Genomic DNA, 144,179 nt, shown 5'->3' with positions numbered 1-144,179 from the left:
TATGTGGATAATGTGTATGGGGTTTTAGCTAACTTTTTGATTAACAATGTACTAACTGTAGAGGTACATTTTGTTATGTAATATTTGTGACCAGTGTGTGTGTGATTTTAGCCCATGGAACTGCGGATGGAAATTAGCCTTTGGCTATAATCTGGCATGTTTACATTACATGCGTGTATCCATGTTTGTTCATTAACATGCACTGTCCCAACCAAATAAATAAATGTGACAAATAGTTTTTATTGATCCCAGCACCTTTTCGAGTGTAGAGTTGATCTTTTTAGGTAGATTAACCAAAATAAGTAACAAGTAAAGTACCTTAGTTCAAATAATTTAGCTCAGTCTAGATGATATATGCTTTAATGTTACTCAGTAAAAGAATGCATACAATGAGCTACAGATCCTTGAATTCTTGGCAGGCTGCTAAACCTCACTTTGCACAGCACTGATCCACGCTCACCGTCTCCCCTCGTCTTTATGAAACCAAAGCATTTTTATTTTAGAAAAGATATTTGTTTCAGAGTTCAGTTTAGCCACTAGCCAGACCGATAAACAAACACAGACCGGAAGTTAACTTTGGGCTAGGAGCGTAACTGTCCAATGAAACAATCTTTACGTTAAAGTAGAATAATTGATGGTGAATGTGGTAAAGGTGTGTTTTCATTTGTCTCTTAAAAGAGCTTTATAGCATGCTCGCACATTTTCCTGTTGTATCCACCTTATTTTTGACGTAAATGTGGGTGCCGCATCTTTGAGCTCATCTGTGTAAAACATAATAACAGTCAATTTAAAATAATAACAAATTGTTAAAATAAAAATAGTTGTTATTATAATGTTTTTATGTGTGCTCACACAACATTGTTTTCTACTGGCCGGCTATTGAAGCGAAAGGCTCGTACAAAAAGGGAAATACGTCATATCACTTACTGTCACATAATACGAATGAGGTGGAAATTACACTTACTTCCACAAATAAGGTAGATAGCACATATAATACCTTCATGACAGAGTGGTGGTTTTGATGTGAGTAATCAATTTCAGTGGGTTATCAAAGATCAGCCCCAGGTTCCTCACAATCTTGGTAGGTTGATTTACTTAAGTGACTGTCTTATTATAACATTTAGGAAAAGATTTTGAAACAAATTGGTTGTTTCATCAGTTATAACAAGATGTTTATGTTCACCATGCATTACAGTTGGCATAAGGTTTTGGTGTTAGGGTGAAGTTATCTCCTTTTTACTCAGTCGTCTTGTGCATTTCTTTTAAAAATTTCACATTTTTTTGTAACGGTTCAAGTGTTATGGAACATCCAGGTGATCTTGGGCAAACTTGCTAAAACATGCCACAATGTTTGTCCTTCCAAGAGCATGTTTTTTGAATTGTCTTTGCAGGATGCCTATTGCTAATGTGAATACACTCTCACACTTAAAAATAACAGGTTAAACAAAACACTGAAGAGGGTTCCTTGCAGCTTTCAGTCAAATGTTCTCAAATGAACCATTGCATACAGTATTTATCTTTCTATAGTCTGTAGAACCTGTTAAGCATCTTCTTAACATCTTTATAATCTAATGAGCCAAAAAAGGCATGGATGACCCTTATCAGTCTTTTTTGAGACAAACTGGTATATCAGTAACTAGAGTTTGTGTGGACAGGAAATGTAGAGTCATGTTGTGCTTTATTAGCTACTCAATGTTTTTAAATGTACAACTGTTTGTCACATATCAGCTTGTGATATGACATACTGTATATATTAATGATCAGACATATGAATTAAGGTTTTACCAAAAATTATAATGGTGAAATCATTTTGTAGACATAACGGGAAAATCACATGAACGGCAGATTTGTTCAAGGTTTCAGAATTTTTAGTCCGAACAGTTTTATAATTTGAAATAAACCTGGTGCCTCACACATAGTTTGAGATATACGATAATGAACTATAAAAACACTTATAAAACTCTTAAGACTTTTTATTTGATGGTATGCTTTTACATTTGAAAATAATTCAAGGGGTATAGTCAAGTGCTGGAGGAAACCTGACATTGACACATTATTTAATGTCCCTAACCATTGGTGAAACACTGTAGTATTCTGTTAGAAATAATTCCTTACCTTTACAGCTCTCTGCCCTTTTACATTCTATTTAAGATTTTGCTTTTATCATCAGGCTAGGCTGTAATTCCTGTTCCCATATCTCCTTCAGCTCAGTCTCTGCACATATCTACTGTAGGTGCTACAGTAAGTCATTTTCTACTGATCCATGTCAAGGAATTGATTGACTTCCAGTTTTTGTACACTTGGCTGTCTACCTACTATTAAATGATGGCTAAAAACATATTTTCTCTTTCACCTGGCAAGCTAGCACATTATTTTAGGGTTACAATCTTCCAACTATATGTGCAATATGTGCACTATATACTGCATGCAACCCATGTTGACAGATTGTCCTTATTGACATCTTAAGCATGAAAATATTTGAACACACTTATATGGGTGGTTTACAGTACCAGAATACTCCTGAGGTTCTTTACTGCATTGTAGGTCTTTTATTATGACATAAATACTTATCAAGCCTTAGAACACAGTAAAGCAATAAAGTGAAAGTCATTTGTGTAAAATATTGTGGAAATAAGCAGTGGAAAGTGTTTTTTTTTACTTCTCTTTGCCCACTTGTGCTGTCATCTTTTCTACAGGGATGCAGAGCATTGAAGAACCCTGCAAATAGCACCTGCCATGGCTGGCCAATCCAAGGCCTTCGCTGGGTGACGAGGAAAGAACGGCTGTCAAGATTAAACTGGTTACCTGCCAACACAGGAGGCCATGGCTGCAGTTCTGTCCCAAAGAAAGATGCAGAGGAGATGGACCGACAAACTGATGATGTAAGACCAAAGTTCTAGCATCTCTAATGCTCACCGTGTCTGCAGTTCTAGGCTAAAGTCTAAAAGGCATAATATGTTATAGATTTTTGCATTAAAATATCCCCAAATCACCAGCTCACCCAGGTGAAAAAACTGTGCACTAAATACACTTAATTTATGTACTATTTTCATGGACTAATTTTGTAATTTATATACAAAAAAGCCAATATTGATATTTGAAATCACCTAAACAAACACGCCCCTACCCCAATAGAATCATTTGATAGACTCGTCCCACACATACGCAACCCAGGCAACAATGTCATTTAGTAGACACGCACCTTACTGCCGAAGTGTATTTTGGTTGTAGGCCCGACTCCCTTTTCCAAGGGGGTCTTCAACCCCAAATGCCAGGTTAAAACATTATCTGGGTTATTTTACTGGGTTTTTCATTTTTGACCCTACACATCTTTTTTTAGAGTGAACTTTTACAGTTTTATTTAGCACGTAAATAACAACAAATGTACCTGCTGAAATTTAAATACATTCAAGTATAGGGGAGAGCGGGCTTGAAAGTAACGTGGGACAAAAGTAACAGAGCAATTTTCTCGGAGCCCTGATCACATTTGCATTCCAAGCTATGACAGCACGTTAAAGGGCCATTTCACCGATAAGAGCATTAATCTTTATGGAAAGTGGGTCATATTTGTAGTCAAAATTTAACATAAATTTAGAATTTTGTGTCTATTTGACCAAGAAAAGACAGAACGTGACTTTAGAGCACATTTGTATGAAAACTACAACTCCCACTATGCACCACAATGCACAGCTCTGCAAGCCACTCCCATTAATCGGAACACGGCTCAGACATGCTATTATGTACATAAATGCCACGTTAGTAAAACAAAGAAAATAGCCATCACCACTGTGTCTGACAGACACCAATCATGACTTACTTTTAAACGTGATGTTACATTGTGTTACACACAATAACACTCTGGTCTGGTGTGTAGCAAAGTCTTATTCAAACAGTAACGTGCGGTTTCAGATCCGCAGTACAAATGTCTTTTCAAGTATTTAAAAAAGGGTATGCATTTTAAATGTTTATTTAGTTTTACCAATTTTCTTTTTGTCTCTTGTTTACTGTAATTACATTTGTGTTATTATTGGCCTCACTGCTCTCACAATATAGACATATAAAACACCGTTCAGATATGCTATTGTGTATATAAATGCCACGTTAGTATAACAAAGAAAATAGAAACACTCACTTTAGTCAGACGTCCGTTTATCCCTGCATCCTCCACACAAACGCATCCCCTGCATAATATCTTCACAGATGCGCTGCCTCAGCTCTTGGAGCTTGTGCTCGTAAACCGAAACATGTCTTTGAAATAAGCACGCGACCAGAAACATTCGCAAAACAAACGTTCATATCCTTATCTGATCCAGAAATGTTAAACCGAAAGCAAACAGCGCGAGTCCGTCCAAGCTTATATGCTCCGCAGCGCGTCTGCTCGTAAACCGAAACACGTCCGTGAAATGTCCAAACGCGCGCAAAGTTCCTCTCTTAACTAGAAACCTTCACCAAACAAACGTCCATATCCTTATCTGATGCAGAAATGTAATAAAGCAAGCACACAGCGAGAAAACAGGCAGTAGTCTGTCCAAGCTTCTCTACGCAGCAGAGGCCGATGGTTGCTGCGTCTTCCCGGGCACCTCTACTCAGCCGAAGCCCAGGCTCCGGCCTACTCCTCGGGCTTCTGTTCCTACATCTGCCTCAGCTCTTTGCAGTATTGTGGCTCATAAAGGTGCAATGAACAGCGGATTAGAGCATCACGCTTGCAAAATCACCCTCTTCTATATCATATTGATTAACTTCCGCTGTTATTGTAACATGAATTCTGGCTCGCTCCACAACTTCTGTTTAGCTTAGCTTAGCATAAAGATGGCGGCTGATCGTTTTTTTCCGTCTGTGTTCGTATATTTTCGTAAGTCCCACCCACTGATATGTAATAGGTCTGTAGCGTGAGTGGGTCCCACCCATAGCCCCCACCTTGGAAAAATGACGAATGAGTGTCTGTAGGCTTTCACACTGAACAGAGATACAGGATTTCCTTCTTTCAATGACGCAAAATGACGATTTTTACATCATTGAAAGAAGGAAGTGCCTCACTGAAATCAGTATTTCTCCCGTCTCAGTAGAAACTGAGGGAATGATGCACGACCATTCAAAAACATGACTGGGGTTCTAACGGTACAAAGCTTAATGCAAATGGGTGAAGTTTCCCTTTAAGCAGGTACCCCTTGATAGGGCTGCCAAATATATTTTGATTTCTTCATTTACCACGATTAGGTCAAAAAAACTTTTTTCTATCATGAAAAGTAAATTAATGAAGCAATATTTTTTTGTAATTTATAAGTTGTGTTTCTCGTTTCATGTGCCACATTAATGATCATTCTACAGGTTATCTAGTGCTGTAACACATCCTGAAGTTTTTCTTTTCTAAATTTTTCAATATAAAAGTAAATTGGGTTTAAATGTCAGGAGTTCCTGTTGAGACAAAGTATCACTTGTTAATTTAGTCCTGCTGCTAATGTAGCACATTATGTTGAGAAATTATATTGTGGTAATTTAATGAAATTTATATATGGTTCATACTGTTTTAAAAATGTTTTATTCTCAACAATACAAGTTTGTACTGTCGGGTTGCTTTTGAAACATTTGATGAAACTGAAATTTAAAATAAAAATGTAATTCATAATAAGATAAGCAACAAAATGTGTTTGCCGTTACATATTAACAAGATCATAGTTGGGTATATTTAATAAAAACAAAGGTAACATAAAACCTCTTTCTTGTTCTGTTGTAACTTTCGTCTACTTATGTTTGAAGTGAAATTATTGTACAAAATTCCACCTGGTATTTATAGACCACACTTGTGATTTATTGACCACAGCAAAATTAATTTCTGTCTAAAACATTATCTTTCAAAAATACGTTGTTCTGAAAAAAGGTCCTTACACCTTACTCTCCCTATATTTTTTAACTAGATTTTGTTTACATGAGATTTCCCAAGTGTTTTCAACAATAAGCAGAGAATTACAGTTTCAGCCTGTGTCCCAGCCCTGTTCATGCCACTGTGCTGCTGTTTCTATCGAGTCACACAGTAATGGTTATAAAACTTTATTTTTATTTATGATAAAACTTTATAAAACTTGATTAAAGAGATGAAAGTGAAGGTGAAGCCTACAACTTCCATGGTTCGAGAAAAATGACATTTATGTATTTTTTATATTGACCTCTGGAGACAAAATGACATATCTTGTGCACCTGTATAGCCCAGTGGTAGAGTGTTGTGTTAGCAGTGCAAAAAGTCTGGTTTATACCTTGTAATGTACTGTAAGTGGCTTTGGACAAAGGTGTCTGCCAAACATGTGAATGTAAATTGATGTAATTGCTTGATGTAGGGTTTGCATCTGTCATGGATTATTAAGAGCTGAGATATTTGTGGGATTTTATAGAGCTTTTTTAAAGAATACTTGACCCAACAATATTTTTACAGTTCTTTACCTTCACATCGATTCAAACCTATCTGCTGTTGTTACAGACAAAGATTTGTAATCTTAAAGACAAAGATGACTGAAAACAGATTGAAACAAATGGCACACAAGTCGCTATGGTGCTTTCATGGTTTTTGTTTGGAGTCTTTAATAATTATCCTTCTGCAGAACAAAATCACTTTGGCCCACCACTGTACAATGGTCCAAATGTGGTTTTGGATAATACTATGGTGTTATCCTTGATATACACTCACCTAAAGGAATTGAATTGAATTATTAGGAACACCTGTTCAGTTTCTCATTAATGCAATTATCTAATCAACCCATCACATGCCAAATGCTTCAATGCATTTAGGTGTGTGGTCCTGGTCAAGACAATCTCCTGATCTCCAAACTGAATGTCAGAATTGGAAAGAAAGGTGATTTAAGCAATTTTGACCGTGGCATGGTTGCTGGTGCCAGGTGGGCCGGTCTGAGTATTTCACAATCTGCTCAGTTACTGGGATTTTAACGCACAACCATTTCTAGGGTTTACAAAGAATGGTGTGAAAAGAGAAAAACATCCAGTATGCGGCAGTCCTGTTGGCGAAAATGCCTTATTGATGCTAGAGGTCAGATGAGAATGGGCCGACTGATTCAAGCTGATATACCTCATACCTCATTACAACCGAGGTATGCAGCAAAGCATTTGTGAAGCCACAACACGCACAACCTTGAGGCGGATGGGCTACAACAGCAGAAGACCCCACCGGGTACCACTCATCTCCACTACAAATAGGAAAAAGAGGCTAGAATTTGCACGAGCTCACCAAAATTGGACAGTTGAAGACTGGAAAAATGTTGCCTGGTCTGATAATTCTTGATTTCTGTTGAGACATTCAGATGGTTGAGTCAGAATTTGGCGTAAACAGAATGAGAACAAGGATCCATCATGCCTTGTTACCACTGTGCAGGCTGGTGGTAGTGGTGTAATGATGTGGGGGATGTTTTCTTGGCACACTTTAGGCCCCTTAGTGCCAATTGGGCATGGTTTAAATGCCATGGCCCACCTGAGCATTGTTTCTGACCATGTCCATCCCTTTATGACCACCATGTACTCATTCTCTGAAGGCTACTTCCAGCAGGATAATGCACCATATCACAAAGCTCGAATAATTTCAAATTGGTTTCTTGAACATGACAATGCGTTCACTGTACTAAAATGTCCCCCAAAGTCACCAGATCTCAACCCAATAGAGCATCTTTGGGATGTGGTGGAACGGAAGCTTCGTGCCCTGAATGTGCATCCCACAAATCCCCATCAACTGCAAGATGCTATCCTATCAATATGTGCCAACATTTTTAAAGAATGCTTTCTGCACCTTGTTGAATCAATGCCACATAGAATTAAGGCAGTTCTGAAGGCGAAAGGGAGTCAAACACAGTATTAGTATAGTGTTCCTAATAATCCTTTAGGTGAGTGTATGTCAGTGTACTGGGTGTTCATATAGCATTTAGAAGGATCCTTCACATTACTTTAAACACTACCAAAAAAAAAAAACATGATAATACCGTGGTTCTTTTTTGTATGTATGTATTTAAATAAAATCCAGTGTTTGATTAGTTACCTAAACACTCACTCTTTTTGTCCATCAGTACAGCTTTGGTAATTTTAAAGTGTTTGAAGGAGGACGCTGCAGACCCAAGCAGTGGAGAGAAAACGTCCACATCAGGAAGCTGCAGAGATACAAAAGTCATCGTCTGGTGACCCATCTCCACCGAGACACAGCTTGTGAATCAGAGTGCAACTCCGGCTCAAATAGACTCAGCCATCTGGCTGTGGTCCAGCAGCCCTATCCACACAAACCACTGACTTCACAAGTGCCATTAAGAGTAAGAGGAAAGGCAAACGACCAGCCTGAAAGCAAACATTAAACCAGAAATAATGTTGCAATTAGTGATTTAATCCTAAAGTTTGTAATTAAGAGGTTTAATTGTACAGTAAAATGGATCGGTCTGCCAATACATTTATATATTGTATTTAAGAGCAACATATATTGTATAAATATATTATGATACATTTTTTCTTTACTTTAGCTATACAAAAATGAATTGAGGTGTAATTTATTGGTCATAAGTATTTCAAAGTGAGTAACTCCAATCTAATTGATGATATAAAGTAGTTATAACAGTGTGACTCTATTCATAATGTTGTTTCCAGCTCCAGATTAAAGTGAATGGACAGAATGGAGGTTTGGGAATCTGTATTGCAGGAGGAAAAGGGTCCCTGCCTTACCAAGAGAATGATGAGGTAGATCCCTGAATCTCATTATATAGCCTACTACTTGTTAGCAAATCAGCCAACACCTCCACCACTCAACCAGCACCGGACTTCATCGCTTCTGACTATCGGCAAAATACTCATCATCCTCACCTGTTACCACTCATCAATCACCTCCATATAAACCCTCTCCACTCCTCAATCCTTTGTCTGGTATTATTGTTCCTGCCACGCTCCAATACAGATTCTGATACTCACCGCTGTGATGATCTCTCTCCGGATGTTATGTCTCCATCGGATCCTCCACTTCATCCTGTTGAAGAGATAATAACAACTGTTGCTGATTTATCAATACTCAAACTTCCCTGTGCATGAATCTTTCCAATCTTGTGCTTTCCACATTAATCAGTAAAACCAATTTGTTGTTTGTAAACCGGTATCTCTCATAATGTGTGTGACACAAACTATAATAGTCATACCTCTGTGGTGCTGTTTACAAAACAAAAAACATGGATCAGAATACTAATGCACATACAGGCAGTTATTTCAATACGTAATGAAAATGTTAGATTTTGTTTTGTCGTATGTTTTTTCCTATTATTGATTAATTTGTTTTCTGTGCTTTAGGGAATTTTTATTTCCAAAGTGTCTAAAGGAGGGCCAGCGGAGAAGGCAGGGGTTCGTGTCGGGGACAGAGTGCTGGAGGTAAAATTACATAAACAATCAAATCACATTAATACATTATTATAATTAAGAATACCTTCCTTGAAAGGTCCAATTGGTGCCATTTTTAAAAGGCCTTGTGCGTAATTTCTGCATTACGGACATCGTCAAACACATCTTACGAAATGAAGAAACTGTTATCAAACAGTTTTCTAACCCCATCTGGAAGGCTATTCTTCACATAAACAAGTCGTCCTGCAAAAGTACTATAGCACTGTCTATACTATGCGATTGTCACATCATGGTTATATACATGTAAGCATTGCTCTTATCTGTTGTTGGATCGCAACCCACAATTTAAGAACCATTTGATTGAACAAAACACATTACTTTACCACAGCTACAGTCAAAGCATTGGTTTTTAGATGCATTGGTTTACTGGCCATCAGAGGGCATCATCACACAAGATGCTCATGCAGAGTTTGCAATGACCTCATAAACGGCAGCAAACAAAGCAGGATTTAGTGTGCGGCATACAGTGCCCTAAAGTCACTGTGTTATATAAATGCAGAATGAAATTAGCATGACAGCATGTTTTTAATGTTATAACAATAAACACAGTGTTTAAAAAAAGATTAAAGTATTGCTCTATGGTTTTAAACATTGGATCATATATGTGACCCTGTCTGTGAAATTCAGACTAAATTCTCACAATCTGATGATGAGATCTGGAGCATCTGAGTTTGATTTCAATCATTCATTGACTTTTATATTTGACGTGATCTTAGTCAAAGATTAAAGCTATTAAGGATATATTTTTACAGAATGTTCTTTACATACGTATATGATGTTTTTTTTTTAACTGTAGTCACATAAAAATGACTTCAGTCAGGTTTTTACAGACTGGGTCACATAGTAAAAGTCACTGCAAAATTTTCCTAGCTTTTAATTTTTTTAATTCCTAGCAGTAAGATTTTCAACATTGTTATTAATGGATGAAATTTGTTTTGTAATTTGAACATTTGTACATGAACAATATTCAGTGTGGCACCTATACTGTATATGTCTATGGCTGTAAACATAGAAACTTTTTTTTTTTTTGAGGCACTGTGCATGGCTCTTTGTCTTCTCTACATCTTCTTCTGTATTAGCATTCCCATTCATCTTTCCTGGAAGTATGACTTTTGGCGGCACTTTCTGTAATTTTTTGGGGGGGGTCCACTACCAGTGCTCACTTCACCCTTTAATGTCCCAGGTCATTTCCCTCTTCAAAGCTGCCATTTTCTCATTTATTGCATTTAAGGTCAATGGTCAAGACGTGCAGGAGGTGAGCCACCACGAGGCTGTCTTTGCCCTGAGGACTGCTGGAAGCTGTATAAAAATCAAAGTTCTCCGTGAGAGACGTGTACCCGTGGAGCCATTGAGAAATGAGAGGACTGACACCATGGTGACGGACAGACAGCTCAGCCAAGAGTGGGGTGTTCTAGTAAGCAGAGACCGACCCAGTGTCCTGCAATCCCTAGATCCAACTCTGGACTGCATGTTATTAGACAGTGTGATTGATGCTACAACCTGCAATGCAAACAAATCGGTGAGCTTTAAAATGAGCTGGGTGAGATCCTTTAAAAAACATCTCTGCACTTGCTTTACACATGTGGGCAGATAATTCTGTCATAAAAGAACTTACAGTCTTACACAATAAAACAAAATATTCCTGACTAATAGTTAAACCTGACATCAACTAGACCTTACATTTTTTTCTTATGCTCAATTGCACAAAAAACAACAACAACTTTTGCACACACACCAGTCGGCCTACATCGGTACATCCCCTATGTTAAATATTTATAGCTATATCATCTTCAAATCAAACCCGAAGAGCTCATCTTTTTATTTCTATTATGTTTGCCAGTAAACAAACTGTTTTAAATTTAATATACCTTAAAGCTGTTTTTTTACACATAGGTTTAATTATATTTATTAGATGTACTGTATAATCTAATACTCATTTACCCTAATGACGTTCATGTTTTTTGGTCATTAGGATGATCTGAAGGAGAAAGACACGGGGAGCTCCAATAACAATGCCTTACAAGTTGTGAAAAACACCATGACGGTACGTGCTGAGGATAGTTTGAATTCTGTCCTTTGATGTGTTTGTGTCTTTGAACAATGATGTCTCAAAAATTCCTTTTATCAAGATAGTGCCCTTCATTTTGATGCAATCCAGACCTTTGTACAAACCATACCGTCAAATTCTTGTCCACTTTTCCTTTTCAGTAAGATTTGAAATGAAAAGGCACTAAGCAGGCATGTCACAAAAGATTTTTTTGTCCTACTTGATAACACCCGCCTTTTACTGGTCTGTAAAATTTTGATGTCTGTCTCAATTATCTTGCTTTCTAAAAATGTTGGGAAAACATTCTTAAAACAAGAAAAAATTACATGATTGTATGTATTTTGATGAATTGAAGACTGTGAAACATAGATTTTAACATTCTCTGCATTCCTCTCTCTCTCACGTCGCCGTCTACTATTAGCAAAACAACAACAAACTCTTCTGCACTGCTTACTTTGCAAGGTGGCTCACTGCTAGTAGATGAATACATTATATTTATTTTTTGCATCCGGGTTTGTGAGGTTTTATAATGTTTTAAAAGTGGTGCAAGTCGAGGGGGCTAATTAACCACATCGTTATGAAATTTAAATCTATTGATTCGTGTCCATGAACACAAAATTAATTTTTTCTTTTGTGTCATCAGCACAATGCTTTTAACACTTGTTCATTGTTGCAAAGCAGCTTTACATGAAATGGAAACACAAAAAATAAGAAACATACAAGCAACAGTGGTTTAATGAGCAAAACGAGAAAAATACAATACAGCATCTGTGCTCCCGAATGGCAGAAAGAAAATGTAGTGCAGGCAAAAAAGATGCTTCCTATTGAAATACATTAAATCATAAAATACATTAGTCATGCTGACTCGCACACAAAAAAGGCGAAAATCATGTCCACGAGCACAAATCAATATTTACATTTAATGACTGTGACAAAATTGCATGAAACAGGTTAAAATATATGTTGCATTGTGTGCAAGAATAAAATACATTGTCAATCATGTTTTGTGCAGACATGTGATCTATAGTGTCACGTTCTGCAGTCAAACTCCACCCCCCTTTGATCAATTGAAATTGTATTGAAGTCAATGACATAGTATGTTGATTATGTAATCACATATAAAGGGTCATGAAACCCCCATCTTGTAGCTCCAGTCTACCTTACTGTTATTTTAAAAAAGGTTAGTTTTTAAAGAAGGGTGGGGAGTGGGCATTACACAAATCAGATGTTTCAAGAAACAATGGTATTACAGAAAGAATTACATTTAATTATAACTTAACTAAACACAATGGATATTTATGAAAACAAAAGCCAAGTAAAACCGTTACTGTTGAAATATGACTTTTAGATAAGGAAACTTATGGATTATGACTTTTTAAGTCACTTAAAGTAATCTAAAAATGTATGCAATGTTTCTCCTGAGCTAAATTACCATTTTAACCCTCCTATTATCTTTGGGGTCAATTTGACCAAGCCATGTCCAAAATATAAAATGAGCTTTTCATTACACCATCAATTAAAAAGGACATACTACTTAAAATGACAAACTTAGAGGGGAGGAGGATGTATGGGGACACTTCAAAAAACTGATGTGACTGACTTGCAAGGGTACATTGGGTTGCTCATTTTGGCAGGAGTGTACAAGTTTGTTTTTCTTGGGGTCAAACTCATGTCATGTCAGTCATTATAGGTCAATCAGTGAGATTTTATGGTGATTTGCAAATGTGTGTATAATTGTGCAATAGGTATGTATAAGGGGTGGGGAGTGAGGGGTGGTGGGTGGAGATATTATTTAAAAGGCTTTTTAAGTAACAAAGATATAAATTATCTGACACAAACCTTTTAGTAAAAATCATGTTCTTTAGATTTATAGGGCTTGTTGCAGGTTACATTTTTACCTAATTTGTGCAATTTGCTTGTTGATAATAAACATTTAAACTGTTATCTATTTTATTTTATGTTGTTGGGTATCACAAAACTGAATATAATACGAAAAAGTACAGCGGTTTGCAATGATTCTCCTATCCCCCACAATGCACTGCATTACGTTGTAGTAGCGGAGTGGCAATTGGGAGAGTCGGGACTTTCACGGTGAGCCGGTCTGATAATAGTTATACATTGCGAGTTATATTAGCAACACCGTCTTTCGGTCTGATGTGCAGCCGCTTCCCTCTGGTCAAACTTTGCAGCCTCTCTGCTCAACAAAGTATATAAAAGTGCTCAACCTGTTCGGCAGGTACAACCATGTCCAGGATTTGTAAAAATACGGGGATCAGTGAGCGGTCCCTCCCCAAATGGCATAGCCTGTCGTCCTTTGATGTAAAAAGCCGCCGAACGCCTGTTTATTGCAGTATGTGCAGTATGCGGTCGGATCCGAGTGCGCTGCAGCTGCTGACCGCTGCTTCTGTGTATAAAATGATCGTGTAATTCGTTATGATCGCATAAACTATACATAAAAAACATCCAAAAATCTCTAGCCTGTTGGTCAGGACATGAATGAATTAAATCAGCAGATTTGCAAAGTTTTATTTATCTCTACATATATCATAAATAATAATTAGCAGGGTAACTTTGCAGTACACCACATATTTCCATATTTCCTATTACTGTATGTATATATGATTTCCATATTATATACGTAAGTTTTAAACGGCAATAAATGTCTCATCTATCTCTATGGCTCTGGCTGAGCTTTCATCCACTTCTCCCCAACATGACATCATCGCCGAATTGCGTAAAAAAAACGTTAATACCAAAAACTTTTTAAAAAAGATATACATATCTTGAGTGATTTATGTACCGATTAATCGACAGTGGTGGTTAACCTGCAACTTGCCCTTTAAATGCTTAAACGCTTTAGTGCATCTTTGATAACTCAATGAAATCTCTCTGACTTCCTAATCATTTGCTCTCTGCCCACTCCAATATGACCTCTTGACAGATACCTCACATTATTCTGACTCATCCCTCTACCTCGGATGAAGACGTAGAGCTGCTGACACAGGTTCCCGATGAAAGAGATTTCTATGACTTCAGTGGCTCTGATGGTCACATCTGCTCTGATAGCTTGAACAATGCTTTTTAACCCATCAGAAAACTCCACAAGTCACTTGTTTACTCTCTCTATTTTATACAGCTAGTATCTTTCAAAGTGACAATGAACAGTGAAATTATTCATTTAAATGATATTGCTTTTAAAAACACTGTTTGTTATTGTCATTATCATTTAAAACAGGCCCATCATTTGTAGGTTGTTTTTGTTGTGCCTGAGATTATTATACTTGCAAATGTTTATATGACTTAATCCAAAAATAATCCAAAAAACATGATGAGGCTCTACACACACACACACACACACGCACGCACGCACGCACGCACGCACGCACGCACGCACATGTGGACATTACTGCTGGCTGGTTGGGCCGCCCCCCAAAGTTGTTCAGAGAAGAAAGCTTATCATTTAGTTGTACTATTTCACTGTTAGTCATGTTACATGTTAACATGTGACCTTAAGATGAGCTCAAATTGGCTGGTTTCGGATCCGCCTTGGGGCACAGGACTGTGGACACTTATTTTGTAAGCGAATAAGAATATTTTTTATGTCTTTGACCTCATGTGATTGGATCATTCTTAGAGTCTCAAAACCGCATTGCAGAGTGCCATGTAACTGCAACGCATAGTACACTGTAAAAAATCCAACTTTAAAATGTTCATTCAACAAAGAACATTAAGTAACTTGAACAAAGATTTCTTTGTTGAAGGGCGTCAGTTGATTATTTTGTGTTCACTGAATAAAAAGAGCATAATCATTCAGCTAACAAATATTATTTTGTTGACTGGACTTTGATGTATAAGTGTTTGTCCAATTCGTTCACCCAACTTGCCAAACTGAGTAATCTGAACAAGCAATTAAAAAAAAAACAATGGTTGGAATGGTTCCCAGCATGCATTGCGACATGTTCACTTCTTTGGTTAATATTTACTAAAAAAGATTACTGTTTTAATGTTTGCTGGCTTTATTTATGTTGTTATGTTGTTAATGTTAGTTATATGTTGTTTTTAGAGTATTTTTTAAAGAATTATGTTTGTTCATAGTTACCATGATTGAGAAGTGTGTGTTCAGTGTAGAGGGCAACACAATGAGTTAGCGCGCATCATTGTTGCCTCAAAGCAAAAAGGTCTCTGGTTTAAGCAAGGGCTAAGTCAGACAGACAAAGACTTTGTTTAGGAGATCTTTCTTTGTGGAGTTTGCATGTTCTCTCTGTGACATTGTGGGTTCACTCCCACGGTCCAAAACATGCAGATGCTGTTATCCAAAGCGACTGCATTAAAAGCTAGACATTTTATCAGAACGTGTTTTCCTAGGTTTGAACCCATGACCTTTTGCGCTGCAAACACAATGTTCTACCACTGAGCTATATATAAACACAAGAGATTGTGTGTTAACCAACTTGTGTCTGGTGTTTAGGGATAGATGCTGGAATGGTGTTTATACAGTTGTAATAGTTGAGAGGACTTAAGTCACTAGTTGAGTAAGCTTAGAAATTTGCTAATAGCCTAATCAGTTTAAGTTGGTTTAACTTTTGGTGTAAGTTGACATTACTCAGTAAATTGAGTTAGGTGAACTACATCATCCAAGAGTTGAGTAAACTCAAAAAAGCTGTGCAGCAAGTTGCCTCGAAAATTTAAGTTAAGTCAACTTTTAATTTTTTACAGTGTACTGATCAGTGAAAGCATGTGTGTGCGTGGGTTTCAGATCGGGTTAACCGAAGTGTAATGGAAGAGTGCGAGAGTCTGCATTATGCTGCCTGCGTTTATTGCACGATGGTTTCATATACAGTTTCATGAGTTTTATTCAATTCATATTTTTACATGTTTGTTGCTATTTTAATCGCAATCGTATTTTGTGATTTGTTCATATTTGCCTGTTCAACACAAAGTTTGCGTGTTTTATCGCCTCAGCTGTCTGATCATTCATTCATCTACTTCATGTGATGTTAAACATGTAAAATAATGCACAGTCTCTGTTCATCTGTTCTCTTCACAAATCAATAAACAAACATATTTTAACTTGTATGCTCGTCTTGTAAGTTCATGATTAGAAATGAACATGTGAACGAAAACAATTATCATCATTAAAACATGAAATGACGAATAATAATTGATGGCAGAATTTTTACAACTGAAAAAGTCTAACACAACCTCTGTTGTGTGTGTGTGTGTGTGTGTGTGTGTGTGTGTGTGTGTGTGTGTGTGTGTATGATTGGCTTGATTAGATTATTTATAGTACATTTTGTGATGGCCAGGATTTAAGCCACACAAATTTGAAACATTCACCTTTGCATTGATTAATAAATAAAAGGACATTACTATATTGGTTTGGTTTAAGATCTTTATTTGTCATTGTACTGAGTCAGTGCACGGGCTTAGTTATGTGGCTTAAGATTAAAACATTAAAACCAGTTAAAATTTCTCTTTGGGCTAAAATGTGATTTATAAAATATGGATCAAATTGTTAAAGTTTATTTTATAGTTAAGATGACTTGAAATGTTTAATACCTGGTGTGTTGTTCAAAGGACCAGCCTGGTGACAAAGAGATTCAAACAGGAAGTTGATCTGTTTTATGGGAAATCTAAGGAAATTGGACTATACCAACTTAGATGTATTAGAGGGGACATTGGAAAATGTGATGTCTTGATTAATGTGATTTTGTTTAATAGAAGTCTTTTTGCATTGACTAAAGTTTATCCATGGCTTTAAATTTAGTTGAATGTATTGTGTTTATTTCAGGGTTTGTGTTGTTACTGTTGTGAAAATGTGTATTGTTTTGTCTCCCCTTTCTTGTTTTCATGATGCTGGCCACCTCTTATAAATTCAGTGTATGTGTTGTCTAGAGAGAGGTTTTTTTTGTTCTTTGTTTCTTATGGTATCTGGAGAAAGGTGGTGCTGGATTTGTCCTGTTAATTTGAGAGGCTAAAGCCCCATGATGTCCTTATTTTTGTATACCAGATTTTCCTAATGAAGTAACCAATTTTTGCATCTTTTTCCTCTTTAATGAGGTTTGATCACATTTTGTCTTGTGTAAACAAGATTTAATAAAAACTGTCACAATTGAAGATTCGTTTGCTCCCTGTTTTGTGGCGATGGACTAATTTTTTCGTTGTGATTTGCTAAGGCTCATGGCAGATCCATCACACATTTATTTCATGCTTTAACAGTTGACTTCAACTGCAACATTTTCAGCATTTTAGCGATATTCATCACCTGATAAATGGATATTTACAGTCTTGCAGTACTACAGTAAAAGTTTGTTTGCCCCCCCAAAAATTTTTGTAGCACCATCTGCCACTGGTGGACAGTGGTTTTTATACTGTACAAACTCAACCAAGTGGTCCTGATTCACTTTCCTGCACTTTTGCTCGAGCCCTGATCAAACAGACCAGGTTTCCCAAAAGCATCGTAAGGCTAAGCTAAGTAGATCGTAAAACGATCGTGCAAATCATTTTAGAATTACGGACCGTTTCCCAAAAGCTTCGTGGCTTAAGTAGCACATGAAAATCATCGTAGATGTACGAGTGCTCTGGAGTAATCGTTCATTCATAAGTGCATCGTAAGACAGCAGTGTTACAAGGTCACCTGCAGGACGACCAGCAAATTGCACTCCTGCAATAACGATAATGTAATGTTTTAAATGTAGGCTATATTTATTTATTGGGGTTTTCTTTGTTTAAATTACTTTAATATGATATATTTAAAATTCAAACGAGAAATACAATTTACATGATTAAACATAAATTAATAAAGAAGGAAAACATATTTGGTACAATTTTGGTAAAAGTTGGTACTAGCAAATTGATAAATGGTTCCTACCAATTGCTGCTATAATTCATCTAGGCTACAGTAAAAAATTTTTTTTGAAGGGTATGGCATCTGATTAAAGAAACCAAATAAATATTTACGATACAATGCAATAATCCCTAATAATAAATAAACATAGATAATAAAAACAAATAATAATATTAATAAAAATCTAAACTATAAGATATGTGCTTTTATATGATGCGTTTCTGTACGTTTTTATTTATTTATTGTTGTATGGCTGTAAAGCACTTTGGTTCAACTGCCCGTTGTTGGAAATGTGCTCTATAAATGAATTAATGATGAATGATGATGATAAGATAAAATGCAGAAGGCATTTTGCAGTTGGACGAGCCCTAATATGGAAAAGAATATTTCATTATGAACAATTTTAAAACATTTAAAAGGTCATTGAACAATAATAAAAAATATAAAAAATATTAGTGCACATCGGCTAAAGATCATTAGCCTAAACAAGCTTCTGCTACAAATTCGAGTCATTCTATTGGTGACATTTCAGCACTTGACAAACGGATAGCTAGCGATCGTTTCCAGCCATCTTTGGGAAACGCACGTAAATGAACAACGAATGTTCGTTAAGTAGCTCGTAGAAAGCGCTCTTAAGTGCTAAGTTTAATCGTTATCGGGAAACCCAGCCCTGAGCAATCAAGATCTCAGGAGGAATACCAAAAACATTGCAGACAGGTGTGTTTGATTAGTGTTAGAGCTAAACTCTGCAGGAAAGTGAATCTCAAGGGCCAGAGTTCCTCTGCTCTGAACCTAACCCTAAAAAAAGAGACAAACTTTCTGCCAACAATTATAAGCATTGCATTGAATTATAAGCATTATAAGCATTATTTAATTTTATGTATAAGCTGTTTTCTTCATGGGGACAAAAAAGCCCCCTCCACACACAGCATGCTTGAAAAGGTAATTTTTGAGGTGGAGTTGATTTTTTTAACCCTCAATTATTTATTAAATCACAAATTAATAAAACAGACTAACAAATAATTTTATTTTCAGGTACTGTAGCAAACTTTAAAAACCATTTAAAAGATGACTTTTGTGCATTCAAAAGACAACCCATATTTTTTCAGATAAGTTTTGAACAAGATTTCATTTCTTGTCTCTCCTTGTGAACTCTGATGTGCCGGTGTCTTTCAGTAAATTGAAATCATGCTGGCTGTAGTTTACAGTCATTGGAGCAGAATAAGAGTGACACACGGAGATCGATATCTCAAATAAATTTCCAGTGTCTGCACTCACAGAAACTACATGACACTTGTGTCATAAAATATTAACCATTTAAAAGACCACATGTCAAATGCATGTATAGTTGAATTATAAAAGAAAGATTTTTTAAAGATTTTTCCTGTCTAAATGCAACCATAAAAAGACCTTGCTTTGTAAACTTAATTTAAATGTTCACCATAAGCTTGAATGTGTACGTTATTATATGAATGAATAGCACAGCACAGTTTGCTCTTGTGTTAATGTTTTGTTGTGTTAATGTGTGTTGATATCTTACATGTTGAATACTATACTCAACACAAGGTCATCACACACTTGCTATTAGCTTATTAATGGTGTACAATAGGAACTTTCATGTGTGCTGTGTATTAAAATCTAGACAGTATTGACATCAAGTCAAATGTGTTTGCATTTTTGTATCAAGCAGATGGTACGATTTACATTCAGTATTCTGCTTGCATAAAAACTGTACATGGGTGAAGCAGTGATATAAAAGCCAAAACTATTCCAAGTTTCATTGCACACCTGTAACAGCTGGAATAAAAAAAAATTCAAAACAAAAGTGTATATATTTAGATCCAAAAATGCCGCCAAAATCAGTATTGTATCAGGTCAGTATTAAAAAGTAAATTCTTAATTTTACGTAAAATCTAATATCTGCCGTGTTATCCTCTCATCTTTTCTCTCTTTTTCCCGAAACGCGATAGACACCACTCCTCCTTCTCTGCAAAATGCAATAAATCTGCTCAACAAATCACAGCACACCATTCCACGCACTGTACACAACAATGGCAGCGGGTTGAATACACACAGCATCAAGCTTCTGTCATGCTAACACATTGACCCAGGGGATCTTATGAAAAACTTTCCATTATTTTAATTGAAGCCAACCAAAATCAAGCAGGACAAAAACATTTTACAACTGATCGCTGTCAAAAAAGTTAAGCGTCGACGTCCCAAGGATGACAATTAATGTGTTCTTAATATGACAAAGTAAGTGTTTTGATTAATGCCATTAATGTTTTATTTTTTAAATCACTGTATTCCACTAGTCCTGAAAAAGGAGCTGTAAAAATATATAGAGATTGTTTTTGGCACTTAAACTGCAAATATATATTCTTAAGGACATCATAACCTAAAATATAGCCTAAAAGCCTTGAAATACGGAACCTTTAAGGGATGAGTTGCTACAACTTATAAAAAAGTTGGCATATTTCAGATTGGCCGGGGAGTCAACAGACATTGGCTTAACTAAGCACCCTCTTGTATACGAAACATTATTAATGTTCGCTTCTAAAGTTTATTTATAGCTGCTGTATTTTGCTACTTATATTGTCTGTTGATTGTTTTTCAGTTTTCCCCTGCTTCTATTACTGTAAAGCTGCTTTGAAACAATTACAAATTGTGAAAAGCACTATATATATAAAATTGAATTGAATTGAATAACAACTCATCTCTAGTCAAGATAAGTAACAGTAAGTTGGCTTGTAAATCTGAGTTGATTAAACAAGAAGATTTAAGGGAGCAAATAATTGTTTTATAGTATATATTTAACAGCCTAATGCTAAGCATTCTGGGAACAAGAAGTCCTCATCAACCTTTTTCTGTTTTTTCCTTCCGATTTTGATTGCCAGGATGCTTTGCATGAGGCTGTTATTTGATGTTATTCTTTAAAGACAAAGACTTGTTGGTCTTTACTGGCAAACGGTTTGTTTAAAGTTAAATGAACATTAAATTACAAATTTATATCCACAGTAAGTTACTGGCAAACAGCTGCCAGTAATCCTGTCATTTCTACAGACATTTTTAAGAATATGAATTAGTTTTACAAGTCAGAAGTCAGTCTATGCTGCTGTCAGTAGGTGACAAGAGTGGTTGATAGGAAACAGGCAACCTACGTGTCAGGATCCCGAATGTTATTAAGTGTATTTAGTCTTGTTTCTGGTGTCAGGATCCTGACACCCCCGTATACGTGTTCTGTGTTTGTGTGGAGAGTCATGTGGTCTGTGTTTATGTTTTGTGTACCGCATGCTCTCCTGTCTTAAGTCTTGACCCTGCCCCCTCGTTTCCAATTATTCATGATTGGTTTATTCCCTTCACCTGTTTGTCATTGTTCCCTAGTTTAGTTTTCCCTATTTAAAGCCATTGTGTCTTATGTCTTGTGCCGGTTCATTGTGTATCGTGAGGTACTTTCTGTCATTGTTTGCCCCCTCGAGGGTATTTATGTTTAATAAACGTCTTTAAGTTACGAGCTGTCTGCGATTGGGTTCTATCCACCACCACACCCTGACACTACATAAGCTAAACCTTCTCATTTTTGGACTTCAGATGCTGTGTCTTCTGGAGAATTAGTTCTTGCGTTCAGAAAGAAGGATCCAGCCCTCAAATTAGGATCCAGCTAAAATGTTGGTTAAGAAAATGGGTGCCTTTTCCTGATAATAACAGGCCATAGCCCAGGGTTCCCCAATTCTTACCCTGGAGCAGAACTCATCATTTTGCATGTGATGGCATACATGAAAGAATGTTTAGAAGTTGTGAAGTTAGATGTTGTGCTCATGTATAGAGGATTGTGTTAACAGTACTGAAGATTCTGGGTTTGAAACACACATATACTTTGAGTATACAAATAAAACAAATGTTCACCTTGTAACACACTAAGTTGCTTTGGATACAAGTGTATGCCAAATGCATTTATGTAAATGTGAGTATGGCAATCTCACTCGGAGAGTAACTGTTTTATACATTCAGTTATTGTGCAGACTGTTGCATACGTGCCAAAATGAAATGGAAATTCAAATCCAAAGTGAAGTCTAATAAAAACTGTGTGACAGCATTCAGTGGACTGGAGTTTGTCAGCTTGGCACATCCTGACTTGTTAATATTTTTTACTCTTCTTAGCAAAAGCGGTCCAGGTAGGCATGGGCCGGTATAAGATTCTGGCGGTATGATAACCTTTAGCAAAAATACCATGGTTTCATGGTGTTGTGGTTTTGCCATTGCAACACTAAAATGTGTTATTGTCATATATCAGGTAAAAATAAAGCCTTCAAATTATAATTTGCTTTCAAAAAGTATATAATATTTTTGTAATGTATATTAAATGTAAACATCAAATCAATCACATGGCTTAATGATTTAATGAGTTTTGTATAAACACAGCTCATACCTTGGAGATGGTATCACAGAACATTTTAGTGGTTTTGAAACATTGACTGTTTAAAACCTCAGTATACCTTGAAAGCAGTAACCGGCCCATGCCTAGGTCCGGGTCTGTGAAATTAAGAGGGCATCTCCTGTGCATGTCCTCTTCAGGTCCCCCAAAGATTTTCTATAACATCCATGTCTGGCTGGCTCACACTAACATACTAACGACAGCTTAGGGCTGGCGGGAAAAAGAAGTCAGGTGGATATTTTTTGCTATCTGGGAAAACATTGATCTGCCATTTTAGTTGATTCAGATGCTATTCTGCAAGGTGAATGTTCTCTTCATTTTCAGCTCTCTAGCTGACAGCAGATCGTTCTGTGCCAACATTGACTGGAACTCAGAGTCATTTATTCGCCTTCACTAAAGCCTTAGCTTCAGCTCCAAACAGAGCTTACAATTTTTGCCAAAAATTAGAATCACATTTCTCCAGATTTTTGCAAAGTTTGGTTTGGTTGCGTCTTGGCCCAAACTGATAAACATATGTTGACCAGCGCTGTCCAGGAAGACCTGCCGCTTCTTCAATGTTGCAGTAAACGTCTTGACAGCAGTGTTTATCAGTTTTCTCAGGATCCTATTGATGCTTTGTTATTTCATCATATGTTACAACATAAACAAGTGGCTTTCGTAATAATAAATAACAACCAAGTACTTTAAACATAGTTTAAAACATAAAGTTTAGCAACTAGTCATACCATTAAAAAAACTGAAACCGGACCAGACGCGATTTTGTCACCGCACGTGCATCCGATGAACCATCTATAAATCATCATACTAGCTGAGGATTAAAAATTATTCCTCAGACAATACAGTACAATATATGAAAATGTTTTTTATCAGGTATTATGTCTTCATTAAAATACATCAAGAACACCCTTAAAACGGAACAAAATGCAAGCTTCATAGAAAGTGTTACCAAATAAACAAATCTCCACTTCTTTTGATTCTCATTTGTCTAATTCATATATAATCATAACTGTGTTATGATCCTGTATGTTATTTGTGTTGTGACAGGATCATGGCAGCCCTATTTGTTGTCTTAGGTTCTTGTGGGCAAGCACATGGCCTGTGTTTTTTGTGTGCCATTTCCTCTCCTGCCTTGAGACTTGACCCCTTCTTTCCTTGTTAATTAACCAATTATTAGTTTATGCGCTCCACCTTCCTGCCCTCATTACCTTAATTAGTTCCTCTCCTATTTAATGCATTTGTTGTGCTGGATCGTTGTATAAACCATCAGCATGGCCAGCTATCATGAGATACCTTAAAGAAACAGATCTATTTGATCGAATTGAAGAATATATATACACACACACACACGCACGCACGCACGCACGCACGCACGCACGCACGCACGCACGCACGCACGCACGCACGCACGCACGCACACACACACACACACACACACACACACACACACACACACACACAAGAAATCCGCATTGAAGCTCCACACCCCAAACAGTTGGTGGTGGTAATGCACCAAATTGGTATGCCAACCGCCATTAAAAAGGAAAGACGAAGGATCGTTGTATATCTTTAGGTACCTGTGCGTGCATGCTTATAATTTGGATTATTGTCTTTGTTTGCCCCCAAGGGTGTTTTTGTTATTAACTAATTTAAGTGTTGTCTGCAACTGGGTTCTGTCTTTCCCACACATGACAAACCGAGCTTAAACAGGAATTAAGTTTTCGTCCTCTTATGCATTTGGGGATCTATGATGACTCGAGTGCCTACAGATATATGCCAATTTTCAAGAGTTACCTGATGAGCATTGAAGGGCAAAGAGGAATTTAATGCATTTGGGAAATATTCTGTGAGTCTGGGATGTTTTGTATGGTTGCTTTGCAATTTACATAGGCTTATGGTGCTTTTGAGAAACAGGTCGTGCTTCTAAGTTTGTTTTGTATTTTGGGAATATAAAGGTAGGCTCACGGCATGATGAGCAGAAGACTGGTCACTGGTACCTCGGGGAAATAAGAGGATTGTATTCCATGCTGTCAGTCTGGCTGATTGTGCTGCTATGATGGCCGCATCCTCATTCCCATTCTGCTAGGAAGTGTTTGATAAAGTTGGTTAATGCTGTTCACTTGCCCTTTGCTCTGTTTCTGACTCAAACTTTAACAATTCCCCTTGGCTGAACCCCCAGTTTCCACCAAAGTGTCTTGTTTTCACAAGGTTTACATGATTTTATCTTTTAATGGTGTTGTCATATCATAACACACTATTATATTTGCTTTTCTTTGGCTGTTTTGATAATCCAATGCTATCTTATGGCAATTTGTACACTGTAAAAAGTCATTCTGTAGGCTTGTAGATTTGATGAAATTGAATATGTAAATTTATTCAATACAATTTATTTCATGTGGTTTGGTATTTTTTTTGTGTTAAAATTACTTAAAAATGACTGGAATAAAAACTACTTATTGTTTTTGTGAAGGATTTAGCTATTCTTATGGTGTATCTGCGAACGTAGCGAATACCAAATAAATCCAACATAATACAAATAAGCTGTTTTAAATTAACAACCATTTCAAGTTGATATGCAGGTTGTGAGCACTGAGCAGACGGATTTAGGAAATATAACTTGTACGGTGCCACATTTCAAAGTTTTGAAAGCATTTCAGTCGAGAATGTATGTTTTTTTTAAACAAGAATCTGCAGTAGGTTCATAAAGATATCGTCTATTTAAACATTTCCTTCAAATTTTTTGCGATGGGAGCTCCAGATAATCAGCGGGCGCTCCGCGCACATATATACCGGACAACGGTGCATCACCTCGGCCTGTCTTGCTGAAAATCACAGCTGGCTGAGACGTCAATGTAGTGTTTATAAACTGTGGATAAAATTCATTTCGGGTAAATTTAATAGGCAATCTTTGGTCTTATAAATCTATATGCAGTGTTTCTTTGTATAATTTGTTTGTAATTCGTAAATATTAATTACAATAAGGATTAATATGAACTGGGTTTGGACGCAACTTCAGCTTTAGGACCTTAGGAGGTCGCATATCTAGGATGCATTCGTCATCAAAACTGTCTTATATCAGAATATTAACAAGTTTACTTTTATTCTTAGTTAATCGTAAATTGTTGTAATATGCGTATGACTTGCGAATGTAATACTTAGTTAACTTAAACAAACCAGGCTAATTGGCGTATGCAGTTTGCATATGTGACCTCCGCAGTCTGCAACCTTCGGACTCAGAAACGGCCTGCGATTGGTGGCTTAGCGGTAACTCATTTTAACTGACCAATCATATTGTTCATCTGAATGGGTGGGTTCTCTTATTCCGCTCCCGTGCTCTGAGGTTCATGTTTTAAAGATAAATGTGACTTTATTGCTATCTTTTTCGGTTTTAGTTTTGTGTTAATTCTATACACTCGATTAAAATGGTAATGTAAAACTATTCTCCGCTTTAAATTAATTGTGTGCTCAATTGCGAAGCCCTGCGTTGCTGACTGAATTGTTTAACAAAGGCATCTTACTGGAGTTTTCTGCTGCCCATTGAAACTTGAAGCAAAACTGAAGGAAAATGTAACGTTATTCATTTAATTCCACAAAAGGTGAGGAAGATATTAAATGTATAAGTTATCTTCTTAAAATGTTTAAGCTTTCTAATGTAAAATTAACATTTATTATTATTAATTTTGCAACCTAAAGATGGATTTCAGTCATGTGACCTTTTACGTCATGGCGCCATCTTGAGGACCTACCGAGTACCAGTAGGCTATTGACAAGCATTGGCTACCTTGCTACGATTTACGGATCTCTTATCTTTTACTGTCTATGATTCTTACGGATACAGTAAAGGGCTACGAAAGACAACATGTCGCATCTCGACTGTCATGAAAATAAACGCTACTTTAAAAAAAAATATCTTGGTTAGGGTGTGATGCCTACATGATCCCTCATGCGTTCTTCCAGCCGCTGTCCGCTGCTACCGAACTACCACTATTTTACAACATAAGAAGGCGCAATTGGAGATCGATACATCTTGACTGGGAAGAAGGCGGCGAGCGGACGCCAAATCATCCAAAGTCAGTTGTTCAAAACCTCCTTTTTAGTTGACTTTGTGTTCACAAACAATGTTCTCAATGCTCGAGTTCACGTGTAGAGACACAGGCGATACTTTGAGCAAAATATCATGTTGTGTTGAGCCTTCTTTGTGTTGTTAAAATAGCGATTTTGATGCTCACAGCATATTGAAGGCATAGCTTCTAGTTCTTTTGCGACCACTTCAGGTCCTCAAAATGGTGGAAGACAAGTGAGTGACGTCAGCTGATATTCATGTATTAACTAAATTGTGTGTTCATGAAGGCCTGTACTACAGTTTCCTGCAGACAACGTGAAACATTGCTGAGGGAGAACTTTATTCACAACAAAAGGTGAGGAATATTATTAAATAAATATATTGTATATATTATATTGTGTATATAGTGTATGTGTTTGTATATACACATGTGAGTAACTTGGTTAACAAATAAATATGTGACTGCATCCTATGGTGTGACAGAAAAAATGTACACTGTTAGATGTCGCTGTAGATTTAGCAGCACTGTACTGTAAAAATCCACAGTACTATACTGTATGTGTACATTACAGTACAGTACTGCAGTTCATAATGCATTCTGGGTAAATTTGTTTGAGCGGGAACATTTTACAGTATATTTTGGTCTTGATGTAACCTTGCTGTAGCCATTGCTGTAATGTGCCAGGTGTACTTGCAATAATCAGAGAAAGTGCGCCAACGTCAAATCACACAGACAGAGGGAGCGCACAACTCTTGGCTGCAGCTGAAGGAGGACGATTGATTTCTGGCAGTTCGGTAAGTTTGAAATATTTCTGTTTCATGAAAACTTAATTTTTAGTTTAAGAATGTTGTCAATAGTTTGTCACAATATTGTTTTAAACGTGCAATGAGAGAGAAAAACGGTCGCCAACAAAGTTTCAATCTCCCTCAGAAAGTAAGCTCACGTTACACACAGATGTCTAACGTTACCGCTGCTTTAACTCGCTTTACACCTTTTTTTAATGAATATAGGGTTGTTTTAACTAAATTATGACGGTTTGTTGAGTTTATATTGTGTTGAAAGTGTGGTGACAATGAAACTATTTTTAACGAAATGGACAAAGACAACCCGCCAGCGCGGTCTTGCGGTCCCAGCATAACGGTCGTTTATCTCGGCGTTTCATCCGTTCAGTTAGCGTCAGAGAAAAGTATTAAGTTCGACTGTTTGGCAAGGCTGACTCGTGGTTGTAAATAGATAGGACTTGACACCCCGTCCACAGCATAGTACCGAACTAGTTACTCCACAGAAGTGAAAACAAGAAACCTCATATTTAACTGGATACATGCATCGAACTCATCGCAGCTTTAACTTCGACCAAATATAATTCAGACCTGGGCTCATCTTAATATCAGATGAACGAAAGGGATTGCCGCGCTTATTGTTGTTGTTATTATATTACGTTATATCAGCAAAAGCAGAGAATATCTTCTCTTAAGCGTTTTACACGCCCAGTAAGTTGTCCAATACATTTTTATGGCATATTGTTTCCACCACTTCAGATGCATTACACGCTGTATATAAGTTTCCAAAACGCATCAAATCAATGCACGAAAAGAGAATGGGCTCCGCATTTACGTACCTTTGTCTTCTCGTCTCTGTCATCTGATCCTTCAACTCTGGATGTAAAATAGTCCATTATAACATCGTGTAGGAAACTGGCATCACCAGGATTGCTCAGATTTAGGCGATCATGTTTATCTTTAAAGTGAGCAGCTAGCTACTAACTTGTTAAAAAACTTTGCGTGAAATAGTGTTACACCGCAGCCGTCCGGGTAAAACATTAAAGGGACAGTCCTTTTACCTTGTCACTATAAATCGCTATTTTCTGCACTAAACGAGACATTTTCAGAGATTTTCTGTAGACAAGATGTTATAGAATAATAATTAAAAAAGACTTATTTAGATATTTATATATAATATAACAACTAATATATATATATATATATATATATATATATATAATGTTTTACAACTGACTTAACACTTACAGTAATGTTTTATTTGTTAGCATAGCATGATATTAGATTTAAACACTTAATACATTTTTAAATCAAGCACAATGAACATTATCAAATATTATTAATGTTGTAAAATATATTGTTCATTGTTAGTTCATATTAGCTAAGGCATTACCAAATGTTAAGGAATAAACTCTTATAGTAAAGTGTTACTAAGTTTTCTTTTACCATTTCCTTCACAATGTCTACTTATTTCTATGGCTAACAGATTTTGTAACATTTGTCTTTTTTACAGTCTTACCATTGCTTGTAAGTCGGATTGGGTAAGATGGATCATCTTTAAAGGCACCAGGCAAGTACATGATGTACAGTTACAAGTCATGTATTTTTTGACTGCAATATTAAATGCTTTCACGTCACATGTAAAAGTACACAGGAATGTGCTGATCACTTTTTATTTGTAGTTTACATGAGTGTCATTGCACTTTTCAGGAGTTAAGGCAGATGTGGAGGCACAACGGGTGACACCAGACACACACCAAGCACATTGTTCGGTAAGTTTGCACTTTACCACTACAGTTTCTTTAAATACCCATGTATACACTCATTCACAATTCCCACACACAACACTGTAACACGACCATACACAACATGTACACAATTGTCTTAGTTTGCCATGTAGAAATATACAAACAGAAATATTCAGACTTTGGTTATAAGAAATTTAATTTAATAATTGTATTTATTTAGCAGAGGTGTCCCTGGACTTTATTGACAAAAGATTTTGTTTTCAGAATAAAAAGTTGTGTCCAAATCAGTAACAATTGTACTTTCTGTTCAGGACATTCAATCATGACATGATCCATGTGGATGCTGTCCATTGAGGAAAGAGTTTGTTCAGCGGTAAGTGAATCTTCTGTATTTTAATGTAATTAGGTGTGGAACAGTAGAATAAGAGCAAAAGGTTTCAGAATAGGAGTAAATTCAAGGCTGAGTTTAGTTTTTTAAGAATCTTTTTCTATCTTATATTTGTTGACTTAATGTTTATGATATTTCTAACAGGTTTCTGGATAGAATTAATTCCAAAGATGGGAAAAGTGCACATCCAGACAAGGAGCAAGCAAAAAGACAAGGAACTTGGTGCAGAGAAAAGCTGTGGCCATTAACCCCCATGTGAACAGCTTCATGCAGTCCCTGATTGAGTTCGAATGGACGACTTCAAAGTAAAGGCCACTGTGGTCTGTCTGCCACAGTTTAATGCATTTATTTTTAGTGTTAAATGAAATTCAAGTAGAATATTTAAAACTATGGGCCAGTGTTCTTTTTACCACAGTGAAATGTTACCTTTTAGTCGATGATGGACTTTAAACTGAAAACTTCAAACTATGGAAGAGTGTTCTATTTGCCAGAGTTAAATATGTTACAGCAGGGGTCTCCAAACTTGTTTATACTTGTTGATTTTATTTTATGTTACTTGATTATATGTTTATTATTGTTTAAAATCTTGTTTTAAATATGTTTTGTTTCGATTAAATGTTTTTTAAATAAAATGTTGATACAAACATTGCTTGGATTGCCTTTTAATTCATTATGTCATGTCAAGGATAGCATTTTTACCATATTAATAACTATAGATTTAAACCTAAATATCTAGCTATTTTATATAATATTATTGTATTAACTGTAATAAGTAATAAATAGTATTTATGGGTCAATATAGACATTACAGTAAATTACTGTAAAAATAGACTACTGTAATAAAATATTGTAAAATTACAGTACAGTACTGCTTTGTAACTATACAGTACTAGTTTGTGTACTGTAAAATGGTATTACAGTACAGTACTGTAAAACCAAAATACAGTAACTTACTGGCAACCGTGCTGCCAGTACCGTACTGTAAAAATACAGGGAAATCGTTAACAGTGTAGGGAAAAGATTTGCCCTAATTATAAATATAGATTATATATCTTTTCAAACATTTTTTATATTATTTGTAATTCTAATGAGAGTTTATTATCAGTTTTCTTTAAAACATTTTAATATACAAGTTTAATGTGTTGATTATTTCAGAATTCAAGCAGTATAAATTTATAAAGGTTTTAGGACATAATTGCTGTTTAATGTTGCAGGATAATGATGAAGAGGCGGGACTTGAGTTGTAAAGAATGGATCTTCTAGGAGTGGCAGCCCAAGGGATGCTAGAATTGTTATCGAGGCCTTAAAAGTGTTCCCAGGGCATGCTTTATCATTCCTTTCATTCCTTTAATGATTTATAATGGGACCATGCACAATTTTTAACATAAAATTTTCATTTCATGTATTGTACCTCCTTGTATCACAGATACCTCCAGTATCCCAGGCATCTTTTCAGGTGTTTCAGAAACTTTTCATGGAGCTAGATTCTTCAAAGTTTATAAACTGATTATAGTACAGTAAGTCTAAACTGCTGTCTGATGTTCTGGGTGTGAATCAATGTAGCAGAACACAAACATGGAACCTTTCGTAGTCGGGGAAATGTGAACGGTTTTCTTTAAAGACTGTAAAATACTTTTTGAAGTGTACACTGTTACAAATACACCATTAAAAATGAGATGCTTTCCTGCTCTTTTGACATAAGAATTGATTCATCTTTGTCTGTCATTCTGAAATCAGATATAATACTCATTACTAATAATAATATTAAAGGGGCAATCAGTAGGATCTACCCCCATCTAGTGGTGGAATTGTATTTTGCATTCAAACTAACAGTGCTTACTAGCTCCTCCCCTTTCCAAATGCGTGTTGCAACGACGGTAGCCGTTAAGAACTCACTGATCTCCTTGTCCGTTGCAGCTGGTTCACGTGTTCTGAATGAAAACGCGTTGTGGAAACGCGTTGGTAGGCAAGTGCTTTTTGTCCCTCTCTGCTATTATAGTTTATCAATACGGCGGAAGGATATGGATGCCTCCTTGGACTTACCCGTTCAATGTAAGTAAAGAGAAGAAATTCTAAGCTTACAAACAAAAGTCAGATCACTGGCAAATGTCATTTGACACCAACGAGGACATATTTATGAATAAAGACATTGATTTTGATTAATAAAACACTTAAAATCCTACTTATTGCCCCTTTAAAGAATACATTATAAATCATGATGTTAAATTAAAATAGTATAATTGAATAGTATTTATTGTATAGTGCTAGGTCTTTGTCCTGTGTACCCAATATTTAGTTTAAATTTAAATTAATTTCTAATTGCAAATTGCAGTTTACCTTTTTGAATGGGTTTCTATTAAGGAGTTTATGGAGTAATTCTAACTCAAATTTTATTTGTTGAATTTAATTAATGATATTGCTTGTAATCTGTTGCCACACTTTTATTGAGTAGATATGGCATAATATTTTTTATTGTATAGTGCTAGTTCTTTGTCTATACCCAATATTTTTGTTTAAATTGTAATAAATTATTAATTGCAAATTGCAGTTTGACTTTTTAAATAGGTTAATATTAAGGAGTTTATTGAGTAAATCTAACTCAATTTTTATTTGTTGAATGTAATTAATGATATTGCTTGTAATCTGTTGCCACAATTTTATTGAGTAGATGGGGCATATTATTTTTTACAGTGTACACATTTTATGAGGTGGCTAATTTGTATTCATTTGTACGCCCACATTTATACATTTTTGTATAATTTGCTTTCACCCGTGACGTTGGAGTTTGGGTTTCGCTATTGCTTTTTTATAATTGTATGTTTTTGTATGAATTCATATGAATTAGCCAACTTGTAACATATATAGGTATTCTCATGAGATCAAAATGGAAAAACTCTTGTCACCCTTGTTAGAATTCATTTTGGAGCTTGACAATTTAACCGCTCATGGCTAAGAAATCTCCCCATTTGAAAACATAAGCATGATTAAAACATTTAGGCTAACTAATTAAAAAAATTAATAAAAGCTTATATTACATTGTTATGCATAATGCAAAGGATGTGAATTTTGCCCTTATAAGAACAGCCCAAATGAGCTCATTTTACTAATATTCCCAAAATCCAATTAAAGACACAAATGGTGCAGAGTCTGCTTTATGTTTAGTTTTACTTTGTCACTCACTTAATCTGGACATGTTCCATTTCCCTGCAACATTAAGTTAATTTGCAGATTTGTGCTTGTTTCAAATTAAGTGTAAGCTATATGTGGATAAATAGCATAGCTTAAAGGAAATACTTTCAGTATCGTAAAAACCTATTGTCAGGAGTGTACACAGACAAGAGAGACGAGAATATAAATAGCAGGTAAGTTTATTCATAAATAAGCACACAAGTCAACAGATGATCGTCCAGGTTGATCTCTGATGGAGAAGGCAGGCGAGTCTTCACACAGACACACTTCTTGACAGTCCCAATGTGAATAACTGACGTTACTTTCCTTTTCTTTTGCAGAATGGATACGGGGTGCAGATGATGGGAATAGGGATGACTTCGGAGCTGGATAAGATACCCAACAAGGTAGTTGATAGTCACTAGTCACGTGAAATATGACGTCTGAAGCAAACACACTGGTTGAATGTTTTGATAGCCCAATCTGGCATTGGCAGTTGTAAAACTTAGCAGCTTTATTTTTCATATAAGCAAGGGCAAACCATGGAGAAGCTTTTTAAACTGTTTTTGTGTACTCCAGTATCATCTGTCCCATGCAAGAGAATAATCTCCAAAGCTAGTGAAATTGTGGAAAAAATTAAGAAATCTCATGTCACCAAATTGATAGCCTATTATAAAATATAAAAACAATCATTATTATAAAATTATATTCCTGAATAAAAACCACAACATTTAATGAATGTCCTTATTTCCGATTGTCCAAGCCCTGTCCCTAAAAGGGGCAGTAACTTTAGCCTACTTGCATTTCATCGTTGCATTACATTTACTTCACCAGCAGTTGGTGCTGTGCATGTTCTGTTTGAATGAAGCTTGGAGTAATAAACCATTTTTAATGCAATTGCATCGGAAAGCAATAATGCTTAGAATCACAATCACTTTATTTGGCCATCGCTAAAGTTCGGTAGGAGAGAACTATAGCATAGAGAGACATGAGGTAAGTCTAACGAGACCAGACAATAGGTGTGTTCGAGTTCATGCAGTGCTGAAGAGACCGATCGGTGAGGTTTGCCGCTTGCAGTCGAGGGAGGAGTTGAAGACGGAGCCATCAAGTTGAACACCAGCTGCTTGCTTTAGTGACGTAAAGTGTTGGGGAAAGTTACTTTTAAAAGTAAGGCATTACAATATTAAGTTACTCCCAAACAAAGTAACTAAGTTACTTTTCATAAAAAGTAATGTTTACGTTACTTTTTTGTTACTTTTGTGTTACTTTTTCTTGGCTGAGGCTTGAGCTCTTTCAGGCCTTGCAGGTGTTTTTTATGACTGAAAAGTTTTGTATTCAGAAATTGCATATTTCATCACAAAAATGTCGATCTCTGGCCTGCCATCTCAGTTTCAGACTCAAAGTGTTTCCACACAGGCGTGTACATGCATAATGTGACTACGTTTAGTTTAATTCGGTACATATTTTTTTCATCGAATTGATTAAACTAAAAAAGTAACTTGCATTACTTTTTTCAAAAAAAGTAACTTAAATATTAATGTTTATTTTTAAAAAGTAATGCGTTACTTTACTCGTTACTTCAGAAAAGTAATATTACCACACCCCCACAGTGTGCGCATTGTTTCTTATTTTTAATCGCGAATGAAATTAATTGGAAAGTCAATTTTTCAAAAAACAAACTTTTTAATAAAAAGTTGCAACCAGAAACACTTTATATTGAATGTTTTAATTGCTGCTTATACTGTATGCCTGAAAATAACAGGAAACATATAGAAGGTATTTTTGGTATTTTTTTTAAATTAATTAAATTATCAAAAATTAAATCACCAAGGCTGAATCCGTAATCGCATACTTACTGTGTAGGTACTGAATTTCACTGAGTACCTACTTAACGTGCGCTAAGACAGTACGTACGTTCCCGTTAGGTATGTACAGCATCCGCCATGTTTACATTATCATGCGACCTATGACGTAGTAGGCTTGTTCGAGTTCATGCGGAACCACAAGAACCAACAGGAGATTGACATCACAATACCGCGAGAACGACTCGAAATCTGAGTTCTCTGTATAATTTCTGGAATCGCTCTCACGGTACTTTGATGTCATCCACCTGTTGGTTCTATCAGCGTTGCATGAACTCGAACAAACCTAATAACAGGCATGAAAACGTATGCGTTATCAATTATTTTTGCAAATTTAAAAATAAAATAAAATTGATTTGACATTTAATTTTCCATATATTCTTAAGACAAGACTGCCAATATTAAAATAAAAATGCAAACTTTAAAAGGAATCTTTAAATACATTTTTAAAAGGCTTTTTATTCATGCCCAAGCAATAATAGGGACAAAATTAAAATTTAAAGATCAGTTTTAATTTTATGTTCTCTTTTATTTATTGGGTTTCATTTTCAACTTGTATGCAAATTCAATGTTAATCAGTGGGTGGGGTTTCCTTTAAAAAAAAAAGGGGGATTGGCTGAAGCAGTGTTGCCAACTTAGCTACTTTATTGCTACATCTAGTGACTTTTAGACCCATTTAGACAAACCTAGCAACTGTTTGGATGAATCTTAGCTTCACGTCTGTACAGATAGGCTACTGTGTTTCTTGTACTGGTCTAAGAGTGCCGGGTCTTGCTGTCACGGTGAAATGTGTGTCTCTGTGCATGGAGCTGGACAATGAGCAACATTTAGACTGTACGACGCGTGGAAAAGATTTGCATACATTGTTTACATTTCAAAGGAGGAACAAACAATAAAAAGTGTCTGGTTTGCTATTATGTGCGTATTTTCACACATCTGATCCGGTGAGGCATCAGTCATTCTCATCAAATGCATACACATAACACACAGTGTGATTATTGTGCAATACATACGGCAAATTCTGGGAAGTACTGGCATATCATATGCTCGCAAAATTGGAATTTAGCTTATACATACTGTATACATCCGCTTTGAAAAATCTAATTTGGATGGAATGATGCTTCACTAGTTGAAAATGAAATAATTTAATAATGTTTTACATTTTATTTAATTTTCAAATTTGGGACATATTTTGTGATTAAGTTTTTTATTTTATCATGTAAATAATTAATTTAAAAAACATTTAAATTACCAATAGAGTTTGGTCTTTAGCTTCTTTCATTTTTAATTTATTCCATGACACAATATAACACGTAACAATATATATATATATATATATATATATATATATATATATATATATATATATATATAAATAAATGAGTTTTACCTAAAAGGCACGGGATCATTTTCATCAGTGAGGAGAACAACCACGAAGAGCTGTGTCCCCATCTGGGCTGCATTCAGACTGGGCTGCATCCCGAAAATATTGCACAAAGTTTTTTTTTAACAGAAACGGTGATGCTTGGATCACCCTGTTCTGATGACGCAACAGCTGCAACTACAGTAGCTGAGAAAGCAATTATTTGTGTTCTTTTTTAAATGTTTCTCGCGCCTGATGAAATCATTATAAATACATGTTTAATACTGTAAAATACGCTCAATGTTACATTCACCGCCCTTGAACACAGAATGAACATTTCAACTTAAACCCATTGAGCGAGCTATCTCTTTAGTACCGTGTGGTTTATTTACATATTGCTGCTGATTGGACTGCAGTTCTGACACAGTCACCAAACAAGATAAAAACTTATATGAGACCCTGGTGCACACCATTTCCAGGAAACATGTTGTTCAACCCAGAAAACTGTAGTAAAATGTTGCGCACTGCTTTGAACTTTAATGTGCCCCTGGTGATTCCATGATACCCATTTTGAAATACACTAAATAAATAGAGTATAAATACACCCTTGACTGCATGACTGAATGCATTTAAAGGGCACCTATTGTGGCCTTTTTACAAGATGAAATATAAGTCTCAGGTGTCCCCAGAATGAGTCTGTGAAGTTTCAGCTCAAAATACCCCACAGATCATTTATTATAGCATGTCCAAAATGCCTTAATTTGGGCAAAAAGCGCTGTTTTAACATCTGTACCTTTAAATACAAATGAGCTACAGCTCCTCACTCCCTTACAAACAGACAGTGAGCGCTTTCAGTTCAAATAGATTTGATTAACACAGTCTGAGACAATAGTATCTAGTGGACAGAGTAGAACTCGCTGAGAGTGGAAACTATGGTCATACAGGACTGTAAGTGGGCGGGGCTTGATTAATATGACCACACATTGATAAGAGAATCAAAACAGCATGTCTAATGAGACTGCTTTGGTTTAATTGGGATTAAAAAACAAGGAGTGGGTGGATTTTTTTCATCATAGGGTGGTTGTGTTCCCACACTGCCAACACAAATTATGTCCAAACACCTTGTAAAAGTGGATTTTGCATAATAGGTGCCTTTTAAGAAAGTTTTATGGAATTTGACTGATGGCCTTTATTTTTTTGTATACCACACTTATTACCGGATATACACGACATTAATCTGACAGCTGTCATCGTTTTGCAATTTCAAATGCTATACCCTCCTCCAGGATCAACAGAAATCTTTCTAACAACTGCATACAGGATATGAGTCTATCAAAACAGCTTGACAGGAAAATAATATGACCTGTTTGGTTGCCATGACAAAATCTTGTCCATCCTTGGAAATTCAACTCTGAGTCTGATCTGAGGGAACAGTGAAAACAAATTTCATCATTTGAGTTACAGGGGTGATACGTTTCTCTCCGAGCGCTTTCACAAGCGTTGGCAGAGTCAAATGACATGGAGGTTATAAAGTCGCCCTCCCCCCACTTCTCTCCTAGTGATTATTTCTGAGTTAGAAGGCTTATGAAGGCTCGCCGTGCGACGGACAGTAGCAGCTGTGGCTTGAATGATAAACACGCCACGCTCCAAAGATTGACGCCCATTCTTACGGTCCGCGTTTACCGGCAGGGTTGAGAATAATTATGGGGATAGTCACTGCAGGTGTACATCCAGCAGAATGGAAAACAGATTTGTTTCAAGGGAAACACTTGATGATTCAAGTTCTGTGCTGAATAAGCCAGACGATTGAAGTGCTACCAATGTTTACTGATTAGCCAGAGAGCTGTATATCTTCTCATTTCAATTGCAGACTCACAGGACTTGTACAATCTATTCCCATCTCAGCACAGCGTTAAAACATTTGGAATAAACAGAGCAAACCAGATAGGGATGGGTCTTAAGTCAATATCAAAATCATCAGAATAAAAGATTTATACAGAGCGTTTGATTTTGTTAGTGTCTGTGATGAAAGATTAATGTCCCAGTGGGGTATTTGAATCGGGTATCATAAATCAACTACAACGGTCTTCTTTTTGAGGATGTCCAACAAAACAGAAGTTAATTTGTTTAATTAATCCTGACAGACAGACAGACACAGCAGTACTCTCAGGCTCAGACGTCAAGCCCATAGACTGTTGGCTGAACATCTGACGCATACAGCAGCACACATAACTGAAAACACTTCAGCAGATTCAATCTTCTGATTGGTTGAAAAATACAAGATTTCCAGTAGTCGTGTGTCGCGTCGCGTTCTTTAACGGTCTGCCTCCAAAAATAAAACACAAATCCATCTGATCGAAGTACGCAAGGTTTAAAGGAAAAAATCTTTAAAAGACATAAAAATTTGGCTTGAAGCAGTTAGTGGAATCTAAAAGAGACATTTTAACATATTTTTATATTTTGTTGTTATATATTTTAGAGACATTTGTGAATGATGGTTGCACACTGGTCTGTTATTGTGAAGACAAAAACATTGAAAACATAATTGGTTGCTTTACGTCTCAGCCATGGGGGGTTCTTGGCCATTCATGGTTCCCAGATCTTCCGTTTGGCTAAGTAATGATCAAATCACATGATTCAATTCAAATTGGTTCTATTTTTATACCACAATTTTGCATTGTTGCAACAAAGCATTACAGAAAAAACATTTTAGCACAGACATAAAAGACTCAAAAAAGTGTATGAAAATTATTAAAGGAATATGAAATAAATACAAATTTGCAATATTACCATGCAATAGACCGAAGCGGATCTGCCCCAGAGTCTATTGCCATTAGGGTGTGCAAGCCTAGAATATAGTTTCTTTTTATGTATGCAGGTGTACAGGGTACGTGCATGATCGAATTCGTGCAGGTGGGGGAAAAAATACGGCAGTGGGCGTACAGTTTGTGTGTACTTTTCTGATGTTTCCGTCTTGTTCACTGTATGCATAAAAACTTTACTATATTTTAGGCTTTAGCATTACTTTCTGTAAATATAATTGTCTGTATGATTGTTATTGGACTGTTATATTCATTACTGTTATATTCATACATTGATTACATTTAAGGAGTAGCCTACCATAAACGTAAGTGTTCAACTTTCTGGTCACAAACATTATGCTAAGTTTACATTAACTATAATGTAAAAAGCATGCATTATAATACGTTACATTAGCTTAAAGGTGCCATAAATAAAAAACTGTATTTATGTAGGCATATATGCATAGTAAGAGTTCTGTACATGGTACTGAAATAGCGTGAGCCTCAAATGCACTTGTTCCCTCATTTTTATGTAAACCTTGTGCATGCAAAAGGCAGCTGAAAAAAAGGGGACAATATAAACCTAACACAGACGTAACGTCACAGTCGAGATGTATGCGGCGCCCCAAAATTAAATTACACATTACATTCATTACAAAGTTGCTAAAAACAAAGTTGTGACTGCTGAGTTGGTGCTAATTTATGATATATGCTAGTGTTTAGGCTGAAGTTCTACTACTGACTTTAGTTACATTTTGCAGGTCCATACGGAAAAAACAAAAACTTACAGTACCACTCAGAAACGTCTATTAACAATCTCCAAACAATTAGTTGTTCCTCAAAATCCTTATTTTCATCTGATACAGGCTCAAACATATAAGATCTGTTTACTAATGTTGAGCTACTGACATGAGCCTTGGAGCAGAGCAATCAGAGCAGAGCTCAACATTATTATTCATCACCTTTCCAAAAATAGACCATTTCATTCAAATGACAATTCCTAGGGTTGTACATGGACATGTTAAAATGTTTCTGGATAATTTGTGCACTTAATAAAGCCACATACCTTTTGTGTAAATATCAAATAACAATTAATTTCAAAGCATTCTTTGGCACCTTTAACAAATTAATTTAAACATTTCAACTTGTTTTTATAAGTTATGTCAACTTGAGTCAAAACTTAAAATAGTGGATTAAATTGCAGTTGTGTTGCATTTTACCCCTTTATGGTCCCCTTTAACATTTGGTTGACTATAAGGATTGTTGAACCAAGATGTTTAATTATCATTACTAACACTCATCTTCAAACACATTATTGTGATGTTCTCCCAAAAGACCCTCTACTGACTGTAAGTAACATATTTGTCAGGGTCCTGCCTAGGAGTCTTGTGTTGTGTTTGTATTTAAGTCGTGGTGGCAGGGTTCTGGCAGTCTCAGGCTTTATGTGGAGGCTCATGCCTTGTTTATTGTGGCATGTGCCTCCGGTGTCTTGTCATGTGTCCCCGCCCCCTTGTTCTCCTGCTTATTAGTAATCATTGGTTTTCTCCCATCACCTGTTCCCGCTCGTTATCTTGTTTGGTTTTTTCTATTTAATGTTATTGTGTCCCTAGTTCTGTGCAGGTTCATTGTGTTCTGTTTCTCGTGTTCGTGTACTTTCAAGTCCAGTTATCAAGTCAAAGTTTAGTGTTATCTGTCAAGAGTTTCATGTTTTGTACCCCCTCGTGGATTGTTGTATTGTTTACCATTGTTGTTACTTGTCATGTTTTGTTGGTTTGTGTCCATGTCTCAGTCAGTCTTGTCTTTTGTCTAGAGCGGGTGTAGGCAAGTTCGGTCCTACAGAGCCGCAGTCCTGCAGAGTTTAGTTCCAACCCTAATCAAACACACCTGAACAAGCTAATCAATGTGTTTAGGATTTAGACAGCAGGTTAGATTATCAGTGCTTAGGCTAAAATATGCAGGACTGCGGCTCTCTAGGACCGAACTTGCCTACCCCTGGTCTAGAGTGTGTGCCCTTGAGGGATGCCAGATGGCGTCCATTGGGGGAAGTGTACTGTCAGGATCCTGTCTGGACTCTTTCTTGTCATAGTTTTTAGCTTCTTGAGACAGGGTTCTGGCAGTACCATGTTTTGTCAAAGCATGTGGCTTTGTTTATCAGGCCATGTGCTTTGCTTGTCTCGTCTATCACCCCACCCCCTCGTCTCCTCATTAATCACCTCATTATTGTTTGAGTCATCTGTTCCCCTCTTGATTTGCTCCCCTATTTAAAGGCGCAAAAGAGGATGTTTTCCGCCGACTGAGAATCCAAAGACCGTTACTGACTTTTTTAAATAAGCGAATAAGCAAATTCGAGGAGGAAAGCAGGAGCGACAATGAAAACAAACCGAAACTAAAGACGGAGTTCATGCGTTATGCGCATGCGTCACTCGTGTAAAGTTACTGGAGCGTGCACGTCTCTCACAAGGAACGTAATGGCAGTGATGGACAAGCCAGAGGGCCAATCGCTCATGCGATGATTACGTCAACGAATGGCTGATGTTTTTATGGCCCTACCTTATGCACAGATGACATATATTAAATGTATTACTTTCAGTGCAGCTAATAAATAGTCTTTTATCATTTAGTAAAGACAGTTTCAAGTAATATTGCAAAATTGTATTAAACAAACATCCCCTTTTCCACCTTTAATGTCCTTGTTTTTGCTGTCCTGTGCCAGTTCGTTTTGTACTTATCCTGTCTGTTAATACTTGTTAAATCTATTATTCAGTCAAGTAAGTGTAGTTCATTGTCAAGTCTGTTTAGTGTTTTGTTGGCATAGTGTGTTTTGCCCCCTCGTGGGTTTTATTTTCTTGTTTTTGTTTTAATAAGTTCCTGTTAAACTGTCTGCGCCTGGGTTTGTGTCCAGTTCATGACAATATTCTACTAATCCTTACCCCTTCCTTATCCCTAACAGTCTGCTAATATTGCAATGAGAGTGTAATACCAAAATCTGTAACAATTCCAGAAGATAATCTTTTAGTCATCACAGATGATTCTGGTTTGGATGTTATTGCTGCTATGTGCGCTCATCGGGGCTGCCGGCTGTCTGAAGTCTATTTGTGTCTCTTTGGCTCTATAAATAGAAATCCACAGCACTTCAAAGTTATCCCAGCTCTAAACGCTTTCACTCGTGTGAAGACGTCTAAAGCAGCAGGTGGGAGAATGGCAGCATAGGAGCCTCTACACAAACTTACAGAACAAACACAAACATGGCCTTGGAACAGCCACATGGGATCTTTGGAAAGGTAAAAGCTACTGTATGTATGCTTAATGGGTGTAATGGATTTGTTCTTAGTGTCTTTTTAGATTGATGTGTCTAGCTTGCTTTTTAAAAGAGTGTGGTTAGTTTGAAACCTTGATTGTGCAAGGTTTGAGGGAGTGAAGGATTTTTTTCATCTGAAAAACTCATTTTAAAATAGTTTTTAAAGATGGGTCCACACTGGTCTTTTATTGTGGAGACAAAAAAAATGCAAAACATGATTGGTTGCTTTACGTCTCTCTTTAAACTACAGGTATCTAGAATGTGTTGTGAAAAGACATGCTTATATATATATATATATATATATATATATATATATATATATATATATATATATATATATATATATATATATATATATATATATATATATATATATATATACACACACACATATTATCTAATTGGCCGCTTGAGCTTTGCACATAGCTTGCACTGCAAGTGTTTCCTATAGCTTTGATGCAGTCTTTTATCTAATGGGAAAATCCCACAGGCCCCTTACAGCCGTTGGACACTTTTGAGGTCTGTGTTGAGGCGAGTGGAAGCCGAACTGGCAACTTGGTTCTGAAATGCGGGGACACACCCACATGTGCAGTTTCAAACCTATGCTGACATGCATGCAAAGTGGGTCTGGAAGAATTTTGTGTTTGCCTGTCCACAGTCAGACTTTAGCGAACGACCTGCTCCTTAATTGAGTTATTCTGAGTAAGAATTTAGGTGGGTTAGAATTATTTATAGTGCAAACTGAGATGAGTTATTTGCTTTGAAAGGTCAACAGAGTAGTACATAACAACAACAAATACAGATTGTAAGTAAGAAGAACATGCTCATCAATACAGCTAAGAGTACGCTGGCAGCCGCAGTACTGAATGTTTTGATTCTTTGAAAAAAGTTGTGTACTTTTTTGTTAGTGATATGTAATGGTAAAAACAGAAACAAAGCAGCTAAAGGTCTGAAGAGTAGAGTAGTTAAAGTACAGTAGACAAAATTCAATATAACGTTTTTGACACCACCTCTGCAAGTCTTTAAACCTCTTTCTGGGCAACAAAACATCATTGCCTGGTATCAAATACAATGTAAAAATACACTACTTACTCACAACAGTGAAATGTATGTTTACTTTAAAAAGATAAAACTTTTATTTAAAAAGATAAAACTCACAGAATCCACATAATGTCCACTGAAGTATTGAATTAAATATATTAAATATAGATTTGATTTTTGGCTTTTCCATTAAGATGTACTGTGCTCCTGTATAGCTCAGTGCTACAGCATTAGCAGTGCAAAAAGTCAAGGAAACACACATAATGTTGACTGCTTTCTGCTGGAAAATGAATATTTCCCCACCCCTCATGCTTATCTCAGAACAAACAGGTTTACTGTTAAATGCTATACATTTCATTTCTGAATCATAAGTTGTAATTTTGCATTATTAAAATAGTTATAGTTTATTGAAATAGAAACACGATTAGAAAGTTTTTGACAGCTTAATGTGATATTGTAAACAAGTGTTTATACTTGTGTCTCTTCTAATACATTAGGGATTTTAGCAGCTCTGGAATGTTGCATTGACAAACTAGTTTCACAAAACTACACGTTTCATTTACATTATTGTCTTCAAGCCCATTAAATGCTTTATTCCAGCCTTTAGGAGTTCTGAATAATTGTATCAGGTTATTGTGTTTTCTGCAGAAAGACGATAGTGAAGTAGTTCAAAACAAAAAGACAACCTACAGTTTTGCAGTTTCTTGCCGTCACCTACCAAATAAATCTGGTTTGGGAAATTAAATTTGTTTATTGTCCCTCTTTGAAAATAAACCTGAATGTAAAGGCAGAGTTATTGTTGGTGCGGTCAAATCTTAGCTTTACAACATAAACCTGTACAGCAGAACTGTAGCTTCTCTCAGTATGTAAAAGCCAGTGAGAACACAGCATGTTTTCTTCCTTTTCTCCTGCAATTATAAGCATACGAAAAATATTTTTTTTTAAGGTTAGAGAACAGCAGCTGTATCCATTAATTTAAACAGGTGAACACCTCCCAGCGTTTGGATCATGAGTCTCATGAATTCTCATGATTTTTTTTGATATCTCATTGAGAAGATGTTGGATCTGAGTTTTGTGTTCTGGATGTAATGCTATGCTGGGACAATCGCATTCCCTGCTTGGCTATAGAACTGGAAATATGAGCTATAAGGAACGGTATGATCCACATAACACTGTGGGCTAGATAGTTTATATTGGTAGATAGTAAATGCCTGCTGTGACCTTCGACTGCTTCTGTTTGTTTGTGGTTTACTGTGGTTACACTACAGGGGTGAATTAAACTCTTGTGAGGGGTGTAGGCTATGCAAGATTCAGTCCCCATCTGAGCTTTGTTATTAAAGGCAAGCTTTATACACAAAGGCAAAAGGCATTATTTAAGATTCTGTCTCCATACATATTTCAATTGAAACTGTACAGCTCGTGATTGAGTAAATCTAAAAGACACACCATATATAATCAATGAAGCTCTCTACACAAAAACTTTACATTCTGGTGGATGGGTAAAGAGAAATTATCATCTGAGAATTGCATATGAATAAAAAAGAAACTTATTTAAATGGTCCGATTCATGATTTTACATTTCCTTTAGTGTGTAAGCGTGTGTTAGTTCATGTTAACGAAACGCAAAAGGTAAAAATCCCAAAGTAATCGATGACACGTGTTATCGTTTCCAATGTAAATCTCTTTTCTTGCACTACAACAAACACACGTATTGTAGGCAACAGTTTACTTCCTGGGATTGGTGATGTAGACAAGACCGACATTATCATAATTCCTCCAGTTTATCCTGTAAGTTAACTCCTGTCAGCATTCCATTTTGACCAAATCTTTTAAAGGGACACTTCACCCATTTGCATGAAGCTTTGTATAGTTAGAACCCCAGTCATGTTTTTGAATGGTCATGCATCATTTCCTCAGTTGCCGCTGAGACAGGAGAAATACAGATTTCAGTGTTGCACTTCCCTCTTTCAATGATGTAAAAATCATCATTTTGCATCATTGAAAGCAGAAAGTCCAATATCTTTGTTGAGGGGGTGAGACTGCAAACACCCCTTTTCTCGGTCAAATAGGCACCAAATTAAAAATGTATGTTACATTTTGACTACAAATATGACACACTTTCAATAAAGATTAATGTTTCTACGGTTGAAATGCTCCTTTAAACATGGTAAGGAGCTTCACATTTCCGGCTAACCTCCGATGTATTAAGGTCAATCACAACATACAGAGCTGGTTAATCAGGGATATTACGCTTATCAAATTGATGAGTTTTGTACAAAATCTGTGTGCTTCAGAAAGAAAGTGAAAACTTGGGGGTGCGTTTCCTAAAAGCATCATTAGCCAACTACTGTCGTAAGTTTTGTCATTACTGGTTAAATTCAACGATTTGGTGTTTCCCGAAACCATAGTTCAAACGAACATTCACAAGCTGCATCGCAAACTTGTGTAGTTTGAATGACAGCTCTTTCGTTGGAAGCATAGTTCCTTGTTATTATAATATGTATGTTGAACATGCTTTTGAACAAAATAAGCAAAAAACAAAACAAAACAAAACATGTAGTACATTCAGGGGTGCTGCTAAGGATTTTGGGCCCCATGAAAAGAATCTTGACAGGGCCCCCAGCACAGTTGAGACTTTATTCATATTAATTTACAGAAAATCATGCACTTTTATGGTATTTTGACTATCATTCTCATATATTTAAGTCAATCAGACAATTGGCAAATAATTTTGCTTGTTTTAAGGACAATTTCACTTAAATTGTATATTATTTGTCTTAAAAAAAAAATACTGTGAAAGTATTATGTGAAGATGGTTGGCAGAGATGAATCGTGCTGTATTTGACAATATAGGGGACATTGTAGTAATACAACTCCACATCATCTTCAAGAGATGCACTGAAACCTCACAAACAGCTGATAGTAGTTTGTACAGTAGCTGGCAGAGCTGGCATTTTCTCTTCCGTCAAGTTGATATTCTGCCGGTGTTATAAGTGAAGTCAAGCTGTTTGTGTTGCCTGGATACAATTTGGGTGGACTGAACCATTTTGTGATAATTGAGAGGGGGAGAGGGGCCCACGGACGTTTGTGTTTCCTAAACAAAATTTTTTTTTGACACTAGGAAACAGCAAATAGAATAATTTAAAGTTAATAATTTTTACTATCAAATATATCTTTTAGCACCACAATTTTATTGGGGGCTTCTCTGGGCCCCCTCTTAGTCATGGGCCCCGAGAATCGTCATTGTTTACCCCCCCTTTACAGTGCCCCTGAGTACATTCTATAACCATCATTCTAAATATACAAATTGTATTTTACGTCTTTAAGTTTGTAAACAGAATTTAAGCTCTGCATTTGAAAACTGTGCATGTGCGCAGTCCTACACGCTTTAAGACCCTGGGGAATCTCTGGGAGGAGTGACGTAAGAGGGAACTTCCGCATTAATGAAATATCTTGAACATAAACAACAGATAACTAAATCCCGATGTCAGGTGCAATATATGTTATTTACGGCAGTAATCTGACATTAAATCGATTTGCACAGATTAATTAGTACTCCACCTCCCAAGTGGCATCATCAACTGTGTTGTTAAACCAACATGGTTCAAACGACGAATGTGCGACAAAGGAAACAGTGGTGACAAGCCAGTTAGTTTCTCCAACTATGCATCGTACTATGGTGGTTCACCACCGAGTTATGTCGTTTTTCGGGAAACGCACCCCTGGTGACTTACAGTACAAAGGCCCATAATTACTTCTGAAATGCGGGACACACCCACATGTGTAGTTTCAAACCTATGCTGACATGCTGGTATGTATGCAAAATTTATTTTTTGTTTGCCTGTCCACAGTCAGACTCCAAGCGAACAGTCTGCTCTTTATTTGAGTTATTCTGAGTATGATTTTAGGTGGGTTAGTGTTATTTATAGTGCAAATGCAAACTGAGACGAGTTAATAGCTTCAAAAGGTCAGCACAGTAGTACATAACAACAACAAATACAGAAGAACACCCTAAGCACAGGCTTTTTGTGTTATGCTATTTAACGCATTTGTGTCATTTTGTGATGATTTTGTGTTAAAATAAAACACAAGTTGTGTTAAAAGTAAATGCATTCTAAGAGTGTAAGAGGAAAAGACTCATCAGTACTATAGTACACTGACAGCCACAGTCCTGAATGACTGACAGTTGTTTTGGTGCCATATTCTTTGAAACAAAGCTGTGTAGCCTACTTTTGTGTACAGTATTAAAGGTGCCAAAAGAATGCCTTGAAATAATAACTGTAACAACAAAAGTAGAACTTCAGCCTAAACGCTAGCATATAGCATTAACTAACATATAGCACTAACTCAGCAGTCACAACATTGTTTTAAGCATTTTAACAACTTTGTAATAATTTTTTTTTCAACTTTGTGTAATTTAATATTGGGGCGTACATCTCGACCGTGACATCACTGTTGGTGTTATGTTGAGATTGGAGTTTAGTCAAAACTCTTGTTTTGACGTCACTCAACCGGGAAGTAGAGGGCTGTCCAAACCGCTTGTTTGCTGTAGACGTTGATAGAGGAATTCTGTTAAAATATAATTCTGGTATTTAACACTTTGAGTCTCAGTTCTGGTTTGTTTTGGATAAACTACAGTGATGGACACAAAAATTTTGACAATGGGTCGTGTCTTGAGTTTTTGACTCGTTTAGAACACCAATAATGTAACCAACACTAGGTAGCTGTTAATAATGTCGACCAGATTGACTACGCCACCCCTACTTTCTGGGGATAAGGGACCCTATTAATAATAATTTTAAGCACAGGTTGTCCAAATGTAGCATACCTCTTGACTGCTTCAGAATGGAAGTCAATGACCATGCACAAACATGTCATTAAAACAACACTTAACGTTTATTTTCAAAACTGCTCACCGAGTGGTTCGTGGTGTTCGTTGATGATTAAAAACAAATATATTGCCGCAATGTATGATTTCAATCAGTGTTATTTGCTATAGTGGAACTATTTTTTCAGATACCTCACAACCGCGTATATACTTCCGCTCTATATTTGAGTCTGAAGTGTTAGCACACTCCCGACCACTTGATGGCGACAACCACTTTGCCTAACAAGTACGCTCGGTGTCTAGCCTATAGACAGTCACAATCGAGCTCAACTTCAAACCTAAAGCTGGTCACTGAGCCATCAAATATGTAGGGCTGTTCCGAATAACATTTTTTGAGCTTCGAAGCTCTAGTAGAAATCAAATTGAATATTCAAAGCTTCGGAAGGAGGGGATGAATATATTTTTCTCTTTAATAAAGGCAGGAATCTTTGTGTGTGTGTCTGTCTGCCTACAGTTTTATTATGTGGCGGATGTGTTGCTGCGGACCTAAGGGAGTGTAGTGCCTTTTTTTCGTGCAATATGGACATGCTGTAATAAAACAAAACTGTAATAAAACGGTAGCATACTTTCAAAATCAAGTTTATTTATAACACTTACACCATCCAATGTGTTTTTTTCATCAGCAGAACAATAAAGAAGATATTTTGCAGAAACCCCAGTGCTTCGTCATGCAAGTCAACCGATCCGCACACTTTAAGAGCTAAATCATATATATCCAATACAACCATAATCCCCCATAACTTTGTGTGACATATTGACGTCTTGTGAAGCAAATCAATCAGTTTTTGCAAGAAACTGAACGTTATTTACAACACTATTAGCGTAATGCCATAGCATGAAGCGTGCTTTCTGTTCGAGGCCATCTCTTTCACTGGTGGCGTTTGGTGGCTGTTGGCTATGGATGTTTGTCTCTCTGCGCCACCTATAGAGTGCGAGCATGAAGCGCACTTCCTGCTTGGCAAAAGCTCTGCATTAAGTCTGTAAAATATTTATATATATATACGAAATCTCAAAACTGAAAATCGAATGTCAACCCACAGAACGAGTACTCGAATATTCTGGTCCAGCCCTACAAATATGGGAAAATTTTCTTCTGAGAGAAACCGAGCGAAAAAACTACAACCACATGTAAACGACCCTTTTCTGTTTCCCGGTGGGAGAGTGATATATCAGCGAGCAATGAGTCTTCCAAGAGAAGTCAATGGAATTTTACAAAATGCCAAATAAAACACGACAGAAACTGTATTTCGCTACACAACTTGTTTTTAATCATCAACGAACACCACGCACCACTCGGTTTTGAAAATGAACGTTAAGTGTTGTTTTAATGACATGTTTGTGAATGGCCATTGACTTCCATTCTGAAGCAGTCAAGAGATGCTTCTAAACGAGTCAAAAACTCAAGACACGGCCCATTGTCAAAATTTCTGTGTCCGTCACTGTAGTTCATCCAAAACAAACCAGAACTGAGACCCAAAGTGTTAAATACTGGAATTATCCTTTAAAGAAAATATATCGCTTGGCATTAGATACGTTTACATGCAACCAAATAATCAGTTTGTAATCGTATTGATGGCTCAATCGTATTGAAAAGCCTTCATGTAAACACCTTAATCAATACGACTGAGGACGATCGGATGCAAATTTGGATCGTATTGAAGGGGGTGGTGTACTCCGATCTGTCATCCGATCAGCAGGAAAAAAGTATGCAAACGTGTGAATCGTAATATTTTCTCAATCGGATGCAAAAATACATTGTGCACATGCGCAAAAGAGTTGTGCTCAAGTTCACGTCTTACCTCTTATTCCATGCAATAGCAACACGCATTATTACGGTAATGGGGTCACGTGCTGTACACGCGAGGTACGTTCTACAGAGTTTATGTGTACTTTAAAACATTAGGCTACTTAAAATATCTGAAAACTTCTTAGAACAACTTTCTCCAACTCCGTTTTGACTTTTATCCAGAAATAAGTGTGAACTACAATAGATGCTGTCCGCAGCGTAACGTTGCCAAGTCCTCTGGTTTTTTCGAGTTTAGATTTGGGGAACTGTTTAAACTGTTTCCACAAGTTGTTTTTTCTGTGGTTAAAGATGAAATGAGTTTTGTTGATTAGTTATTGATATTTGGGCTGTCATTGGGATGTTTTTGATCTAGTTTTGAATGTCCATTCAGATGGTTTTGATATGCGAATCTGGCAACCCTGGCTGTGCGCTTGCGCAGATGTTTGGTTCAGATTCTATAGAATGTACATGTAAACAAACATTTTAATCAGATTGCCATGTTAAGGGTGCATGTAAACTGTATAGTTGTAGCCTTCAATAGTATTAAATAAAATCGGATTGACACAATTTTGTGCATGCAAACATAGCCATTGAAGTTTGAGCTTTATCATTTAGGCTCTGACAGCAACACTCACTAAAGTTTGAAAAATGGGATCAGGAAAAAACGGGACCTTTAACCTTAAAGCTGTCTCCTGTATTTTTTTTACTTAAAAGGTCCTGACTGAAATTTTTTTGGGTGATCTTTCACTTTAATGTTATTTTTTGTAAACACATAACACAGTTTCAGTTAGGCCTATTTATTGGTGTTTGTATATCCTGTTTTAATTTTTAATTCAGTTAACGGAAATTTTTTTCACACCTTGTTTGACACATCTGAAAAACCTGGGTAACACTTTATTTTGATAGTCCACTTTAGACATTTTACTAACTATAAGTAACTTTGCAACTACTTATCAACTACCAATCTTTAGAGAATTAGTAGACTGTCTGCTTAATATCTACTAACACTTTATTGTGATGATATCTCAACAGATATTCAACTGACTATAAGTATCTTTGCAGGTGCATGTCAACTTATTCCACTAACCCAAACCTCTTCCCTAACCCCAACCCTTACAGTCTACTAATACTCTAATGTCAGTTAGTTGACGTATAGTTGCAAATTATTGAAAGTTAGTTGACATGTAGTTGCAAAGTTATTTATAGTTAGTAGAATGTCTAAAGTGGACTATCAAAATAAAGTGTAACCAAAACCTGCGTCCACATCAATTACGTTTGCGCTCAATCAGCTGTTTTTGTCCAGCTCACTGCATTACATCAATGCAGTGAATAAGCTTGTGTTAATATGTTCTCATTATGAATTATGAATTTAGCACGTATGAAGATAATTTCATAATTTTTACAGCGCAATGTAAACTTTATATTAAACATAAAAGAGCATTCGTCTTGTAAACGGATTTGAAATGATGTGCTGAGTGCTGACTGTCGCGTCACATAGACGACAGAGACAAGTAAGATCTGCGGTGAAACTCAGTGGTTTTATTTCATCTCAAATATCAAATGATTCATGTTCTTATCATTAAAAACAATCACAGCAAACAGCACACGCAGGGTTTATGTACTTGTCAATTCCGCTCACAAACGCGCGAGGCTATGTATGTGTGCTTGTTGTCAATGAGTGCGTTTACATGCACAGTCTTACGCCGATTATGCTTAATAAACTGATAACACGTGGGGTCATGTAAACGCGTAAAGCGGTTTTCTTTAATCGGGGAAAGCCCATAAACAGCGTTAGCAAAAACCGATCGTCACAGGTAGTTTTTTGCTCACTTCCCCGATTTCGCATGGCATGTAAACACCTTAACCGGCTTTCTCACAGTTTTGTCCATGTGCGCATGTCTCTGCGTATGAAAGATAAACGTCACACGTGGAAGTAAGCGCAAGGTAACGCATAAAAGTTTCCGCTCGACTAAAGCAGTTGGCAGAGAAAGTGTCAAAATAAAAGCTCATGTTACATTTACAGGTTCTGCAGACACGAGGAGAGATACAACAGTACAGCTTAAGACAGATATGTCATTGACTTTTTGATCAACTATTGTGTACTATAGGCGGTGACGTCACTGCCTGCGAGAAAACTGATAATTCTTCAAGTCCCATGTAAACGCAGTTGTCTGCATAGCCGGCTTACTGATTTGCGTGTAAACGCATGAAAACAGTTTTCTGTAATAAGCAGATTTTTTAATAGTTATCCGCTTATTCTGTGCATGTACGTAAACGTATTCAATGACGTTACTGGTCACAAACACGCTCAAGCGCGTTGTTTGTGTGCTTGTCAGTCACGGGCATTAAATCTGCGTAGTTCTCCGCGAAAATCTGCGGGCGTGGATTCCGTTGAGACATGTCAATGTTTTATTAGTCTGAAATACTAACAAACAGCGGACATACGGCTGCATGCTTCCATTTCTTTGCCGCTCTAAGCAAACAGTGGTTACGTCACACGTGTGGTAACTTCCTGCCGTTTGCATTCAGAGCAGCGAAGAAGAAATGAGTTTCGCTTTGCAGCGTTAGCTTTAGTGTAAGCTATAACGGGCATAACTAGGTTTATTAAGAAAATGGTATCGGATCGGTACATGGGTTAAAGTACTCGCCGATTCCGATGCCAGAATTTTTTGTGGTATTGGCTACATACAACTCTACACTCTTTGCCTATGTTTTCTCTATTGGTCATTTGATCCCACATTACTCATTATTACCCTTTAAATGCACATAACAGTGGTTAAATGTGGGGTTTCTATTGAGTTTCATTTTAAACAAATTACTTTGTATCATCTTTGTTTTTTATAATTTTCCTCTCCACATAAATGCAATGCAATTTTGTTAATGGGTCTTTTGCTTTTCTGGTCATTCTGGTTTATGTTTCTGTATTGTGACCTCATAAATACACCACATGCCTTACCATCTATCAAAACAACCAATTTCATACTACATTACGGATATCAATCATCACTATCAAATGTGCTGTTTGTCAATGTTCAGATTCTGTTCGGATGATGATTATGTTCTCTGATTCATTGCTATGCCAAACATGTCCTTTCAGATGGAGACTCAGAGAACTTGAACCTCAGTTTTTGAACAAACAAGACAAACTGAGCACTACAATCAATCTATGTACATTTGGTGCCACAAATACAAAATTTCTAGTTTCTTGTTTGAGCCATGAAACCCTTTAACGAGAAGGTTAGAGGTTGTTTTTAAAATAATTTTTATCCACCTTCTTTATCCATGTATTTTCACTCAAACTTTTTTGAATATGTAATTGAATTAAATTGAACATACAAACTGACTTTGATAGCATTGGTTTGAGCTAATATGCATGCATGATTGTAACATAAAAACAGCTTTGAAATTTAATGTCATCATCTGCACTGCCACAAGCGTGTACCAACTATTTTCATTAGTAAATAAAAACAGCAGCATCACAAGGCATGTTAGAAGATATTCGGAAACATGGATTATCCCTAAATCACAGAGCTGTCTGCTTTGATTGTATTAAATGATTAAGTATTTGAGATTTACAGTTTTCTAACCTGTTTATTTCTGTGCTTTATCCACTGTGACTAATTCAGGGCTTGAGGGTTGAACATCTCCCACTAAGCTTTATTAATTAACCCTCATCATGACGTTATGCCGGCCTATTGACTTTGAATTGATGAGATGAGCTGCCAGGCATCATTCCATTTTTACTGCCTACTGTATACTTTATCCCTGTATATGTCATTATAGCAAACATTATTTTAAATCTATTTGTTCTTAGGGTGACCACCACCCAACAAACTAAAGGTGGGAAAAGTAGTAAGTTTAATTAGGACAATGTGGGATGGTACATTGAAAAATAACCTACACAGCAAAATTACCAGTTTTAAATGTACACTCCTGGTGTATAAATGGGTACCACCAGGTCTGATGGTACCCATATAAACACCAGCAGTGTAGATTTAACACTGGTGATATGGCTGTGTACTGTAAAATCGGGATATAATGTATAATATTTGGCCCTAGATGTGATGTAGAAAACGTGGACGGACGGAATCATGGAATTCAAGCATAAAAATTGATTTTACTGTCATGGAATTTGGGAATTTTAGATTCAGTCATTTTTAAAACCCATTATAATGCATTTTTTACCTGGTTTCATTAATTGGCAAATAAAATGATAGAAATAAATGGAAACATTTTCACTTTGTGTAATGATGGATATAAAGAAAGGTATAGCTGGATGTTTATCAGTTTATTGAAACTGTGAAGTCTTAAAGCTGCCTTGGGTCTTAAAGTGACAGTGACCTGCTGCTTTTTATGCCAGAAATGTTTATTACACACTGTGACGTAATGGTTTATTATTGGCTGTTAAGTGCTGGGGTCAACGGTTGCCAGGCAACTGCTATGTGCCGGAGTTTAAAATAAAGCTGAAATTTGAGTGCGTAAGAGTGCCATCTTTTTGCATCATGACATGGTGTTAGAAGTTTATATGCGCCGTGCACTTCTCTAAACTGTGAAATAAAACGGAAGGAAAATGCAGAGGTTTCACGCTCCTGAATCCTTTGATTTTGCACAGCCAGCAAGTTGGCTGGCATGGAGACAACGTTTTGCACGGTTCAGGATTGCAACAAAACTCGACAAGGAAGATGGCGATGTCCAGTTGAACTCATTACTTTATGCTATGGGCAAACAGGCAGAACCTATATTCAGCACATTTACATTTTCCGCGGAGGAGGAAAATGATTACTACAATGCAATAGTTAGAAAGTTTGACGAACATTTTGTGCCCAAACGCAACTTGATTCATGACCGCACATGCTTTCACAGAAGAGACCAGAAAAGCGGCGAAAGTGTTGAGGCATTTGTCAGGAGTTTATATGAGCTGGCACAGTTTTGTGACTTCCGGGCTACTAGAAATGAGCAGATTCGCTATCACATCGTGATTGGAATAGCGGATAGCAACGTGTCTGAAAAGCTGCAGCTAGAGCCAGATTTGATGCTGGAGAAAGTGATACAGATTGCTCGCCAGTCAGAACTCATTAAAATGCAAAGTGCTGATATGAGAAGTGCAAGTGATGTCAACGAAGTGCAATGTAAGTTTAAGTACTCAAAACAATTCAACAAACATAAAGGCAGTAATCCAGATACCAAACAACGAGATGGAAGTAATAATGAGACCTGTTCACGATGTGCACGCATACATGACCGCTGGGCGTGTCCGGCACGAGGCAAACGATGTCGTAAGTGTAACAAAATGGGACATTACGAAATTGCGTGTAAAAAAAACTGTAAAGGAAGTGACCAGCGACAGACAGGAGGCTGAAGCAAACGAAACATGGTTTCTGGGATCAGTTTCTGATACTGGTAAAGAGGACAAGTGGCACGTAAAGCTACCTATGAATGGCACAACGGTAAAGTTCAAGATTGATATTGGAGCTGATATCATGGTAATGTCGGAGCAAACATTCTTAAACCTATCTCGCGGCCCTCAACTTACCAAAACATCAGCAGACATCAGGAGTCCGGGTGGCAAACTGGACTGCATAGGTCAATTTGTGGCATGCACGTAAAGAAAAGAACAAAGCATTAGTTTTTGGACATAATATGTTGTTAAAGGCCCATACACCAATAACCTTCTTAGCCGTAAAACTGCCTGTGAAATGAACCTAGTGAGTAGAGTAGATGGCATTACTACTGATGTTGAAGTTTTTGGAGAGTTTGGAATTTTAAATTGTGAACCAATCAAAATTGAGCTCAGACAGGATGCCAAACCAAAAAGCCTCTATGTACCTCAGCGAATTCCCTTTCCATTGCTGCCAAAAGTGAAAGAGGAACTGCAGCGTATGCTCAAGTCAGGGATCATATCAGAGGTCACTGAAGCAACAGACTGGTGTGCTCCTATTGTGCCTGTGATAAAGAAGAATGGAAAGGTGAGAATTTGTGTTGATCTAAAGAAATTAAATGAAGCAGTAAAGCGTAAGAGATTTATTCTGCCTACTCTTGAGGACATTGCACCACAACTGTCTGGTGCAACTGTATTCTCCACGTTAGAGGTGTTGAGTGGATTCTGGCAGATACCATTGGACACAAGCTGCAGAAAACTTACCACCTTCATCACACCAGTTGGCCGCTTCTGTTTTCAAAGATTACCTACGGGATTACTTCAGCTCCTGAGATATTTCAGAGAGAAATGAGCACTCCTCTCAAAGATCATACTGGCACAGTAGCAGTGATGGATGACATACTTGTGTTCGGCAGGAACAAGGACAAACATGATCGCAATCTTGAGGTAGTTTTAAAGACTTTCAGAGAATCTGGTTTAAAATTAAACAGAGACAAGTGTCATTTTAGAAAATCTGAGATTCAATACTTTGGACACATCATTGGAAAGGATGGAATCCGGCCAGACACAAATAAAGTATGGATATAACTGAGCTCCCCTGCCCAAAGAATCTGATGGAACTGCGACAGGTATTGGGGATGATTAATTACCTGGGCAAATTCCTCCCTGGACTTTCATCAGTTCTTCATCCAATGACTGAACTGCTGAAGCGCAAGACTGATTGGGTCTGGGATGAGGAACAGATGCTGGCATTTAATGAGGTCAAGAACATGTTGACTACAGCACCGGTGTTAGCATTCTACGATGCCAACAAGACCACTGTGGTCAGCGCGGATGCAAGTAGCTATGGCCTTGGAGTCGCCCTGCTTCAGAAGCAGGAGAATGGATTAAGTCCTGTTGCTTTTTGTTCACGGACCTTAACAGAGACAGAGCGGCGCTACTCACAAATAGAAAAAGAATGCCTAGCAGGAGTATGGGCATGTGAAAGCTTCTCATGGTACCTGCAAGGTATGGCCAGATTTGAGTTCCAAACAGACCACAAACCCGTGGTCCCCTTAATAAACACTTACAACATTGACAAAGCTCCTCTAAGATGTCAGAGACTATTAATGCGCCTGATGAGATTCAATGTCCGAGCAGTGCATGTGCCAGGTAAACAACTTATAGTGGCAGATGCCCTGTCCAGGAATCCAATAACACATCAAGGCGAGTCCGATACTGAGGGTGATGTCAAAGTGTTTATACAAGCAGTACTGTCTACCAGGCCTGTAACTGACGATAAGTTGAATGCTGTAAGAATTGCCACACAACAGGATGCAGGAATGAGTCCAGCTCAACTTATGATAGGACGTCAGATCAGAACGACTGTTCCAATGCTAAAAAAACAGCTGCTGCCAAGACCAGTCGACTATGAACAAGTCAAAAGGAGGGACAAGCATACTAAACAGGCCTATCAATACTTCTACAACCGACGAAATTCAGCACGCAGTTTACCAGATTTATATCCAGGTCAAAGTGTGAAAGTCAAGTTGGATGGGGAGAAAGGATGGAAAACACCAGCAACAGTTGTTGGAAAAGCTCCCGAAACCAGGTCGTGCATTGTTCAGACTGATGGAGGTGCTATTTCCCGTCGGAACAGGAGAAACATTCAGAGTGTCCCTGAAACAGCTGGCACACCTGAAAGTGAAACTGTACATGAGAGCATGGAAGTAACTGATACTCCCTCTCACAAGACTGAGACAAAAGGGCGAGATACCCCAACTCCTATTAAATCACATCCACACAAGTTGACCTGTAAAAGAACTCTTGCTGGTAGGGAATTAAAGGGGCGGTGAATTTGTCGATTTTATTGTTTTATACTGTTGTCTGAGGTCTACTTATGATGTTCGCGTGGTTTTTACATTCAAAAACATCAAAAGCAATCAGTAATAGGCTATTTTGTAACATGGATTAGTGGCTCTCTGGAGAAAAGCTTCGTTTGAAGGGGCGGGCCGCACTGAAGACCTGGACGTAAACACGCACTGCTATGATTGGACAGCTTCATTACCCGTCATTACATGTGGGGAAATGTTATAAAAACATTAATGTGGGAAAATAGCAGCCGAACACATATATGTTTGAGCCACAAAAGATTCTGGGTGCTAAAGATGATACACATAAATGACAATACGTATAGTAAAGTAGAAACAAAACTTTAAACTTGATGTGACTAAAGTACCGTATACAACAAAGTAAGCGCGCATCAGATTATAAACTGCGGCTGATAAGCTCTTATCAATAACTTGGTATGTTTCTATTGTGCTTGTGAGGTTGCTCTTAGATACACGTAGCGTTACATACCACAGTTATATGATAAAAAAGCCTTGAGTGTTTGACCGTTCAAACGCAACTTGCCTAAATTACCGTATACAACACAGTAAGCGGGCATCAGAATCTAAATTGCGGCTGATAAGTCCTTCCTTATCACTACCCAGGGCCGGCGTCAAGGGGGGGCATTCGCGGGCAGTACCCCCCCCCCCCCCCGAACAGGTTGTTGTGCCCCCCTACAAAGTTTTTTATTACTTTAATATATATCAAGAATAATTAAAATAAATTAAACATTGAATGTTTCATGACTTGTAATGTAATCACTTGAAGAAAATATAGTTGATATATGTTTTCTTTAATTAAAATAGACCAGTTTCTCTGATTGGATGTATTGCTGCGATCCATTTTATGGATCGTGTAAAATATGAATATTAGAACATTTAGAACGAATCAGCACCGCCTGCTTCATCTGACTTCATGCAAACCCAGACTGGCTCAAACTCAGAGATTAGAGGTTGAGGTGGAATTTACAAATCCACAGGACACTGTTTTAAAGGAATATTCCATTTTCTTAAAAGAAAAATCCAGATTATTTACTCACCACAATGTCATCCAAAATGTTGATGTATTTCTTTGTTCAGTTGAGATGAAATTATGTTTTTTGAGGAAAACATTGCAGGATTTTTCTCATTTTAATGGACTTTAATAGACACCAACAAATAACACTTAATTCAACACTTAACAGTTTTTTTCAACGGAGTTTCAAAGGACTAAAAACGATCCCAAACGAGGCATAAGGGTCTTATCTAGCAAAACGATTGTCATTTTTGACAAGAAAAATAACAAATATACACTTTTAAAGCACAACTTTTCGTTTAGGTCCGGTCCAGCACGACCTAACGTAAATGCGTAGTGACGTAGGGAGGTCACGTGTTATATATATAAAACTCACGTTTGCTGACTATTTTAAACAATAAACTGCCACAAAGACATTAATTAGTATCAGTTGACATACAACAACGTAGGATTGGTCCTCTTTCACCACATTTGTAAACACTGAGGCAGAGTTTCGCATTCGTCCTCTGTGACCTCTTGACGTGATGACGTATTGCGTCGGGTCACGCTAGCCCATGACGACCGGATTTAAACGAGAAGTTATGCTTTAAAAGTGGATATTTGTTATTTTTATTGTCAAAAATGACAATCGTTTTGCTAGATAAGACCCTTATGCCTCGTTTGGGATCGTTTAGAGTCCTTTGAAACTCCGTTGAAAAAACTGTTAAGTGTTGAGTTAAGTGTTAAGTGGTGGTGTCCATTAAAGTCCATTAAAATGAGAAAAATCCTGCAATGTTTTCCTCAAAAAACATAATTTCTTCTCGACTGATCAAAGAATGACATCAACATTTTGGATGACATGGTGGTGAGTAAATTATCTGGATTTTTCTTTTAAGAAAATGGAATATTCCTTTAAGGAAGTTTAATGTTCTTACACGCCGTCTTCAGCTATTTCAAAGGTAAGTTAGCGTTGTTTTAAATTACGTAAGCTTAAATGTGAAGTGTGGCTATAGACCGTTAACAGCATTATGACGTGATTGTGGTAAAGGAGCAATCGAACTCGGGTTCGGACCAGGCAATCGCACCAAATGTGAAACCGTCCTCAGTCTAACATGTAGGAATGGCAAGTTGACAACGCGCACATTACACGGAATAGAAAAATCTGTTACGTCTGAAATTTTATTTCACAGTAAGTTACCACGGACCAATCAGCAGCCATGTAACGTGCAGTTAGAGTGATTGACAAATATCCTGACGAGTTACAAAACAATATGAACGTGAACTTGGGAGGCCTCTGAACTTGAGAGGCCCCTGGGCTTCAGCCCAGGTAAGCCTGTGCCTTAAGGCGGCCTTGAACAGGACAGGACTATTGCTTTTGAACAAAGCAATAGTGAAACGCAGTAACTTAAATAAAGTAAAATGTCTTACTTGCTGTGTCATTTTCGTCAGATCCAATATAAGTGGAGCTTTAATCACAGTCTCTCTGCAATTCCAGCATCGACTTGCTTCTTTACAAGTGAATCCACACAGTACACAAGGTAATCAAACACTCCCCACGCGAGCTGGAACTCTTAAAAAACAAAATTTTTTCACACATTCCTAATGTTATTTTCTGAGCCTCCGAATTAAAGTATTCAGCTTCTGTGTTGTTCCCACGCGGTTCCTCCACAACCCTAGTCTTTGTTACCATGGTAACTCTATCATAACAGATCACTGCGTCAAAATAAAAGTCTATCAGAAAAAATTTATTTAAAAGCAGGGCTTAAAAACGAAAAAAATTATCAATCGTTTCACTCCGAGCAGAATCGATATTTTAACGTTTCCGTTTTTGCGTTCCTCATTGAACATTTACGTTCCGAAAACGGTTTACTTAGAAAAAATACCGGTTAATAACGTTATTTTAATTCAGGCTATACTTTAACAAATGCATGCATACAGACTAATTTTCACACAAAAACTAAAACTAAACTTCAACATTTCATTAATTGTTAAAACCACAAAAGAAATACCTGCATTCATTTTAAGTATAAACAGCTGAAAAAAACAACCCGTTTTCAACCATGTCTTTTACTGGTTGAAACCGCAGCATACTCTGCTGGATGTTTATGTTAAGTTACCTCAGTGATTCCCGGCTACTGTACTTCTCCCCTCACATCCTTCAATATTGCAGACAGACTTGTTAAGACTAACGAATAATAACGAAAAGGAATTTCTTGGTGGCGACCCATCTAAAAAGTAATTGACAGTGGTATAAGTCCCCTGGCTTTTTTGAGTTACAGTTTCCATCTTCATATTTCCAAGCAAGTTTTAACTTAAACATACCTCTGAACATTTGATGGGTAGCTTTGTGGTTATTTAAGACAAATGCTATCGGGCCGGAGACTCGATGACTGCTGCGCGGGCATTTCACTCACGCTATGTGTCAAAGTCACTCACGCTTGATGCGTCAAAGTCACATGTTGTACTGTTCAAATCATGATTGGTCACTGATAAGTACAATATTAAAGAAAACGATAAAATAACGTTATTAACCGGTTAATGGTCATTTTAAATAAACGTTTCTGTTCAGAACGATTAAAATTGATTTCGTTTTAGTTTTCGTTTTTGTTCCTGTTAAAATTTCGTTCGTTTCTTGAACCGGTTCAGAGCCCTGTTTAAAAGTCATTTTGGTTACATTTGGCAATCTTTAAAGACATGTTTACTGATTGAGACACACGTGTGTCACGCGAAGCTGTGGGCGGGGCTACAAAAATGGTCATTGTATTTGGCTATGGGGAGGTGCTTCAATTCTACCTTGACGTCATATATTTCCGAATTCCACACTGGAGTGTTTAGCTGGCTTGGTGCCAAAAACGGTTATATTTCAGTAGCACAGACGTTTTCAGTTCTGAAACTTGCAGGATGTTCATTTAACTATGATGACCTCTTATATAACAAAGTATCAAGTTAAAATTGAGTATTTGATTCAACGCTCCTTTAAAACAGCCAGTGAAGTTCAAGGATTATGTTTTGGGATAAGTGTACTTTCCTGTCATACTAGTATATGATTGTACTTGTATTGCATCTATGCATGTTACTTTTCATAATTCACAGTGAGGTGTAAAAGGAAAACAGAATAATGAATGTTGTAATGTTGTTGTTGACAGTTTATGCTAATGCAGTTGGAGACAGTTAATATTGTTCTATACCTGTTTATTTGTAACTTACCTGCTTTCTCGTGTTAAACAAAAACAACACTAAATGTACTGAAAAACAAAACAAATAAGAAGCAGTTGAACTTTAAAGAGGGGAGATGTGACGTAATGGTTTTTTATTGGCTGTTAAGTGCTGAGGTCAACGGTTGCCAGGCAACCATCTGGGGTCACACTGTATGTGAGAGACATGACACGAGGTGAACTGCTATGTGGCGGAGTTCAAAATAAAGTATTTATATATAATAATATTTTAATTCGTAAGTGTGCCATCTTATTGCATCACGACTAAACACCAAAAATTAAAATCAAATCTGCCCATCTATTAAGGCTTGCTGCACTTCCATTTTCACTACAAAGTCGGAGGACCCTTTGAGTACAGCGGGTAGCGTAGAATGGGAAGGAAATTGATTAGAGCTCAACAGGAAATGCATAATGATTGGTGTTTACTAAGGCAAGCATCACTATTACTATTGCTTAAACTTAAAGGCAAGTAGTGTGCTACATACATAAAGTAGTGGGTCACACTTTATTTTGATAGTCCACTTTAGACATTCAACTAACTATAAATAACTTAGCAACTACATGTCAACTAACTTTCAATAATTTGCAACTATACGTCAACTAACTGTCATTAGAGTATTAGTAGACTATAAGGGTTGGGGTTAGGGAAGAGGTTTGGGTTAGTGGAATAAGTTGACATTCACCTGCATAGATACTTATAGACAGTTGAATGTCTGTTGAGATATCATCACAATAAAGTGTTAGTAGATATTAAGCAGATAGTCTACTAATTCTCTAAAGATTGGTAGTTAATAAGTAGTTGCAAAGTAACTTATAATTACTAAAATGTCTAAAGTGGACTATCGAAATAAAGTGTTACCAAGTAGTGCCACAAAATAACGTCAAATTACTCTTGTTAAGGAGAGGTGTGCTTTTACCTGCTATTATTATCTGATCAAGTTTATAATATTTAACCGCCAGACAGCTGAAAAAATCCCTTAAATTTACTTTAAAGACAGGATTTAAGCAATGTTTAGGGATTATCACAGGGAATTGGATATGCCACTCCGAGTAAACAACCACTCAATAATCTTTTAACCACCCAGCTAGTTTTCCATAGATGAGCACTCACCAGTTTTCTACAAGAAATGTAGTCTATTTATTTGGTCCCAGTTCAATTTAGGTGTCTTTACCTACTGTGTAAGTACAAAAGAAAAAGGTCAGTGTTTACTCTCCCTTAAGTTGCTTCAAACCTGTTTAAATGTTTTTGTTCTGCTGAACACACAAAAAGAACACCTTTTAAAGAATGATTGTAACCAAACAGATCAGGGTGCCATTGACTTCTATAGTAGAATATATTAGAAGTAAAAATAATATATGGAAGTGATCAGCCAAGTTAGTGGTTTTCAATTTAATTCAGTTTTATTTATATAGTGCTTTTCACAATTGTTTAGTTGTTTCAAAGCAGTCATACATTAATAAAAACAAAATAAAACACAAAAATCAGAGGACAACAAAAGTAGCAAAGTATATCGGTTACTATTAAATGGTAAATAGACTGCATTTATATATTGCTTTTTATAGACGAATGGCCATCCAAAGCGCTTTACATATTGCTTCACACTCACTCACACATTTATACACTGACGGCAGTGTCAGCCAAGCAAGGCCATCCGGTTTATTAATATACACAGGACATATGATTTAGTAACCACTTGTAAATGACTGTCTTTTAGCATTGAAGTTGTATATCAGGTATAGAATACTATGTCAATGCAGAAGCATTGCAAATCAACTAAATTATAATATATAACAAAGAAAAGTTTTAAGTTTGTTACATGCATAAACTATTTATGGTGTCTGATACACTTTGTGGCTAACTGCGCTTACCTTCACTAACATTCTCATCACCTCCAGTAAGATTTTTGAAGGGCCATGTTCTTTTTCTGTGGCTGTTTCTTTTTATTTATTCATAGTTTTGCCAGTTTTCAATTATATATTCCATCATTTATGTTAAATGTTGGACCACATGCATAATGTTTTGATGCAAAAACATGCAATGTGCAAACATTGTTTTCTATTTACATTTAATCTGTAAAGATACGTCTCACACTTCCCGTAGTATGATAAGAACATATCACCCACTTGGTATCTTATACACTGTTTACACTTGGTATTAAGATGTGTTTTTATCGATTGGATAACAAGTGGATGAGAGAGACACATTACGTTTAGACCTGGTATTTAAATCCGTCTCTTTTGTCCACTTTCGACCACTTCTGTCCTGAAAACTGAGGGGTGGTTAGTGAGACTGTGGGCGAGTCTATCTGCTGTCATTCAATCGCGAGCAGGAGTAATTATGAGTTTATATGGATGTGAACTAATATTATGTCGGAGTCAGCTGCTTATTTAGCAAGTAAACATGCTGCACAGTGTTTTGTACATGTATATGTTAGAGCTTTCTCAGGATTTTCAACCCAATTGATGAAATTAGATCGCGCAACTTTCACACGCTTTCAAAACGAAACTACGGAGATCAGCCGCTTTAGTTTTATCAATGAAAGGCTAAAAATAGCGCTATTCACCGTGTGTTTAAAGTCAGTGGCGCGTTGCGCGTGGTTCATTATGCTACCTCTGAATGTGGTTGAAAGTGGTCGAAGGTGGACCCGTTCAAAACGTTTTGAACACCGTTTACACCTGGCATTAACGTCGTCCACTTGTGATCCGATCGACGAAAACGCATGTTAATGCCAAGTGTAAACAGCCCCTTAGAAAGGATGTGTTAATTTTTTACACATCTTCGTGCATTAAGCTTTTAACACATTATGTGTAATTTTAACGTAAAACATTGTGCTCAGTACCTTAAATTAGATAAATGGGTGGAGAGAAGGTGGTCGCGTGTGGCTGTTCGAACACATTCAACCACATGTGCGTTAACACTACAATAGCAATCCGATCAAAAGGGTTTTCGACTACCACTGAATGTGGTTGAAAATGGTTGAAAGTGGACGAGCTCAAAACGTTTTGAACAGCCTCATTGATTGGAACATAAAATTATAAAAATGGCCTGATGGAAGTGATGATAAAAATAAAGTTGTCTGCAATGTTTGTAGCGAGGAATTAGCATATCACCGGAGTTCGTCCACTGTAAAGTACCACATCAATGCAAAGCATCCAAGAACGTCCCATAATACCAAAGGTAAAGGGGCTGATTTTTTATTTAAGGTTTACGTTCAATTGCACAAAAGCCCTGTAATTGATATCGCACTGTTAAACTTTTGGTAAATAATCTTCCTAAAGCACTTTTTAATTTATTTTCTTAGCATATTACTGTAGGTCATTTTGTTGATTTGTTATGGCCATTATTTGAACAGTAAAAACACTGTAATGGTAAAAGAGTTTTCAAACTTGTCACTAATGCTGATCATTCATTGATTAATATAAATTGAAATATTTAATACTCTAACAGCAAAAATTATGTATGCGATTAATTTTGATTCATAATCACAGAGTATGTAATTAATTAGATTAAACATTTAAATCGATTGACAGCCCTAAAAATTATATTTATAGTGAAACATCCCCAAAATAGATCCTGTAATCATTTCTTCGACTCACCTAATTATTTATTTATTATTTAAATAATTTTTTGTTATTTAATGAGCGCGTTAGTAATATGCACCTATAAATGGGACGACAACACGTGTTTGCATTTTATGTGAACTTGGGCTTGATGCGAACTTTGATTTGGAACAGTACTTGGTCCGCGACTGATGACGTTTCACAAGTCCACAAGAACACAAGTACAGACAAGAACGCATATTGAGAAACGGCCATGTCTCTGGACTCTCTGCTTTGTGATTGGTTCTTGTCAGACATATATACCCTATTAGTTCATTTCCTGTTTGTCAGTCAATGTTGGATGTACGCTTTTGTTTTACCTGTGTTTGTCTGCCCATGTTCTTAGTACCATTTTTTGATTTATTAAAAGACTTACTAAAACTGCATTTGGATCCTTATCTTGCATTGGACACATTCCAACCGTCACACCCACAGATTTATTGTATATGATGACTTTGTACCTGTGTATATGGTGAGTTGAGAACCTTTTTTAAGTAATGCTTTTCAAAACACTTATGACAGTCAATTGATAATTGAGGGTAATTGAGGTGGCATCTGTCTGCTAATATAGAAAGTTGGAAAGAAGTAGTAAGATGCAATAATTTTTTGTAGATGGCAGACATGCTTGAAAGGAATTCCAATACCTAAGTTTGATACTTAAGAACTTGGAGGTGCAAGGTACAGAGGTTTTCTGCTTTTATAGTGGGACGCCAAATTCAGAGAAGATGTTGATGAAAGTGGAAAGTATGTGAACCTGTTAATGAGAAAGTCAACAAATTCACTTTTGTGATTATTTGAGTGCTGTGGCTAAAGGCTTTTACTTTAATGGAAGTGCTGAGGTGCTTTGCTGATCAATCTGTTGTTGTGGTTGGATTGTGGGGACAGGAGTTTTTGTGTGGGCTTTGCCGCAGAATGAGCAGGTGTGTAAAAGCCTGCAATTAGCCCTGCAATTGCCATTGACGAGTTATCTCGTCAATTAAGGAAAAACGCTTCCCTGCCAAAGAAATTTGATATTTTTGAGTGTCTGTTCTTTTATTTGATATATTGTATGTTTATATTTTTAAAGAAGAAAATGTTTCCTGCCTTATTTGTTGTCGCGTTTTGGAATGGGGATATTTACTGTGGAACATATGTCTATGTCCCACACTTGTTTATGGACTAGAAGGTATAATTGGAGGTGATGCTGCTGCTAAGCGATTGAAAGTTTCAGGGGGCTGAGAAAAAGTTGGAGATTGGTTGTTTTCTTTCTCAAATTCCATAGTGGTTAAACTTAGAAGGATGGCATGATTTTAAAAAGTTTTGTGAAGTCAGGTGAATGGTATGACTTCATATACAAAATGTTTGCACAGTGAGTGAAAAATCTGCCGAAAAATCATACTGTATAACAAATTTTATGACGAACTTTGATGGGTCATAGAAACATGTGGGTAACTACATTTTTTAAAAATATTTTTGGGCCATATTGTCTATATTGAAAGACAGTAGTAATTGAAAGGGGACAGGAAAGTACGGGGTGTAGAGAGGGGTATGGGATCGGCAAAGGAACGCGTTTGCACCATGTCAGAGCACTGTCCACTACTACACCATCGGCTCCGACGGGTTACTACTTTGTGATGAGGTTGTTGCTTTAAGGTTCTGTAAAAACATACCTCAAAACGGGATGTAAGCTCACCCTAGCAACCATTTTGAGCCCCTTTAGTAACCAAGATGAATATATTTGTATCACTGTGTCATTCAGGCAAGGGGGCTCATTTTACTCATGCCTCTAATCAGTTTCTCAGGATCATCACAGAACTATTAAGCTATTATTAATTAAGCTACTATTAAACAGTTATATTTTTTTAATCTAAATGTCAGAGACATGGGGGTTGGTTTATAAAATTCATATCGGCAAGCAGCCTATACAATATAATCACTGGCAGCTCCCTAGCACTCCCTAACAACCAAAGAGAGGACCCTAGCCACAGTTTAACAAAACCTATATCTCTGCATCAGAATATTGTAGAGACGTGGCCATTGGTTTATATCAATCAGACTGGCAAGCAACCTTTGGGTATATGATCACCTTAGCGGTATCATGCTAACATCATGCTAGCTTCATATTAATAGAATTATTTTTGTAATAGTATTATTTTTGAAATATAAACATGAATAATGTGCCTTTGTGATAACTAATATTTAAAAACTGAAATACTAATTTCTCGCTAGAAATGTGATAAAAAAGGTATACAAAGTAAAAATATAACTTTATTTATACAAAATTTGTTATCCAGTCGCTTTCCGGAGGCTCTTCAAATCACATTCTCGCTCATACCCACGCATAAAATTGTGGGACAAGGCGATGATGGTAAGGAGTCAGGAAGTAAAGCAAACATTGGATTCGGATGTGCATTGATGCCTTCCTACAGTGGAATGCTGCCTTCAGCATTTTAGTGATTTCGGATGGAGCCCATGTTAGCAACATGGTAAATTATGTTAGCATCATGCTAAATCATGCTAGCTTTATATTAAATCATGTTAGATTTGTGTTAAATCATGTAAACATTATGGTAAATTATGTTAGCTTTATACTAAATCATGCTAGCATAATGTTTAACCATGTCCGGTTTAGGTAATTCGTATTAGCTTCATGCTAAATAATAGTAGCTTCATTCTAAATTATGCTAGCTTTATCCTAAATGATACTAGCTTCATGCTAAATAGGGTTAAAATATGCTAACTTGCTATTTTCCCGCTGAAAAAACAGCATCAAACCAGCATGGGAATTATGCTATTGCTGGTATGACCAGCATGGGATGCTGCTGCTAGTGCTGGTTTAGCTGGTGCTGATGCTGGTTTGGTGCTGGTTTAGCTGGTGTTCACTGCTGGTCTTGCTGGTATGCTGGTTTTTCCAGCAGGGTTATCCTTTACTTAACCTTCAAAGTTCCAAATGTAAAAATCACAGCAATATTAAGGGGCACCTATTATGCAAAATCCACTTTTGCAAGGTGTTTGGACAGTGCAACCACCCTATGATGAAAAAAATCCACCGCTCCTTGTTTTAAATTTCCATTAACCCAAAGCAGACATTAGCATGCCATTTTGATTCTCTTATCAATGTGAGGTCCACTAACAGTACATTACCATCGTTTCTACACTAATTTAGATCCAGGACTATGATTTGTTGCAGCTGAGAAAAGTTTGATGACTCTTTGTTGTTTCATTTTCATGTGCTTTGTTTTATTTATATTTTGTGTATAATATAATCACTTTATTTGTCTATATCACAGGTCACTACTGTATTTGCAACAAAGCTTAAGTCATTTTCCTTTGTGCCGCTTCTGAAAAGATTGCCTGTTGAGAACCGAGCTATACCAACCTGGACAAAGGTACTCCAGAGCAGCAAACCAAAGGTGTGGACTTCAGAAGCATTCAGCTCCTGTTATTTAATTTAATTTAATTTTAGCACCCAGTTAGATGGACATAAAAATGCCATCAGATCTAAAAGAAAATGATTCACAAATCACTTAATTCACTCACCATTCCCAGCAAGCCGTCATTTCACCATATAGGTTAAATATATAGTCTGCTTGAGCAACCCACTTTTAGCCAAAATAAATTTCAATTTGGTTACATGTCGTTTTTTCCAAAATAATGTATGACATTCCTTTATGTAAACAAAGTCTGGTTTGGTTTCAATCTATTTATTACATTTTTTATTTAATTTTGGGCTGTGGTTAGACGTATATTACATTTTCACTGACAGACCACATTTTGCCTTGTTTTAGCCTGGGACGTGTTTGAACAACTATTAGACTTTTTTCAAAACCAAAATTGCTTTAAAATAAAAAGTAGATTGACATCAAAATAGCTTTAAAGAAAGCCATTAACAGGAAAATGTAATTATAACATTTGTATTGGCTTCTAAAATGGCACAACATCAGGCTCAATATCATTACAGGCAAAACACTGTTGGTTGTTGCATGTGTAATTCCCACAGTGCGGTCTGTTGCTCAGACAAAGCTCTCAAGGTTCAGAAGACAGAATGACAGATTTTTCATTTTTGTATGTGTTAATCCACTTGCACAAACCTAAAAGGCAGACTTAAATTTCAGTGACTGAAATCAGTGAGTCTCTTGGCAGAGAAAATTACCCATGTGACTGCGTACTGCTCAGATGTAAAAGGCATTTACTGAAGGCCATAAACAGTCTGCATGTGTACTTCCATGTGAGTGATAGATCCCTTATGTACATGGTCTTCTGGTTAAAAGACATGAAGGATGAAACATTCTGTGCAGATACACATAATGTATAAATGCAGTCACCGGCTCTCTCATAGTCGGGATGCTTAGGATCTGGCAATAGCCATAGTTGAGGCCTGCTGTGGGACAGCTGATGTTTTAGATCTGGTGTAGCTTGTAACATTTCCTATTTCAATGTCAGATTTCACAAGAGCCAGGGGATTCCGAATTAAGCAAGACTGATACAAGCATCTACAAAACTAATGTTTACAACCAAGACCATGAGGAGGAAGAGCTTGGAGAAACGTTTAAGATGGCGATTCAAAGTGAGGTGAATATTTTTGGTTTGTACTGTCAGTGCAAGAACTGATCCACTATTGTCTGTAAATTCACTGCTTAATTTTTTCAAGAGTGTCACAATTGCATTTAATATGTGTGATGACAAACATATTTGTAGATCTAATAGTATGAAAGCAAGTTTTTGTAGCAACGAGGGAGGAAGGACTGTTTGTTAAGAGCAAGTTTAAAAATCCATGGCTCAATCCTCATTTAATTATTTAGGTTGTGCTGCAATGACTATTTAATAACTTAAATTGCTTTAATTGGATTCATCATGGTAATGAGTCTCATTTGTTCATCAAAAGAGTTTGTGGTCCCCTGTTAGTGAAACCAGACACATTAGGGCCATCACACTAGAAAACTGCTTTTACAGAGCTTTGGATGGGAATGTTTATTGCATGTCATTTCTGTGCCGCCAGTGACACCACACAAAATGATTTTCTTCTGTGGCACACATATAACACATTTCACCTTTTACATTCATTTCATGGTGTAAGGCCTGAATCAATATTGTATCTACTTTGTATGAGCTACTTCCCCATTAACACTGCATAATTTATTATCAATCAATGATGAGATGTGGAATTGTTGCTCCAGTAATGTTAATTGTTCTTTCATTGTTTTCTTTTTTTCTCAGATACAGCCAACTGACTCTTTACAACCTAACTCACCCACCAAGCTAGCTGGGCCTTATGTTGAATCTGATAGCATAACTCCTAAGCCTAGCCCTGTCCCCATGGAAACCATTGATAACAAATACCATGGGATTTCTCATCTAAGCTTTCATAACACTTCGATGGGTGCTGAGTTCAGGCCTGGTCTGGTTTTAAATAGCCCATCCCAAAGAGAGGAGGTGCTTAGCCCTGTCAGCTCTGTTGACTTATTCACCTCCCCTGCTTCCTCTAAGGAGTCTATTCTCTCTGAGGGCTGGGACAAAGAGAGGAGTTGGTCAGCACTTCACATGTTGTCAGGTGATGCTTCTCCTGCCCTACTAAGTCGAACTCTCTCCCCATGTTCTTCTGTAAGATCAGGGGCCTTCACACCCTCAGTGATGAGAATTAAGCGGCATGCCTTGGCTCCGGGTTCCAGCTTGCTGCAGATGTCATCCACTTGTGGAACACCCTCTTGTGACAGTCGAACAACCTCACCTTGTCCATTGTCGCCCCGAGCCAGACACAGGCCCCCACCAACCCAACTCTCCCTGCTGACAGCCATCCTCCGGAAAGGTCGCCTGCCTGTCCTGTCCTCTGCTTTTCAGAGACCCTACACGCCCTGCTGGCCTATCTCTTCATTTAGCATGTCATCCTGTTTAGCATGTTCAGCTGCTTCTGCTGTTGCACCCATAAATGTGTCCAAAGCAAAGACTTGTTCCTCTGTAGATAGACCCTGCAGAGAGTCTTGCCAGAATCTGCCTGACCACAGTTCTCTGACAATAACATCATTAGCCAGTGCACCTGACAAAGAGCCGCCAAAATCACTAGAAAGACTTATCTCTTGCCGACATGTTGCTGGGAATAGTAGCATTGCCTTACCTACAGAATGCAGTCATTTGACTTCAAGAAAACCAGGACACAAGGACAATTGTTTACCTACAGTTCCTGGCCCTCTCTCTTGTACCTCCTTTTCCCACACGAGGTCTTTGTCTCCTAAATCGAACACTTTGCCCTGTTACAGCTCTGACCAGCCTCCATTAATGTCATGGGATCGCATTGCTTCTGTGGATCCTAATAAGTCTTTGGCCTCATCCATTTTTAGTGATGACCTAAAATCACACACTTTGTCTGAAAAAGATTTTTTAACACTAAACCAGGGACAGCAGTCATCTGATCTCTCTGCTGAGCTATCTCTAAAAGACAAAGGAAGTTCATCTGACCATTTTGTCAGCTACTCATCAAAACCGGCTCGTAGTTCATTTGAAACTTCCTTCTTTCCAACTCCGAAATCACGCGAATCACACGATAACTCTTCACCCTTGGATTTAAGAAACACAACGAACAAATCAGATACCCTCCACCAAAATGGCTGCAAAAGTGATGTTGAAAGAGTATGCCTGTCATCCCCAGCATTTAGACTGTCTCCCTCTCCCAGACCTGTAGGTCTCACCTGTCTGTCCTATACCCCGTCAACCTCTCCTGCTTATCCCTCTGCCCAACTGTACTCCTCCACCCCTGAGCGCTGCACACGTTCCCCAGCAGTCCCAAGCCGCACGCTCTCTGCTTCACCCTCATACTCTCTCTGTTCATCACCCTCTCCTTCCTTATGGAGTAGCACATCAGACTGCACAGATGGTAAAAATAGAAAGGTACAGAGCATGCCCTTTTGTCAATACATGTATGCTACTGTGAGTGCAATGGCATTCGCTGTTTTGCTCCAGTATAAATGACATGCATTCCCATTGCCCTTACACATCACTGTAAAAAAATTATATGCATCTTACTCACGCAAGAGCAGTACATTTTGGAAAAGGGCAAGTTTGTAATGTTGCATGTTTAATGTTGGTTTGTAATTTTGGATTGGACAAAATGTGCATGTTTGGAGTCTTTTGTAGACATTTTGCTAGGTTATTTAGGCAGATCTTGTCATTGAGTGACAAGTGTTGACAAACACAACAGAAAGCAAGTTTAGTTGTTAATAGTTGGAGAGCTGAAATAGCTGAACTTAAGCATATAATTGAGCTGTTTTAGCTGCTTGTGTTTTAATATGAAGTGTTACACAATGTGTGCTAAAGCAGATAATCATAATAATAATTATATATAAAATAGTCAACTTATATAAAGGTCTGTTCATTTGTAAATTATCCAAAACTATGCATAGTTACTTAATTTACAGTGCAAACCCTATCCTGTTTCATTAACATAAAAAAGCAATTATTTTGTGATGCTTGACAATATCATGAATGACTTTTACTCCCCATTGCTTGTGCATTATGCAGATGTTGTGTTATTCAGTTTCACTTTTGACTCCTATGAAACTAACTTATCAAGCACTCTTTCCTATTATAGAAATACAAGATCAAATCCACTTATAAGGCACTCGCCGCTATTCCTACAAATACGCTACTTCAGGAACAGCAGGTAATTATTCTTAACAATGGCTCTTATTTAGGGTACAAAAATGAATCCTGTTCACTCAATATCAGCCATTATATAGCCATTACATTACAATTCTTTAGATTCAATTTACTTTTATTGTCGCTAAAGAGGGTCATGTGGTGCTAATGAAAGAGGGTTAAATCGAATCATTGATTTCTTCCTTGACGGACAGCAGAATAGAATTGCTTGTAAGTGGTTGCTTTTTAGTAGGTGAATGAATGACCATTAGATAGGCATTAGAAAAGTTTACAATATACTGGACAAATTCGAAATAATCAAAAAAAATTGAGTTCTAAATTGAACTGATTCAAGAGCATTCAGAATTTGGTTGATCTGTCCAGCCACCTCACATGTTAAGGTTGGGACTTTGTAGAGTATGTCAACAACATATTCATTTGTCATTTTTCTTCTGAAGGCCATAGATGATGATGTCAACAAAAATGAGGCTTCCTTCAGCCTAGCGAACAGCTATGCGTGGGAGGACCCACATTCAGAGGTAATTGAGACCACAGTATATAGCAACAGGGTTGTCACCAGTGGCCGGTTGCATAAACTTCTAAGACTAGTCTAGTTAGTCATGTTTTTTTTCCAAGACTGATCATAACGGTTTAAAGTATGTTACATAGAAAGCTAGATTGGTCTTATTCAAATCCAAATAAAACGACTGATTAGACCTAACTAATTGCAAGTTAGTCTGACTCATTTTTATGACTTTTTAGTCTTAACTTCACGGCTATGTTTATGCATCCGGCCGCAGGACATACAGAAGGGGGACTTTTTGTTTTCATGGGGGGGCACACTTCATAAGGTTAGAAACAGACTGAACAAACTCATTTGAAATAGACCAATACAACTCTACAATGACAACAAAACACATAAGTTATCTCACACCTGTACACAATGTAACAAGAGTCTAGACTGCTTACAATAATCAGCTACGCCAAAGGAATAACGAGTGATATATAAACCTACAATACTATATGCTTACTGTATACCCTTCTTATATCATTTATATTGTTTTTAACAATGACAGTGACAAGGAAATGTAATAGGAAATGTGAAAATACAGAGTAGAATGTGTTCCAAATACCTGCGTTAATCCAATCACAATGAAAAATGCCCTTTCGGCATAGTAATACTTCAAAATATTAAGGATGTTATATAAAATGACCACCAACATATGAACTGGCCATCTCTCTATGCAGATGTGTTCTCCAGCACAGCTACGTCAGCAGTCTGCAGAATTGTATGCCACCATTGACGAAGTTCTAGAAGACCCCATTCAAGAAGTAAGCTGCCACCATTATTAGAGTCATTATTTTCCATGATTGCAAAAAAATGTCATGCTTTAATCAAATCTTTTCCAGCATCAATCGCACCATGTGAAAAAAGCCACTGAGTGGTCTACGGCAGCAGAGGCACCTTGGGTACGTGATTACTGAGCAGAAGCTGTGGTTTCTCTCAGCTTTAGTGTGATTATCTACAACTGAATTGTTTTCAATCAAGACATTATTTATATTGTTTGTCTAGAAAATAATATTCCTTTTTTGTATGTATTATCTAATCAGTGTTATCATTTTCAAATGAATTGCACAGTTAATAGATACACCGAATGTGGCAAGTAACAACAAATGGATATCTGTTTTGCCCAAACTTAAGGACCGTGAGAAGCAAACAAAACTGTATTTACATTCCTAAAAGAAATCTGGATACTGTTATTATAAATGATGCACAACAACAGTTGGATAAATTCACCTCCCCATCTAGCCTTCACAAATATCATTAAAAATAAAGTTGGCCCCCTCTGCTTAAGCTCCGAGGTAACTTAGGTAGCACAAAAGTGACATGATTTCAGTCATTTATTCTGGCTAATAGAGATGAACTTTAGCCAAGTTCCACTGGGAATTAAGCCCCTGCTGTTCATATCTGGCCTGTAATTGCGACATCTTAGAATTGTTTGATTACATTCACTTTATGGGCTGCTTTGAAATCGGGCAGGTTTCTCATTCTTTCCTCACATATTCTTACTCTTTTACTCTGAATTTCTAAATCCACAGACATCATCGCCATCTCCAAAACCGTTGGGAAGGGAAACAAAATATGTGAGTGTTCCGACAATTATTTATCTTTGTTAATATTTTACGCTCAGACTTGTGTACTGAGAAGGTACACAGAAATGAAGTGTCCCTGAGGATAAGTAGAACATCTCAGTAAAAGGCACCTTAGTAATCTTCCTGCAGGCACCCTTAACACTGCACATTTTAGACGTTTCCTTGACTGGATAACTTCCATTCTCCAAACCGCGTATCCTCTGCAATGATCCAGTTAATAATCAGATTTACTGAGGTTTAACTTATAATAAATCTAAGTTATAATGCAAAAATTGTTACATCTTTCTGCTTTGCATTGTTTATGCCATGATTATTGTATATTCAAAAATTTTCAGATCCTTTCATACCTTTTCTGACCTCTTCTGAATAATTTACTTTTAATAATAGTTCAGACATTGTTTACATTCTGAGATTTGAGCTGAAATGGATTTTTACACTTGGACAATTGTAGCAAATTTTCTTGTCACACAAATCACAGACTTTGAAAAGCCACTTGTTTTTAGCTTTTCCATTTAAGTCAGAAAAAGAAATTTAACAGAATATCATAGACTCAGCACTGACTTAAATAATGTTAATTAAAGTGTCCAAATGAAAGATTTGATGAATTATTTCATAATTAAGAGACAATTAAATACACAATTATAGTAGTTCTGTCAAAACTGCTGATAGTAATTCTTACCTAAAGGCAAACCTATACACTGTCATTTAATGCTGCAGGAAGTATTCAGTTTAATATATTTATGTGCATTTCATTTTTGATGACTTATTGATGTCTTGCCTAAAGCAACCTATTTGTTCTCCTAGGCAAATCCTCAGCTTCAAACTTCTGCATTTACTGCTAAAACTCTGGTATGCAATTCATTTTATGAATTACTTAATATGCAAACATTCAAAAATGTTGATTTAGCAATGTATTTATGTTTTTCAACATATAAATAATAGCATTGGTGTGAGGGTTATAGGCAGCACGTTCTGACATTGTAGGCGGGGTTTTGATGTGCAGGGTTTCCTGTAAAAACTGTCAGCTGTGGCTGCCAGAAAACATCTATAAAAATACAGTAAACAATTTTATAGTTTAAAACAGTGAGAAATCCCATAAAACATTATATTTTATGTTCCCTTTCAGTCTGTCACTACTACGTCACGTCGTGACCGACGAATTGGGAACTCGCTTAGAGAGACTAATCTGCCTCGATATACTAATAAAACGGCAATGAACTTGGCATTGAGGTATTTGCATAATGCTGGCGCAGCCCCACCCCGCCAGGTGCGTATATAAGCCGCAGGTGCAGAATCCTCCCCCTCACCTCCCTCACCAGCGGAGCCGCTAAGGGTTACACGGGGATCCCTCTGGTGGAGCGGGGGGTCGCGATGCAGCTGTGTCTGGCCACAGCTGCCTCCTGGAAAGACCGCCCAACCCTCCCCTCCCGTGCTTGCAGACAGTTGTATGGTTTAACAGCCGCTGCCCACCAGGCATGTGGAGAGGCAGCTTCAGCACTCCATGCCATGGCGTTGCTGCAGGTTCACCAAGCCAAGGCCTTGAGGGATCTGCACGAGGGAGGACACCGCCACTGATCTGGCTCTCTGTGCTACGAAGGTGACAGCGCAGGCGATTGGTCATGCCATGTCCACGCTGGTGGTCCAAGAATGCCACCTCTGGCTGTGTCTAGCGGACATGTCGGATTCTGACAAGAATAAGTTCCTGGATGCTCCAGTGTCCCAGACCGGCATCTTCGGCGAGCAATTCTCCGCAGCTCAGAAGCAGACGGAAGTGATCGCTCAGAACATGCCCTGGCACAAGCGAACCGCATCTTGCCCTCCAGCACCGGCTGCCCCGTCTCCAGGTCTCCAGAGGATCAAGAGAGACGTGAGCGGGCATTCACATGCTCATCCTCCCTCTCCTCTATCGCCAGTGGGTGTTTCTCGGAGTCTGCGCTCTCCGCTGAGGAGACCAGACGACCATCACCCTCACCGGAGTCTGCGCTCTCCACTCAGGAGACCAGACGACCATCACCCTCAGCGGGTTCAGGTCAGTGTCACACACACACACACTGTACATATTTGTGTTCTCACGGCACACGCACCGGCAGTCCCACCTGTCCCGCTCCGCTGCCCCACCGCTGGTACACCGGACGTGCCATTAATTCCTCTCGTGCGGTCTCTGGGTGCTTGGTTTCAGCTTCCCAGCCCGTCTCGTTGGGTTTTACGCACGGTCCGCCTCGGTTATGAAATACAATTCAGCCGGCACAAACCCAAATTCTCGGGCGTTTTTCGTTTCACCACGGTGAAAGCGTCCGATCCACATGTACTGCGTGCAGAAGTGGATGTCCTGCTGGCGAAGGACGCGATCGAGCCGGTCCCTCCAACCGAGATTAGGTCAGGGTTTTACAGCCCGTATTTCATAGTACCCAAAAAAGGCGGTGGGCTACGACCGTTCTTGGATTTACACATTCTGAACAGAGCTCTTCAGAAGAGATCCTTCAGGATATTAACGCCGAAGCAAATATTTAAATCGATTTGCCCCCAAGATTGGTTTGCAGCAATAGACCTGAAAGACGCGTACTTTCATGTGTCCATTCTCCTTCGTCACAGGCCATTTCTCCGCTTTGCGTTCGAGGGGCGGGCATATCAGTACAAAGTTTTACCTTTCGGGCTGTCTCTCTCTCCCCGTGTGTTCACGAAAGTAGTGGAAGTTGCGTTAAAACCCCTGAGAGAGAGCGGCGTTCGCATTCTAGCTTACATCGACGATTGGCTTATAATAGCGCATTCTCGGCGGACGCTTTGCGACCACAGAGATTTAACGCTTCTGCATCTTGCCCGTTTGGGTCTTCGGGTCAACTGGAAGAAGAGCAAACTCTGCCCCACGCAGAGGATCTCTTTTCTCGGTATGGAACTGGACTCAATCGATTTATCGGCGCGTTTAACAGAAGCGCGCGTCCAGTCAATTCTGACTTGCCTTGATTCATTTGAGGGAAGAACGCGGTCCCGCTGAAACAATTTCAAAAGCTCCTGGGGCATATGGCACCAGCCGCGGCTGTGACACCGCTCGGTCTGCTCCATATGAGACTGCTTCAGCGTTGGCTTCACGATTGAATCCCGAGGAGAGTGTGGCGCGCCAGCATCCACTGTGTAACCATTGCACCTGCGTGTCACCTAACATTCCCCCCGTGGTCAGACCCCGCGTTTCTCAGGGCCGGTGTGCCCATGAGACAGGTCTCTCGGCATGCTGTTGTCCACACAGATGCGTCCGACATGGGCTGGGGAGCCACGTACGACGGGCTTGCAGCTTCAGGGGTGTGGACAGCACCCCAGCTGCACTGGCATATCAATTGCCGCGAGTTGTGGGCTGTATATCTGGGACTTGTGCGCTTCGCTATGGAGCTGCGAGGGAAGGATGTACTAGTACACACCGACAACACTGCGACTGTTGCGTATATCAACCGTCAAGGTGGTTTGCACTCTCGTCACCTGTCGCATCTCGCTCGTCATCTCCTCCTTTTGGAGTCAGAAGCTTCTGAGGTCCCTTCGTGCCATTTACATCCCGGATTCGCTCAATACAGCGGCAGACGCGCTTTCCCGAGCTGCGTGCACCGGCGAATGGCGACTCCACCCCCAGACGGTTCAGCTAATTTGGAAGAAGTTCGGTCGTGCGCAGATAGATGTGTTTGCGTCGCCGGACAATACCCATTGTCGCCTGTTTTATTCACTAACCAAGGGCAGCCTCAGTGTGGATGCGTTGGCACACAGCTGGCCGCACGGATGCGCAAATACGCATTCCCTCCAGTGAGCTTAATCGCACAGACGCTGTGCAAGGTCAGACAGGACGAGGAGAGCCTTCTTCTGGTCACGCCTTACTGGACGACCAGGAGTTGGTTTCCAGAACTGATGCTCCTCTCGACAGCCCCTTCCTGGCGGATTCCCCTGAGGAAGGAACTTCTTTTTCAAGGAGGGGGCACGTTATGGCACCCGCGCCCCGACCTGTGGGATCTCCATGTATGGTCGCTGAGTGGGCGGTAGGTTGTGGTGATTTATCGCAAGCGATATCTAACCCCATCTCTGCAGCGCAAGCGCCGTCTACTAGACAGGCTTACACGCTCAAATGGAACCTGTTTGTCACCTGGTGCTCTTCGCAACGCGAGGACCCCCAAGAATGCCCCGTTAATATCATGCTCTCTTATCTTCAACACCGGTTGGAGCATAGGCTGTCACCCTCCACCACTAAAGTTGATATCGCCGCTATATCTGCACATCACTCTTTAATAAACGGTAGATTGGTCGGCCAGCATGATTTAGTTATTAGGTTTTTAAGAGGCAAACCTGAACCCTTTGTGCCCTCCCTCTATTCTTCCTTGGGACCTGTCCATGGTGCTGAAAGCCCTGCAGGGACCCCCATTCGAGCCTCTGCAGTCTGCGAGTCTTAAGTTTTTATCAATAAAAACTCTGACCCTGCTAGCATTGGCCTCCGTAAAGAGAGTAGGGGACCTACATGCATTCTCCATTGATGTTTCGTGCCTTCAGTTTAGTCCTGCTGTCTCGAGCGTAACACTTAGACCCAGGCCAGGCTACGTGCCCAAAGTTCCCACCACTCCCTTCAGAGATCAGGTGGTGAGCTTGCAAGCGCTGCCCCCGGAGGAGGCAGACCCAACCATGGCTTTGTTGTGCCCCGTACACGCACTGCGACTCTACGTGGATCGCACGCAAAGCCTCAGGACTTCAGACCAGCTCTTTGTCTGTTATGGTGTTCAGCAGAGAAAGCTGTCACTAAGCAGAGGATGTCTCATTGGATAGTTAATACTATCGCCCTGGCTTATAATCTGCAGGGCATTCCTTGTCCATTTAATTTGAGAGCTCACTCCACTAGGAGTGTTGCCTCATCTTGGGCTCTCGCTATTGGTTCTTCGTTAACAGACATCTGCAGAGCTGCTGGTTGGGCGACACCTAATACGTTAATTAGATTTTACAGTGTTCGTATTGAGCCTGTCTCCTCTCATGTTCTTTCCTCATCAGGAGGAGCACGGAGAACAGACTCGCACGTCGGCTTGCAGCCTCCGACTGGTGCTTCACAGTAAGTGTCAGTATGGAAGGCCTTTAAGACCGAAATGCGTAATGGTTTGATTTGTCCCTCCTCCGCTGCCTTGGCAGCTGATGTTGCGGAGCATTGGCTGTCAGCCTCTCACTAGCTGTATCCTCGCGAACCTATGTGTTGGGCTCGGGCATCCACTTTGTGTCCCCTAAGCGGGGTTCCTTTGTGAGTATTTTTCCGTGGGGTTAATCCTACTAGCCCACGTTTCCCTCAGCAGAGCACTGCTTTGCTTACACAGCCACGGCTGTCCTTCTCAACTACGGTTGTCTTCGCCCACCTTTAGCCCTTAACGGGGCGGTGGCTTCCGCAGCGTTCCTATCCCGCTCAGATAGAGTGCTGCCCAGTCGCTGGCATTACTGTGGGGTTAAAGGAACATCTAGCGCCCGTCCTTCTGCCTTAATCCTATTCTCCATCTCCTTAAATGGAACCGGAGGGCTTTTTTGCAGACACTGGAAGAGGTCAGCTCCAAGTGGGGTTTTGGCCGGTCACATTTTTCGGGCTTTCTCAGCGAAAAGAAGCTAATTTCGTATTCTGCACCTGCGGCTTATATACGCACCTGGCGGGGCGGCGCCAGCATTATGCAAATACCTCAATGCCAAGTTCATTGGCGTTTTAGTAGTATATCGAAGCAGATTGGTCTCTCTAAGCAAGTTCCCAATTCGTCGGTCACGACGTGACGTCTCCGTTCCCTCCTTCAGGGAACGAGGGTTACATCCGTAACCGCGAAGTTTTCTTAACTGTATATTTTACAGCAAAGTGTAGGTATATTGTACACAGGGGCTTTGCACAACATCTTGGGCCGTATGCATAGTAGGCAGTCCTGCTGGGCTCCCATGCCCCACCCCCATAATGTATTCCAGACTCTTCAAGGGCCCTGGTAATCAGAACTGGTTTTACCCCCAGTCCGACGCCCCTGATTGTACAGTTCTTAATAACATATTTTTAATTAATTGACATGTGACCACAAAGCCAGTAATAAGGGTCAGATACAGTTCTGAAGAAAACATTATAATATTACAATCTGAGTAATATATTTAGCATAAGGCACAAATCTCATTTCATATCCATTTTGAGCAATTACAGTTATCACAATAAGGAAAATAAAACCATGGTTTAATTAGTGTAGTAATCATGTTATTAGCAGATTAAGTGACATGTTTAACTAAAAATAAAATACCATGGCTATTATGGTGAGACCATCATGCATTTGTGGTTACTAATTAAACAGAAAAAAAATATGCTTATGGTTCAGTCATGCTTTGTTTTCTTAATGGGAAATCATCTCAAGTGCATTGCTAAATAATGACTACACATCAATCACCCTGTAAAAAGTATGTGTTAAATTAAGGACAGCAGGTTGTTGTTATTGTGGTCTTTAAACACAGCAATACACTGTAAAAAAAAATCTGTAAAATTTACGGTAAAATACTGGCAGCTGTGGTTGCCAGAACTTCACTGTTAAAAATACGGTGACAATGTAAAGGACATTACAGTAAGCTTTTTTCCCAGCTGTAAATTTCAGAGTTTAAAACAGCTGTTTTTAAGGTAAATTACTATTAAAAACAAATATACTGTAAACTTGTTTAAGGTAATTTCCTGCTAAAAAACATCAATAATGTGAAGCTGTTAACGAGAAACTACTGTGAAAAACAAAATATATTATGTAAACCCCATTACAGTCTTTCACTATGAAAAAAAACATCACAACTGTATCATCTATCACATTATTTTACTGCTAAACAATATCAATAATGTGAAGCTGTTTACAGTAAACTAATGTGAAATACCACATATTCTGTTAAACCCATTACATTCTTTCACTATGAAAAACACATCACAACTGTATCATATATCACAGTATTTTATTGCAGTTTGATCTACAGTAAATTTCTGGCAGCTGTGGTTGCCAGAATATCACCGCATAAAATACAGTAGAACACATGAGAACATACAGTTTGCTGGCATTATTTTTATCACACACAGCTACTGAATTTTCAAAGGGAATACAACAAAACACAAAGTTCCCATTAATCAAGCCACACTTAAACATACAAACTAAGACATGGCTTTTGCATTTGTTTTGAATAATGCTATTTTTAATACCTCTAATTTTCTTAAAGTTGTTGGTTAGAGTCTGGAGAATGTTCAGAAAATCTAATTCCAGCATAGTAATTGAAAAAACTGACTTCAGAACTGTAATATAACATTTGCACAGTTGTTTTTTTTTGAGGATTTAGTCATTCCATCTAATAAAAACAAACTGGTGGTATACACTTAACAAACTGTTTGTGTTGTACAATTACAAAAATAACGAACTTAAAGTATAAGTCCAGAGTAATTTCAACCCAGCCCTTTGAGAGACAGATTTCATTGATCAGTTTAATGATGCGATTTTGATTAGTTTGGCGCACCACCCTTAGCACTGCAATGTTAGTGCTGTTTGAGCTGTTAGCACCGAAGACAGTCAAACTATGATCAACGAAATATGTCTCTTGAAGGGCTGGTCGACCTGTTGTCATGCTGAAAAAATACCCTGGGTTAAAATTACTCCGCACTTACACTTGAAACTGTATTATGAAAAATCACGATCACAAACACATCTTAAAAGTACAGTATTCCAATTTACTTTAAAATCCGTTGCACTTCACTCATGTAAAACTTACATTAACTAAAATCAAAATTTGCAAATTTAAAAAATAAAATTTTCCATTTTCAAAATAATAGAGGTAGGCAATCAAAATGTATATCACAGTTTAATTTGTCTCTCTCCACTCATGATCAGCGAGATCTGCGATGAGGGTGAGGACTCTCGGGTTTACTGTCAGCTGCTTCTTGTTCTTCTTTGTTTCAACTTTTGTGCCCCTCTCAGGGTTGATGTTGAAGAAACACCTTTGTGAACACAAACATATAAATTAATATAGTGATTTGTTTTAAATGTGTAAATAAAAAGAAACAATGTGCATACACACACTTTACCTCTGAAGGAACTCAAGGGTGGATCCCAGATCTACTGGATAGTGGATGTTCAGGCAGTAGTAGCTACCAAACATCAAGCAGATGGCAGTGGTGAAGTTGGAGATTTGGTCGTTCACAATCTTGCAGTCTATGCTGAGCATGAACTGCCTTGCACCATAGCAGCAGGTTCCTGCAAAGAACAGCACATCAGCTATTACCATTCAATAGTGCAAATACAAAATGTTTTGAATGATGCACAATAACAGAACAGAGCAGACTGTTTAAGTGAATCACATTACATGATCTTTTACTTTCTCAGTACAAAATATGACTAGCATTTTTAAAGCGTAACTCTTGCCAAGATGGGTGTTTTTGTGATTGTACACGAGTCAAACGTTCGGTTAAAAGCATAAATACGTCCGAAGTGCCACTTTTAAGCTTCTCCATATTGTCGTTTCTAGTCAAATCTCCTTTTGAATGGGAATAGTACGGGCACTACTATTTCGATACATGATTGCTTCAAAATCACGATTTTTAAAACACTAAGATGGCTCGACACAACATGAAACTTTGATTGAAGTATCATCAGTGTCTGTACACAGGAACTCGAGCATTGAAAACATTGTTGGTGTACAAAGAGTTTACTAAAAAGAAAGGTTTTGAACAACTCACTTTTTGACTGGCAAGTTGGCGGCCAGGATAAAAACCAAGTAAGTTGTTCGAATTTCTTTTTAGTAAAGTATGTGTACACTAACAATGTTCTCAATGCTCAAGTTCGTGTGTAGAGACACTGATGATACTTCAAAGTTTCATGTTGTGTTGAGCCTTCTTAGTGTTTTTAAAATAGGGATTTTGATGCGATCATGTATCAAAATAGTAGTGTCCCTAAGATTCCCCATTCAAAAAGCCATTTGACCTGAAAACAACAACAGGGACAACCTTAAAAGTGGCACTTCGGACATAATTATGCTTTTAAACAAAAGTTTGACTGGAGTACATTCAGAACAGCACCCCAGGATGCATTTTGGTGCGAGTTACACTTTAAACTTGACCGTGCATTTTATGCAACATGTCCATACAGACCCCTTCAGTAAACTGGAATAAACTTACCACATACAATGATGCAAGGGGTCACAGGCAAGCTTTCCACGTGGACTTCATTTGCCAGGCATGTCTCCTCTACGTAGTGGAAGAGGTGCTCCTCTTTTTCATTGAAGTAGGAGAGAATAAGCAGCACCATATCCTTGATGTCACCTGAGCTGCCCTCCAACGGCCCTCTCAGAAATTTCAGCTTTATTACAGTCTCCAAGACCCGTTTGTTCTTGTCTGCACAGACAGTTGTCATAAAGTTCAAAAGCCGTTTTCCCTTTTTTTCAACACTATTGAGAAAAGTATCCTTAAGTGGTAGTCCTGTGAGCTCTAGGAAATGGACGGTCATCCCAATTTCTTCAAATAAAAAAGGCCATTCTTCTATTAGGTGTTGGAGATCTGTTCCTGTGTTTATTGCTTGACGTTGGGAGTAGTAAGTGCACTTCATAAGGGCTTTTACCTCTTCTGGACTGAAAGTATGCTGTTCACGAAGCATCTTCATTTTATCCTTCTTCTCCTGTTGGCTTTCCAATGTCTCACTGACTGGCATGAACTTCAAATTCCACTTTATGCAGCCATATGTGTCCTGAACAACTGCCCTTTGCTCAGCTGGGATTTCATCTGTGTCTGAGTCACCCGTTTCCGGTTTACGCCTCTTAATCCTTGGTGCTGAAGGCCGCTTCACGTTGTCAATGCGGGCTTGTAGCTGTTTGACTAGTGAGTGATATCCTGCTCCCACTACCTCACCTTCTATGACATCTTTTAGGGACTGTGGATACTTGGCAACAATTTTTTTGGCAACTTCTGTAGACTCTAGTTTACTTGGAGATGCACAAGTGTTCATCATTGCAGAGACAACAATCCGGATCATTTCACGCCGTAAACGTGGGCTTGGCCTTTTCCCTCTCTCCAAGCACTGCATCAAGTCTTCAGGAAATGTTCCCCATGGAATCTGAAAGCTGTCAACCCAATCTGCAGTTCTAATCAGATTGCTGGGTGAGGTGCAAGGTGAGAGTGAGGAGTGAGTGGAGTTAGAAGACGTGAGAGGTGAGACTGAAGGACTGACGGCTGACTGGCTGTGGGTTTCAGGGCTCTGAACTGTAGAACAAAAATAATGAAAATAAAGATGTATTAAACTGATTGGTGGTATGTGTACCATTAGTTCATTTGATATTCAGAATTGCAAATGAAATATCAAACAGATGAAAATCTTCTGCCTGGAGAAGATATAAAATTTCTATCATAGAATATGCTCACTGTTCTGACGAGAATATGATGGAAGATGATTGAAACGTAATGTGTATAAGCCGCAGAGATATAGATTTTTTGCAAATTTTGTGTAGAAATTGTGGCTTATAGTTGGGAAATTACGGTATGTGAAGTATACATGGTGGTCTGTCCAAAGTCACCAGCGTCATTGGCATAAGGCAGCAGTTTTCAAAATCAAAATCAAATTTGCTCCTGTGCTCATTTTTCAATATGTTTTTTTTTCTGTGAGCATAAAAACTAATGTTTGGTATTCAACTGAACATCAAATGAACAAATGGTGTTTGAACCATTGATATATGTTCAAGTAAATTCTGTTGATTTGTACTTACTGGTTTGTTTCCATGCAGCAACCAATCTTCTCGCTTGTATTGGTCGTAAAACTGATGCAAGATCAGCCTCCTGTAAAAAGTGAAAATCCTCAGTGGTCTCAACCCCCAATGATTGTAGTGTCTCCTCCACAAGGTTTAGAATTGGGTCTGGGAGGTCTGGCAACACCTTAGTAATGGAACTTCTGATATTGTTTTGCGCTGAAATATCCATTTCTAAGAATGAAAAAGTGAATTAAGTTCAGTTTACATAAGAATGAAAGACCATAGACAGGCATTCATTATTGTGACAGCACACTGTGTTTCAATGGAACCAATTGATATCCATCCTTCTGGTAAGATGGCAATGGATAGAAATCAATTAAGTCAATGATGTTCAGACAGTGCATCCTTTCATTGTCCTTTTTAATGGAGTACATATGGAAATGAGCTAAGAACTCAGCACTAGGGCTGAACGATACATCGAATTTTCATCGTCATCGCGATATGAACTCACGCGATGAACACATCGCAACAGACAGCCTTGACGCGATGAATGAAGGGAAAACAGTAAGCGCATGTAATAAACGTTTGACCTATCACGTTTAGTCCTGAAGACATGTGCTGCGTCCGAAATCGCCTACTACCATACTATATAGTATGCAAAAAGCACTACTTTGCCTACTATATATTATGGAAGTAGGCGGTTTCGGACGCAGCGATGGTTTGCGCGTTCATGCTATGAGGCCAATCAGGGGAACCCCCAAGTCAGCTACGCTCAGATTGATTTGGGAGGTGTCAGTTGCGACGCTGTGCCTGTTAGCAAAAACTATGGCAGAGGAAGGAGAGAAGAGTGAGGAAAATGTGTTGTCAGACGAAGACCTTGTGGTGAAAATGAACAGCACTTCAGCTATATCATGGAATTATTTTGGATTTAGGAGAGATGACGCCGCAAACACAGGTACTGTGGAAGCGGTGATTCTCATATTGCGTTTATTGCGCGCTCAAGTTCATTATTTCAAATGTATGTGTGCTCTTGGAGCGCCGCGGTCGCGACACGCTCGTTTTTCCAGGTATTTCAAAAACATTTTAACTTTTCAGAATGACACAAGCGCAGCGTGCAGTTCATGTGACAATAACCTACGTGTCTAGTGTTTTCCACGTGTTTTAGGCGCGACATGTGAATGGCCCCTAAAACATGAAAAAAAAACTATATATATTTATCGCAACTCACATCGTCATCGCAACATTAAACAATGTCATCGCACATCGCAACTTTTCCTCACATCGTTCAGCCCTACTCAGCACTGTACACTGACACAATAAAATGAATAGTGTCATTTTTCATCAAAATAAGCATTAGTTCACCAAACTCCACGTTAGCCATATTACCAGTCACAAGGAATTGTCCTTTTTTGTACAATGTTCCCTTATAAGACATTTCTACTGTGACCTGTGTGTCAATATCAGTGAAGCCAAACTGTCTGACTGCATCTTGAATGGCTTGACTGTAGAGTTCCAGGTAAAATGGTGAACTGTCTTTGACTTGCAGGACAACTTGGCCAAGTGATCCTGCTGAGAGGTAAGCCTGCAGCATTTGATGTCTTTCGGAGAGAGTAAAGCAGAGGTTTTTGAAATTCTTTAAATTCCTTGCACATGTCTTGAAATAACTGTGCTTGCTCTCGAATCTCATCGTCCAGAGTCTGATCAAAGGGCCAAATTTCAAAATGAGTGCCGGATAATGACGTAAATAATGATACTTGGGTTTCAGCTTAGTGTTTGGGAACAGAGCTTTTCTTGACTCTAAATATTCTTGAATTAGAACATCAAGAAATGCAACCTGAGGCACAGAGATTTTCTGAGCGCATACCATGTCCACAATGTCTTTTAGCTGCAGAATCAACTGCCAAACATCATCAGCTGTGTCTTTCACTAGGTCACCAATTAAAAGGGGCAGCAGCCTCAGAAAATTCCAGTTCTGTATGGCCTGTCCTGACAGTTTCTTTGCTAGAGGCTTGACTGTACACGGCTTTGTAGAAGCATCAGATGCACAGTATTTGAACTGATTAATGCGCCGATTCAGAGTGGAGTAAGTGAACCATTTATTTGTCTTTACGAAATACTTAAGACACAGTGCAACATCATAGGACAAAATGCCCTCAAAGATGTCATGGCCTAGACAAGGTGGCAGACCTGGCTGACAAACATGGAAGTAATTTAAAGAGTTGAAAACTGACCTGAACTTCACTCCTTCTGATGTATCTTCAGTCTGGAGGCGCTCAATGGCAGAATCGTACTTCTCAATGGTGCGCTCTGGTCCACACAGATTTGGATCATCACCCTGAAATTCAGATCGAGTTATGAGACAGTACCGACAAAAATATTGAGAACAACTGAAATTTTCAGAAAAACCCCCAATGCAATGCGAGCCCAAATTATCGCCAGCAATGCAATACAAGGTCCCTCTGACTACCGTTTCATGAGATGTCACTATCCCATTCTCCTCCAATTCCTTCAAGTCGCGTAGAAATTCAGAGAACACCTTAGCATGGCCAAATTCTTTGAAATCTTTCTCTCTGCACAATAAAACAAGTGACATGTGGTCTGTGTCAGACCGTACATGAAGTGGCAGATTAGCAACAGACACATAAACAGCTAATACTTTATGTTTGGTCTTTGCAGAGCCTAGAGGATTTACAACTTCAAAGGCATCCTGGTATAGCACTAACTTTAAACAGGATGGGTTTTGCACAAAAAAATCTTTGCTCTTAAATATTTGACCATCACTAATGTCACTTAGAACATCCACAGAAGTCTCAGTCGAGTGCGCTCCTGATACACAACTCAACCATAGATCAGACTCTAACAAACATTTTAAAGTCTCCCTCACTGGAACATAATAGGCAAACCTGTCTCTCCGATTCTCATCTCTTCCTAAAAACAATTTCTTAGGCTCAATAAAGTTGAACATTTTTTTGAAAGACTGCGTTCTTGAGTATGCTGTCCTCATCGGCCCTGTATGACATGCAGAAAACAGATCGAAACCTTTAACAGACTCACAAACTTTGGTGATGTCCTCATCTGACAATGGTGTCTCATTTTTTAACAATGAACTAAGTTTACTCAAAGTATATGTCTGACCCAAGTCGTGAATGTTTTGCATCTCCTCAACAATATTCTGAATGGTCGAAGCAGGTAGCATAAACTGCCCCTGTAATTTTAAGTAAAACAAACTGACATTTCTGAGAAAAAGATCACTAAAATTTTCTGCTATATCCATATCACCTTCATCTGTCTCTACCTCATTCACTTGAGGGCCAAAGCTATCTGATTCAGTTACAACAGTTGCAACCGATGACTGAGATGCAGATTCTCTGTACAAGTCACTGATACTGCAGTCTGAAAAATCTCTGTGTTTCCGCGACATGTGAGATGTAAATGAAGATTTGATATTGAAAACACCTTTGCATCCAGTCACTGGACAACCTACTGCACATCCTTCAGCAATATGTTCCTTCAAGTGTGTTAACAGATCCTTGATCTCTTGACATTGGTGTTCACACAATGCAACTTGGCATTTATAAGTATTAACAACAGCCCTAACACTAACAGGGGCAGCAGGTACGTTATGCTTGCGGTAGAAATGTGCCTTAAATGCTCCATATCTGACAAATGCCCTACCGCAACCGGCACCACAACACTTAAATAAACAATGTGGTTCATTTCGATGCAGTTTGCAATGAAGAACATAACCTTTGATTGTCTTCACTGACTTTCCACAGAAATTGCAATTCAACATTTCAAGCTATATTTAACTTCACTGTGAGGGCAATACAAAACGTCTCGGGTTACGAATGTAACCATTGTTCCCCGAGAAGGGAACGAGACGCTGCGTCGCCGAAGCTACGCTATGGGAACGCCCTCTGCGTGATTGCGTCTGAAGCACGTATGTCAAATCAGTCCAATGGTCAAGTGACACGTCATAGGCGGGTGACGTGGGAACCAGGAAGCTATAAAAAGAGCACCCGGCAAGCCAACTTCAGCTAGATTGTGCCGAAGCAAGGCGAGACAGGGATGCAGGGAGTATGGCAGGGAGACGCAGCGTCTCGTTCCCTTCTCGGGGAACAATGGTTACATTCGTAACCCGAGACGTTCCCCTTCGAGGGAACTCGAGCTGCGTCGCCGAAGCTACGCTATGGGAACGATGTACCAAAACACCATACTACCAAATGCCTGTCTGTGTGTAAAAACGCGCACAGCTTAAGACATGAGCACCTGGGCTCCAGGCGTAGCACCAACATCTAACTCGTAAAACCGAACGAATGTGAGCGGAGAGGACCAGCCTGCCGCATCACAGACATCCTGCATTGAAGCCCCTAGCCACAAGGCCTTGGAGGCTGCCATACCCCGAGTAGAATGAGCCCTGACGGCGATGGGTGAAGGCCGTCCAGTGGTCTCATAAGCCAGAGAGATAGCCTCAACTATCCACTTACTGAGTGTCTGCTTGGTCACCGGCAGGCCTTTCTTGGGCGAGCCAAAGCACACAAACAGTTGCTCAGATCTCCTCCACAAAGAAGATCTATGAACATAGGCATCCAGTGCTCGCACTGGACACACCAAGTTAAGCTTTTCCTGATTCCTATCCCTAAATGGGGGAGGACAGAGGGCCTGAAGTACGACAGGTCGTGGCACATTAGTCGGTACCTTAGGCACATAGCTGGGCCTTGGGTACAAGAAAGCCTTAACCATCCCCGGTGCGAATTCAAGGCACGTAGGGGAAACCGACAGGGCCTGAAGGTCACCCACTCTCCTCAGAGAAGTGACTGCCAACAGAAGTACTGTCTTAAGTGCCACAAACTTGACTGGAACGGTCTCAATGGGCTCAAACGGAGCCAAGGACAGACCTTCCAGCACAACGGCCAGGTCCCATGCTGGGACCCTGGGTCGGACTACAGGCCTCAGCCTCCGAGTGCCACGAAGGAAGCGAACCACCAGCGGGTCTCTCCCAAGGGATTGCCCAACCAAAGGAACATGGTAAGCCGAGATGGCCGCCACATACACCTTCAGTGTAGAAGGAGATAACCCTGCTGTGAACTTTTCCTGCAGAAACTCCAAGACTGTACCAATTGGGCAGTTCACAGGGTCATGCAGGTGTTTGCTGCACCAGGAAGTAAAGACTCTCCATTTAAAGGCATAAAGCTTCCTCGTGGAGGGAGCTCTGGAGTGAAGAATGGTCTCAGCAGCCTCAGCTGAGAGACCAGATTCTATGAGTCTGGCCCCCTCAGTGGCCAGACCCACAGTTTCCATAACTCTGGGCGGGGGTGAAGAATCGAGCCACCCGCCAGAGAGAGGAGATCCCTCCTGACGGGTATTTCCCAAGGTGAGCCGTCGAGGAGGGACACCAGGTCCGAGAACCATATTCGGTTCGGCCAGAGTGGGGCAACCAGCAACAAGCGGACGTTGTTGCGACGAACCCTTTCCAGAACTCCCGGGAGCAGAGCGATCGGGGGAAAAGCGTACAGCCGTAGCCTCGGCCATGGCTGAACCATGGCATCCAGACCCAGCGGTGCTGGATGTGTGAGAGAAAACCATAGCGGACAGTGTGTCGTCTCTCTGGACGCAAACAGATCCACTTCCGCCTGGTAAAATCTCGTCCAGATGGACTCCACCACCTGAGGGTGGAGCCTCCACTCCCCGGGCCTCAGCCCCTGTCTCGACAGGACGTCTGCTCCCTGATTCAGACACCCGGGAATGTACACTGCTCTGAGGGACAGCAACTTCCCCTGTGTCCACAGAAGGATATGCCGCGCCAATTTGTACAAAGGGCGTGAACGCAAACCCCCCTGGTGGTTGATGTACGCGACTACCGACGTGTTGTCTGTCCGGACTAACACGTGATGGCCCCGCAGGTGAGGGATGAAACATCTCAGGGCGTAGAACACTGCCATCATCTCTAGGCAATTTATGTGCCAGCTGAGCTGTCTGGCCCCCCATAATCCATGAGCCAGATGGCTCCCCATAGTTGCTCCCCAGCCTGTGAGGGAAGCATCCGTTGTCAGCGTAACTCGACGGAACTGAGCCCCCAACATCAGTCCTTGGGAGAGAAACCATGGTCTCTTCCAAAGATCTAAGGCACGAAGACATCTGCGCGTGACCTTGATCAGACGGAACGGGTTGCCCCTCGGGGAAAACCCTTTGGTTTTGAGCCACCACTGTAGCGGTCTCATGTGAAGCAGCCCAAGGGGTATCATATTGGACGCTGCTGCCATGAGCCCCAACAACCTCTGAAATTGTTTTACAGTGTGTGACTGGCCTAACTTCACTCTGCCTACAGCCAAAAGAATGGATTCCACACGAGCAGGGGACAGATGTGCCTGCATTGTCGTTGAATCCCATATAACGCCAAGAAAAGCTGTCCTCTGTACTGGAGAGAGCATGCTTTTCTTTGCATTTAGCCTTAACCCCAGTTCTCTCATGTGGGTCAGCACAGCATCTCGATGCTGCGCTGCCATACTCTCTGATTGGGCTAAAATTAGCCAATCGTCTATGTAGTTTAAGACACGGATGCCCCGGAGTCGTAATGGAGCCAGCGCTGCATCCATGCACTTTGTAAATGTACGGGGTGACAGAGATAGACCGAAAGGGAGAACCCGATATTGGTAAGCCACGCCCCCGAAGGCGAACCTCAGGAATCTCCTGTGTTGCGGGAGGATAGATATGTGAAAATACGCGTCTTTTAGATCTATCGTCACAAACCAGTCCTCGGATCTGATTTGTGTGACGATCTGCTTTATAGTTAACATCTTGAACTTTAGTTTTGCAACAGACCGGTTCAGATGACGTAGATCTAAAATCGGACGTAACCCCCCGTCTTTCTTTGGAACTATGAAATAGCGGCTGTAAAACCCTGACTCCCTGTTGTGAGGAGGAACACATTCTATGGCTTCCTTGCACAAGAGAGTTTTTACTTCTTGTTCCATTGTTAGAGTCTGCCCAGCACCCACTATGGTAGATAACACGCCGTTGAATTGGGGTGGCTGGTTGCAAAACTGAATTTTGTAGCCCTTTTCTATTATTTGCAGAACCCACTGAGACACGTTTGGCAGGAGTTTCCACGCTGCCAAATTTTCTATAAGGGGGACCAGCCTCTCGAGACTGGCTTTTTGTGTACTGCTTAAACTTTTCCCGGTGCCCTGAACCAAACTGGCAGGGTTCAACCTGGGTGATATTAATGCCTCCCTCCTCGGAGAGAGGTGTTGCGTGCCCCGCGCACGAGGCACACAAGAATATGAAGCCGCTGTGCCCCGAAACACACACTGCGGCGGGGTTAACACACTGGCATCCCGAGGGCATCGAGGAGAGACGGGCACCGTGTTGTGAGGTGACTGCCGGCTCTCCCCGATTGGGGGCTGCCCTCGGAAATATGACACTATGTCCCTCAGGACTTCTTTTTAGCCGACGCCTTCCTCGCCATAATAACAGCCCTCAGGTCTGTTTTCTGCTTGGATGATGTCTGAGTGCGACCGCCCGAACCCCAGTTTTTTTGAGGGGGACCACGAGTGGCAACACTATGCTTTTGCGATGCTCTATATGATGTCGATGGCTGCTCCCGCCCAGCAGCCCTATAATCAAGAGCACGGCGGGGGAGATAGCGTTCGAACGCCGCCGACTGCTTACGAGCCTCCGCAAATCTCTCGACGACAGTATTAACGGCATCGCCGAAGAGACCGGAGGGCGCAACGGGCGCGTCTAAGAGAAAAGCCCTATCTGAGGTTTTAAGCTCGGACAGATTAAGCCATAAATGGCGTTCCGTGGCTACGAGAGCTCCCATCGATCTACCCACGGCTTTCGCAGTTTCTTTAATCGCCCTGAGTGACACATCAGTGACTCGACGAAGCTCTTTAAATAAATCAGATGTACCCCCCGCCTCGGCATCTAAATCTTTAAGCAGTTCTGCTTGGTACGCCTGTAAGACAGCTAAGGTATGCAGTGAAGCCCCAGCCTGCCCTGCAGACTTTATAAGCTTTACCCACTAAAGATGAGGTTAACTTAACCGGTTTCGTGGGAAGCGAAGGCGATTTTAATGATGACGCCGCAGCGGGGGAGAGATAGCTCGCAAGCGTCTGCTCCACCCGGGGCATCGTTAAATATCCGTGCTCACCCATCCCCACAATGTTGGAATACATGGTGGCGTGAGGGGTATGAACACGGGCTGAATACGGAGCTTTCCATGATCTCGACAGCTCGCTGTGGAGATCAGGAAAGAAAGGCATGTTGCGCCGCGAAGGTTGAGGTTTCTGTTTTAAAAAGCGCTCATCTAACATACTCTGAGGACGCGCGCTCTGTGTCTCCGCCGGCCAGTCTAATTTTAAGCGAGCCACGGCATTAGTGACAACCTCCATCAAATCATCGAACGCGGGGGACGAATGAGAAGGCTCCTCAGCGTCCACCACGTCCACAGACATAATATCGACTTCCTCGGACGACGATAAATGCAAATCTGGGCTCCCGCCCTGGGCGGAAGAAACCGCAGCGCGTGCTTCCGAATCCAGAGACGGGGCACTAGATCCCGCGGGTGAAGGCTGAGAAAGGGGAAGACCCGTCTCAAGCTCGTCCGCGAGATCTAGTTGTGATCCCCACGATCGCAGCTTCCGCTCTGCCTCGGCAGCAGCGGGGCCAGAACCGTGGGGAACACGCGGCTCCCCACCCTCCTCGAAGAGTGCGAGCCGCGAGCGCAACGTACGGAGCGGCATCCTATCACAATGTGCACAACCACCCCTCTCAAGAGACGATCGTGCGTGTTGTGCCCCGAGGCCCATAACACAGAGATGATGCGAGTCCTCGCTCGTAATGAAACGAGGACACGGGGAAGCACACTCCTTAAAACTTTGTTTGGACTTAGACATGATAATGACACACACTCGCTTGCTGAGGCACAAAGAGCTGAAGTTGGCTTGCCGGGTGCTCTTTTTATAGCTTCCTGGTTCCCACGTCACCCGCCTATGACGTGTCACTTGACCATTGGACTGATTTGACATACGTGCTTCAGACGCAATCACGCAGAGGGCGTTCCCATAGCGTAGCTTCGGCGACGCAGCTCGAGTTCCCTCGAAGGGGAACTTGAGATGCACATTGATAAGATATTCGTGATATAGCAAACTTCAACAACAACCAAAAAAACAGTAACTTTAGCAAAAATTTAAGGTTAGCTCTCGAATAAAAAAATTTTCCTCACCAAAGCAGCACATTCAATACAACCATCCGGACCGAGCAGCACTAGCTAAACAAAGTGAGACATGCCATTGAACAGAAAAAAGGCGCAATTCTTCTAGTTAAAAGAGTAAACCGTTGCCTGGCTATTTTCAAAAAACAATGCTGGCATATTATAGGTTCAAATAGGGTGGTACAAGATATCCAGTATTCACAGAAGCGAGGGAAAATTATCAATGTGGTTCGTTCATCGTGACGAAGTTTGCAATAAAGAATAAGCTTCTAAATGTATACACCGACTTTGCACAGAAATAACAATTCAACATTTAAAACTACATTTAACTTTGAGGGCAACACGAAAATGTTGAGATGCACCGTGTTAAGACATAGCAAACTTCAACTCACTTTAAAAAGAAAACAACATCCAAGTTTCGAGTAACTTTTTAATAAAACGTTGTTCCTCTAAAAGACTTTGTACTGTCGATACAACCACCCGGATAGAGTAGCACAACTAACGTTAAGCACTGCTACTGAGAAAAAAGGCGCAAACGTCTAATGTCACGCCTTACCTTTGAAAACCCTGCTGAGGGTTCAAATCCCTGGGTACAAGACGTATTCCCAGAAGCATGGAAAACAACTCGAATAAACAATTACAATGTCTGAACTGCACGACCCCAAGAACACGTTAAGCGTGGTACATCGCAATGTTAGCCTAATATATAGTATATGAGCCTACGTATCACACCAGCAAGTGGGGTTAACTAATAATATAATCACTAACTTACATGAAGGAAAAGCAGCGCAGTGAGGTAGAATTATAAGGACAAAAAATACATATATTACCTCTGTCTGGTCTTCTTGTCCGAGTCGAGATGCTTTTCTTTTCTCAGGGTCTTTTCAGTCTGCACTCGAAGCCTCGCGCCACGCTGGTCTAAGCATGTGTTTGTGTAGCCTCAAACTTTCTTTCGAGGCGTCCCTCAAGGCGCCTGCTTCAAACAACGTATTTACGGTCTCTCCTAATAATATGGCTTTAATAAATGAGATTTTTAATAATAAACTCCAGTGTCACACTATTTTGATGCCTTAGTGAAACGTTTCTCACTTCGAAGGCTGCATCCTTCGGATGTCGCATATGCAGGCTGCATACGCCATCAAGCCTGGTTTATTTAAATGAACTTAGCATTACATTCGCAAGTCATAAGCATATTACAACAATTTACGATTAAATACGAATATTTTTCAACTTAATTATTGTTAATATACACTGAAATAAGACCGTTTAGATAATGTATGCAGCCTGCAAATGCGTTTCTCGTATTGAGAAACGGGCCATTAAGTCATCATGTTTACTGCTTCAAACTGATTACAGTTTTTCTCAATTGCTTAAACACTAAACCCTATTATCTGAACCAAATGCTCAGTTGCCTGAACGCACTGATTGAATCAGTCACTCTTTTGGCAAAACCATAAGCACAAATTTTCACCTGTTTACAGTTTTTTACGATTGCTTTAAGCACAATTTTGAAAACAGGGCCCGGTTTGTCAAAACACTACACACAATTAACACAACCCTTCACCAAAGTAGCACAATATTTCAGATCATTTGCAAAATGGAACACTTTTGTCAAAACTATACACAACTTTAAAAAAACAATATTTTGTTACCATAAGAAACACACACATTTCACAAGAATTCAATTTTTTTTGAACCAGTTACACACTGCTGCTGCTAACCTAAAACACTTTTAGCAAGTCTAATTCTTATTGATTAGAGTACTACAAATGAAGTACAAAGACAAAGTGCATATAATTATAAATTAACTATAAATATAATTGATTTCTCTCCATACCCAAATCAGTCAACATGGAGAATCACAACAAAACATGTCCCAGTTGTCATGCCACTACAGTAGTGTGCATAACACTGTTAGCTCAGCAAACAACAGACAAATATAAAATACTGTATTCAGTACAGGTTACAATTACAGTAAATAACAACAACAACAAACATAAAAAATCATCTGAAAAACTGAAAATATTGTAAAGAAAATACTACGGTCATCCCTGCTGGAAAAACCAGCATACCAGCAAATTGTGTTTTGGTGCTGACCACCAGCATTCCCATGCTGGTTTAGCTGGTGGTCATCAGCATACCAGCACCAGCATCCTATGCTGGTCATACCAGCAAGACCAGCATATAATGTGTTTTGGTGTTGGCATTATGGTGACCACCAGCTAAACCAGCACCAAACCAGCATGGACCAGCATGGGAATGTTGCTGGTCTATGCTGTTTTTTTCAGCAGGGATACTATACATTCTCTCTTCGCCTAGCTGGATCTGGCCAGAGAATTTCATCAACATCACAAGCAATATCCTCATTAGCAAGACACAACGGGAAGAACCGTCTTGAATGTTGAATCCATCCTTGGAATGACACATTGTCCCAGATGACAGTGTATTGTATCTGGTGCATTTCATACTTGCTGTGACAATGTGGTGCAATCGGTCCAAAAATGAGAGAATGTGAGGTGTGTTCTAAGGGCCCATTTTGGCATGATGGAGGAGAACCGCATGCTATGAAATACTTTCACGTTGCCCTGGGACATTGATTATAGCCCGGTGGCCAATGATAATTCTGCCTCTTCTTCTTGCTTTTGTGATTTTGAACCCTGTCTCATCAATACATATGAATTCATGCAGGACCTGCTGCATTTTTATAGTGCTAAAACCTGATTGGTGTGTGTACAATTTAGCAACAGTGTGTTTGTGCACCTGATGGCTGTGTTTAACAGATTGGCTCATAAGTGTGGTCATTTGACAGTCAGTGCATTGGAATTGCAAGGAAGTGTATATTTCTGTGTCTAATGTATACAAGTGTGTTTAGTGTTTTGCAAATCACTGTGTGTAATGTTTTGCAAATAGTGTGAAGCTGACAATGTGCTTACAGTTGTGCAAATCTAGCCTTGTGTTTTGCTCCTTAAGTGTTAGGTTTTGATAATTGTGGGAAAAAATTAATTATAGTGTGTAAGCAATCGTAAAAAACTGTAACTTGCCAACACATTTTCATTGTGATGCACCCGTGCTGCATAATGGTGAGCATTATTAAAGCACAAGTGTCACCACTTGAACACAACAACTCAAAATGGTTCACACTTGTGTCTAATGATGTGAGGGAACATATACAATACAGTAAGCCAGTTCAAAGAGCACTGGTTTGTAATGGATAAAAATCTAAGAGGAAGAGTTTGTGTGAGAGGACGTCGAGGTGTTCAGCGAAGACAAAGAAAAGTAATATCTGATGAAATCAGAGCTACTATGATTGACCATGTTCGGCACAAGATTGTGCTAAATACACAGGGGTTTTTGTTTGTTTGTTTTGCAACATGCATTTAGCATACAGTGAACAATAAACATTTATTTCTCCAGCTTTATGTCCTGAGCATTGTGTTTTTCTATTTTTCTATGTAGTGTTTAGTGACTGTTCCGTAGTGTTTTTAATTTTGATTGACTCGGGGCACGATTTGACAACATAGTTCAGTTTTGAGCACAGATTGAACTGTTTTGAGGTGACAGTTTGGTTTTGCAAGAAGAGTCTGAGGTTTTGTGAATGTAGCTTGAAAATTGGGTTTTGTGTTCACAGTTTAGAGAAAAGGAGAGCAGCATTCAAGAAATGTGTCTTAGCAATCAAGAAAAACTAGTATACTTTTTCCTACTATGGAAGTGAATGGGGTCCACGAATGGTTTGGTTATAAACATTTCTCAATATATTTTCCTTTGTGTTCATCAGAACAAAGACATTTATACAGGTTTGTAACAACATGAAAGTGAGTAAATGATGACAGAATTTTCATTTTTGGGTGAATTATCCCTTTCATGTCCTGAGCATTGTGTTTTCTATTTTTCTACGTATGTTTAGTGAATGTTCCGTAGTGTTTTTAATTTTGATTGACTCGGGGCACGATTTGACAACATAGTTCAGTTTTGAGCACAGATTGGACTATTTGAGGTGAAAGTTTGGTTTTGCAAGAACAGTTTGAGGTTTTGTGAATGTAGCTTGAAAATTGGGTTTTGTGTTCACAGTTAAGAGAAAAGAAGAGCAGCATTCAAGAAATGTGTCTTAGCAATCGAGAAAAACTGTAACAGTAGTATCATAGTTTAAAAGAAATGGGAAAAAAGTTCAGTAGAACTTTGTTCATAAGTGGTGCCAGTGATTTTTGTAGCCTACAGGTGTAAAATATGTATTTTGCATATTTATTTATTTATTTTAGGATGTTTGTCTTAAAGGTTTTGGATTTTTTACTTTGAAACTAAGCAATCAACAAAATTTATTTTTTCATAAACCTTTCCCCCCAACTTTAGTAGGGGTGCAGCCATCTGTTTTGAATGAAATGTTTTTTTTAGCCATTTACTGTTGAAATTTCACAGTTCTTCACTGTAATTTCCTATATTTAATGATAGTAAAAAATACAGTGTTGTGTTTTTTCTTGATTCAGGGTAAATCAATGTATCTACTACAGTAATAAACTGTTTTGTGTTTTATGGTCTGTTGTTGTAGCCAATTCACAGTTTTTCACTGTAATATTCCACATATTTTGACAGTAAAATGTAAGTTTTGTGCTGTTTCTTGACTTAAGGTAATTCAATGTTTCTTCTACAGTGATATACTGTTTTAGGTTTTATGGTCAATTACTGTAGCCAATTCATAGTTCTTCACCGTAAATTACACATATTTTGACAGTAAAATCAAAGTTTTGTGCCGTTTCTTGATTTAGGGAAATTAGATGTTTATTTAACATTGATACACTGTTTTAAATTTTACTGTCTATTGCTGTTGCCATTTCACAGTTTCCCCCTGTAATTTTTACAGACTTTTTTTACAGTGTAATCTTTAGCAATCCAATTCAATTTTATTTAGTGCTTTTCACAATTGTTTGTGGTTTCAAAGCAGCTTTGCTTAGAAACAAATAAAATGCAGAAAATCAAGGTACAACAAGAGCATGGTGGTGTTTAAAATATAGTTTAGAAGGTAATACATGGGGTAGTCAAATTAATTTCCTTATTTAAATAATATAGTAAGTAATACTCAATTCCAAACTATACATGCTTCAGACTCAGTCACGCAGAGTAATTTCCCAAAGCGCCACTACATAATGCAGCATTTTGTTTGGTTTACATTTGTAACCCGTGACATTTTCACAGGCAGGGTCACATAAGAAGAATAATTATTTCAATAAAATATCACCAAATGTAATGAGTCACACAGGAATAATGGAAAATCTGTTTACTATTTATCACCTTAATTTAACGGTGACTCGTATTTTTTACCTTACAAAAACAACATTTCAACAATATTTCACTGTATAAGTTTAATCTTATTTTCATAATCAAAAAACCATACATTTTCTGTGGATGCCAAATGTTTATGGGGTGGTTTCCCGGACATGGATTAGCTTAAACCAGGACTAGGCCTTAGTTTAATTAGGAAATATAACTAGTTTTACCAAACATGTCTTACTAAAAACATAACTGGTGTGCATTTTGCAGCGAAACAAAATGCACTAATGGATTTTAAGATATGTCAGTGCAAGTTGTTTTCAGTTTGGACAGCTCTTACATTCATTTAAGTCTAGGACTAGTCTAATCCCTTTCCGGGAAACCGCCCCTATGTGTGTGTGTGTGTGTGTGTGTGTGTGTGTGTGTGTGTTATGTGTATATATTTGTTTTTACCATGTTTTTTGCAAAATTGTGTTATTACATTTAACTGCTAGTCATTAATGAAGGTATGAGCATTAGCAAATGACAGTTTGACTGTGAAGGAGATTCTGAAATGCACTATCCTTATAATAAGTGGGTTTTCTGTTTTTCAGACGAAGCCTGGAGTTATTAAACCTGTCACTGTAACATGCAGATTAACTGACAATAAGGATGTTGAAGAATTACACCCAAATCCCTTCATAAGCTCTCAAGGAAGCTTTCCCTCTCGGTACCAATACAAGGTAAGTTTTTCTGAAAGGTTGTAACCTATAAACAACACTGTATCTCAAAGAAAATTTAAAAGCATATTGGGTGAGTTTCCTGGACAGGGTTAAGATTACTCCAGGACTAGGACTTAGTTATATTGGGACATTTAAATCGTTTTTACAAACATACCTTTCAAAAAACAATACCGTGCATCTTGAGACAAAACTATGACACTGATATATGTTAAGATGTGTCAGTGCAAAATGTTTTTAAATTAAGTTAGCCCAAGCATGCTGTAATGTGGGAGACTTGTGTTAGAATCCAAGTGCAGAAGTTTATTAACAAAACCAGGCAAACAAGACAAAAGGGCAATCCAAAAACAGGCAAAAGGTCATAACATGGAACATGAAACAAGGAACAATGACAATAGCTATGAAAACGCTTGGTGTGCAGATGAACTGATAATACTTTGCAATGTGAATTTAGGAATGGCATGGCTAAATACACAGAGGAAGTGAATGCAGAAGGAGTGTAAGCATGTCCATAGTCCAGTTTGTGGAGTGGGTGCCACCTGGTGGTAGGATGAATGGTAACCTACACATGCATTTTAGTCTGGGACTAGGATAAGCCCTGTCCAAGGAAATTGCCCTATAATCATATACAGATCGAGTGTTGGTTATTTTCCTTTTATTTTAACAGAGGAATAAATCTGACTGCTGAAAGAAAGAGGACTTCATTTGAACTAAAACAATTATAATACAATTTAAACTTTATTGAATTGAACATATGTGGAGTCTGTTCTTTAGTGGAGCACTAGGGCTGTGTCCCAGAACTTATCTGAAAAGTCAAATCTGTAAAACAGATTTTGCAGATAGCATGTTGCTTTGCTAATGACACAAAGGTTTAGTTATGCTGCCTACCTTTGTAAACAGACTGTGGGAAGCTCACTAGGTCTTTGGAACAACTCCTAGTTGTTGCTTGGACAACCGACTCATTTTGTTATCTATCTGCAGTGCCATGAACAAAGCGCATTTGTCCCTTCATGATACGTATTTTCCGATATTGCCTAATTTATTATATTCAAAATGAAAATGTAATATTGCACAAAAAACCTTCACATTATAATTGACTCAAAAATAGTCAAAAATAAATTATTTAATAGAAGGAAACACTTTACTTGAAGGGGTGTGCGTAAGACTGACATGACAAACATGAAGAAGATTTAATGCACGTTTATGACAACAGTCATTATTCTCTCACTTATGCCATTTTAATGCAAATATGACAATGTTTGAGATGTCTTTGTTATGACAACTTGACATAAACCAATAAATCATAACTTCTCATGACAACTTGACATTACCAAGACAACATTACTTGTCATAAACATAACACAGCATATTAATTGTCAATCTTAAGAAACTACCTATGGGTTATCATCCCATTAAACTGTCATGTGGTTGGTTTTGACATTGGCTGTCATTAGGCCATTATAAATGTTTCATGAATTTTTTTCTGACTACTTTTTACCAGGGATACAAATTGAATTTGGCATTAAAATGACATAATTGAGTGAATTACACTTAATGACAGTTGTCATAAATGTGCATAAAATCTCCTTCATGTCATGATTATGAAGTTGTCATGTCGTTCTTATGCACACCCTTCAAGTAAAGTGTTACTAGAAAAGTAGCAAAACAAAACATAAGCTCTATTCTGACTGTAATTTTTTTGTGGGGACTTAATTTATTTTTATTATTTACAGGGAGAGGTCAGTGATTTTACTGCTGTCCCAATCCCGAATTTCTGTGTTTAAAAAAAAATCTGAGTTTATAAATGTAGATCAATGCTGAAGTAATTCTGCACATCTTTTTAGACCACTGAAAAGCACCGTATGGTCACGCGCTTTGTGTTTATTCTGCATCAGTGAAGCGTCTTACTTAATTTGCATTTTAAACGTCAACACCTTCAGAAGTTTCTGGGATCAAAGATTCATCATTGATCCAATAAAGTGGGAGCTGATATAAATACAAAAACATCACGAAACTGTTTAAATGTCTAATAGCATCATCAAGTGCTAAATACAATTTTTAAATGTATCCATTTAAACCTTATTTATACCATATACATATTAACCAAGTATCCAGGTCATGTGAATGATCATGCACATAACCATATGAGCAGTGCATTTCCAGGTGTTTCGAATTAAAAACTCACATATCCACTGCAAATTTATATTCATACGCATGAGTTTTTTTGCGGAGGAGGCATTCAAATATATTTTGACAGACATCCTAATTACATTGTACGAAAACGGGCTAAAGACTTAAACCTTAAATCAAGTCTGTTAAAATGTAGATGTTAATGTTTGATTTAACATGATATCTGGTAAAAAAACCTAGCAAAAATCACAACTAAATATAACGTGATGTACCATCAGACTGGCTTATCTTTGTGAAGAGATTTTGGCAAACTCGTTTTGTCGAAGCACAGAAATATCTGTAAAAAACTAATGGGTTCAGATATAAACTGCTTTTAGGTTCTGCACGATCTTCCCTCAGCTATATTCAGATGTGGAATTGCTATTATTCAGTAATTGTCTTCTATGTGGCAGAATTGATGTTTTCTTCAATGATAGCTACACATCATTCTACCATTCTGTTTCACTGCAGATTAAGTATAATGGTTTTACAGTGGAGTGCTATATTTGCTTCACTCCATATATATATATATCATATATAATTCTGGCATCATCCAGAATTGATATTGATTTGTTGTTCTTCATGGTCAGCAGTTGTTTCTGCTTTGCAATTTATCCACTGTCTCAGGGTCATCAACCATGTCCATGAGCTTAGCTAAAGCTAGAGATACCTGCAGGGTCTTCTGATATCTTTTAAAATTACCCAGACTGGGAATAATGTGTACCATCACAAAAGCAAACAACAGTGCATTTTTTCAGTTACTTGGGCAACTGGGAAATGTGGGTAACTGTTGACCCTTTTCTTTTAAATAAATGAGAAGGATTTTAAAAGAATGATTTATATTTTCTCAGGCTCATCTGTAACATTTTATGTGGACACCAGTCAATAAAAGAGATTTAGAGGTAATTAAATAGGAGGGTGGCAAGTACATTTTTTTTGTCTGTGTATGTCTAAATTGAGATTATGCAAAATTGCTTATTGAAAAATCAATGTCTTCCTTGCATAAACTATTGGGGGTTTTGGCACATAATGCCGAGGGTCAATCAAACGGTATAAGGAAACTTGAAATGTCACTAGATCTGATTTCCCACTAGGGCTGTAATATGTCCTGCTGGGTTGTAGCAATTCTCAGCTGGATCAGGAAGTGCACGCATCACTAGAATTTGATGTGCCTATATCATTATAGCTCAAAGGAGCATGGGGTCGTGCTGACAGATCTCACTATCCCTATGGAACCTGCTGATATCCTTTCTAATTTTCCCAATCCTTAGAGAAACCCTGTAGGTTAGTTAGATAGAAAATAGAGAGTAGTACACTGTTGCCTATAGATTGATATGACTTGTGTATGGTACAAGGCCATGTCATTGATCGTTTGAGTGGAATTATTGATTGAAATGCCTCTTGTTGTACCTGTAATAAGCAGCGCTTTCTAACAGCGTCCAGTTTTCAGATGATCATCAAATACAAAGCTTACATTTAACTATAATATCAAAACTTGATATTGGAGTTATTTTTAGATTAAGGAGTTTTAGTTTGACTCACTCTCAGTCTAAGCTTTGGAGAGCAAATGTTGGTCACAGCCAGGAAATACTTCCCTACTGTTCCTCTACAATGTACTTGTTCTTAACAAGCTGATACAAATGGGAATTTTATTTTCTAATGCCATTTATCCCCTTTAAATAACATTTAACGGCACTAGATGGCTTTTTAAACATAGCCTCAGTTGACCGCGCCTAAAAGGCCTCTATACCCTGATGCTGGCAGTGTTTCAGTTCTATGCCGTGGATTTGTCGCTCAGAACCACCAAGAATAGGCTACTGTTCAGGCTTTTGAGAGTTAATGGGGGCCCAGTACAGTAGGGGTACAGAGGCATCTCTAGCTGAAGTTGTCTGAAATCTGTTATAGGGACAAGGTGTTTTTTCATTCCAATTAGCCAAAATATCTTTCTTTGCGTACAGGTACAGCTGGTTTTTGTAAGCCTCGTTATGATCTGTGTGATCTAAGTGTTATTTGATGTTAGCACAGCTACTGTATTGGTGCTCAGAGTTATCTACTGTATAAGAAAAGTGTTCTGGTGCCCGGTCAGCGGGTTTGCTTTGTGGGAATAGACACATTCACAAATGTCTGCATTGTTTTCATACTGCTAAAGGTTCAGTTAGACAGCGCTGCTTAGAGTTACAAATGACCTCCTATTAACATCCGATCGTGGTAAAATCTCAATCCTTGTATTACTAGACCTTAGTGCAGCCTTTGACACAATAGATCACAGAATCTTACTCAATAGACTAGAAAACTATCTTGGCATCAGTGGTCAGGCGTTAGCCTGGTTTAGATCATATCTAACCAATCGATATCACTTTGTTTATGTAAATGAGGAGGAGTCACATCACTCCCCCATTAAATACGGCGTACCTCAGGGATCAGTTTTAGGCCCTATCCTATTCTCGTTATATATGTTACCTCTAGGAGACATTATCAGGAAACATAATATAAGTTTTCACTGCTATGCGGATGATACCCAGCTTTACATCTCGTCACATCCTAGCGAAACCCACCAGTTTGCTAAGCTTACAGACTGCATTAGTGATATTAGGAACTGGATGGCACATAACTTTCTTATGCTAAACTCCAATAAGACTGAGATACTTATATTGAACCAAATCGCTCCAAACATAATGGGCCCTGTCTTGCACCCAGCGCAATTGACTTTGTCAGTGACGCATGTATCATTCGTATTTTGCGCCGGCGCACAGCGGGGTTTTTCCCTCCACAGATGCACGTCAGCAAACTAGGGAATGAACTTGCGCTCCCTGGGCGGTTCAGCGCAAAAAGGAGGCGTGTTGCGGCGCAAACCATCTCTTATGCTATTTTGCAGTTTCAAAAAACAATTGCGCTACTAACCAAAAAAAACTAGTCTAAAGTCAGTGGCGCGTTGCGCGTGGTTCATTATGCTATTTTAAGGGCGCATGCTTGACCATAATGTATAGCGTGCACAACGCGCATACACTTTGCTTATCTAATCTACACAGATGCAACAGTTATTTTTGCAAATCATAAATTGTTACACTTAAAAATATTAATACACGAGATAAGGAGAATCATAGTGGTGAGCATTGTGGTGATATTTTTTATTTATTCTCATGCAAATAACGATTAAAATATATTTTCATAACTTTGTTGTGTGGCTGTATTACGTTTATTTTATGTAAATAATAGTTAAAATGTTTTCATAAGAAACCTTAATGTATATGAACTTGATTTGTAAGAGTACTTTGGGGTTGGACCTTGCTTGCGTTTCTTGGGTCCGATTTCAAAGCCCCCAAACCCTTTCAGCGGTGAGGGTGGACGCAGCGATGTCCTCTGCTGGCGTCAAGTCCTGAGGCAGATCCACCTCCCGTTACACGGCGTGCCCGATTTATGCTGGCAAGCGTGGGATTCCCCCGTACAAGAACGTGGGTCTCCTCGGCTGTAAACCGGTCCTGGCGTGCGCCTGGTAAATCCGTCATAATAATAGCAACCCGCCATGGAACTTGCGCCCTTGCGTTTAAAGGGAATGTTGGCTAGCGTTCTGATTGGTTTATTTGACGTTACGCCCAAACCACACCTATGAATAATGAACCTACTTCAGACCAACCTCTTATTGATTTGCGCCCGGCGCAAGAGTTATTTCTCACGCCGGGAAAATAGCAACAGCGCCCAAGATCCGCCCACAAACTCACTTGCGCGTTGCGCTTCGCACTTGCGTTTCAGATCGTTAAAATAGAGCCCAATATGTCAGATTACAAGTTGCCCATAGATGGCTGCACGATGGTGCCATCTTCCATGGTTAAGAATTTAGGCGTAATGTTCAACAGCAATCTATCTTTCAATAGTCATATCTCCAACGTCTGCCGCACAGCATTCTTCCATCTTAGACATATCTCAAAAATACACCATATGCTGTCTGCATCAGATGCAGAAAAGCTTATCCATGCTTTTATGACCTCTAGAATAGACTATTGTAACTCGGGGGATGCAATGCAAATCAGGTAAACAAGCTACAGCTGGTTCAAAACGCTGCCGCAAGAGTACTTACTCGATCTAAAAAGCATACAATTTAAAATATTACTAATCACCTACAAAGCCTTAAATGGCCTAGTGCCCTCGTATATAAAAGAATTACTATCAGAATACAATCCACCACGTAAACTGTGATCACAAAATTCTGGTCACTTAATTATCCCTAGAATATCAAAAGTGTCTAAAGGTGGTAGGCCTTTTCCTACTTAGCCCCTAAGCTCTGGAATGATTTATCAAATAATGTTCGAGTATCAGACATCGATCAATTTAAATCTAAACTTAAGACATTCTTCTTTAACAAAGCATTCACATAAAATGTCCAGTAAATGTACTTATCCCGCAATAGTTATTTTGTCTAGAACAAAGCATTTACATACCTCATATGGGTAATATACTATTGCCGCAATAGTTAGCCTGTCTGGAACCGAGCTGACTTAAACCACTATAATTATGACACTTACGGCCCCTACGCTAATAGAATTCTGATTTTTGTCTCCCTGTCTCGTCCTCGACCCTGAGGACAAAGAGACAAACAAATATTCTACTTCTTATATTATCTATTGATTTTATGTGTTCTCCCCTACATCTACTCATGTAAAGCTGCTTTGCAACAATTAACAATTGTGAAAAGTGCTATATAAATAAAATTGAATTGAATTAATGTTGAAAAGCAGCCAACTGAGGCCTCTTAAGTGCTAAGTCAAATCAAGTGTACAGAAGCAGAATTCACACAGAAATTTCGGCAAATACACGGAAAATGCATCCTGGATTTTTCCGGGATCATTTGATTTTTTTGTTCAGTCAGACTGCCAGTAATTTGCAGGCATCTGCAAGGTTCCGGAAAGACACGTGACTTGTTTAAAGTCCTGCCCTCTCTTCTACGCAGCGTCTGAAGTTTGCATATTATTTATGATTTCTCTCTCCAGAAACAACTCCCATGCATGATTAGACTATTAAGGAGCGTGTGACGCACCAATCTATGCTGGTGAATGATCTCAGCTTCAGAGTGGATATTTGACGAGCTCCCTGATCTCTGCTTTAATCCATTTTCAGACATTTCTCATTGTGATTGTTAATATACATTTAAAACCCGTTTTAAGGAGCTGAACGATATATCTTGTTGGGGTGACGCGCAGGCATTTTTGTTTATTATAAGCTCAAATGAGCATGTGGCGCGATATTTTTTTATGCTGCTGAATGATCTCTGCTTCAGCGCAGTAAGTGATTTGCTAACTTACCTGATATCTGCTTCAGTCCAGTTTGCTGACATTTTGTGTAGTGATTGTTGACATCCATGTAAATCCCTTATTTTAAAGTGTTGAACAAACGTCATGTTGCCATGACACGTGCGTCATTGTTTATGCGTCTCATTTATCATTTCCTGATAACTGCTTCAATCATCAAGAGCTGAAACATAACTTTTGTTGTGTTGACACAGCACGCTCATTACGGCATTGTTTGGCTTCTTGTTCACACAGAGTGTTTTCCGTGTATCTTACTAGGTCCTCTTTCCGACAACGATCCCGGAACATTTATGGGACGTGTTTGCGTTCACACAGAAGCTTGTCTTGCAATTTTACGAGTATTTTCTGGGACCAAAGATCTGTGTGAATGGGGTTATAGAAAGTTAGAGCTGTTCTGGCAATTTGGAAAAGTCTCTTCTATCAGAAAACATTTGCCATTGGTAAAGTGTTCCATATTTGGCACTCCTGTCTCTGTTTTAACCACCTCAGAAAGACCACACTAGTTGTTGAATGAGGGTAACTACAAAGTCTTAGCCTGGTGGTTAGAGAGTTGGGCTTGTAACTTGACGACTCAAGTCTCATAGCAGGCAGGTTGAGACTTTGATGCTCTTGAGCAAGGCACATTAACCCCAATTTCTGCAATGGTGCATCCTGCAGGGATATCTGCCCACTGCTACATGTGTGTGTGTGATGACGACTTGAACTGCGTGTGTTCACTACTCTCTGGAATGGGTTAAATGCAGAGATCACATTCCAAGTATATGTTACCACATTACCTTACGTCACTTTCAATTTCAAGTCTTTTGTCTTCTTTGTGTATTTTTATTAAAGCTACCTAAAGTATTATTGTAGCTCACTTGGTAGAATAATGCATTAGTAGTGTAAAGGTTGTGGTTATTAGTTCCCAGTGATGCACATAAATGTATATCTTCAATGCACCAGGCCTCTCAAGTCCGCATTTAAGACACGCCACACGGGGGGGGGGGGGGGGGGGGGGGTTGTGGGGGGTTTGTTTGGGTAGGGACACTAGGGACATGTCCCTACCAATAGGGAACACTAAATTATTTCAACCAAACAATTGATCTTTATTTATATATAAAAACTGATATCCATCTGTTTCTTGTGTTTTTTAATTAATATTTATTTTATTTAACATGATTTTTTCAGGAATCATTTTAATGAGATTCAAACTCTTTTACAATCACGTTCTGTAAAAATAGCGCTTGTGGTACACAAACGGTTTACAGGTTTCATCTCTGCAATAAGTCCCGCCTCCATTACTCAAATATGATTGGCTTTGCCTATTTTGAGTCCTGTCTCTATAGCCTACATCGCTTTATGATTGGTTTTGTCTTTATGTGATGTAAGCTACATATGCTAGAAGTGCCAACGCTCAGCCTAAACAAGACGCGATGTGCATGATCACAGTATGCTGGCAGGCTACCCGGAAGTGAGTAAAGAAGAAAGCATTCTTAAATGTTTCTTTTTATTCACAAAATACGGGACATGTTGTTACAAATAATGATTCAGGGACAGTGTTTTCCATGGTAATCCCATATTAAACTGAGAAGTTAGTTTAAACACACCACTTAGAAAAAAGAAAGCACAACCAATAAAATTATTGCTAACTACAGTAGTTAGCATTTTTTTTGTTTGTGCTTTTTGTGATGGCTGTTGAATGAGTGTAATGTGCTATATTTGTTGTTTTCAACATGTGTAATCTTAATAAATATGAAACCTAAGATTAATATGATAACATTATTTACGTCCCTACCTTTGTCAAAATCAAATCTATGCGCTTGACTTTTCTTGCTATACATTTAATGGACAAGGCACAGGCATACGCATGAAAGTTCTCTGCTGAGTTCATAGCTGGTAGCCTGTTAGATGGCATTTAACTCCAAAGAGCTGTGTTCCACTTCACGCTGCGCCACAAAAACCGACAAGCAGATGACATCAGAGTACTGCATGAATGATTCAAGAAATCATACGGAGTTCGATTTCAAATTGCTCAAGTTCATTTTATTTGTTAAGCGATTTAAAAAAGGTTGAGACCTACCAAAGTGCTGTACATAGTCAGGCATACTGAGTGCCAGCTTTCTTCAGCTGAGCGCTTTGGTAGCTGTGATACTTCAGCTGCGAGCCGGTTGGTTGCTGTGGTAATGTCCCGCCCCTCCTCCACTGTGATTGGGCGGCCGTGTGATAACTGACATTGACGAGCGGAGCTTTTCTCCCAAAGTTGAATCTCTTTCAACTCTCGACGCTCAGCGCCGAGCACGGAAAAACTGCCAAGCGCCGGTTTTCAGCGCGGAAAAAACCCGCTAGCTGCTGGCTTATTTGAAAAACGCCGAGCTTCCATTGGAAACTATTGAAAACATGCACCGGCCGCGGGCGTAAAAGTTTTGGTGTACACAACCCCTTAGACATAAAAACTTAAAACACATGACAACACAAATTAAAAGGCAGGGTGTCCATGGCTTGTTAAATACTGTAATACAATAATAAAAACATAAAAAAATAAAAATAAACCTTTCAGGGTCAATTAAAAGCACAATTAAAAAGAAAAGTTTTCAGCCTCTTTTTGAATTCCGATATGGTAGAAGCAGTTTTAATTGCCAAGGGTAACTTATTCCAGAGGGTAGGTCCGGCTACAGCTATGGCACGGTTTCCTCTTGTCTTTAATCGAGATTTCGGAATCTGCAAGAGGAACTGATCATTGGAGCGAAGGCTCCTATTAGAGCTGTAACGAGAGAATAGAGTAGATAGATATGGGGGGCCATGATTATTTAGAGATTTATACACCAGTAGTAAAATTTTGAACTCAATGCGAAACTCAATAGGTAGCCAGTGCAATGATCTAAGAAGGGGTGTAACATGATCATATTTCTTGTAACCCTTCAGAAATTTGGCCGCTGCGTTTTGTATAAGTTGAAGTCGGGAAAGAGAGTTACAATATTCCAGCCGTGATGTCATGAAGGCATTTTTCAAAATAGGTGTTACTGTTGCCGTTTTTAAAGTATCCGGAATTTTCCCAGAATTCAGGCATTTATTTAGAAATGAGACCAGCTCTAGACCTATGGTGTCAAGCATTAACCTTAGATAACGAGGGGGGAAAATATCATCATGATACTCTGATGTCATCCGTCTGTCAATTCTTGCTGCACAGTGTGTAGTTGAACACAGCTCTTTGGAGTTAAATGCAATCTTACAGGCAATCAGAAATTAGCATTTGTTGTTTCTGGTTAAATTACAGTTAAACGACTCCCGCTGCAAGCATGTTTATTACTAGACAACATGGATTCATGGAATAAATTATTTGCCTTTGCCAAACACAATGAGAGCTGATGTTGACCAAATTCGTGTTAAATTACTATTGATTCATAGCCTGGTTAGCCAGACCTACATCAAGATGTAAGGTCTGGCAACTCTTCACACAAACGGCTCAATGCAAGGGGCGGGATATAAGGTTGTCCCTCAAAATGCCTCTGCACGCAATAGGATAGCGCTATGACTAATCAGAGCAACGAAGAAGGTGACGTAGTTACCGTAACCAGTCGGCAAAACTCCAAACACATCTTTCTTGCTTAAAAAGGACTTCAGTAGGGTTATTTGCTCTTCTCTCAAAGAAAAACATAAGTCTAAGTCCTCCAGAGTCGCGGCCAAAGCCGCTTCAAAAGAAAGCTATTCGCCAGCAGCAGCAGCAGCAGCAGCCATTCAAGTAGGAACCGTTGCAGCTCTGTCGTCATCATGTTAAGCCCGCCCCACAGACGCTACACACGATGTGATTGGCCTGACCAAATTTTGGTTTTTGGAGCTGTTAAGTGTATTGTGAGTGCCTAGACTAAACCCTGGCAGCAAATATATTTTGCGGCCGCTAGGGTGCGTCTAGATTTCTAGGCTAATTGATTCAGTCAATAAGTCAATAATTATTCAGACTTTTCACCTGCATTGCAACCAGAAGCTTTAACTTTCCTAAAACTAAGGAAAGCACTAGAGGCTTCCTGAAATTTATAAAAGGACCAGAGATGTATGGCATTAAGACATCAAAAGACATTAAAATATGCAACAAACACAAAACTAAACACCATTCATAAAAGCTCACATGATTTTCTCTCTCTCTCTCTCTCCCTCTCTCTCTCTCTCTCTCTCTCTCTCTCTCTCTTACTTTTGATAATTTGTCTGTCTTTTATCAGACTTATAAATTGTTAAAATTTCTATTTGAGCTGGTCAAGTATGAAAATTAGGTAGAATGCTTGGAAAAACGGTGTGACCGAGGGGGAGTAAAAAAGTAAAAAGCCGGGGAAGTAAAAAAAAAGTCCTAGGAGGAAAAAACCCTTGGGATATATATATATATATACACATTGAAACGATTTTCATTGACTGAGTAAAATTTTAGAAAGTTTTTCATAAGATCCCCTGGGGTCAATGTGTTAACATGACAGAAGCTTGATGCTGTCAGGAGAACATGCAACCGGCTCCCGAGTGCCTCCCACGTAAATTATTAGATGTTGATGGCTTACGTTTCTTTCCCTTCACAACCACCACAGGTTTATCAATCCTATTTAAGTATTACTTTGTTTTTGTTTGTTTGTTGATCACTAAGTACAAAGTAGATGAGGAAAACTAGGATTCCATGTATTCAATGCACCGCCATTGTTTGTTTACAATGCATGGAATGGTGCGCTATAATTTGTGGAGCAGATTTATTGCACTCTGCAGAAAAGGAGGAGTGGCTTTTATTGCGCAGTTAGGCAGCTAATTTGTTGCAACAGCGCCACTTTTATACTATTGCCACCATGTGACACATCGCTTTTATTGTTTCCTAATCTTTCTAAGTCGCTTTGAATAAATGTAAATGTTGCTTTGCTGCCTTATTAACAATGACTTCGGAGGCAGCATTTGTACTCCAGGAAACACATTCGGACCAGTCATGTCCAGTCATAGCTTCCAGTTTCACAGGAGTATACATATGAAATGACACAAAGCCCAAATTCCCTCATTTATTCAGCACAATGGGTAAAACTAAAGACTATAGTTCTGATGTTCAGCATATATTGTTGAGCAACAATCAGGGAAATAATGAACATGTTTTAATCGACTGGAGATGCTGCAAATCTGCCTTAAAAATTTGAGTGGACAAAGACTCTTCAAGGATCACGGATGAAGAACTTCAAAAATCAGTTGAATCTTGGGGTCAGAAAGCTTTAAAAATAATAATAAAGGAAAACATCACCTCCATAACCACAAGTTGTTTGGGACAAAATGTAATCCTCTGCTCTAATGCAAAAACAAACTCCAGTATATTCATTTGCATTACTGGAACTTTAAACAGGACAGGGTTCTGCGGCCATATGAAACATAAAAGAGTTTTTTGGCAGCAGGAACACAAGAAGGCTTTGGTGCACACAGGGATTTAAAAGTGCTCTATGTTTACAGTTAAATATATCACCGGAACTGCTATTATATTTTCTTCACATTCCCCATGCACACACAGAACTGTGTGCAGGTATCTCAAGAAACAGGAAGTAAGACAACCATTGGATTCAGACATGCTTTAATGCCTTCCTGCCTTGGAATGTTGCCACTGAAGGCAGCGTTTTAGACTTTTTGACCCAGCCGGTATATTTTGTCTTTTCGACGGACTCTTCCTCTTCGGAGACTCAGGAAGGGCTCATTCAACCTGGAGCATAGCATTGATTTACTGGTTTACAGACTAAACGCATCTCTGAGATGGTTGAAATTCATAAACCAAATGGCTGAGGCTAGTATATATGTGCACTTTGAAGCATGCCGTAGGGGGAGAGAGCCCTAAAGCTCCATCTGCTAATAAATGTTTAAGATTCTGTACACCTCTGGGAGAAGTGTCCAATAGCATCAACCACTGACACTGACACAAAGACATTGACACAAAAATCAGGGTTGTGTACATAACTGAGAGGTTAAACCTGACATTTCATTACTCCACACATCATTGAATGTCTGGTGTTGTGCAGATTCAGTAGCCAAGAGGTTTCCTTTATAAAGCATGTAATGCCCGGCTACACAGTATCTTGCATTTTATTAGGTTTCCTTTAAAACGTTAGTAAACACAAATACTTTACAAGTGGTAAAACAAGTAAACAGTAGATTACTAAGGCAATAAATAATAAAACACATATTAAAGGGGACATATCATGAAAATCTGACCTTTTCCATGTTTAAGTGCTTTAATTGGGTCCCTAACACAAATAATTGGCAGCACAACGGAGTTTCAATTTCAACAAATCATCATTGTGGTAATCAGTATTTGCATTTCATCAGCTCATTTGCATTTAAAAGGACACACCCAAAAACTTTTTATCACACCTACAAAGTGGCAATTTTAACATGCTATAAGAAATTATCTACATGGTATTTTGAGCTAAAACTTCACATACGTACTCTGGGGACACCAAATATTTATTTTAAATCTTAAAGTCTTGTGAAATGCCCCCTTTAATACTATTGCAATTGAACAATTCAATTCAGTTTTATTTCGATAGTGCTTTTCACAATTGGTAATTGTTTCAAAGCAGCTTTTATGTCCCCACAATATATATATATATATATATATATATATATATATATATATATATATATGGAATGTAATCGATATGTAATCGATATGTAAACAGATAAGGAGAAGGTCGTTGGTCAGGCATCGGCTGGGCATCACGTTGAAAGGACGGCCAGTAGATCAGTGCTGTGTTGACTTCCACGGCAGCCGAAACTGTTTGTCTGTCAGTGCTGTTTGTCTCAATGTCCTCGGGTTCGAGGACAAGACAGGGAGAGAGAATCAAAATCCTATTAGCGTAGGGGCCGTTCGCATGTAATGCAAGTGTCACACAGTAACAATCACCCACAAAGAAGGGGCTGGAGGGCTACGGCGTTCAAAACAGTATCCAGAATGTCAAAAAAGTATATATAAATCAAAGGTGCTCTTTGGCAAATAAGCAAAATATCAAAAATAACAACAGGACACCAAGGCACTCTTCTTAATAATAAAACTGCTTTAAAGGAGTAGTCCACTTTATAGATGGGGCCCATTGACTTACCATAGTATTTTTTTCCTACTATAAAAATCAATGGACCCCATCTTTAAAGTGGACTACTCCTTTAATAAAGGTGCTAGTTCATAATGGAACTTAAAAATACCAAAATGTTTCGGCCTACATCTAGGCCATCATCAGGGCAAAAGTAACAAACAGTGCTACAAAAACAGTTAAAGGGCACAGTATCACACAGTGTTGTGATTTAATATCTGCTCGGTTCCAGACAGGCTAGCTATTGCGGCATTAGTATATTACTCAGTCGAGTTATGTGAATGCTTTTTTCCGTACAGGCTAACTATTGCGAGATAAGTACATTTACTAGACAAATTATGTGAATGCTTTGTTAAAGAGAAAAGTGTTTAGTTTAGATTTGAAGTGATCGACTGAGTCTGATTCTCTGACATCAGTTGGCAAATCATTCCAGAGCTTAAGGGCTAAGTACGAAAAGGATCTACCACTTTTAGACACTTTTATATATTATGATATATAAATTATCATAATATATAAAATTAAATATGATATATAATGATCATATTTTTATGATATTCTAGGGATAGTTAAGAGACCAGAATTTTGCCATAGCATTGTACGTGATGGATTGTATTCTGATATTAATTCTCTATCATATGAGTGCTAGGCAATTTAAGGCTTTGTAGGTGATTAGTAGTATTTTAAATTGTATGCGATATTTGACTGGTAGCCAGTATAAAGATACCAAAATTGGGCTTATGTGGTCATACTTTTTAGCATACTATAAGTAAGCACTCTTGCAGTGGCATTTTGAACTAGCTGAAGCTCGTTTACCTGATTTGCATGACATCCTCCGAGTAATTGTCACGTTCGGGAACACGAGTAAGGACACAAACGCAGGGTTCACACAAAAGGGTAACATTTAATATAAATAACATGAAATCAAACAACACGGGCAGGTAAGAACAACAACTGGAACACTGGAAACAAACTTGACATCAGCGACAATCATCCGGCAAGTGCACATACAACAGGCAGGGGTATATATACAAACAGACTAACGATACACAGGTGTGATGAGGCAGGTAATTAATTAACAAGAGTCCAGGTGACAACAATCGGAACAGACACAAAACATTCCACCGTGACAGTAATGAGTTACAATAGTCCATTCTAGACGTAATAAAAGCGTGGATAAGCTTCTCTGCATCTGATGCAGACAGCATATGGCGTATTTTTGAGATATTTCTAAGATGGAAGAATGCTGTGCGGCAGATGTTGGAGATATGACTATCGAAGGATAAATTGCTGTCGAACACCACACCTAAGGTCTTAAACGTGGAAGATCGCAACACATGGGCAACTTGTAATCTGACATATTTTGTTTTGAGCAATTCGGTTCAATAATAAGTATCTCTGTCTTATTGGAGTTTAGCATAAGGAAGTTATGTGCCATCCAGTCACTAATTTCGCTAATACAGTGTCTGTTAGTTTACAGAACTGGTGTGTTTCGCTAGGATTAGAGATGTAAAGCTGGGTATCTTCCGCATAGCAGTAAAAACTTATGTTATGTTTCCTGATAATGTCTCCTAGAGATAACATATATAAAGAGAACAGGATAGGTCCTAAAACGGATCCCTGCGGTACGCCGTACTTAACCGGGCGTGATATGACTCTTCCTCATTTACATAAACAAAGTGATATCGATTGGTTAGATACGATGATAAACCATGATAATGCCTGACCACTGATGCCAACATAGTTTTCTAGTTTATTGAGTAAGATTGTGTGATCTATTGTGTCAAAGGCTGCACTAAGGTCTAGTAATACAAGGATTGAGATTTCACCACGATCAGATGTTAAGAGGAGGTCATTTGTAACTTTAAGCAGTGCTGTCTCTGTGCTATGGTGGGGCCTGAATACTGATTGGAACTGATTCTAATATTTTAGAAAAAAAAAGGGAGATTTGAGATTGGTCTAAAGTTATAAAGATCTCCCTGGTCAAGGTGTTGTTTTTTAATGAGTGGTCTAATAACTGCTAGTTTGAAAGCTGTTGGAACGTACCCTAGTTTTAGCGATGAGTTAAAGATATTTAATACTGGGTCTGACACTACAGGGAATACCTCTTTAAGTAATTTTTTGGGAACAGGGTCTAATATACACGTCGATGATTTGGATGATGTTACTAATTGAGAGAGCTCTTCTATTGTAGTTGGTTTAAATGACTCAAGATGTTCATATGGTAATCTTGTGTTAAATGTACTATTGGGTAGAGTGGTGGCTGCTTGTGTAGTTACATGTACGATGTTTTCACTAATTACTATAATTTTGTTAGTAAAGAAGTTCATAAAGTCGTTACTACTGTGTTGAAATGTAGGATTGGTTTCTGTTTGTTCTTCGTTTCTAGTCGGTTTTGCAACTGTACTTAAGAGGAAACGCAGGTTATTATGACTTTCTTTAATGAGCTTGCTGATATAGGTAGATCTGGCGTTTTTTATAGCCTGTCTGTAGTGTTGAACACTCTCTTTCCATGCTGCACGCCATACCTCTAACTTTGTGCTTCTATAATTTCGTTCCATTTTTCTAGCTACTTTTTTAAGGCTGCTGTGTGATGGTCATACCATGGAGCTGACTTTTTTCTTTGATTTTTTTTTTTCGAATGGGAGCAACGGCTTCCAGCGTGATAGAACACTTCCAGGTTTTCTATAACAATATCCAGTTCTTCACGGTTATTTGCTACATGTTTCATCTGGGACAGGTCCGGAAGAGTGCTAATAAAGCTATCTTTAGTGGTGGAAATTATTGTTCTGGCTAATCGGTAGCATGTTGTGGACTGAGTGGTCTTATCTAAGAGTATGGTGTATGAGACAAGGCTGTGGTGTGAAACAACATCGCTCTGAGGTGATATTTTGATGTCATTAATATTGACCCCAAGTGACAGAATTAAGTCTAATGTGTGTTTACGGCCCTGACACATTTTGTTTAATACAGAGAGATTTTAGAACATCTATAAACGCTAGTCCTAATGCATCTTCTCTACAGGTATGTTTAGAATCTAGAATAAGAAAGAACTTTAATGCCAAGTATGTTTCCACACACAAGGAATTTTCTTTGGTCTTAATAAAATTAAAGAAATTGACATATGAGAAATTTACATATTTACAGATACTATGTGTACACCTTTGCAAGGGGTAATGATATGTACATTAATTAAACAGGAATGATTTTATATTGGACATAACATTATTATATGAACAGTAGGAATAGCTCTCAACAGTATTGCACTAGGACAAGCCTTGTGAGGCAGTTTATTGTTCATGAGAAAGACATTTCAGTGGTTTTTAACATATCACTGTGTGGTTGCTAGGGAATTTTGAGTGGTTGTCAGGGCACTGCTAAAGTGCAGTTACTCAAATGTTTTTATAGGTTTTATACTGGAACAAAAGAACACAACACCGAGTCTCTTTCCTATGGTGTTTTAGTTTAGTCTCAATTCATGCAATTGGAATTACTAATGTGTGCGTGTGTGATATAACCAGTATTTGTGCCATTATTTAAAGCCAAAAAAGCATGTCTTAAACCATTTTGAGCTTAAAATGACTGCAGTTGTTGTTAAAAAAGGGGCATCACTGAACTCAAGCGCATCATGCATTAGTAGATCACCTGTGGACACTGTCCTGCAGAGTTGAGCCCAAATACTAATAAACACACCTGAACCAGCTAAGCAAGGTCTTCAACAAGCCAATGCCTGGAATACAAGTTGTCTGTGATTTATGTACTAAAGGTTATTCTAAGACAAGGGGTTTGTTTAAATTATAAACCCAGAGTATAAGCAATAATAATGGTGATGCATCCCTTAGTGAGGTGAAGGCATGGTGTTTCAGGTGAAAACTAAACCAGCATTGTCCAGGGCATCTTTGACTATATTTCTTTGGAAAAACTGTTGAACTGCGTTGGATAGCAGTCAGATTCCAACTGTTTTACAGGCATAATTGCTTGGCCTTTAACTTTGTTTTTTTGTGCTACTATGTAGCTTTAATCACACACTGAATCAGTCATAACATTTTCTGAGTTAACAACTACATATCCTAACATGGACACCAGCACATCTTTAAATCTAAACTATGTGATGTCAGTTACAGTATCACTAAATGAAAAAAAATATCAGAATAATTTAACATGTATTATCTGTATTATCAAATAATGTATTATCCACCTGACTTGTAATGTATATTTGGTCTGTTTTTGTAATTGTGTGAGTCTCTCAGCTGTTCTCAGTGTGATGAGTTGTTCTCAGATGAATCAACATTGATCATGTTTACATGCACCCTCATAATGCTATCAAAATGGGATTTCTGCAATATTGTGATTACACTTTACCTCATGTAAATACAATATTTCAGTAAAAAAGTGATTAAGCTCCTAATCGTAGCAAGTATAATGCGGCCATGTTACCACTTTAATCGCATCTATATCACACTAACAGAGGTGCGCATGTTTTTGTCACGCATTTTAAGTGGAAATTAATCTTAAACTTGACATTAGGAAGTTTTCCCTAAACTCTGTCAACATGACTCGCTGTCAGCAGTCTGCCTTCATCCAGAAACAGCACAAATAATGTGACAGTACCATATAAAACCACTGTCATAACAGGCACTGTCATAATATTTATGTTTTCATCACGCTACCAAATAATAAAATATGTCCATAAGATGTTTGTCATTCATCGTGAGTAAAATTAAACAATGGACAGTATATGTGAGATCATCATCTGTGCTCTGCATAGGGCTATGTGTGAATAATAAGCACAATCATTAGCGGACATTTAGAAAATAAAAGCTGCATGTAAACAGGGGTTAAGAGGTCAACTCAGTCATGTAAACATCTTACAGTAATTAAGTCCTTACTCTGATTATTGAAAATAATCACATTATTGGTGTACATGTAAACGTAGTCAGTGTACAGTCACTATTACAGTGTTCCCAACCCAGGCGCTAGCAATTTTGGACCCTATTAAAGAATACGAGGTTGGGCCCCCTACCATACCCATTTCGCACCAAACATACAATTCAACCTAGCTATCCAAAATCTTTGTCTGCAAATTAATAATACAGACCTTTTTTTTGCTATTGTTTTGACCATTATTTTCAGTATTTAGAGACCTACAATGTCTGCAGCTATAAGATGTTTTATTGCGCAAATGTAAATGTAATAGAAAAATACAGTACTAATACAGTAATTAAATATTCAAAGTAAATGCAACATTCTTAAACAAAGATTAAACATACATCTTGTGAATGAACCTGAACCACAAAACCTTCATCTTCATAGATAATCATGCCTTTGACAACCCAGTTAAAGTAATTATTGTGATTTAATGTTTTCTACATACAGTAAAGTCATCCTACATAAGGAAAAGAAAATATTATGTAAAAATATAAACTTGATATGTTTAATATTGAATGTGGAATGTCATGTTAGCGATTTAAATCATAGTGAAATTAATCTTTGAAATCAATCTGTGATTCTCTTTATCACACAATAAGATTTGAAGTCTAGTTTTCACAGCAGAATCTCAGTCACATACTGTATACTTGAGCTGTTACGCACACAACAATAAAATTCTAACATTTAAAAATGGCAAACAACAACAATATATATTTTCTAGAAATTGACCTTCTGCCTTAAATAAGACAGGGTCAAAAATGCTTGATCAAAGCTTGTATAGTCTTTTAAGCAGCATATAGAATGTCTAACAAAAAAACTTAGAGTGAAGTTGGGTTTCTATTATAGAAATAAAGGCTGTTTTTCTTTTAGTGCGAGAAAAACACTTATACAAGCTACATTTTATTTATTTTATATATGCATGCCAAGAAATTTTATTTGAAAATGCTGGACTCAGTATACCATGCAGCACTAAGATTTGTGGCTAATTCCAGCTTTTGTACGCATCACTGTATATTGTATGAAAGTGTTGGTTGGCCTTCTTTGCATAATCGCAGGTTGGAGCATTGGCAGTGTTTCCGCTATATACATTCAACCGTGGCGGCCCGCCACTCCTAAAACATCCCCGCCACGCCTGCGGTTGTGGATAGAAGGGATACAGCAAACGAAATCTCGTTGGATGAGCACTGTTTTATCCTAATCCTTTAACCAAACCCAACTCTAAACACAAAATTTCACACGATTGTAGGATGTATTTGTATCCAATTTAGCCAGAACCGCTGTTTTCATCCTAATAATCCTACCTCCAAATCTAATCCTTAACTTTTCGGCATTTGCTGTATCCCTTCTAGACAAAACCCACAGCGTCAGCTCGCAAAAAGCTACCAAAATGTCCGCTCTGCGAGACTGGCTGTCTAGAAATAAATTCCTTTCTGGATTCGCGTTGTTCACTCATTTATAAATAAATCTTCTAAAATATCATAATTTCCTCCATGGGTTTAGTTTCATGCACAAATAGATTTAAATCAACAGAGGATTATTAAGCTACGTTTCTGTTTTGAGAAATAATAATAAAATAAATAAGCCTATACGAAATATGTTGCACTTAAATAATTATTAAATTGACAAAACGAATAAAGTATTTGAGTTTCTGTTCTTTTTTTGTGACGCGCTCTAAAACCAAACCAGCAGAAAGCACGTCATGTTTTTAATGATTATAAATAAGCACAAGGTTTTCTCCTTATTGTGAGTTTACACAAATAAAAATACATCATTTGAAGTTTCGAATGTTGTTTTACTTTTATCTTTATGACTATAAATTTAGGGTAATTTAAGCTGCAAGGTCATCACGCATATAATGTTCACCGGCGCATATCTACACCAACACAGCGCAGGGCTGCGAGAAAAGACATTATTAAACTTTTGATTTAACATATTATGAGTTTTTTGGACATTCATTTGGAATCACTGTACTCATATTATCAACTTATCGGGCCATTAGTTATTCAAGCTATAAGCGCAGCGCACTGCTGAGCGCTCAGCTGTCAGTCAATCGTCTGTGCTTTAGATTGACACTCACAAAGTTTCACATTAAATAAGATATTTGTCCAAAAACAAAAGGCTAAATACTGAATACTACATATGCGACTGCAAGACATTAATAGTCGAATCTGTTTGTAAGGAAACTTACATTATTCCCATGGAAGAGAAGAACTTTGGTAATAGAAACTTGAGGCAGACGGTGAGACTGCTTTATCTGTTTTCAGACGAAACAGCAGGGTCGGGGTACCCGCGGGTGAACCGCATAAAATTTGATCTAACGGGTGTAATAGGCTATTCGCGTGTCATTTGTATTGTAGATGCAGGTCGGGACTCAATAGACAAGAGTAAAATGCGGGTCTAACATCCAAGACCAAAATTCGACTCGTTTTTAAATGACTCGTGCTTATTTGTGTTTAAGATCTGTCTGAAGACCGGTAAAGGTTTATATATAACTGCGCGATTTGCGGTATGACCGGCTCGGGGTCATAGTCTTTGTCAAATGGTACGGGTGTGAAATAAAATTGCTGCTGATGTCGGATAACTGGTCGGTTGTTCTGTCAATCACAGCGGTGCGGTTTATCAAACAGGACAGCATGACTTTGTAACAGCTCTGTACGCTAAACACGAGGACGAACTTGCAATGCACACTACATTAAAACTACAATGAAATATCCGAACTACGTACGTAGCTGTGTAACGTTTTTTTAAGAAAATACAGTTTAGATAAAACATAGAAAAGCAATATGCTATAAATATAAGGAAAAGTAAATGACAGCGTGAAAATGATAAAAAAATACATGTTAGTTTACTGTAGCCTATATTCTACATTATTTTTTTTTTACATTTATAATCCTCATGGGCGCCCCCTGCCGCCACAGCTGAAAAAAATCCTAGAGGAAACACTGCATTGGTATGTTTTTTTTTTATAAGGCCATAATGTATAAACTGCCTTCTTATTTATGTTCTCTCCTGATTCCTAAAGTCACTACTGGGAAATGTAATCTTAGATTAAATGGACAAATTATGTATGACATTCCCCGAACGCAAACTGTTTTCGGTAAAAGTGCCTTTAAATTTTTTGCCCCATCATTCTGGTACAAACTGCAGAAACATCTTAAATTAGAACATAAAGGATTCTTTCAGTTATGTTAATTTGCCAACTTTTTTTCTCTTTCTCTATGTTTTATGTTGTCTGTTTTTGCTGTATATTTTAATTATGAAACTTTTATACTGCTGTCTTGGCCAGGACTCCCTTGAAAAAGAGATTTTGAATCTCAATGGGATTTTTTTCCTGGTTAAATAAAGGTTAAATAAAATAAAACTATATATTATTTCACAGATAAGTACTGGGTAATAGCAGATACATACTTAGTGTAGGTATACTGTAACTAACTGTCAGTTTTGTATTAAGATCTAGTTCAGCATGGCAGGGTTCTGACAGTACAATGTTTCATGTGGGAGATGCATGGCTTTTGTATTGGTTTATTCTGACCACGCATTTCCCGGGTCTCGTCACTTTTTATCTGATCCCTTACCTGTTATGATTTTCACCTGTTCCTCTCATCAGTTCTCCTTATTCAAAGTTAATTGTTTGTTGTTTGCCCCACCGTATTAAATAAAGTGTTTTGTTACATTTACGTCTGCCCTTGGGTTCGCTTCCTGCTAATTCCTAACACTAACAAGATACAATACTGTACTTACAGATAAATGTACAATATAAGTATTTAGTACTTACAGATAAGTGTGGGTTAATGGCAGGCAATTATAGTGTACATAAATGATATCTAAGAACAAACACTACTTTACTTACAAATTGTATGTACATGGTAAGTACCGGCACATATAGTGTATGTATACTGTAACAAGTAACAATACTGTACTTACAAATTGTATATACATGGTAAGTGTGTGGTACATGCAAACAACTGCAAGTTAATGACACATATAGTGTACTTATATGATTATTAATAACAAACACTACTGGTGAGCCATTTTGTACTCAGTATCTTTATCCTTTTTTGTACCCTTTAAACCCAAGCATTGAATACCATATGCATTAACAACTGCTTACATTCACTAGTAGGTCAATAGTAACTGCATGAAAACCGGACTGTACAATAAAGTGTTGCATTTTACACAGTTATTACACAGGACCTACCACCTAAGATATAGCATAGTATACATATGCCACTGTGAGGCAAAGCCAACCATTGAATACCGTACACATTAACTCCTGTGTAATAACTATGTAGAATGCAACACTTTATTTTATAGTCCTTTTTCCATGCAGTTACTATGGACCTTCTAGTGAAGGTACCCAGTAGTTAATGCATGCATTAGTGCAGAGGTGGGGACAAGTCATACATGGTTAAGTCCAAGCAAATCTCAAGTCTTAACCATCAAGTCTCGAGTCAAGTCTCAAGTCACAGTTCAGATAAATCAAGCAATGAATGATAACACTGTCTTTATTGTATGAATTAGTCAATGTTTTCAAGGAATTAACTGCATTAAAGCTGAAAGTGAACCTTTGTGCCAAAGACAATGTGACATTCTCATAATGCTTTCTGCCTACACATTAGCTTCCATCCTGTCCCAATTTCCCATTTTTTCCAATAACATTGAGTCACCAATCACATTTGACAATAAAACAAGAAAATATTGTCAAACTCAGAAAAATTGAGGTCTTAGAAGAAGACTGTGCATACTTTACTCCTCCTAAATGCAAGCTTTTAAACGCTTTCCACGGTTGAGCAGCATCTATATTTTGACATCTTAACCACTGCATTTATCTCTTAACAGGCTTTTTATACAATCACCCAAGTCATTTCTTACTACATCTGAGACACAAAGAGTGAGACATTACCTACATTTATTCGATTCTGTGATGTGTAAACACGTTCAGGCTCTCCTTTATGATGTTTAACATCATCAAATATGTTTGACATTTGTGCTTCATTTCATTCCCATTGAACAGGTGTATTCATGCTTCACACAGCTTTTCCTGCTGTGATGTTTTCTTCAGTTGCGATTCTTTTGTGAATTCCAAACAACTTATAAACAATTCCCTGGGGATAAACTTTAGCCACCTAATTACTTAGGATTTGTTTTAAGGCTTCCACGAGTTGGTATTAGTTAAATTAGGACATTAACCTTGGTTTTATTTTCCTTATGGTGATAACTGTAGATATGGCTCACAATGAATATAAAAGGAGAGTTTTGCTAATTATATGACTCAGATTGTTATACTATAATGTTTTCTTTAGAACTGTATATTATTTAACTGTATATACAAAGTGTTTGCTTCCAAAACGTGATAAACGCCGTTTAAAAAAAGAGTTCCCACCAAAATCAGTATTTTATCAGGTCAAATTAAATTCTTAATTTTATGCAAAATCCAATATCCGGCATGTTATTCTGTCATCTTTTCTCCCTTTACTCTAAAAACGAGATAAACGCCACTCCTGCTCTGCAGCATGCAAAAAATCTGCTCAACAAATCACAGCGCATTCCACGCATTGTAAACAAACAATGGCGGCACATTGAACACACACAGAATCCTAGTTTTCCTCATCTTGTACTTCGTGATCAACAAACAAACAAAAACACACACATATTAATATGCACAATAGTAGAGATCTTTTTTTTAAATATGATTGTTCATAAAACCAAAGTAAGGGTGAATGTCCACTGAATGTACAAATGTTTTTTACTGGTTTAGCGTGTGGCATTGAGTGCAACATCATACTTTAAGTAATGTATGTATAATGTTAATGTTACCATGTATTTGTTGACATACCTTGCATGATGTTTGCAAATGACTCACATGTTTGCGGATGTTTTTAAAACTTTTTTCAAAGCTAGCTATAAGTAACTTCTGATGCAAGTCTATTTTATTGAACAGCCTAAAGAATTGCATAGTAATCATTCAAAATTTAAATGCCTTTTCTTTCTGAAGTGCTTTAAATGTGATGTGACTCCATATATAATTGCAGAGAAATAATGGTGTCATATATATATATATATATGTCATTAAAGCTCCCTATTTACAGTAAGAGACCAATTTGACGAAGTGGAGCTAAACCTCCTGTGAGGATCTCATCATAACTAATTGATGGCTTGGATGACATGAGGCATGTGGGAGATTAATAAATAGGAGGTAAATTGCTAGCTGTAATAAGTGATAAGATGGACAGCTCAGAGGAAGAGTGATTTATGGCCTATCTTATAGCTGAAAGTCCCATTTCAATTTAGACAATACAATGACTTGAGACAAGAATAGCTTAAACAATTAAACATTTTGTCTTTCTAGCTTGATTTATAGTTTCCATGTACTTTTTAAACCAATATATATTTGATTTTATTAGGGCCATAAATTAAATGTACAGTACGATACAGCAGAATCTTATCATTTTAGTTCCCTTATCAGTCTTCGCGAGGCGGTTCCCAATTCGTTGGTCATGACGTGAGTGACTGACGAATTGGGAACCACGTCGCTGAATGAACTTGGCATCCAGGTATTTGCATCTGTTGGCGACGCCTTGCGGGTATTTAATGCGGAGCAAGTGCATTACCAAATCAGCTTTATTTGCTTTGAAAGCTGGCAGACATCTGCTCTTGAGAAGCTACTTTGATCTAAGTGATCCAAAGAACACTGCTCTGCCTGAAGTTGGTTGGACTCGATGCACCACAGAAGAGGCTCACAGTTTTTTCCACCCTTTAATTTTTCAGTTTTTCAACTTGAGTTTGAGTACTGTATGTGCGTCACCTCTCCCTGTGTGCTTCATCAACTGCACAAAAATCGTTTTTCCCTAAAAGAGCAGCACATTTGAGCTTTGTGTCTTGTTAAAGACAGCCACCCACTCTTGTCACGGTTGGGTGCGTCTTTTTAAAGATGTCACTCCGACCGTGCTCCGTTCCTGGATGTGGTGCCTTCATTGCCCCCCCAGATGGCCACGATCACTGTCTTTCGTGTCTGGGGCTCCAGCATGCAGAGGTGGCGTTTCGTGATAGCTCGTGCCACATATGTGAGGGCATGACTATGGTGAATCTGGGTGTCATTTCTTTGGGAACTGCCAAGGGCGCAGTGACGAAGCTTGCCAAGGATGATCTCCGTATAACGGGGCTGAACCCGTCCGCTGGTTCGTCCAGCGACCCTCAGCGCCCTGGTCCATTGCCAGTGGAGGTTCTGATAGAGACGAACCGCTCATGTTCTATGGTGTCCTCACCCTCTGCCGGGTCTCCACCCTAGACAATGTTCAACGTAACATTGGAGGGGGGGTTGTCAACCTCGGACGCCAATCCGGATCCACTCCCTCCTTCGGGTAGGGTTGCAGAGCCAGCATTTGACCCCGATATGGCAGCCATGCTCGCTCGGGCGGCGCTCAGTTTGGAGTGGACTCAGCCTCCCCCACCCAAACTGTTCCGCCTCAACGACTGGAACTTTGGGGGTACTATGGCTTCTCAGTCCTCACCCCCATGCCTTTCTTCCCCGAGGTGCATGTTGACCAGGCCGTGGAAAACCCTGTTTCAGCCCTATCAGCCTTCACCCCTCACCTCTCTAAACGGTGGAGCTGCCAGGGGGTATACTGTTATCCTGTCAGTGGAACGGCAGGTTGCGATGCAGTTGTGTCCGGCCAGTGTCGCTTCCTGCTGGCGGGACCAGCCTACTCTCCTTTCACAGGCTTGTAGGCAGCTTCAGCCCTGCATGCCATGGAATTGCTGCAGTTCCACCAGGCCAAGGCTCTGAGGGAGCTCACGATTTGGTGGCCTTTACCGAACGTGCCGTCGGTCATGCAATGTCCACCTTGGTGGTCCAGGAGCGCCTTCTCTTGCTGTGCCTGGCAGACATGAAGGATGCCAACAAATCCCAGCTCCTGAATGCTCCAGTTTCCCAGGCCGGACTGTTCAGGGAGACAGTCAAGGAGTTCACCCAGCAGTTCTCCCCAGAAGCAGACTGAGGCCATCGCCCATGCCACGTGGGAAGTGCTGCGCTTCTGCCCCATCGACGTCAGCACCTTAGTCTGCCCCTTGCCGAGGGCACCCTGCAGCGTCAGCTCTACAGAGGAGTGCTGGAGACACACACGGGATCATAACTCATCCTCCATCTCCAGCTCTTCAAAGAAGTCGCGTAGCTACGAACGGGTTCATAACCCATCGTTCTTCCCCTCCTTTATTTCCAGCGAGTGCCTCGAGTGGCTTGAGACCCTTACAAAGTCTCACCTGCTCAGCCTCCCCTCAGCTGACTCAGGTGTTACATTTCACAACACTGCTGTCGATGTGGCCGAAACTCTTCATTTTCATTGACCAAAACGAAACAAAATGTTATAACGTTATTTCGTCGTTTTAGCCATCCCAGCATCTCCGCGCCTCCGCCACCTGACTGCAGATGATCACATGGGTTGTTGGCGCTGCGCAGATCAATCAAAACATAGAAGTCCTGCAAGAGCGAGTAGAAAGCATGCAGGGCAGTCTGCTCTCGTGATGCTTTGATATCATACGCCTGCGTTTGCATATTAACGGTCATTTCAAACAGTGTACGCGGCAACCGCGAGTGTTTAGTTCTTTTTCAGTAGGAGACGTGCGGAAAGCAGAGAAACGGAGTTGGTCCACAAGCCTTGCTCCTGCACCCTTTTACGGACACGACTCTTCATGGCATAAGCTGTTGAAGATAAACATATTTCCACTTAATGCTGCACAAAACGCTTTCACTAAACGAGAAAAGCTGTAGCCGCACGATGATTCCGACGGGGAAGACGCAGCATTTACAGCAAATGTAAAAGAAAAGTTCAAAATAAATCCCGTGCATCACTTTCAGGTCAGTTCAACAAGCCTGTTAAAATGTATAGCTTTGATTTCTGACACCACCTAATCATCTTGCGTGATTTAAATAGTATACAAATTTTACAAAAAACAAACCGTATTACAAATTTATATCATGTAACAGTTGTTTAAATGACATTGTGCTGCGTTGCATTTTAAAGCATTGTAAAGATCTAAAGATATTTGTTGTTTTGTATATGCTAATAACTACAGTTATTTATTATTTTAAATGAACAAAACATACTAGCTGAATGGTTGAGTATTAAATCAATCAAACACCTGTACTATTGAGAACATAACCATACATACCAACTTTTGCTTTTCTTAATAGACATCTGCTGTTTTCTTAAAGCTGACTTTTAATATACTTACAAAAAAAAACATTTAGTAAATCTCCAAAATTGCTTGGATTTATACTGATATGTAAGATCAGCTTGTCACATTAGATTAAGCCAAAGTCCATTAGCTACACAGATGCAGAAATATAAATTATAATATATAATTGCATAGTTGGATAATTGTAGTTTGTGCCTGATGTCAAAATACAAGTATGAATGATAACATTACCATATTTCTATTCTCACACATACTATAGTTGAGTGTGACCCATTTGACCCTGTGTGTGCGTGCGTGCGTGCGTGTGTGTGTGTGTGTGTGTGTGTGTTTGCTTAGACTACTTCTGTTTTGATTTATGTAGACTTTTATGTAGACTCTTACAAACCGTCAAGTCACTCACTCAGAGTATAGTAAAATAAATATCTTGTAAATTTAAATCAGAGCATCTTCCATGTCTGGAATGGATGTATTCTTGAGTCTATAAGGTAACAATAATATGACTTTTGTTTGAAATGGGTTTGGCTAAAAAATATTGTCTAGACTAAAATGTCATCAGTTTTCGTCGACTAAAACTAGACAAAAATAATCATGGATAAGTCTTGACTAAAATAAGACTAAAATGCAAGGACTTTTAGTCGACTAAAACTTGACTAGACTAAAAAGAGTATGAACGTGACTAAAACTATTAAAAACTAAAATAACAGCTTGACACAAAGACTAGACTAAAACTAAAATTAAAACAGGCTGCCAAAAACAACACTATTCACAAAATGACGTTCAAAATGCTGAAGCCCAAATGCATATTTCCATGCATTTGTCCAAACGATTAGTTTGCATCCATCGACATGAAGGACGCGTACGTTCACATATCAATTCTCCCCTTTTTAAAGGGGAAATATTTTAACTATTTTTTATATAAACTTCTATTCTGACTCATCGTCATATAGTATAATGCCATATAATTATGAAAAATAGATATTACCACTAAGATTTTGCTCATTTTGTGCTCAATTCTGTTTACTAACCTATTTTAAAGAAAATGTTCTGAACTTGAGATTCACTTTCTTGCAGAGTTTAGCTTTAACCCTTACCAAACACACCTTTCTGCAATTTTTTGTTTTAGAGGGTATGAAACGACGTCATTTTTCCATGTGACCACGCAGGAGCTCACCTTGTTGAGTGGCAAAACTTTCAATAAAATGGCTGGTTTTTATTGCGGCTGCTGCAAAAATGCCAGTAAAACTGATTATTATCAGTTAAAATTGAATTTAGTTGGCCTTAACAGTGACCCTAGCAACTTGCCAAACAACCAGTAGTCTGTGGACATTGCAATATTGCCAGACATTGCTTTTCCTGACATATATGTTTGTCTTTCCTAACACTATTAAACCATCCCACCTTTGTAGAATACAAGGCTCATTATAATAAATGTTTTTTAATGAAGGCTCACTGACAAAACGTTGCAATTACACATAATAAGAGTATTCATTGCAGTATTTTTATAGGATTTTTTTATCCCAAAATTCTACAAAAAATACCCTGTTTTCCTGAAGAACTTGATTACCATGCTCAGGTGTGTTTAATCAGGGCTGGAGCTAAACTCTGCAGGAAAGTGAATCTCAAGGGCCAGAGTTGAGAACCTTTGTTATAAAGTATTGGCCACTTAATTGTATGTCATGTATTGTGCAGTGTTAAATAGAGTGATGCACTATTGTACTGATGTTCTCAGAGCTCTTTCAGCAGACAGACAGGTTCTCACTCAGATTGTATCGTAAACTGATTAAGTGTTTTTGGATTGGCTCATATGACTGATTGAGAGATGGCCTTAGTGCCCTCATCCACCCTGATTAAGGTATCTTTCTTTTATTGATTTTCTCCCTCAAACCATTTAATTTAAAATGTTCTTTTAATGTTTATTAACATTTCTGAATTATGTTTGCCCTGAAGCAATTGGCCGGTCCTGGCCAATTTGCTGCCCTAGGCAAGATTTTACCTGGTGCCTCTAGAATCACAGACAATTGTGTTCCAATCATTTTGTTCATAAACTTACACAGAAACAAACTGCACAGCTTTGTCTTGTTTTTATTTATTTTGTAAATATTTTGGAAACACAAACAAACACGCGCGCGCACACACACACACACACACACACACACAGAATTCAGCGAACGTCAAGAACAAGAAAACAGAAAAAAAAAATCAGACCGAGACGTGCGATTTAAATAACGTTACACGGAGCATGTTTAAATTTCAATGTTTCTGTCCAGAAATACCAACTTGTTCACTTTGTCTGGTATTAATAAGCTGCACATTGTAGTGCTGGCTGCTCGCTGCGGTGCTGAAGACACGCTCTGACGGAGTACTGGTGGCACATATGCACAGATATTTACGTGCAACCTAAAAACCTAGTAAATTATCTTTATATTAATGCATTTAATGTAATTATTATTAACATTATACAGGTCAAATAATGTATTTCTCATGATTTTAATGGGCTATGTATAATGCTTTTTAGTTAAAAAAAAAATACCACCTTGAAAGCATTTTTGCTTTATGAACATGCAAGAAAAATTGTTGTTTTATTAATGACTGAAATAATTAGCAGCATTTCTTGTAAGTCTCATGTTATAATCCACATATTTTATTTAACAGAGCAATAAATGTTTTATTCAAAAACTGAAAATTATGTAGATTTACAGAACATTGGCCCTCATTTATCATTCTTGCGTAGAAACGGGCGTATATGTTGGCGTAAGATTATGCTTACACTCCTCTCACCGCCTGATTTATGAAACTGTGCGTACCATTGATATTCAGGTGTACGCAATATCTGCCCTTCATAAATGCTGCGGCCGAAAACGAGCGTCATTAGAATAACAAGCCCATATAAATTCAAGTCTCCGCCTCCCCCACGCCCTCATTTTACGCCATTGACACACGAAAGACGGCAAAGAAGAGAATCCGGGGAAGTGAAAAGAAACAAAATTGTTTTATTTGGCAGTTTAAAGAGTGGGATTAAAGACACATTAATAATTGGATGACAATTTGTAATATTCTTATTATTATTTTTATTATTAATTGATATTTAGAAGAATAATTATTTATTATTATTATTATTTACTGTTGCCTACATCTAAATTCTATGTCTGCTTAATGGTTCAGTTAATTTTTTTTATATAATATTTTAAAATGATGTAGTAACTTTTGTAGTGTGTTGTTCTGTATTTACATACAGTTGTTTGTTAGCTGTATCTTAGATCCAGTTTGATACGGAGCTCCGGATATAATTCAAATTAACAATTTGTTTCCACGACATCCACATGTTTTAGCTAAGCTAATTCATAATTTGAAGTAATAATAATTGTAATAGTAATTACGAAATATTCTAAATATTATAATAATTAATTCCAAGGAACAAACTGTTGAATATTGGGAACAAATTCTAAATTTATGGCCATACTTTAGACTAAATAAGAAAAAGAAGTGTCCATAGCATAAAAAATTATTCGTGGCCATAATTTTGTCCGCATGTCATCATGATCGGATTTACGGCTTCATTCAACACTTCAAGCATTTTACCTTACCTCATCTGTATTTATTTATCATCGAATGGAACCATGTTTTCGTAGCACATCCTTGTGCTTTCTTGCAATGTGCCGCTTCAGATTCCAGGAAGAATATTTGCTAACTCTTTACAGTCTCTCCGCAGTCCCTTTCAATTTTTTCTTCCTGCTCAATCTTAACTTTGATTTTTACTTTACATTTATGTATAAGGCTTGAATTCCATTACTTATTGCTAGACGTTTTTACAGATTCTCGAACTAGCAAATTATCAAAGGGCGTTCTGGGTTCAACGAGCGGTGCTGAGGGAGCGGAATTTTCGGAAAGGCGCTTTGATGGTAATATTACCGCACCGCTCAACGCTCCGCTCCCACTAAGCTCCGTTCACATGCTCGCTCTGAAACATCAGGTAAAGCGCACAGGCTCTCAACTGAAGGAATACATATGCATACAAATCAAATGCTTTGGTAAAGTCTCACAAATTAAACATTGAACATTGTTGCATAAAAATAAACACTGAAGTTTATAATTACTATGTTTTTTACAGTGGGTCATAATATATCATATATTTTAGTTTGTCAGTACGTTTTGTGGTGTTAGGAAGTTTTTGCGCATTTCTGCACTAACTCAAAATGTGCGTACACCACCTCCTGAGCTGGCGTAGGATTTGAGCGTGCCGTACGCCAACGTCCATATTGATAAATCTCAAAGTCACCGTGGTTTTGGGTGTACGCAAGGTGTACGCTGGAAATTTGGTGTACGCACTTTTGATAAATGAGGGCCATTGTCTGTAGATTAACAGAACATTGTCTGTAGCCTTTAGGGACACTTCAATCCGCCTATGAAACGCAACAATGGTGACAATCAACAACAAAGCTTCATGCCGCAATGCATGCTGGGTAACAGGATTGTAGAAAACTATTTCTTACATTTACTGTCACCATTGTTGAGTTTTGTATCCAAAGTGTTGATGTCTCTCTGAAGCAAAAAAATACAGCAATCTTATTAAATACAGTGTGTTTTAGACTGGCATAGAGTGTCACTTTCATACATTTCAGTTCTTTATTCTTATTTTATCATTTAATTTTTAAATGTTAGCCAGCATAACATAAAAACAATCAAGTTTAGATGACATGATAGATTTTTCTCCTCCTTCAAACAATGAAGTTGCACTTGCTAAAAGCAAAAAACACTGTTGCAATTGCTAAAAGCGCAGAGTTAGTTCTGTAAAGGTCAAGGGACAAATGCCAAACAAGTTAACAAACTAAAGGGAACACTATAGTGGTGACTTCAAAAGAATCTAAAACAAACGCAACCTGTAGATTTAATGTGATAAATTTTGTGGTAAATATCCATTTGACTTACACATCACGTCAGAAAGAAGATTTGTCTACTAAATCACATGTGTGGATGCTGGAATAGTTGAACACTTGTATCTTGTTCTGACAGCCATGTTTAGAAAATAACTCTGCAAGCAAGTTGTGCTTTTAGGTTTCAAACAGAGATGGTGATAGAGAGGCTAAAGTGAAAGATTGCAGCAGGGGTTATTGCACCCATAATGCAAGATGTTATTAAAAAAACAGGTAAAACGCCTGTAAAACATAAATACGGAAAATTCCTTTATATTTATACAGTACTTTGGTCGTTTTTTACGGATTTTTGAGTGTACAATAATCCTTGGGATTTTGCAGACATTGATCCTCGCACATTTCATCAAAATGTGTATTAATGCACCTTGCACACTTGGGAGTAAATAAAGAACGAATGCCTAACGCCTTAAAAAGTCATAATAAAAATACTCTTGTTTGATTGGACAGCAGCACACAGTGCATGGGGGGAGTACAGTTATTTATTTTATTTAATGTTTATTTGACAGGGACAAATGCATAAAACATTGCTTTATAAAAAATACAAAGTAGATGCCATGCATACAGGTTTATAGCCAAGACTAATTTGCAACCCCTGTCCCTGGTTAGGCTTGTAAGTTTAAAACAGAGATTACAGAGTATTGAAGCACAAATTTATAACTATTGTTGAGTTCAGTTCAAATTCAAATAAATATATTAAATTAAGCTAAGTCGGGGCCCATCAAAGGGGTAAGCCCCTACGCACAGCGGGGGTGTCCCCTACGCCAGTGCCCTCACCTCTGTCCTGTGACAGTTTTTTGCAGCATCCCTTCTCCACCCCATTGCCTCATTCTTAGCTAGTACATCTATCCCAGTTAAATGGGGGTAGTACTCTGAGTTTCAGGCTAAAATTTCGAGCTCGAAGCCCTCCCCTCGGACAGCATGCCAATATTCTTTATCTCATTCCTTTTTGATTACATGTTAATGTCAACTCGTGAACATACCTTACAAAAAACAACACTGGTGTGCATTGTGAGACAAATCAATAGCACTGATATATTTTAAGATATTTGAGTTCAAGATGTTTTTAAATAAAGGCAGCTCAAGCATGCTTTTAAATTTGAGACCAGGATAAACCCTGTGTACTTATTGGTTGGATGAACTACAGGTTAATGCAGGTTTGTGTGTTTTCAGTTTGTCAGAAACACAGTCTTGGGTGCAGATGGCAGAAGTTCATCAGACCAGCAGTCAGATGGCAGAGCGGGACCCTCTCCCGAAAGACAAGCAGACTCAAAGACAATCCTTGCACCTCTGATCACGGAGAGAAGGAGCTCCCCGAACAATATTCAGACATCCATCAACACCCTTGAGAGACATTTGAAGTTTTATAAAAACGTCTGAAGTAACTCTGAAAACACCTCAAATCATCGACTTACAGTACATTTACTCTATACATTTTCTGTTATTAATTGGTGTGTCTGTGTGTCCACCAGGAAATGAACCCATGACCTCTGCACTGCTAGCACAATGTTCTACCAACCAAGCTACAGGAACTTAAATGAAAAATGCCTAAATCTCGAAAGACTTGTACAGAAGTCTTCTGAACCTGTGAGATAGCTTTGTGTGAGAAACCAAATTAAATTTCATGAAGGCTGAAACTGAGAAATCCTCCACTTCACCATAGCTCTCAGGAATTCTATTTTGCAGATGTAAGGCATTTTAATAAGTTATGAGAGACATGCTAATTAAGTGCCCCATTAAACCTGTCACAAGACGTGCTGACACACCATTTTTAAATATAGGTAAATACACATGATTTCCAGGTAATAAACTGAAGGTTTGTCTAGATCATATCTAGATTTCACCCTAAAATCAAATGCGCAAAATAAGAAATATAAGCCAATATCATTGCCACAAGACCACACGAGTGGTCCTCTGGGCTGTCAGAGGTGTCCCATACACTAGTGTTTTCAATAGTGTCTTGTGAAGAAAAGTAAAGTACCTAACTATACATCAATATAGCGATTTTACTGCTTTAAAAATAGATTTTAACCGAACTGAAACAGTATCTGTTGAGATGTACTTTTGAAATAAATGAAAGAAATGAGAGTGGGGGAAAATGTGGATGTATTACAGTAATGTAATATTTGGGGGCTGATATGTGAGATTTACCCAAAAAGAACCAGTGAAATACATGTATAATGCTATACATGTACCGAAAATCAGAATGAGGAAGAAAGGGTATTTAAGTGACTTTGAACGTGGCAGGGTTGTTGGTGCCAGATGGGCTTGTCTGAGTATTTCAAAAATTGCTAATCTACTGGGATTTTCACGCACAACCATTTCAAGGGTTTACTGGAAAATATCCAGTAAGTGGCAGTTGTGTGAAAAAAATGCCTTGTTGATGTCAGAGGAAAATGGGCAGACTGATTTGAGATGATAAAAGGCAAAAGTAACTCAAATAACCATACGTTACAACCAAGGTAGGCAAAATATAATCTCTGAATCCACAACACATTGAACCTTGAAGCAAATGGGCTACATCAGCAGAAGACCACACTGGGTCCCACTACTGTCAGCTAAAAACACGAAATTGAGGCTACAATTGGCACTGGTTCACCAAAATTTGGACTATAGAAGATTGAAAAAAAAATGTTGCCTGGTCTAATGAGTCTCGATTTTAGCTGCGCCATTCAGATATTAGAGCCAGAAATTGCCATAAACAAAATGAAAGCAAGGATCCATCCTGCAATGTATCAACGGTTCAGACTGGTGGGGGTCTTCTAATGGTGTGGGGGATATTTTCTTGGCACACTTTGGGTCCCTTATGGTGCTTTTCCATGCATAATACCCCACAGGTTGGGTCAGGTCTGGTCAGCTCACATCACTTTGGCTTGGTTAGCTTTTCCTTTGATTTTAGTAACACTTTCGGAGTGGGAGAGATTATAGGCGTGACGTTATATTTGCGCTGCCTACTGCTGTGACATCATAGAAGTGAGAGCGTCAATGTACATTCCCATACATTTATTTTTTTTCTCAGTTCACCACAAAATTAAAATTGACCACCACAAATAGATGTTTGCAAATCGCCTTTATCACTACCTCTGATTCACATAAGTTTCTGTACAAACACTGGTGGCTTCAGTCGACACGCTCCGCAGAGCCTCATTTAAGTTGCATTTAAGCAAATATGCGGACTTGCGCATCGCGAATGTGCTGCCACAAACTGCAAGTCTGGAAAAAACTGTTATGGTGTTTGTGATTCTCAACCTGTGGATGTTTTTCATTGCTAAAAGGGAGTTGTGGAATTTACAGCAAAGCACAAATGACAATAGTTTTACTCGAGACAGCGTAAGCTAGAATAAAGGTAAAACTAATCTTTTACATTATCGCGATGATGCTGGTAGTGATGATTCTCTCAGATCAATCAGTGTTTTTTGTGTCACGTTTTGGTATCAGCTCGGGTCGCTTGAAACCCCAAACGAGGTGGTACTACAAAAAGTATTGTGTACTACGTACTGCACCCAGTGGAAAAGCCCTCAAAAGTAAGTTTACCCGACCCAAACCAAACCGTGGGGTACTATACAATGGAAAAGCACCATGAGGACCAACTGAGCATTGTTGAAATGCCACGGTCAGTGCAGGTTGATGTAAGTTTTTGAATAATGGACTTTGCATGTAACGTAATCATGACAAAAATATGATGTATTGGGGTTGATAGGATGCACGAGTGTTGCTGCGATTATGCACAAAGGGAACTTCTGGTCTGTGTTTTTTATCAGTCTGGCTAGTGAGTAAACTTGAAAAAAGTTTTGGTTTCCTAAAGACGAGGAGACAGTGAGCATAGATCACTGCTGTGTGGATTTGGCAACCAGGCAAGAATGTAAGGACCTGTAGCCAACATTGTATACATTTATTTTACACAGTAACGTTAGCTCAGTGTAATGGTTGATACGCTTTAGCTATGATTTGAAGAAGGTCATTTACTTTATATTTTTTTCTTGTTCTCTAAAGGGACTCTGATGTTATTGTTTCTTTGAGGAAGTTTTCCGAAGGTTACGTTTGGGAAGTTACTGTATATAAAGAAATTTACAAAAAGGCATAACATTGATCTTTTCACCTCCTTATTGAGGGATAATGAAGAATTTAATCCTAGAACCTTCTCCAAATGTACCTTCAAAACACAAACTGTATTAGGGCAAAATTGCTTGGTCATATTTTATTCAAATAAAAAACAGTCATGTCTGATTCTTTTGACAGTGTTTTTATTTGGTGAAGATATTCCACGTGTTCTTTGTTAAACTTCACACATATTTTTTTCCAAGCTGCAATCTGTTATATTTAAAGATAACAAAAATCAGATATTGAATTTACTGTCAAACATATGCATTAACAGTACACTGGCCAAGTTGTTTCTTAAATGAACTGATGGTTTAAATTAAATGATTGGATTGCTATCCATCTTTAATGGCCCTCATTTATCAAAAGTACGTACACCAAATTTCCAGCGTACACCTGGCGTACACCCAAAACCACGGTGACTTATCAATATGGACGTTGGCGTATGGCAAGCTCAAATCCTATGCCAGCTCAGGAGGTGGTGTACGCACGTTTTGAGTTAGAAAATGCACAGAGAAAATTGACTAACACAACAAAACGCACTGACAAACTAAAATTGTATATGATATATTATGACCCTGTAGAAAAACAATTATAAAGTAATTATAAATGTAAGTGTTTTTTTTTTTGTGCAACATGAACTGTTTAATTTGTGTGACTTTACCAACGCATTCGATTTGTATGCATATCTATTCCTTCAGTTGCGAGCCTGTGCGCTTTAACTGACGTTTCAGGGCAGAGCATGTGAACGAGCTCAGCACCGCTCGTTGAACCCAGAACGCCCTTTGATATTTTGCTAGTTCGAGAATCTGTAAAAACGTCTAGCAATAAGTTATGGAATTCAAGCCTTATACATAAATGTACAGTAAAAATCAAAGTTAAGATTGGACAGGAAGAAAAAAATTGAAAGGGAGTGCGGAGAGACTGTAAAAGTTAGCAAATATTCATCCTGGAATCTGAAGCGGCACATTGCAAGAAAGCATGTGAAAGGATGTGCTACGAAAACATGATAATGCATCAAAAGGTAAGCTAGTAACATACCATTCGATGATAAATAAATGCACCTGGATAGGTAAGGTAAAATGCTTGTGTTGAATGGAGCACTAAATCCGATCATGATGACATGCGGACAAAATCATGGCCACGAATTATCTTTTATGCTACATTACGGACACTTCTTTTTCTTATTTAGTCTAAAGTATGGCCATAAATGTAGAATTTGTCCCAATATTCAACAGTTTGTTCCTTGGAATGAATTATTATAATATTTCGGAATTACTATTACAATTATTATTACTTCAAATTATGAATTAGCCTAGTAAAACATGTTGATGTCGTGGAAACAAATTGTTAATTTGAATTATATCCGAAGCTCCGTATCAAACTGGATCTTAGCTAACAAACAACTGTATGTAAATACAGAACAACACACTACAAAAGTTACTATTAACTATTATTTTAATATTTTTTTTTTTTAAACTTAACCAAACCATTAAGCAGACATAGAATTTAGATGTAGACAACAGTAAATAATAATAATAATAATAAATAATTATTCTTCTAAATATCAATAAGCGTCATTAATAATAAAAATAATAATACAAATATTATAAATTGTCATGCAATTATTAATGTGTCTTTAATCCCACTCTTTAAACTCCCAAATAAAACATTTTGGTTTGTGTCAATGGCGTAAAATGAGGGTGTGGGGGAAGCGGAGACTTGAATTTATATGGGCGTGTTATTCTAATGACGATCGTTTTCAGCCGCGGCATTTATGAAGGGCAGGTATTGCTTACACCTGAATTTTAAAGGTACGCACAGCTTCATAAATCAGGCAGTGAAGGGAGTGTAAGCATAATCTTACGCCAACATATACGGACGTTTCTACGCAAGAATGATAAATGAGGGCCAATGTGTCTCGGAGAAGAATTTACACTTAAAGGGGACAGAGAATGAAAAACCTTTTTTACCTTGTCTTTGTTGAATAATGGTAGTCTACCCGCATTCACAAACATACAAAAAGTGCTAGACATGCTAAACATCTCAGTCTCATAGAAATTCCTCTTTTAGAAATGTCAGCCAGAAAACGGCCCAATCTGAAAAACTGATGCTTATGACATCACAGGCATCTCACTGCCCCTCCACTTTTAAATAATTGGCTACATTTTTTGAGTGGCAGCAAAGTCAGCCAATCAGTAATGAGATTGCAAGCTAACCCAGGGGGAGCCAAATAGGTGCAAAACCACTTGTTTAACCCTGGGATCTAAGGGGTTTTTAGGGCCCTGGAGAAGTTTTGACCTGCACTGACATTTGTGCTTTTTTCAGTTGCTTAAAAACATAATAATGGCAAAAGTCTTATAACACTGTGTTCAGTACGTTCGGGGCTACTATATTATATGATTAACATGTATGCACATGTTTGTATTTTTTAGAGAAAAATGTTTATTTTGTGACCACGCGGTTTTTTAAAAAGAAAAAAATTTAAGTGACTGATTTAAGTCCACAAAACCCATACTAAACATGTTTTCCCAAGACTTTTCAAAACAGGATCTAGTAGTCTTTACTTTAAAATGATGTGAAAATCATTCTGCTTACTCATTCATATTGATTTACAATTTCAAAGTCACTTTTTGGTTAGGAAGGCAATATGCAAGGAGGCTGGAAGCTCTTGAATAATCTGTGATTGACACTTGCATAATGAGCTGCATAATGAGCCTTTAGGCAGTAAGACAACGCCATTATTGTTACGTGTTTGTTTGTGAAAGCAACACAAAAGAAATGCCTTTCCATGCATGATCCTGCGTTAAATAAACTTTATATGCAGAGATATTCATGAATAAACAAGGTTTTAGATGTGTTTAGATGCTTCTTAATACAAAATGCGTCAAATATGAGGAATTGTGTGTTTGTGTGTGCGTTTGGCCGTTGATCGCGTCTGACGGAAGCACAAAGAAAAAATTAGCATCTGGAGATAAATTTTATTTACAGGCAAGAGTAAACAAGTAAATGTAATGTTTACAATTGTATCTTTTATAAGAATACCACAAAGCGCGTCAAATATGAGGCATCGTGTCTTTGTGTGTGCGTTTGGACATTGATCCCGTCTCAATGACGAAGCACACACACTCCTGTCTGTCTGAAGATAACTTTAGGCGCGAGTAAATGTGATGTTTGCAATCGCATCTTTTATAATGATACCACAAAGGCCTTAAATATGAGGCATTGTATGTTTGTGTGTGCGTTTGGACGTCAATCACGTCACTGTTTGATGAAGCACACACACTCATGTCTGGAGATAACTTATCTCCAGACGTGAGTATAACAGTCACGAGTAAAGTAGATGTCATGTTTCCAGCACTCGGATTAAAACTCTACACATCACTGAATGGCTGCAGAGACGTAGTCTCCATTGACTGTGGGATTGACTAATGAATATGGATGATCTCTGCTCTTCTCTTCAATGGAGCGGGGCGTGGCTCATTATAGATAATGAAGTAACAGTAGAAAGACGGTACATCTCCCACTTCTAATACAGTTAACAATGAATTACAATATTTGTTTTCGATATCACTTACATCTTCCAACAGCTGACATTCCCAGCATTATGTAGACATTTATCTTTTGTTTCTATGACAAGTATTCGTTAAGTTACAGTTCATTTTTCTGACATGTTTCTGAAAGGACTTCACTGAGGGAGAGAGAACAAAACGCGCATCATGTCATTCTGTTTTTATTGGGAGGGGACAGAAAAAAACTAGAAACTTTAACGTTTTAAATGATGTATAAATCATATCTGTATGTCAAAAATCAGCAGAGTTATCTAAGTCTCTTTGCGGAGTTATTGAAAAATAAAGAGTTTGCGGCGCCCGCGCCACCGTCAACCCCAGAGTGTTAAAATCCCCCACCCCAAAAGAGCTATCTGAGAGAGGTTTTAGGAAGCTTCTAAGGCATTACAGACCCAAACAAAGAAAAATTTGTCTACATGTCACATCACCGAACAAGGATAAATACCCCGTTCAATCATTCTATGTCACCTTTAATCTTTTCATGCTTGCAGGTCAAGCTATCTGATCAATAATAACACATTAGTGTAAATACCTACTAAGGTCACACATATGGAGCACAATGAATCTGCTATTAAAGGACTGACCAAGTTTTATTTACTGTAGTGAATTTTTGTATTCTTCTTCCAGGGCCAAACCTAACTAGTTTCATAAAGTCCTGAGTCTTTTCAGAGCTTATGCTGTGAGGTAGAAGCTAATAAGACTCTTGATTGCTCACTGACGCAATGTGAATACGGACGGTGTATAAACCACACACCTGCCTGGCCTACTTAAAGAGTGATGCTTACTGGAACTACTTCAGTGCACACGCTCAGCTGCAACATCTTCTCAAATTCATAGTGGCTAAAATAAGTCTTTATGCCCTTATAAAGGTATAATAGGTAAATCAGCTATTATAATAGTGTATGTAATGGGTTGTTGTATTTATGAGCTGGTAAATTGAGTTTAAGACATCTGGGGCCTCATTTATAAAAGGGCGACGTAGGAACTTTCCTACATTTCATCTAAGACAATTTCTGAAATGATCGTACGTGTGATTCAGAGAAAAGGAACGTACGCACAAAAAAACATGCGTACGCCTCTTTTCCAGATGTGCGGTTTATAAATCAGAAATGATCTTGAAATAGTGCGTAGCTGAATGCTCTTAGAACTCCGCCTTGTAAACACCCCTAGTTTAATTCATTAGCATATAAATACTAAATTATCAAAGCCAAATTCTCTGACTGCTACAATGGTGAGTGGTAAAAAAAAAACATCTTTGTTGTTGATTGCCTATAAGTTTTTAATATTTCTAAATTATAACATGGAAACTTTGTTGACATCACTCGGGTTAAGGCGATTATTCACGTGTTTTATTGTACAGTACAATAAGGTTCTTTAGTTAACATACGTTAATGTATTAACTAACATGAACAAACCATGAGCAATACATTTGTTACAGCATTTATTCATCTTTGTTGATGTTGGTTAATAGAAATAAAGATTTAGGGCCCTATCTTGCACCCAGCGCAATCGACTTTGTCAGTGACGCATGTATCATTCGTATTTTGCACCGGCGCACAGAGGGGTTTTTCCCTCCACCGACGCACGTCGGCAAACTAGGGAATTAACTTGCGCTCCCTGGGCGGTTCAGCGCAAAAAAGAGGCGTGTTCCGGCGCAAACCATCCCTGATGCTATTTTGCTGTTTTAAAAAACAATTGCGCCACTGACCAGAAAAAAAAAGTTTAAAGTCAGTGGCGCGTTGCGCGTTGTTCATTATGCTATTTTAAGGGCGCATG

The 144,179-nt window shown here is 38.4% G+C and overlaps 3 protein-coding genes across 9 annotated transcripts; 2 read left to right on the top strand and 1 right to left on the bottom strand.

Moving 5' to 3' along the window:
* Positions 1-9,264: 9,264 nt before the first annotated feature.
* On the top strand, positions 9,265-14,916 carry LOC135737516 (uncharacterized). 2 transcript variants are annotated; one of them, XM_065255348.2, is made up of 4 exons: positions 9,265-9,390; positions 10,652-10,939; positions 11,393-11,464; positions 14,409-14,916. In XM_065255348.2, exons 2-4 carry the CDS (start codon positions 10,793-10,795, stop codon positions 14,550-14,552), a joined length of 363 nt encoding a protein of 120 aa, XP_065111420.2. In that variant the 5' UTR covers positions 9,265-9,390; positions 10,652-10,792; the 3' UTR covers positions 14,553-14,916. The 2 variants fall into 2 exon arrangements, with proteins under 2 accessions (XP_065111420.2, XP_073668984.1); XM_073812883.1 differs by having other exon boundaries at positions 10,652-10,960.
* Positions 14,917-42,049: 27,133 nt separating this feature from the next.
* Positions 42,050-138,963, top strand: mlip (muscular LMNA-interacting protein). Of its 6 annotated transcripts, none has more exons than XM_065249338.1 (13): positions 42,050-42,200; positions 68,757-68,879; positions 69,910-70,038; positions 70,684-72,348; positions 73,049-73,120; positions 73,554-73,634; positions 74,344-74,427; positions 74,506-74,565; positions 75,196-75,240; positions 76,054-76,098; positions 101,029-101,157; positions 135,910-136,110; positions 136,209-138,963. In XM_065249338.1, the coding sequence occupies exons 1-13, from the start codon at positions 42,165-42,167 to the stop codon at positions 136,221-136,223; spliced, it is 2,685 nt and encodes an 894-aa protein (XP_065105410.1). In that variant the 5' UTR covers positions 42,050-42,164; the 3' UTR covers positions 136,224-138,963. The 6 variants fall into 6 exon arrangements, with proteins under 6 accessions (XP_065105410.1, XP_065105416.1, XP_065105437.1 ...); XM_065249344.1 differs by having other exon boundaries at positions 135,910-136,117; XM_065249365.1 differs by lacking the exon at positions 69,910-70,038.
* LOC135731362 (uncharacterized) lies at positions 83,068-88,322 on the bottom strand. Its single transcript, XM_065249334.2, has 5 exons — positions 88,188-88,322; positions 85,975-86,187; positions 84,398-85,474; positions 83,309-83,477; positions 83,068-83,221 (listed from the first exon to the last, which is right to left on the bottom strand). The coding sequence occupies exons 2-5, from the start codon at positions 86,183-86,185 to the stop codon at positions 83,086-83,088; spliced, it is 1,593 nt and encodes a 530-aa protein (XP_065105406.1). The 5' UTR covers positions 86,186-86,187; positions 88,188-88,322; the 3' UTR covers positions 83,068-83,085.
* Positions 138,964-144,179: the final 5,216 nt, after the last annotated feature.

Source organism: Paramisgurnus dabryanus, chromosome 20 (assembly GCF_030506205.2).
Source record: "Paramisgurnus dabryanus chromosome 20, PD_genome_1.1, whole genome shotgun sequence".
NCBI classification, from domain to species: domain Eukaryota; kingdom Metazoa; phylum Chordata; class Actinopteri; order Cypriniformes; family Cobitidae; genus Paramisgurnus; species Paramisgurnus dabryanus.
Note: the sequence above shows the minus strand (reverse complement) of the source record. Positions and strands in the feature narration are given on the sequence as shown.

Coding starts and splice junctions, on each gene's coding strand:
- LOC135737516 (XM_073812883.1), top strand. CDS start 10,793: ATGGTGACGGACAGACAGCTCAGCCAAGAGTGGGGTGTTCTAGTAAGC. Junction 10,961..11,392: donor TGAGCTTTAAAATGAGCTGG/GTGAGATCCTTT, acceptor TTTGGTCATTAG/GATGATCTGAAGGAGAAAGA. Junction 11,465..14,408: donor TTGTGAAAAACACCATGACG/GTACGTGCTGAG, acceptor ACCTCTTGACAG/ATACCTCACATTATTCTGAC.
- LOC135731362 (XM_065249334.2), bottom strand. CDS start 86,185: ATGGATATTTCAGCGCAAAACAATATCAGAAGTTCCATTACTAAGGTG. Junction 85,475..85,974: donor TGCTGCATGGAAACAAACCA/GTAAGTACAAAT, acceptor TTTGTTCTACAG/TTCAGAGCCCTGAAACCCAC. Junction 83,222..83,308: donor ACCCTTGAGTTCCTTCAGAG/GTAAAGTGTGTG, acceptor GTGTTCACAAAG/GTGTTTCTTCAACATCAACC.
- mlip (XM_065249338.1), top strand. CDS start 42,165: ATGGCCTTGGAACAGCCACATGGGATCTTTGGAAAG. Junction 73,635..74,343: donor GGGAGGACCCACATTCAGAG/GTAATTGAGACC, acceptor CTCTCTATGCAG/ATGTGTTCTCCAGCACAGCT. Junction 101,158..135,909: donor CCTCTCGGTACCAATACAAG/GTAAGTTTTTCT, acceptor GTGTGTTTTCAG/TTTGTCAGAAACACAGTCTT.